The sequence below is a fragment of the Rhinopithecus roxellana genome, chromosome 3 (genome assembly GCF_007565055.1).
Source record: "Rhinopithecus roxellana isolate Shanxi Qingling chromosome 3, ASM756505v1, whole genome shotgun sequence".
NCBI classification, from domain to species: Eukaryota; Metazoa; Chordata; class Mammalia; order Primates; family Cercopithecidae; genus Rhinopithecus; species Rhinopithecus roxellana.
This window is the reverse complement of record NC_044551.1, coordinates 98087884-98232062: the sequence shown is the minus strand read 5'-3', so window position 1 is coordinate 98232062 and position 144179 is coordinate 98087884. Positions and strand designations below refer to the sequence as shown.

Here is a 144179-nt window from a genome sequence, read left to right as displayed (position 1 = left end):
CTATTCATGACCTTTGCCCTCGTCTGTAAGATTATTGATTTATTCCTTATTGATGATTTATAATAAATCAATAATGTTTATCATAAGTGTAGGGAAGGAAAAAATGTTTTCCTTGTATCTGTCTTAGATGCATTGGTTGAGGTCCTGTGAATTACACTAACAAAAGACAGATTAGCAAGAGAAAAACATACCAATTTATTTAACATAAGTTTTATGTGACACAGGAGCCTTCATAAGGAAATAAAGATCTGAAGAAATGGTTAAACCTGGGTGTTTTCATACTAGGTTTGATGAGGAGTGGAAAGTCGTTGAAAAATATGACAAGACAAAACATTTTGAGGTGAGGGTGGTAAACCCGGGGAAACTTAGCAAGGCCTGATCTTTCAGATTCCTCTCATCATGGCTCTGTCTTCAGAGATAAGGATGTTCCTTTCCCATGGGCCTGGGGAGACCTCCTCCCACATGAGGGTCTTATAACCTGCTTCAGGGGATGGTCAGAGAGTCCTTCCTTGTACGTGCCATTTCTTAAATTTGTTCCTCTTAAAATATCCCCTAGGCCAAGATGCCATACTAGTGAGTCCAGACCCCTACCATAAGCACTGTATATTCATGTAATCGAGGACATTAAGCTTCACGTGAACACTACCAGTTTTTTGTTTGGTTGGTTGGTTGGTTTGGTTTTGGCAGTTTGCTCTTTGTCAGTTGACTTTATTCATGTCACTGTAGAGTTCTTAAAATATGGTTCACCTATTTTATAAACAACCTATTCTACCTTTAAGTTACCTGTCTGGGAGTCAAAACTATAAAGGATATATTATATTTGTTCTGAGAAATTAGAATTAATACACATTTTAAAAAATGTTTGCTAGGGGCCACACATACCAACATGTTTTCTAGGTTACATCTCAGAAGATTCTAGCAGCAATCAGATAGACAGTAAGTATTCTCAAGTAGAATTGAGCCTCAAAACAGTTGATCTTTGAAACAATTCTGCATCTTATATGAGAAAGAGCATAGAACTAAAGATATAAGAAGAGTCTACATTTAAAAATATTTATATTGGAAAACAGGAAAATTGGGGGAAACATTTGCTTTCATGCTCAATAAAATTCAAGAGTAAGTGAATTCTATGAAATTATAGATTAATGATGTGGTGAAGATTACACGAATAGGCATACATCTGAGGGGTAAGAAATAAAATGATAACTAGATGAAATAAGAAAGATTAAAAACCATATGAAGATAAAGTTACAGAAGTCAGGTAGCCATTGAAAGACCAGTCGAGGCCGGGCGCGGTGGCTCAAGCCTGTAATCCCAGCACTTTGGGAGGCCGAGACGGGCGGATCACGAGGTCAGGAGATGGAGACCATCCTGGCTAACACGGTGAAACCCTGTCTCTACTAAAAATACAAAAAACTAGCCGGGCGAGGTGGCGGCGCCTGTAGTCCCAGCTACTCGGGAGGCTGAGGCAGGAGAATGGCGTGAGCCCGGGAGGCGGAGCTTGCAGTGAGCTGAGATCTGGCCACTGCACTCCAGCCTGGGTGACAGAGCGAGACTCCATATCAAAAAAAAAAAAAAAAAAAAAAAAAAAAAAAAAAAAAAGAAAGACCAGTCGATACTGCAAAAAACTAAAACGTTAGGTGAAAGACTATCACAAATGTCTTCAAATGCACAGGAAAAAATAAATATGATAAGGATGAGAAAAAGAAAATGAAAACAGAGAACAGGGTGCAGAGATGGAGAGCTGCTGATCTTTAAAAAGACACTAGGGGAAAAATGGAGTTAACACAATAATGAGAACATTACAACATTCAAATTTCTTAGCTGCAAGCTACAGAAAACAACTCTGGCTAATTTAACCAGAAAAGGAATTTACTTGAAACCATTGGTTAGCTCACAGCATCTCCAAGAAGATCCCAGAATCATGGTGTGGAGTCTAGGTTGGCAAGAACCAGGCAGATAATCGGGCAGAGGTATTCAATTAGGACCACAGGAACAACGAATGCAGAATCTGGAACATCTCCACTACATTCTGGGGCTTGGATGTGGCTGCACCATGCTTCCTTCATCAGTGGCTTTCATTTCGGTCTGCAGTGGTATCTTCAAGTGGGCAAGTGTAGATTACATGACTGCATCCCAGCTGCTAGGCAGGCAACGGAAGGGTGCACCTGTCATTTCCATTTTCTCTAGAGGATAAGAACTCTTCCTGGTTCAAAGGGGAAGTCGTCTGTCATAGAAAAAGCCTTGAGTGTGGGCTAGACCCGAGGACTCACTTCTAACAAACTGAATGCAGTAAAAGGGATGGGGCACCACTTCCAAGGTGAGGTCACTGAAGACTGGCTCCTTCCTGCTGCACTGTCTCTCTGGCTTTTCTCGCTTGCTGGGTGTATGAAGTGAGTTGCTGTGCTGATGAAGCATGTGGCAAGGAACTGAAGGCAGCCTCAGGCCAATACCCAGGGAGGAGCTGAGGCCCTCAGCCCAGGATTCTGAGGAAAAACTGAATCTTGTCAGCAACCACATGAGTGAACTTGGAAGTAAATCCATTCCCATTCTAACCTTGAGGTGACTACAATGCCGACTATCACCTTTAACTGCAGCCTGAGAGACCCTGAGCCAGAGGTTCCCTTCCGAGCTGTGTCTAAATTCCTAACTCACAAAAACAGTGTGATAAAAAATACTGTTTTATTCCACTAAGTTTTAGGGAATTTTCTAAACAGCAATAGAAAGCTAATTTTTTTTTAAAGCCAACATACTTCAATGATTCTTAGGTCAAGATTTAAGCTAAACTAAAAATATTGATTATTTAGCAAAAAAAAAAAAAGCAATGAAAAAAATCATATATTAAAACCTAGAGGTGAGCTTTCACTTTTGATCTCAATGGAGTACTTTATAGCTGATCAATGCCTCAACGTGAACAACCAGAAAAGTTGCATACACTGGAAAATCCAGAAACTTCTGAGGCAGCTTACACTTGAGGGGCTAAGTTCCTAGAGAGAAATGAGCTTACTGAGCTGGATTTCTGCAAGGCTGGGAATTGAGGGGATGACATCCCAGAGCAAAGGAAGACGATGGAAGCTGGTAAAATATTCTCCTTCCTTTTCCTCCCTTCTTTCTTTGCCATGTACACCCACTCTGTTACAAGACCACCCTTAAAAGTGCAGTTCATACAGCACCTCGGAGTGGGTCCCATGCACTGAGCAAACCTGATGGAGGCAGCTATCCCCATAGCCCACGCCCACACGTGTTCAGTGAGGCTCTGCCTTCTCCGCTCCCCCATCTCCTCTGTCTCCCTCACTCCCCCTGTGCCTCATTCCTGCTCCCTGGGATGGTAATTCCTAATAAAGAAATAGCTCATAAGCCCTCTGCCTGAGGCTTTTCTCAGTATTAAACTAAATTCAAAATAAATGAACAGAAACTAAAACATTTTTAAGACCTCAGCAATAGCTAATTAGGAAACATAATGAAAAAAGTGCCTCATAAGTTTTATCATGTTGCGTTTTCATTATCAGTTCAAAATATTTTCTAATTTCCATTGTGATTTCTCCATCTGAAGGATGTGTTAATATAGGTGAGATGCTTAACAGGTAAATAGTGAGCACTATGTAAGTGCTAGCTTTTGTTATTGAAAAGCACAAAAATAAATATGCACACACACACATACACACACACACATACTTCTGTATCTCCACACTCATACGCATATGGTATCGCAAGTGAAGGACAACTTTCAAAATATTAAGGTTTAACAAAACACGACACAAAATAAAAACAGCTGGCATTTATGGAGTATCCTATACATGTCCTCTGTATGACAATTCTCAGGACTATGTACTACTGTCTACATTTTACAAATGAAGAAACTCAGGCAGATTAATTTGTCCAGATCACACATTTGGAAAGTGATGGAGCCTCATTTTGGACCTAGGCAATCTTACTACATTAAGAGCTTTTAAATTCTGGTCAGTTTAAATAATGAAAAGCATGGTCATCACTTTCTTTTTTCAAGTCCTATTTAAATAAAATAAGAACTATCTAAGTAAATCTACAAGACATTGGAAGTCAGTGGGGTGCCAGTGGTGTAATAAAACAGCGATTCTGGAACATAGAAAGCAGTTGGATTGATAGCAAATGCTAACAGAGCTGAGAACCTACAACCTCACCACATTGTAACTTCAGCTCCAAAAAAAATGGTTTCTTCCTGAGAAATTCTGGAACCAGTGGCACTGGGAGAAAGCATGGACTATGGAGCCTGCCAGGTACTGAAGAGGAAATGGCTGAGGAAGAGCTGTTTTTTCTCCAACCTCACCCTTAGAGAAAGCTGGCTCTAGAGTTAATTTTCAGGCTGGTGAAAAGTGCCAGTTCTGACCCAGGAGGCCCTGAGAATGGGTCCTGGGCTGGAGATGCAAGGCTCCTGAAGATCCCATGATGCAAGGCTCACAAGTTCCCAGATGCCAGGCTCTGCCCTCTTCCCTCTCCCACACCCATCCAATACAGCTACCAAAGCCTGGCCCTGTGTGATCTGTGTGCAGGTAGCGCTTCTTCCCTGGGCTGCAAAGCAGTGTTGCCAAAGCTATCCATCCAAATCTTCATCTCAGAGGGTGAACAGACAGCTAAGAACACCAAATATTTGAGTAACAGTATGTATTATTCTGTTCTCACACTGCTGTAAAGAATTACCTGAGACTGGGTAATTTCTGAAGAAAGAGGTTTAATTGAGTCACATTTCCACATGACTGGGGAAGTCTCAGGGAACTTACAATCATGGCAGAAGGCAAAGGGGAAGCAAAGCACATCCTTACTGGTGGCAGGAGAGAGAGATAGGGAAGGAAGCCACACACTTTTCACTCATCAGATCTCATGAGAACTCACTCACATGGGGAAACTGCCCCCAAGATCCATTCACCTCCCTCCAGAACCCTCCCTCAACATGTGGGGATTACATTTAGATTACAATTCAAGATGAGATTTGGGTGGGGACACATAGCCAAACTATATCAGAGTGACAACATGGAAAGAAAAAATTAACTAAACAAACAAAAGCCATCCCAACCCAAATTCCTTCACGCACCAGAATTAGCTTAATAATAATAATACAATTTATATTAAATGATATATTATACATAAATAATTTATATCACATTATTGTTATTTTCATCTAGTTACTATTAATAAAATGCACATATAAACATATGTATTCCACATATAATTATATAACTGATAATTAATATTATTTTAAATTAATAACATACAATATGTTAAATAAAATCTAAAATATAGATATAATAGTACTGATAAAATGAGCTTAATAATAAGAATTAGTCTGTTCAGTGAGATTCAATCTATAGCTAAATGAATAGAAATCCAACAGACTTATGGGGAGATTTTAATAGCTACTTAAATATCAGCATGTCAAAACAGTATTTTTTAATGATTCAAAAATTTCCAAGAATGAAATGTTTAAGAAAATACCAGGTTGTCTAAAAAATCTTTCATATTTTGAAATATAGAAACTATGCTGGTTGCATTCTCTATGTGTATTTACATTTTAAAAAACAAGCAACAAAATATAGGGTATTTTCTTAAACATTTCATCCTTGGAAATTTTTGAATCATTAAAAAATACTGTTTGAGTGAAAGAAAAAACCATAAAATTACATTCTAGTTAGAATTCAATGAAAATACTCATTGAGGTGCATCCAAAGTAGTACTCCAGAAATGATTTACACTTTAAAAAAATAGAACTAAATATATGCAAATTAAAATAAGAGCAATTAAATCAAAACTTCAATCTTTGAAAAGTGGCAAGTAAGATAACACAAATAAAAGACATTAGGCTTGAGAAGAATATTTTTATAAATATTTTACTTTATTTTTTAATTTCTGACTTTATTTTAAGTTCAGGGCTACATGTATAGTAAGTGCAGGTTTGTTACATAGGTAAACATGTGCTATGGTGGTTTGCTGCACAGCTCATTCCGTTACCCAGGTATTAAGCCCAACATCCATTAGCTATTCTTCCTTATCCTCTCCCTTCTCCAACCCCTCACCCTCAGACAGGACCCAGTGTGTGCTGTTTCCCCCAAGGTATCCATGTGTTCTCATCATTTAGCTTCCACATACAAGTGAGAATATGCAGTATTTGGCTTTCTGTTCCTGCATTAGTTTGCTAAGTTATCCATGGATGGCCTCCAGCTCCATCTATGTCCCTGCAAAGGACACAATCTCATCCCCTTTTAGGGCTATACATAGTATTCCATGTTGTATATATACCACATTTTCTTTATCCCAGTCTACAATTGATGGGCATTTAAGTTGATTGCATGTCTTTGCTATTGTAAATAGTGCTGCACTGAACATATGCATGCATATGTCTTTGTACTTGAACGATTTATATTCCTTTGGATATATGCCAAGTAATGGGATTGGTGGGTTGAATGGTATTTCTGCCTCTAGATCTTTGAGGAATTGCCATACTGTCATCCACAACGGTTGAACAAATTTACACTTCCACCAACAGAGTAGAAGCGTTCCTTTTTCTCCACAACCTTGCCAGCATCTGTTGCTTTTTGACTTTTTAGTAACAGTCATGCTGCCTGGTGCGAGATGGTATCTCATTGTGGTTTTGATTTCCATTTCTCTAATGTTCAGTGTTGTAGAGCTTTTTTTCATATGTTTATTGGCCATATGTATGTCTTCTTTTGAGAAGTGTTTGTTCATGTCCTTTGCCCACTTTTTATTGGGGTTTTTTTTTCTTGTAAATTTATTTAAGTTCCTTATAGATGCTGGATACTAGACCTTTGTCAGATGCATAGATTTCAAAAATTTTCTCCCATTCTTTAGGTTGTCTGTTTACTCTGTTGATAGTTTCTTTTGCTGTGCAGAAGTTCTTTAGTTTAATTAAATCCCGTTTGTCAATTTTTGCTTTTGTTGCAATTACTTTTTGTATCTTCATCATAAAATCTTTGTCCATGCCTATGTCCTGAGTGATATTGCCTAGGTTTCCTTCCAGGGTTTTTACAGTTTTGGGTTTCACATTTAAGACTTTAATCCATCTTGAATTGATTTCTGTATATGGTGTAAGGAGGGGTCCAATTTCAATTTTCTGCATATGGCTTGCCTGTTCTCCTAGCCCCATTTACTACATAGGGAATATTTTCCCCATTGCTTGTTTTTGTCAGGTTTGTCTAAGATCCGATGGTTGTAGGTGTGCAGTCTTATTTTTGAGTCCTATACTCTATTCCATTGGTCTATGTGTCTGTTCTTCTACCAGTACCATGCTGTTTTGGTTATTGTAGGCCTGTTTTATAGTTTGAAGTCAGATAGCGTGATGCCTCTAGCTTTTTTCTTTTTGCTTAGGATTGCCTTGGCTATTCAGGCTCTTTTTTGGTTCATATGAATTTTAAATTAGTATTTTCTAATTCTGTGAAGAATGTCAATGGTAGTTTAATGGGAATAGCATTGAATCTATAAATTGCTTTGGGCAGGGTGGCCATTTTCACAGTATTGATTTTTCCTATTCATGAGCATGGAATGTTTTTCTATTTGTTTGTGTCATCTCTGACTTCTTTGAGCAGTGATTTGTAGTTCTCCCTGAAGAGCTCCTTCACTTCCCTTGTTAGCTGTATTCCTACATATTTTATGCCTTTTGTGGCAATTATGACTGGGAGTTTGTGATTTAGCTCTCCACTGGCCTGTTGTTGATGTATAGGAATACTAGAGACTTTTGCACATTGATTTTGTATCCTGAGACTTTGCCAAAGTCGCTTATCAGCTTAAGAAGCTTTTGGGCTAAGATGATGGAGTTTTCTAGATATAAGATCATCTCATCTGCAAACAGATAGTTTGAATTCCTCTCTTCATATTGGAATACATTTTATTTTTTTCTCTTGCCTGATTGTCTTGGCCAGAACTTCCAATACTATGTTGAATAGGAGTGGTAAGAAAGGGCAACCTTGTCTTGTGCTGGTTTTCAAGGGGAATGCTTCCAGCTTTTGCCTATTCAGTATGATATTGGCTGTGGGTTTGTCATATATAGCTCTTATTATTTTGAGGTATGTTCCTTCAAACCTTGCTTATTGAGAGTTTTTAATATGAAGGGATGTTCAATATTATTGAAGGCCTTTTTGCATCTATTGAGATAGTCATGTGGTTTTTGTCTTTAGCTCTGTTTATATGATGAATCATGCTTATTGATTTGCATGTGTTGAACCAAACTTACATGTCAAGGATAAAGCCTATTTGATCGTGGTGGATAAGCTTTTTGTTGTGCTGGTGGATTCAGTTTGCCAGTATTTTGTTAAGAACTTTTGCATAGATGTTCACCAAAAATATTGGTCTGAAGTTTTCTTTTTTTGTTGTTGTATCTCTGTCAGGTTTTAGTATCATGATGATGCTAGCCTCATAGAATGAGTTAGGGAGGAGTCCCTCCTCTTCAATTTTTTGGAATAGTTTCAGTAGGAATGATACCAGCTCCTCTTTGTACCTTTGGAAGAATTCAGCTGTGAATGCATCTGGTCCTGGGCTTTTTTTGGTTAGTAGGCTATTTATTATTGCCTCAATTTAAGAATTCATTATTGGTCATTCAGGGATTCAGTTTCTTCCTGGTTCAGCCTTGGGAGAGTGTAAGTATCCAGGAATTTATCCATTTCTTTTAGATCTTCTAGTTTTTGTGCATAGAGGTGTTTATAATATTCTCTGATGGTTGTTTGTATTTCTGTGGGGTCAATGGTAATATCCCCCTTATCATTTCCAAATGTGTTTATTTAAATCTTCTCTCTTTTCCTCTTTATTAGTCTAGCTAATGTTCTATTTTATTAATTTTTTCAAAAATCCAACTCCTGGATTTGTTGATTTTTGGAAGGGTTTTTCATGTCTCTATCTCCTTCAATTCAGCTCTGACATAAGTTATTTCTTGTCTTCTGCTAGCTTTGGGGTTTGTTTGATCTTGGTTCTCTAGTTCTTATATTTGTGATTTTAGGTTGCTAACTTTACATCTTTCTAGCTTTTTGATATGGGCATTTAGTGCCATAAATTTTCCTTTTATCAGTTGTGTCCCAGAGACTCTGGTACCTTGTATGTTTCTTCTCATTGGTTTCAAAGAACTTAATGATTTCTGCCTTAATTTTATTATGTACCCAAAAGTCTGTCAGGAGCAGGTTGTTCAATTTTCATGTAGTTGTATGGTTTTGAGTGAATTTCTTAATCTCGAATTCTAATTTGAGTGTGCTCTGGTCCAAGAGACTTTTTTTTTTTTTTTTTTTTTATGATTTCAGTTCTTATAAATTTGCTGAGGAGTGTTTTACTTTTGACTATGTGATCAGTTTTTGAGCAAGTGCCATGTGGCAATGAGAATACTGTATATTCTGTTGTTTTTGGGTGAAGAGTTCTGTAGATATCTATCAGGTCCACTTGATCCAGAGCTGAGTTCAAGTCCTAAATGTTTTTTTTAATATTCTGTTTCAATGATCTGTCTAATATTTTCAATGGAGTGTTAAAATTTCCCACTATTACTGTGTGGGAGTCTAGGCCTCTTTGAAGGTCACTAAGAACTTGCTTTATGAATCTGGGTGCTCCTGTGTTAGGTGTACATATATTCAGGATAGTTGCCTCTCCTTGTTGAATTGAACCCTTTACCATTAAGTAATGCCCTCGTTTGTCTTTTTTCATCTTTGTTAAACTCTTGTTTACTCAGAAACTAGAATTATGACCCTTGCTTTTTCCTGTTTTTCATTTGCTTGGTAAATTTTCCTCCATCCCTTTATTTGAGTTCATGTGTGTCTTTGCATGTGAGATGGGTGTCTTGAAGATAACATACTGAAGGGTCTCGGTTCTTCATCCAGCTTGCCACTCTGTCTTTTAATCAGGGCATTTAGCCTATTTATATTTAAAGTTAGCATTGTTGTGTGTGGATTTGATCCTATCATCATGATTCAAGCTGGTTATTTCACAGAGTTATGTGGTTGCTTCATAGTATCCCTGGTCTGTGTACCTCAGTGTGTTTTTGTAGTGGCTGGTATCAGTTTTTCCTTTCCATATTCACTTCCATTTCCTGAAGTGCTTCCCTCAGGAGTTCTTGTAAGGCAGGTCTGATGGTAACAAGTTCCCTCAGCACTTGCTTGTCTGAAAAGGATCTTATTTTTCTTTTGCTTTTGAAGCTTAGTTTGACTGGATGTGAAATTCTGGGTCAGAATTTCTTTTATTTAAGAATGTTTAATATTGACCCCCAATCTCTTCTGGCTTGTAGAGTTTCCACTGAGATATCTGCTGTTAGTCTGATGGCCTTTCCTTTGCTGGTGACCTGACCTTTCTTGCTGCCTGTTCTTCACATTTTTTCTTTCATTTCAACCTTGGATAATTTATTATGTGTCTTGGGGATAATCTTCTCATGCAGTATCTTCCTGGGGTTCTCTGTATTTCCTGAATTTGAATGTTGGCCTGTCTAGCTAGGTTGGGAAAAATCTCCTGAATGATATCCTGAAATATGTTTCCCAAATTGGTTCCATTTTTCCCATTTCTTTCAGGTACCCCAATCAGTTGTAGGTTTGATCTCTTTATAAAATACCATGTTTCTAGGAGGTTTTGTTATTCCTTTTCATTCTTTTTTCTCTATTCTTGTCTGCCTGTCTTATTTCAGAAAGACAGTCTCCAAGCTCTGTGATTCTTTCCTCTGCTTCATCTATTCTATCAGCACTTGTGATTGCATTGTGAAATTCTTGCAGTGTGTTTTTCAGGTCTATTACGGCAGCTATGTTCCTTTCTATACTGGCTATTTTGGCTGTCAGCTTGATATGGTTGGGCTGTGTCCCCACCAAAACCTCATGTTGAATTCCCACACGTTGTGGGAGGGACCACATGGGAGGTAATTGAATTGTGGGATTGGATATTTCCTGTTCTGTTCTCATGATAGTGAATAAGCCTCAAGAGATCTGATGGTTTTCAAATGGGAGTTTCCCTGCACAAGCTCTCTCTTTGCCTGCCACCATCCATGTAAAACGTAACTTGCTCCTCCTTGCCTTCCACCAAGATTGTAAGGCCTCTCCAGCCATGTGGAACTGTAAGTCCATTAAACCTATCTTCTTCCCAGTCTCTGGTATGTCTTTATCAGGAGCATGAAAATGGACTAATACAGTAAATTGGTGCCAGCAGAATGGGGTGTTGCTGAAAAGATACCTGCAAATGTGGAAGTGACTTTGGAACTGGGTAACAGGCAGAGGTTGGAACAGTTTGGAGGGCTCAAAAGAAGACAGGAAAATATAAAAAGTTTGGAACTCCCTACAGACTTGTTGAATGGCTTTGACCAAAATGCTGATAATGATATGGACAATGAAATGCAGGCTGAGGTGGTCTCAGATGGAGATGAGGAACTTGCTGGGATCAGGAGCAAAGGTGACTCTTGCTATGTTTTAGCAAAGAGACTGGCTGCATTTTGCCCCTGCCATAGAGATTTGTGGAACTTTGAATTTGAAAGAAATGGTTTAGGGTATCTTGCAGAAGAAATTTCTAAGCAGCAAAGCATTCAAGAGGTGACTTGGGTGCTGTTAAAGGCATTCCATTTCGTAAGAGAAGCAGAGCGTAAAAATTCAGAAAATTTGCAGACTGACAATGTGATAGAAAAGAAAATCCAATTTTCTGAGGAGAAATTCAAGCCGGCTGCAGAAATTTGCATAAGTAACAGGGAGCCGAATGTTAATCCCCAAGACAATGGGGAAGATGTCTCCAGGGCATGTCAGTTACCTTCAGGGAAGCCACTTCCATCACAGGTCTGGAAGCCTAGGAGGAAAAAATGGTTTCATAGGCCAGGCCCAGGGTCCTCATGCTGTGTGTAGCCTAGGGACTTGGTTCCCTGAGTCCCAGCCACTCCAGTCATGGCTAAAAGGAACCAAGGTACAGCTCTGGCTGTTGCTTCAGAGGGTGGAAGCCCCAAGCCTTGGCAGCTTCCACATGGTGTTGAGCCTGTGGGTGCACAGAAGTTAAGAATTAAGGTTTGGAAATCTCCACCTAGATATCAGAAGATGTATGGAAATGCCTGGATACCCAGAAAGAAGTTTGCTGCAGGGCTGGGGCCCTCCAGGAGAATCTCTGCCAGGGCAGTGCAGAAGGGACATGTGGGGCTGGAGCCCCCACACAAAGTCTCTACTGGGTCACAGCCTAGTGAAGCTGTAAGAAGAGGGCCACTGTCCTCCAGACCCCAGAATGGTAGATCCACTGACATCTGGCACCATGCACCTGGAAAAGCCACAGACACTCAATGCCAGGCCATGAAAGCAGCCAGAAGGGGGACTATACCTTGCAAATCCATAGAGGTGGAGCCACCCAAGGCCATGGGATCCCACCTCTTGCATCAGTGTGACCTGGATGTGAGACATGGAGTCAAAGGAGATCATTTTGGAGCTTTAAGATTTGACTGCCCTGCTGGATTTTGGACTTGCATGGGGCCTGTAGCCCTTTTGTTTTGGCCAATTTCTCCCATTTGGAGTAGATGTATTTACCCAATGCCTGTACCCCCATTGTATCTAGGAAGTAACTAGCTTGCTTTTGATTTTACAGGCTCATAGGTAGAAGGAACTTGTCTTGTCTTGGATGAGACTTTGAACTGTAGACTTCTGAGTTAATGCTGAAATGAGTTAAGACTTGGGGGACTGTTGGGGAGACACGGTTGGTTTTGAAATGTGAGGGCATGAGATTTGGAGGGGCCAGGAGTGGAATGATATGGTTTGATTATGTCTCCATCCAAATCTCATCTTGAATTCCCACTTGATGTGGGAGGGGACTTGTGGGAGGTAATTGAATTATGGGGGTGGTCTTTCCTGTGCTGTTCTCAGGATAATGAATGAGTCTCATAAGATCTGATGGTTTTAACATGGGAGTTTCCCTGAACTCTCTTTGCTTGCCACCATCCATGTAAGATGTGATTTGCTCCTCCTTGCCTTCCACCATGATTATGAGGTCTCCCCAGCCACGTGGAACTGTAAGTTCATTAAACTTCTTCTTCCCAGTCTCTGGTATGTCTATCAGTAGCATGAAAACAGACTAATACACAATTCCTATGTTGTTTTATTACAATTCTTAGCTTCCTTGCATTGGGTTACACCATGCTCCTTTAGCTTAGCCAAGTTTGTTTTCTTCACATTCTGAAGCTTCCTTCTGTCATTTCAGCCATCTCTGTCTTATCTCAGTTTTGAACCCTTGCTGGAGAGGTGTTGCGGTCATGTGTAGGAAAGGGAACACTCTGAGTTTTTGAGTTTTCAGCATTTTTGTGCTGATTCTTTCTCATCTTTGTGGGTTTATCTACCTTTGATCTGTGAGGTTGCTGACCTTTGGATGGGGTTCTTGTTTTTTGTTTGTTTTTCAGTTTGGCCAGTCTTCCCTAGGTCTACTATGGTTTGCTGTGGGTAAACTCCACACCTTAGTTGCCTTGGTTTTCCAGTTACCTGGAAGCATCACCAGTGAAGGCTGTGGAACAGAAAGATGGCAGCCTGCCCCTACCTCTTGGAGCTCTGTCCCAAGGGAGTACTCACCTGTTGCTGGCCTGAATGCACCTGTAGGTGGCTGGAGACCCTAGTTGTGGGGGGTCTCACCCAGTCAGGAGGAATGGAATCAGAGTCCTTCTTTAAAAAGCAGTCTGGCTGCATTTTGGTGGAGCAGCTGTGCTCTGTTGGAAATCCTTTCAGCCCTGATCAGTTTGGGCTCTCCAAGGCCCATGGGCTGGACTACCTGAGATGCCCAAACAGCAAGGTGGCAGCCTGCCCCAGCCCCCGGGCACTCTGTCCAGGGAGAAATTAGGATCTGTCAAGTGAGGAGGAATTGATCAGGATCCCATTTAAAGAAGCAATCTGGCCACACCTTGACTGTGCCATGCTGTGCCATACTAGGAAACTGTGCCAAAACAGCTGTGCCATGCTTGGAAACTGCCCCTGTTCCAGTCAGCTTGGACCCTCCAAGGCCTGCAGTCTGGAATGGCTGAGTCATCCAAATGCAAAGATGGTGGCCCATCCGTCCCCCTGGGCACTCTGTCCCAGGGAGATATCAGAACTCTGTCTGTAGAATACAGGTAAGGGTGGCTGGAGGCCCTAGCTGGGAGGACCCACCCAGTAAGGAGGAATGGATGAGGGTCCCATTTAAAGAAGCCATCTGGCCACACCTTGACAAAACAGCCATGCCATGCTGGGAAACCACATTTGCCCCAGTCTGCTTGGACTCTCCAAACCCCGTGAGCTGGAACAAGTGATTCGTCCAAACAACAAAGATGGTAGCCCAACCCTCCCCCACCTGTGCCCACACTCCATCCCAGGGAACAATCAGAGATCTCTCCAAAGTATGTGGGCAGGTGGGGGTGGCTAGAGGCCCCTGCTGGGAGGTCTCGCCCAGTGAGGAAGAATGGATAGGGATCCCACTTAAAGAAAACAGTCTGGCCAGGTTCTGACAAAGTCACTGTGCTGTGCTGGCGGGACCCTTCCTCATCTGGACCATTTGCACTTTCTAAAGCCTACAGGCTGGAATGGCTAAGTTGTCCAAACAACAAAGATGGTGGTCCACCCCTCTGCCCAGGGGCTCTGTTCCATCTCAGGAAGGCTCCACCCTGTTGCTAGTGGCTGACTGGGATTCTAAGCCAATAGGCCTTATCTTATGAGGTGCCATGGAAGTGGAGCTCATAGACTGATGCTGCTTGGCCCCCTGGATTTAGCCCCCTTCCTAAGGGTATGTACGGACCTTCCACCTTGCCTGAGTTGCAGTCACCTTTGTTAGGGCTCCCAGGGTTGAAGTACGTAAAGCTCCTGCGTCTCTGTGCATGCCTAAGCAGCTGCTCTGCTGAGACTCCACACAACTCTATGTGTTAGACCCCAGGCCCTGGTGGCATGGGCTCACGGGGAGTCTCCTGATCAGACCATTGCAAAGATCTGTGGGAGAGGCGTGGTTTCCCAGGGCTGCACGTTCACTCACCACTTCCCTTGGCTGTGGGTGGGGGTCCCCTTGGCTCTATGTTGCTTCTGAGTGGGCCGTTGCCCCACCCTGCTTTTCTTAATTCTTCATGGGTGGAGTTGTTTTCCTGATCAGTCCCAATGCGTGTACTTGGATATTTCAGTTGAAGATGCTGTATTTACTCACCTCTTTTATACTTCTCATGAGTGCCACACACCTCAACTGCTTCTAATCAGTCCTCTTGGCCCCCTAGTATAAATATTTTAAAAATAAAATGTACAACCTTTTTTTATTATTATTATACTTTAAGTTCTAGGGTACATGTGCATAACGTGCAGGTTTGTTACATATGTATACTTATGCCATGTTGGTGTGCTGCACCCATCAACTCGTCAGCACCCATCAATTCGTCATTTATATCAGGTATAACTCCCAATGCAATCCCTCCCCACTCCCCCCTCCCCATGATAGGCCCCGATGTGTGATGTTCCCCTTCCCGAGTCCAAGTGATGTCATTGTTCAGTTCCCACCTATGAGTGAGAACATGCGGTGTTTGGTTTTCTGTTCTTGTGATAGTTTGCTAAGAATGATGGTTTCCAGCTGCATCCATGTCCCTACAAAGGATGCAAACTCATCCTTTTTTATGGCTGCATAATATTCCATGGTGTATATGTGCCACATTTTCTTAATCCAGTCTGTCACTGATGGACATTTGGGTTGATTCCAAGTCTTTGCTATTGTGAATAGTGCCACAATAAACATACGTGTGCATGTGTCTTTATAGCAGCATGATTTATAATCCTTTGGGTATATACCCAGTAGTGGGATGGCTGGGTCATATGGTACATCTAGTTCTAGATCCTTGAGGAATCGCCATACTGTTTTCCATAATGGTTGAACTAGTTTACAATCCCACCAACAGTGTAAAAGTGTTCCTATTTTTCCACATCCTCTCCAGCACCTGTTGTTTCCTGACTTTTTAATGATTGCCATTCTAACTGGTGTGAGATGGTATCTCATTCTGGTTTTGATTTGCATTTCTCTGATGGCCAGTGATGATGAGCATTTTTTCATGTGTCTGTTGGCTGTATGAATGTCTTCTTTTGAGAAATGTCTGTTCATATCCTTTGCCCACTTTTTGATGGGGTTGTTTGTTTTTTTCTTGTAAATTTGTTTGAGTTGTGGATATTAGCCCTTTGTCAGATGAGTAGATTGGAAAAATTTTCTCCCATTCTGTAGGTTGCCTGTTCACTCTGATGGTAGTTTCTTTTGCTGTGCAAAGCTCTTTAGTTTAATTAGATCCCATTTGTCAATTTTGGCTTTTGCTGCCGTTGCTTTTGGTGTTTTAGACATGAAGTCCTTGCCCATGCCTATGTCCTGAATGTACTACCTAGGTTTTCTTCTAGGGTTTTTATGGTATTAGGTCTAACACAAAATGTACAACTTTTTAAAAAATAAATTTTATTGTGCATATTTGAACTTTGCAATATGACGTCATGTGATACATATAGATAGTAAAAGGGTTACTTTAGTAAAGTGAGTGACCATATCTATCACCTCACATAGTTACTTTGTGTGTGACAAAAGCACGAGCATGGTGGTGCTTGCCTGTAGTCCCAGCTACTTGAGAGGCTGAGGCAGGAGGATCGATTGAGCCTGGGAGGTAAAGGCTTCAGTGAACCTTGATCATGCCACTGCAATCTAGTCTGAGCAACAGAGTGAGACCCTATCTCAAAAAAAGAAAAGCAAACAAAAAGCCAACTTTCTAATGAAATACAAATAATCAGCATTAAATCAAGATGAGATGAAAACTGAAATAACTGAAATTATTTCACAAAGAGAGAGAGCAAAGCAATACTTACTATATAAGTAGCATTAAAGATTAGAATCCAACCTAGACAAAGCGCCCTGAAAAAATGTAAATAGGCTATTCATAGAAAAGGGAAAAAAATAAGTAACAAACAGATGGAAATGATGGGGTGCAGGAAGTGCTGCTCCAAATATGGCACCTTGGAAATTAAGAAAACAGCAGAGGCAGGAAGATAACTGCTATGGTCTGAATGTGTCCTCCCAAATTCACATGTTGAGATTTAATAGCCACTGTGATAGTATTAAGAGATGGAGCCTTTAGGAAGTGATTAAGTTGTGGGTGGAATTAGGGTTCTTATAAAAGGGCTTGAAGAAATGAGGTCACTCTCTTCTTCTCTTCCATCATGCATTCCCTTTCCATTTCTTCTGCCATGTGAGGGCACCTGGACAGGGCCATCTATGAGTTATAGGCCTTCACCAGACACTGAACCTGCTGGAGTCTTAACCTGGGACTTACCAGCCTCCAGAACTGTAAGAAAATACATTTCTGTTCTTTATAAATTACCTAGATATTTTGTTATAGCAGCACAAATAAACTAAGACAGTCACCCTCTGACTTTCTCCCACCTTTCTCCCCTGAAAGCTGGCCAAAAAAGAATTCTCTGACCTTCTTCCACTGAAAATAAGTCATAAGACTCTGATTCTTGAGGGGGTTTTCTGCCCTATACTGTAGGCAAGTGGAGAGGCCAAATAGAATCTGAACAAATAGGCCTTGCTAAGTTTCCCATTTATTTCCATTCGACTTCCAATCATACTTCTGCACAATCGTCCAGAAAAATACACTTCCCCTGGGACTTTAGGCCTTCATTTCTGAAAGCTCTCATCACATAAAACTTTTATCAAATAAATTTGCTATGCTTTCCTCTTGTTTATCTGTCTTTCGTTACAGAGGTTTCAGCCATAAGCCTCAAAATGGTTAGGAGAATATACAACTTTATCTCCCCTACAGAAAGTAGAAAACCTTACTGGTCATCAGAATGGCGCAAATTAAAACAAGAAGACCCTATTCGAATGCTTTCCCTGCCCACATTAGATTTTCAAAAATTCAAAAGATTGACTATACCCTGTTCTATTGAAAGTAGAGGAAAAAAAAATTCTAGGTGAAAGACAAATTAATAAAAATGTTTGCAATGTAATTGACCAGCATCTATCACAATTTAAACCATATCACCCATCTTTTGCTTTAGATTTCTACTTCTAGAAACCTTTTGTATGAAAACAGCCACACTCAGATATATAAGTAGAAACATCCTGTAAGAAACAATGGACACAACCTAAATTATTTTGGATGTACCTAAATTAAGATACACTCATAATAGGGACAACTTTGCAGCTTTAAAAAAGATGATACTCAGCTCGAAGAAGTGGCTCATGTCTATAATCCCAGCACTTTGGGAAGTGAAGGCAGGAGAATTACTTGAGGCCAGAAGTTTGAGACTGCATGGAATTATGATCACATCACTGCATTCCAGCCAGCAGAATGAAACCCTTTCTCAAAAAACAAAAACCAGAACCAAAAAACAGGATGATACCCAAGGTATTTTGAAGACATCTTGATTCTACGTTCCCTCTCACAAAATGCCCTGTGAAGCCATAGAAACTGCCCCTGCCACAGAGCAGGAGTTGCTACAGCCCAGGCCAAGACAAGGTGGGAGACAGAATCTGGTATCGATGAATCAGTAGCAGAGTGGAAGGCACAGGACTCCACACAGTGAGCCCCGCTGGCAGCAGCAACGGAAGCAGATGAAGAATCAGCTGAGAGAGCGAAGCAAGATGGAGTGGTAGACCATGTCCAAATTAGGTCATTGAGCCGCTATAGAGGTTACTACAGTCACCATTAGGAAGCCTAAAAATACCCTCTTTGCCATCCCAAGGCCAGATGTCTATAAGATCCCAGCCATCCCAAGGCCAGATGTCTATAAGATCCCAGCTGCAGATACCTCCAGTTTTGGGGGAAGCCAAGAACAAGGATCCATCTCAGCAAGTACAGCTACCAGATGCTGAGAAATTCGAAGGTCAGGGTGAAGCCAACTGTGGCACATTAAAAAGCACAGACTCCAACCGTGCAAGAGGAGATGAAGTGGTGGAGTGTCATGAAACAAATGCGGAAGTTAAGGGCATAGAATTCGTTATGTCGCAAACAAAGGGGTGAAGAGGAAGGACAGTCCAAGTCCTGAGAAACAATAGTAATGACATTGTAAACGCTATAATAGAATTAAAAAGGGAACCGTCTGAAAAGGAGGACTCTCTTTTATTTATTTATTCATTTTGGTGTTTCAAAAGAGTAATTGCAGCTTGTTTTGAAATTTGACTGTTTCTATTTGTTAATACAGCTATAACTTCTTGGCAGTTTACTACTGCTTGGCCTTGGGAGAGGGTGGAAGCTGAGGAACCTCATCAGACATGGAAGTGATCAGATATTCAAAGCAGGTTCTCACTAAACTGACTTAGCAGGGGTTTTTTGTTAAAAACAGATTTTACAAGGAAGTGCACAGACGGGCATAGGAGAATGTTCAGAAGCCTGATTAAAGTTTGGTCAAGCAAAGAATCTTTGTCAAGAATTACTATCCATGATCTTTTTGACTATTGGGAATTTCTTCTGCATGTGTTTTTGGTTTTAAACTTTCTTGATTCGGATCACATTTTCCTATATAACTCAAATTTGTTCTTTTCACCATCACCTCTCCTAAAAATGCAGGCACCATTCCCATCGCTATCATGGAAAGTTTCACTTTTTTAATACACGAATTTCAGCATTAATTATATATGCCTGTCCCTATATCCTAGGAGTTACTAAGTCTAAATGACTAGGGGTTCATAATGTTTAAAGTCTAATTTTTAGCTTCCATAAAGCTAGTTTCAAAACCAAAATGTCCTTTAAATCAGTGGGAAGTCTGTTCACAGAGCATTAAAGAAAATGAAAAATAAGCTGAAAGAAAGTGACTGTCACCAGTTTGTGATGGCTTACCTCTTGCATATGCATTACTTTTAGCCTATTTCATATTAGTTAGCTTTTGTTATTATGTTCTTGTATTTATGCATAGCCTGTCCAATTAGTTTTGGGTGCTGTCCTTCCTTCTTAATTGTTTCTACTTTCATCAAGTTAAAAAATATTCAAATTCTCATTGCTACATTTTTTTTCACTTCCTCTGAAACTTTTCTTTTTCAGAATAATCTTCTTTGTGTAGTTTACCCTTTTAGTGGTATTTTTTAAAAATTTAACTATTTCTCCTATACTCATATCTTGGTAAGAGTTTTGCTATTATTTGGGGTGGAGTTTCTCTAGCTTGGGCTGTTTTCTGTGCATTTCAGGATGTTTAATAGCATGCCTGGCCTCACCCATCTCAATGTCAGAAGAACCGTCCCACTGGTTATGACAACCAAAAATGTCTCTAGACATGGTGAAATGTCCCCTGGGAGTGATGGGGTAAAAGTGAGCAAAGCCACTACCATATAAGAAGCACAGAGTTTGGATGAGTTTTAGGTTATATTATCATTTACCATCATTACTTATAAAAAATTATTGCCTTAAACATGAAGGTGAACAGGCCTTTTACAGTAGGATATTGTTTTCAGACACTACACAGGTAAAAGCCTAGGAAGTGTTACACTTTCTCAAGTCAGTGGCTCTCCTCTCCTGTTATTTCTCTCTGCCAGTGCCATCCAAAGGCAATGCTGAAAAGGCATAGCTATGATCCTTCACGCTATCAATCTCAAACGGTCAGGTATGGAACCCCTTCTCCCCACTGCCACCCCCTTCCATCCTAGCTCTTCCTGTTATTCAGGGGTAGAAAGGGGAAAATGTAGATGAAAGCCAAGTCGACCTCTGAAGCCTCCTTGACTTTCCTTCCCCTTTGGTTCTGGTCCTTCTCCTACTGCTTAGCTCTCTTGGGTCTTAATTGTATCTCCTTTTGCAAGGTTGGCTCAGAAATGGAATATTTTCCTCTTTGAGGCATGTTAATCCTCCTGAGTCTCAGAGTCCTCCTTTGTAACCTAGGGACACTAATATACATCTTGCAGGGCTGTTTAAAACAGGGGCCAGCAAACCTTTTCTGTAAAAAGCCAGATAGTAAGTATTTTATGCTTTGGAGGCCACATACCGTCTCTGCTACATATTCTTTTTTTGTTGTTTCATCCCCTTCCCCAAGTCTTTTAAAATTTAGCGTATTCTGGTTTAGAGGTTTTAGTACACTATTGTCATTGCCCCTTAGGTACTGGCATCCAATTACAGGGTCCTGTGTCTCAGTGCTCGAACCACAGCTTCCCTCCTGGGTGAGCATGTGCAGGTGATAATACAGACTGACGGGGTTCAGGATACCCCACCTTGGCAATTCAGAAAAAGCAGAAGCAGGAAGGTCTCTGCCCTTCTCCCAACCTTCTCCGCAGAAGCAGCCCATAATTCTTAAGTTTTCTCTAAAGAAAGTCATAAGACTCTCATGTGAGAGGTGCTCTCCCTATACCCAGATGAAAGGAGCATCCTTATTTCTGAAGACCCTGGAAAGCAGAGGAGAATCTGAATAAACAGGCCTTGCTAAATTCCCTGAGTCTATTACCATTAGATTTATGCACTTTGTCCAATCATACCTCTCCACAACTTTCTACCTCTTCATCCAACCTAGGCATAAAACACAGTTCCCCATGTTTCTTTACTTTATTCTAAGATTCCCATGCCACGTAAAACTTATGTTAAATACATTTGTATGTTTTTCTCTTGTTAACCTGTCTTTTGTTATAGGGGTCTTGGCCATGAACTTAGTCATGAGTGAGAAAGGAACCCTATTTTCCCCTATAAGACCCCATATCAACTTGTCTATCTTCCAAAAAATTATTTATTTATTTTTTGTAAATGTAGCTGGCATGCAAGGCAAAAAAATGCCTGCAGAGTTCTAGGTATGGATTGTGATTAACACATCCATGTTTCACTCCCCCTGAACACTAGGGCAGGGCTGGCGAGTTGTTTCCACCCTGGATGAAGACATGGACAGGCCTCACGGTTTCTCTGCTTGTTTTCAGGTAATTGCCCTACAGTCATTTTTATTTGCACAGTCTTAGTTCAGGAAAATTCAAATGAGTATACAGAATTTAAAAGAGTATATAGTATATAGAATTCAAATTCAAATAAGTATATAGAAAATTCAAACCCATTTAACCCAAGCTGTCCTCTACCCTCTTGAATGGGTATACTTCCAGAAGGAATTTTGCATGTGGAAGGGGATGTGGGGTCCGCTGCATTCAGCTCTCTCTCTGCTCCCCTCTTCATCCATGACCCAGCGCTCTCATGACCCAGACGTTGCCCTGGGTCAAAGTGGGAGAGAAGAGAGAAGAGGTGAGGAGCAAGCTCTCACTTGCTGAATGGGTTTGTCCTTCTAGGCCTGATGTGTGCTTCAAGCTGGGGGTACCCAGTGTGACTCATCTAAGCTGACTCCTTCCTACTTTTTTGAGTTCTCTGGAGGTTCTCTGATTGGCTGATTGCTCCCTTGAATTTTAGGTTGGACAGTTCCTTCTTAGCCTGTGGCCACTGGGTATTCCATGTCCACATTCTTTTGTTTTTTTTTTGAGACAAATTCTCACTCTGTTGCCCAGGCTGGGGTGCTGTGGTATGATCTTAGCTCACTGCAACCTCCAACTCCTGGGTTCAAGCGATTCTTCTGCCTCAGCCTCCCGAGTAGCTGGGACTACAGGCGTGCGCCACAACGCCAGCTAATTTTTGTATTTTTTTTTTTAAAGTAGAGACAGGGTTTCACCATGTTGGCCAGGCTGGTCTCGAACGCCTGTCCTCAAGTGATCCACCCACCTCAGCCTCCCAAAGTGCTGGGATTGCAGGTGTGAGCTACCACGCCCCGCCCATGTCTTCATTCTAACTGTTGGAGTTTACTTGCTGCAACAAAGGACCCAGCTGGGCAGCAGCCAAGAGGACACCTTGCTGACTCACTCTCCTGTGTGGCTCATGTTTGAGTGGTGATCAATAGTCAGGATCCTTTGATGTGCAAACCGAAAGGGCAGGCAGATACAAGACAGCAGGGGGTTCTTGCCTCTAGCACCAATGCCTGTGGCCCTCAGGATTTCCTGGGCAGGAGTAGACCCAGTTCACCATCTACCTCACATCTGTCAAGTGTCAGTCAGTCACCAACTAGCCCTTGGTGTGTACAAATTGCCAAGAGGCTCACTGAATGGAGGGGGTCCCCACAAAGCTCCACGGATAAGGTTTGGGGCGAGAAAAGCAGCTTTCCTCCAAAGCAGGGAGTAGAGCAGACGCACTTCCATGATTCCCTCCACACACATTTATTCAGCATCTGCTGTGTCTAGACCCAGTTTGCAGGTGCTGGGAATACAAACCCCTGCCTCATGGTGGCTTCGTTTCTAGTGCCAACATCTCTGTATAAAGAAACCTTTCCTCTGATCCTGCCTTTCTAATGATGGGGAAGTGAGTTCCAGGGTTGCAGCATCAAGTCTAGGGGTGCTTTTAGGTAAATTCTGCATATGGGAGTGGTCATTGGCTTCACACACACTCCAGAATTCAGGCGATCATATTGGTACTCAGGTGGAAAATGAGGGAGGGTGAGCCCCACTGTAACACTTTCAACTTAAAAACTGGCTCTAATGCTGGGAACTTAGTTCTCATCTAAGGCAAATACAAGGAAGCTTTAGGAGGTGCCTAGGAACCTAGGCTCTGGGTGCTCCTCATATGCCAGTCACTCACGCAGGGAGGGCCTGGATATAGCATTACAGAAATACACCCCAGGATTTATAAAGAAACTTTTTTATTGTGGTAAAATATACATAACATTAAAATGACTGTTGTAACTATTTTAAGTGTACAACTTAGTGGCATTACATACATTCACAACATTGTGCAACCACTAAGTTTTTTTGTAAACTGGCGAAGCTGCATTGACGTTCTCAATCCCTTTTAGCAGCAGTGAGTTGCATAGGTTTCTTTTTTGGTCTTCTATGAATAATACAACATGGAGGTATATGACAGAGTGGATAGGGCATGGGCTTGGGAGCCAGCCTGCCGGAGTGTGAAGGCAGCCTCTGTCATTTGCCGGCTGCCTGACTGGGCACAGCACATTGTCTGGGCCTCACTGTCCTCTTTGGTATAGGGAACATAATAGTGCCTGCTTCATAGCACTGTGGTGAGGATTAAATCCACATGTGTGAAACGCTTGGAACACTGCCTGACCTAGTAAATGATCAATCAATTTTTGTTTTCATTGGTAAGTGCAAAAGAATTGTTTGTGTAGTGGGAAGCTCATTCATTTTTAATATAAATCTTCTTTAAAAGTGTTACAATCACTTCATTTTCCTTTGTCCATTATATAAATCCTTTTTGAATACCCATTATGTGCCAAGGCATTTGTACTAAGCACTGGGGACAAACTATAAATGTTACATGAATATAAATGACTTGCCCTCAAGTGACTTACAGTCAGCTGGAGGAGGGTGGTGAGGGTGCATACTCACAGGGGCACTGTAAGGTCTAACAGGAGCACCCACCAAAGCTTGGAGGTGGAAGGAGGGGAGGTACGAGAAAACTTTTTAATCTGGCTATTTTACATGGGGAAAATGTGTAATTAACCATACTGAAAGGGAATCTCCTGAACAAGCCTCTCATCATCCTTTACTATTCAATCAACCAGCTCTAAACTTTTCTTGGAGACTCAAATGCGTGATGAGCATCAGTGATTGTACAGGATATAAGGCAAAATAATGCCTCCAGTGGCTACTCAGCTGTGTATAGAGCTGTTTGTTCTTAAATGAATGCTTCCTGCTGAGGTTTTAAAATTATTGGGTCTGCTTTCTTTGGGGCAAGGGCAGGAATGTTAGCTGTTATTTCATAATGCTGCTACTCTGCTTACATTTGCAGATTTGTTATTTGTAATTTGCTGTGGACAGGAAAATTAGGTGAGTGTATTTATTAGGATTATATTTAAAGTCAGATACAGCATATCTAGCGATTTCACTGGAAAGTGGAAGCATTAGTAAGTGGATTTTTATGTGATTGTGTGGGGTGGGCTGTGGTGGTCTTTTAGAGGCCAGTTTGCTTATTTCTTGGTATTTCGGTGGCTCTAGGTTGCATTTCATGGAACAGTGACTTCTCGGTAATTATACGGACGAAATTCTTCTTGCAGTGATGCTTTTCCAGCAAAAGGTGCTTGTCTTCTATTATTTCAATACGTGGTAGGTTTGTCCTACTTATTACTTATACTTTTATGTCACTATCTCCTTTTTTTTTTTTTTTTTTGAGACAGGGTCTCGCTCTGTCACTCAGGCTGGAGTGCAGTGGTACAATCACAGCTCACTGCACACTCAACCTCCTGGGCTCAAGTCATCCTCCCACCTCAGCACCCCTAAGTATCTGGGACCACAGGGGTGTGTCACCACCCATGGTTAAATTTTGTAGTTTTTGTAGAGATAGGGTCACTTTAACAACGACAGCAGTTTCTCTGTTCCTTTGATTTTGTTATTGCTGATATGAAGCACACCTGACATACTCCTATGTAGCCTTCAAATCCCAGCTCAAATGACCCACTCTGAGGAACTTAAAATAAATCATACTTCTTCTGCAGAACTCTTATATCTCTGTACTTGTATAACACTTTTAATCCTCTGACTAGAACTCAAGCTAAGTGACATGTTTATGTCTACGTCTCTTCCCAGTAAGGGAAGAGAGGGGACTGGCCGGCTGACTTAGATTTGGAAGCCCATATGAGTGGAAGAACCAGCAGGGACAGAAAACAATGAGAGAAGCAGGAGGCAAAGCTAGAAAGATTGGCAGAAAGAATGGTACCAAACTTAAGGGTAGAACTGACAAATGCTGGAATTTCTGATGTCTTTGGTGAACATGAAATCAAGGTGATCTGAGACATTGACCTCACTTAGACATGGCAACAAATGACTAATTAACACCATTAGGCAAGCAAAATACACACAATATATCCATATATAATGTCGAGTAGTAAGGTGAGATGAAAAAACTGGGAAAATGAGAGTGGAAAATTCTCTATCAGATGGAAAGGTTATGGAAGGCTTTTTTTTTTTTTTTTTTTTTGAGATAAAGTCTTGCTCTTATCACCCAGGCTGGAGTGCAAAGGCGTGATCTCTGCTCACTGCAACGTCCATCTCCCAGGTTCAAGTGATTCTCCCACCTCAGCCTCCCTAGTAGCTGGGACTACAGGTGCCCACCACCACGCCCGGCTAATTTTTTGTATTTTCAGTAGAGATGGGGTTTCACAATGTTGGCCCATGTTGGCCAGGATGGTCTCGAACTCCTGACCTCAGATGATCCACCTGCCTCAGCCTCCCAATGTGCTGGGATTACAGGCATGAGCCACTGCACCAGGTCAGAAGGTGGTTTTTATGAAATACAGAGATCTGCATGAAGTGAGGGAGTGAGCCATAATAACTGAAGATGGGTAGAGGGGGTGTACTTGGGATATAGCAAGGATGCCAGTGTAGCAGAAATGAGTAGCAGGGAGGGTAGGGTAGGGTGGTGGGGAGGGTATGGAGAGGTCTTTAGAGAGACAGCCAGAGGCTACACTGGGGACTTGCAGGGGATGCTAAAATTTTTGGTATTACACTAAGTGTGATGAGAAGCCATTGGCAGGTACTGAGTAGACAGATGACATGACTAGACTTAACACCTGAATCTGATCATCCTGGCTCGTGCAGGGTGTAAGCTCAAGAATGAGAAGCAGGGAGACAGGAAGTTGTTTTGACAGTTTCATGCATTATAATGGTGGTTTTAATTGGGATGGTGGGGATGGAGGTGAAAAGGTGTAGTGAAATTTGGTGAATATTTTGAAAGTACATTTGAAAGAAATTTTGGTACACTGAACATATGATGTAAAGTCAAGGATGACACCTAGGATTTTGGCTTAAACAACTAAATGAATGAACAGCTCATTTACTGGCATCTTGAAGATTTGATCATCCTTTCAGTATCTGCTCAAATTTAATAAACCTGTGTTTCCCCTCATTCATTTTCGGTTGGCAGATGCACCTTGCTACTGATGGCTGTCAGTGGCTGCCAGTGCACTGCTCTATCTGATGTCTGTGTCTCCATCTCTCTTCCACTTGGGTGCCAGCAGCTGAGAGGAATTCATCCTTTCTGTGTTCCATTATTTTATATTTTTATGACAGAGGATGTAGTCAAAGTTAGAAAGGAGGTGTTTTGCCTGGATCCATTGAAAATTCATTGGGTTAACTGAAGATCATGAACAAGTTTCCCTTCTTTAGGGACCGGTCAGCATTGAAGGTCACTGAAACTAGGAAAGAATCTCATGTGGCTACCCAACTTAGCAAGGAAACTTAATTTTTTTTTATTTTTCAGAAACAATTAACTGAGAGGACACATCTAGCCTTGTGGCTTTTCCCCCCTTTATCCATGCCGCTTTGCTGTCTGAATTATTCTACACCGTTTATACAAAACCCATAGCTTTTATGCTGTCCTTCGAGTAATGATGCACTTTGTCACACCTGGTAGAAATTTACTAGTCATAAATGGAATTTTTTGGGGGATTCTGTGCAAATCTAGACACCCTGTAACTTGAGAACTTATGAAGGTTTATAATGATCATAAGGCTTATGATTATCTTGACTGTGGCAATACACAAACTTGTGTCGTCATTCTGACAGGTGAAGACCAAAAATGAAAGCATATCTACAACCACATTTCTTCAACGTGATAAGTTCCTGGAGATTATTGTTTTTAAAATGTGCTTGCTGCCTGTCATTCTGCTACCAAAAATAGCCAGTCTGAAGGGGCTAAGTGTTAGAGGACATTCCTGGAAACTAGTTCATCAGAGGCCATTTGTGACAAAACATTCTTGAATTATTTTTCACAACCTTCTCTCTCTAGCAAATGAAACTAATTTCTATCAAAACAGGTAGGTCTTCTTTAAGAATCAAATATACTTTTTACTGCCAAAATGTGAAATAGAAAAATGAACTTAAGCTAGTAGTTTATCTCAGCCATTACAGAGTATCTAACTATTAATGGGAGTCAATGGCGCCAAACACACAATGTACTACAATACTATTTTAGGAGGCAGAAGAAAGGATTGGAAGAAAACATTATTGGCATTTGAACCAGAAAATCTGGAGTCAGGGAACACAGAAGTTCTTTGTTAATAGTTCTATAACCTTGAACAAGTTATTTTGCCTTTCTGATCCTGGGTCTTCGGCTATGAAACACAGCCAAAAATGACTGCTCTGTGTCGTTTGTGTCAAAGACTGAAAACGTCAGATCAGTGAAAATTCGGATAGACACATTGCCGCATACAAATCCGATGCTTTATGATCTCACACTGCACGGATTTGGAAACTACTGCATGTGCACGATTCTCCGCCTAGTTCCCTGCAGGTGGGGATTTTTTTTTTTTTTTCCCCCGGAAAGAAAACTGTAGCTCTGCCCTGAAGATGAGTCCCACAGAGGTTTTGCAGGGTGGAGTTATCGAGAAATTGACTTCGGGGTGAGTAAAACTAAGATCCGGGGAAGGCTGCAGCCACTTTTCCAGGGTAAGGGGCGGTGTCATTTGCTTCCTCATGCGGCGAGGACGAAAGTGATTATAAGCCAGAGAACGTGGCGCCAGGGTTCACTATACTATAAACCATTTCAGGAGACGAAGCTCTGACCTCCCAGGCACCAAGATTTTTACCAACAACCCGGGATGCTCAGTGCAGGAGGGAGCGGGTGAGGAGGACACAGGGATTCCAGGGCGGGACAGACAGGGAGAGGACACAGGTTCCAGAGACTTCTGTTTTAAGGCTCTCGGGGATCCCTGCGAGTGCCCTTGAGGGCTCCAAGCGCGGGAAGCGAGCGCCGGGAAGTGGCGGTTACAGTCCTGAGTCCCGCGCCCTTTCCGCGCCACTGCTCAGCCGGTTCCGGCGCGCCCCCAAGCCCACGCGGGTCTCGGCTCAGACTGTCGCGCCCCCACCCGGTCCGCGCCACATCCCACCGGCCCATCCAGTAACGGTTTCTGGACCCGCGGCCTCTCCCTTGCCCCCTCCTTCGCCGCTCACGAGAGCCGCAGTGCTGCGCCGTTTGGAGAGGGGTCATCCGCCCCGGAACCGACGGGAGCGGCAGCGGGTCCAGCCAGTGGAGGCGGCGGAGGGATCCCCCACTTCCAGCCCGCCCCCTTGGAGCTGAACGCGCGTCCCGCCGATCCGCGCCCCCCACCCACCCCGCGCCCGCGCCCCGCCACCCCCGCCGCGCCGCTCCTCCCTCCCGCCCCCTCGCTTCCCCGGCCCCCCCCCCCCCCCCCCCCGCTCCGCGGCGCGGCTCTCACGCGCAGCCGAATTCGGCGCCGCCTCCATCAGAGCCGAGCCGGCGGCTCCACCGAACAGCCGCGCCTGCCGCCGCTGCCGGGCCTTCCGCACCCCTTTCCCGTCCCGCCCCCCCAGCCCCAGGTGCCCGGGTCTCCTCCCTCCTTTTCCCCCGCTCCCTCCCACCCCCTCCGCGCTCTCTCTCCCCGCAGCCAGAGCCCGGCCCGCCAGCCGGGCCGGCAGGAGGGCGGCGGCGGCACAACCATGAGCTTTGAGGGCGGCCACGGCGGCAGTCGGTGTCGCGGGGCGGAGAGCCGGGACGCAGAGCCGCCCCCGCAACCTCCCCAGCCGCCGCCGCCGCCGCCGCCGCCGCCAGGAGAGCCGGCCCCGGTCCCCGCGGCCCCGCGCTACCTGCCGCCGCTGCCTGTGCCCCCCGCGCCCCCCGCGCCCCCCGAGCGCGCCGCGGGGCCGAGCGAGCCGCCAGGGGAGGTGGCCCAGCGGCGCAGGGGTGCGGACGAGCTGCCGCCCCCGCCCCTGCCCCTGCAGCCCGCCGGCCAGGAAGTGGCGGCGGCCGGCGACTCCGGGGAAGGTCCGAGGCGCCTCCCGGAGGTGGCGGCAGCGAAAGGCGGCCCCGGGGAGTCTGAGGCCAGCGCGGGCGGCGAGGGCGAGCGGCGGGGCGCCGGAGACCAGCCCGAGACGCGCTCGGTGTGCAGCAGCCGCAGCAGCAGCAGTGGCGGCGGCGACCAGCGCTCTGGGCACCAGCACCAGCACCACCTGCCCATCTGCAAGATCTGCTTCCAGGGCGCGGAGCAGGTAAGGCCCGGCGGGATCCCCAGGCAGCCGGCGGCGGCTCCAGCTCGCAACGGTCAAGCTTTCAGCACCACGGACAGCGCACGCCTTCCTCCCAGTTTGCCTCCAGACAGACTCCTCTGGTTCTGCGCTGTGAGCGCTAGCTCCAGTGTGCGTTCCCCTTTCCCTTCCTGTGAAGGCAAATAAAAATGTCCCAGTGGCGAATACTGGGTTTAATTTCATCTACACTTTTTTTTCCTTCATGGCTTAGCAGGTACATGTTCCTCAGGTGCTTTAGTGATAATGCCAAAAGTACCTTTTGTGAATTATTCGATGAATTTTGGTTTATGCTTAGAAGCAAACCTATCAGATGTAAGATGAAGTCCGTTTTCTACAGATGTATCTTGAGACGGATGTCATATCACAACCAGAAAGGGCAGAGTCTTTCCTTATTGCAAATTTGGGTGACTTAATCTCATGGATATGAAAAGCATGTGATAGTTTTTACAAGAGAAATAGGAATGGACTTTGAAAGAAAGGCAATTATGCCAACAATGTACGTTATATTTTGTCAGCAACACAATTCTAAAATTATAAACACCATTGTAGGTGCATGCAAACTTATGTGAGAGTAATCATGCAGAGGAAAGGATAGCATATGTCCCTTACAAATGTGTGGTCTGAGAAAACATTAGGTGTAACGTTTTTAAAAGTAAGGAAATTGCATAAGAATATACAGGATTTCAAAAAAAAAAAAAAAAAAGAATATACAGGCTTTCAGGAATATAGTGCTCTAAGTCAATATTTATGATGCTACATTTAGAAAAATAAAAGCATAATGCCGCTTTCTGGGATGCCGTGCGTTTCTTCTTTAGCAATGATTAAGAATAACTGCAGAGGAAATGCATCTGACCATCCACTTAAAAGTTATTAGAGAGATTTAATAGTACAGCCTTCCCCCACGGGTATTGGGAGCTATATCTTGCAGACATTTTGTATGTTGGTAGAACATTTATGTCATAACTGTAAGTAATATCTTTGAAATAGTTTTAAGACTTTAGTTTCATTCCCATCAGAGGTATAAAATTTTAATTTCATTTCCTAGGATAGAGCCTGATGCTGTATCCTGAGTAAATGGCTTTGAAAGAAAAGAAAGGAAGCATTAGGTTTTTAAAATAGAGCCACAGACATAAATATTCACACTGAGCTGTTTTCTTTTTAGGGTGAGCTGTTGAATCCCTGCCGATGTGATGGGTCAGTTCGGTATACACATCAGCTGTGCCTGCTAAAGTGGATCAGTGAGAGAGGTTCCTGGACCTGTGAACTCTGCTGCTATAGATACCATGTTATAGCCATTAAAATGAAACAACCTTGCCAGGTAAGCAGTTTCAACATTTATTTTTCCTGAAATAATTTTGTTAACATGAATGCACTTAAGCTTAGTTATTGCTAAGGATATTTACTTATGCTACTTAAAAACATTTTGTGCAACTTACAGTAAAACCAAGATTTAGAATTTGTAAACGTGTTTTGAGAAAACCATGACGTTTTATCTGAGAAACTCAAAAGACATTTTGATTAAATGGTTTCCTTCATTAATTTTTTACTTATTGATAAAATGATACCCATCTTTTTTCTAAAAAGGCAAGTTGGTAAAATGACTTATACCCCCACTTACATCAATTTTATTCATTAGAAATGTTACACAATTGATTTTATTAATATTTTGTTAACTTAAGCCTTTAAGCTCTAGTGGGCTCCATTTATGGAGAACAGATACAAGTAAATCAAAACTTTACTGGTGTGAAAATTTTGGTTGAACCTATTAGTTCTAATCTGAATGCTCTTTCCACTTAACCAGGCTTTCTTTTTCATATGATGTTCTTTCGCAGTTAAATTTTTGCTGATTTTCTTCTTTGCTGTGTTCAGCTACATAGTGGATGCAGAAATAATCTCAACAGTTACTCTCAATAATACTACTGAAATCGTATTCTTACATATTCTTAAACTTTTTGTGTTAATCACATACTAACACAATACACATAAATCTACAAATGCCCTGGAAAATAGGCCTAAAATTTGTTGTGAAACAGATTCAGGTTCTTTGAACAAACAGGTAGAATATACAATATTAGGAATGCCATCTTAAGGAAAAGCAGAATAATGTGTAATTAATGTTATCTGGTGGCTGAAGTTAAGTAGAAATAAAAGAATAGGGTTCAAAACAGAGGCAAAGGAATAATGGAAGGAAAAAGAATAGGGAATTGCGAAGTTGGGAGGGGAAAATGTAATAAACTCTCGTGTTCCTTGTTGCTATCTAAATCACCCAGTTTGGTTTTTATTCAGCAATGTAATATAGGTGGAACTATTAGTGTTTGCGGAAGGAACCTGGAAGCTGAATTACTAGTGTATTAATAATTTAAATTTCATAGTTTAAAATTTTTGCATCCTTTATATAGTTTGCAATTAATTTGCATCTCTGATAGTCTCCATTTAATGCATGATTAGCAAACACAAAATGAAAATATGTATTTCTCAAGCTGACCTAGGGCTTATGAATAATTTGGAAAGAGAAAGCATGAATAATATGTATAAGTGATATTATCATGCTGAAGACAGGCACAAACCTGACACCTTTTCACAGAACCTCTGATTGAACTTCTTGGGTATCAATTTATGAATCCATCATAGTTGTCTTGAAAAATAGATGAAACCATTTTCAAAGACAGTATATAGGTAGTATAACTGGATCTACAACAGTTTTATCTATAGAAGGATGTGGGGAAAATAAGAAATGAGAGAGTTTTGGGCTCTAGAGAAAAGTTCCATGAGAAGAGCTATGGTCAGACACTCATTGGCTGAAACAGAAGACTATTTCAAAAGCTTGAACTTATGGCAACTGTATGTTAATTCATTTGGGATGATTAATTTTGAAGTAAATAGAGATAAGTACTTGGTGGACATTTTAAAATAGAGAAGAGATAAAGAGCTGGGGAAAAATAGTATTTACTAATTTTAATCCTATAGCAAAAGGAATTGGTTACTACTGTCTCTTGCTTCATTTAAAAAAGATTCCATAGTTATTTTTAAGAAGTAACTCCCCAAACTGTGCATATGATTTTCCTTTTCCCCAAAAAGAACTAAAACCCAAAAACTAATCCAGTACTAGTAGCATATTTAGGATTAATTTTATTATGACATCTGTATATACTACTATTATCTGTAACCTGATCTGATTGTTGTAGTGACCTACAAAATCATATGTAGAAACAAAGTTGATATGAATGTGATGATGATAGCTCAGAACATGCTGGAGATGAAATAACTTTCCAGGACTACATCAGATATGCTTGTATCTGTGTGAGGCCAATCCCTTGTGAGCAGGTGATTTCTTGGATGTAGACCAGAACAGAGAACAAATAATAATATTCACAAATACTTTGCCACGCACTGTTCTAACCGTTTTACGTATATGGATACAGATATTTAATCTTCATGACAAATCAAAGAGGTGAGGAATATTTCTATTTTACTCAAAGGGAAACTGAGGCACAGTAAAGTTAAGTAACTTCTACTAGGTACCTATCTAGTAAAAGGCAAAGCCAGGATTCAGACTTAGTCCGTCTGGCTCAGGGCCGCCCTGTTGGAAAGTGTGCATCTCAGTCCCATCCTAGCCACTTTCATGTTTCTGAATCTGTCATGACTTGTTCTGGAAAAGGCTGTAGCAAGCAGGAACTAGTTTCAACCTGGATCTCTAAGATGCTTTGGGAAGGTTTTGACTGTCTACTGTTGCATAATAAGCCACCTCAATACTTAGTGCTTTAAACAACAACTGTCATTTATGATCTATTCAGAGTCTATGGGTTGATGGAGGTCAGCTGAGATGTCTTTCTCTGCATGCAACATCACCTGAAGCTATCATCATCCAGAGGCTTAACCGGATTGGAACATCCAACAAGGCTTGCCCATTTGACCTGGTTTTGGTGCCGGCTGTTGGCTGGAAGCTCAGTTGGGGCTGCCACCTGGTGTCTCAGTTCTCCTTCCATGTGACTGCTGCTTTTCCCTGTGATAACTGGGTTCCAAGAGCATGAAAGTGAAAATTACAAATCTCTTAAGTCGTGGCCTTGGAAATGACATGGTTCCCAATCTGCTGCATTCTTTTGTGTAAAGCTAGACAGAGGCCCAACTCAGATTCAAGAAAAGGGAAAATAGACTCCACTTCTGGAGTCTGGCCCTTCTTTTAAAGGGAGTGGCCATCTTTATCCACCATAGGAATTAGCTTCTAAAATGGCCCTGCCTTTCTGACCTGGTCTCTGCGTTTGGTCCTCATGAAGTCCATCTAGATCAGCACATATCACCATAACTTCCCTTCCAGGGCTCTGAACCAAAGGAGGTTAAAACAGTGTATGCAAGAACTTACCAGTGGTGCTTGATGTATATCCTCAAACACTTTCATGAGCGAGTATTACCGTGTTGTATTTCCTTGTGCTCAGAGGAAGATGAGGACAGAGAAAGGCAAAGAGCAGTTATCAGGAAACAGGTGTGTGTGAGGAAAACGTGCTGCAGTGAACCTAACACCTTAGTTTCACTTGTTTTTCTCATTGAGATTTGAATTCTTTGAGAATTGGAGTCTAACCTCCCGATTTTATTGGATTTCAGTGATGCTTGGCAGTATGACCCAATAGAAATCTAGCAGATGTATCCTTTGCAACATAGTTAAACCTTAATTGCCATATCATTAGCAGTAGGAGTTAATTAAGACATTTGAGGTAATAAAAATGCATTTACCTTCCTATCTACTGGCAGAATCTATTTTATTTATTAACATATCCAAGATGATGCATTAAGGACAATTTGAGAGTAAAGGCTAGTTCTGTTTTGAATCTGGCCCAAAATTAGTGAAATGTGTGGACTTATAAGATCAACTTTATTTTGAGATGTTGGGAGCATTATACATTAATTAAGCCATATTCCAGTTTATGAATGGCTTCAGTATTTTTTCCAGAGGCATGATGGATCTTTGAAGAGATAACATTTATGGGATAAAGTATTGTATGTGAAATTTTAAACTTTCTATAAAAGACAGACTGTACTGCCTAAACGAAGAAAAAGCTATGTAAATGGAAGGTAATATCTATGTTATTTTAGAAAAGCTACTTAAACTCTTTGTATCTCCATTGACTCATCTTCAAAAAGGAGATGACAATGGTACCTGTCTTATACCTTATTTTGAGAATTAGACACATAAATATGTGTGAAATGCTTAGAATGACACCTGGCCCATAGCAGATGCCATTTAAATGCTGACTCTGGATATTATGATCCGTTCAGTCAGCTTAGAGATGGGGACCTTCACTTGCTTACTTCCACAGGTCCTTCTTGTTTACTTCTCATTGTGTCTCAAAGTGAAGTTAATGGCTCCTCTTTCCATATCCTTCTTTACCCTTGGATTTTTATTCCCTGCTTTTTCTGGGATCCCACCTCAGTTTCTGACCAAATCATTGACATCCGTGATGAATGAATCAGCATTTTTAAAAGCAGGTGTAATGAGATATAATGATCTCAATGCGGTGAGCATATTTACTCTCCAGATGTCCCTCACTGTGGGTCTTATTTATGTCCTTATTGGAGTCTACTCATAATTGGAGCAATGAGATGCTCTTAAATGTGGCCAAGCACAGGGCAGCACTATTCAAGGTCAGGCAGCCATACTTTGTTTATGCTTTAGAACGGCCCCTGTCAGGTGGGGTGCATATAACCTGTGAGTAGGTAGAAGGTCAGAGAACTCTGAGATTTCTGGGGGACAATCACAGAAGAGGTAATGGCTGAGCATCAGTCACAGGGAATCGTGGTGGTCACCAACTTTCCTTCTTCCTCCTCCTTCATTGCTTGGAGCACCAGAGGAAAGGACCAGTGTTATCTGCCTGTCTTGCCTACTTGGGAAGGGTTAGAGACTTGCATGTGGTCCATAGACCTTTTCAGGGATTAGGCTTTGGCCATTGTTACTGGCCTATACTATTTTTTATTAGCCTTTTCCTTACTCCTTTTCCTTTAAAACTCTTCTAATGTACTGTCAGAAGCAGATCTTCTTGTAGCAGTAAGAATGACTGGGAAATCTCTTAGCAAAGAGAAGGACTTGAGATAATTTTTCATTTTATACATGTTCTTAAAACCCTGGGATTCCTCATAATGGATTTGAATCAGAGGGGAATTAGCTAGCAGGTGGGTTTATTTGGCTATCCTTTTCAGGTACAGCTTCCAGACCTTCCTTCTTGTAAAACATATACAGAACTTTAATTAACTTTCTGAGGAACCCGTGGTCATTATTTTTCTAAATGAGACTCCATCATGAAAGGGGCATTTCCACCTTCAGAACTGATTGCTAGTAGGGTGTAGCTGATGTGCTAGGAGGAGCTGACAAATTATCATTGAAAACTGACTTTGGTTTTGAAAATGTATCCAGAAAACATCAGAGCATGAACTGTATTTGCATTGCATGCTGTCATTTGAAATCATTCAAGACATTTGCATTTCATGGCTTAAAAATGTCTGCATATGTGCAGCCTGTGACACAGTGAGCCACCCCTTTGACTTTTTCTCTAAGTGCTGCTCTTACTTCCATTCTCTGCAGATTTAATAGCAAACAACAAGCTGAGGGGAGATTTTTTTTATTACCATGCCTGAATAACTAAAAAACAATGCTGAGATGTAAGATTTAAATGTCTATCCTGGCATATTTTGTAGGTAACTAAAAATGTCAAAACGAACAGCACATCACGAGGCAATTTTCTCACCTTAGGAGTTATTTTTGTTTCATTTGCTTACTAATTTTCAAAACATAAGAATCTGTATTTTACTCCCTAGAAGAGATGAATGATTTTCTGCTGAATAAAATACGTAAATTTTACTTTGTGTATTACTATGGCCATCTTATCTACTGTACAGACTACATGTACAGTGATTTTACAATTTCTCCTAAGCCAGATGGTTCTGAGACGGTGGTAAAAGGAGCCAAAGGTCATTTAGGGCATTGTGCCCTGGTATTTGCTTCTAAGCTATTTAGAATGAGGCTTGGGGACAATGTGGACCCCATAGATGATACCCTTCAGGACTTCCTTCTACTTTTCTACGTTTTCCAGCCCTGTGAAGTGCATTTCCCTTTGGACACCTTCCTCTTCTGTGCTTTGTTTGCCCCCTCATCCAGCTTCCTGTAGAAGAAAGAACATCCTAGGCAGAAGGAGATCGACTCATGGGTTAAAGCAAGTCAGGATGGCAAGAAGATTTGGCAGTGGTTGGGTAGAGGAGCCTTGTCATTGGCTCCAAACTGTCTTCACTTGATAACATTTGTATTACTGTTTAAATTAGTGGTTGGAAGACTTTTCCTCTGCAGGGTCAGACAGGAAATATTTTAGGCCAGGAGGGCCATTATAAGCTACTGTCCTAGTATGAAAACTGCCATAGACACTGTATAAATAAATGAGCATGGCTGTGTTCCAGTAAAACTTTACTTATAGAGACTGAAATTTGAATTTCATATCATCTTAATGTGTCAAGAAAGAGTATTCTTTTTAGAAAAAATGTTTCCCCTGCCATGTAAAAATATAAAAACTCATGGGCCACACAAAAACAGGCGGCGAGCTGGGTTCACCCAGCTGCATTTGGTAGTAATTTAAGCATATGGAGTATTGATTTGGACTTAACGTTTTTATGGCCTCTTAGAAAATGCAATATATGGGATGTTTCTAAATTTCTATGTTTCTTTGTAATTTTGAATGAACTTATTCTAAACTTACATTATGTAGAAAATGGTGGCATTTTAGCTCCATAATGAAATGCTATTAACTTCTCAGTATTAAATATTAAAACCATTGCTTCTTTGAAACAGTTTCTTGGTCATATCAGACTCAAATCCTGAATTCTGAGGAGTCACTTTGGTTAAGTCAGGAGTGGAAAGCGGGGCATCTCAGAATAAGTGTCCTTGGAACAGGCCACTGTCCTCCTCTCTGTGAGTCCTGGAAGACATTTTAGACAATGCTCTTACCCCGCCCCAGGCTGTCTTCAGTCCAGTAAATATCCTTGGAATATTCCCTTCTGAATGTCTTGAAATGAGATTATTTTAATTTGTTTAGGTTTCTCATCTTTCATTCTGAGGGACAAGCATAGCAATGAGTGGGACAGGTTTTAGAGCACATTATATAACACAGCTCAATATTGCTGACATTCATTTTCTTGGCCACTTTGTGGGCCTTCAATGAATATTTATGGTATGAATGAATAAATGAATGAATAGATGCATACCTGAGTGTTTTTGTAAGGTGGCCAGAACCATGGAGGTTATATTATTTCTGCAGCGAGAATATGACTTAGGGAAATCAAATTGCTTTCATTACTCATACATGAGCCATCTAATAATTGTTAATTTTCAACTGGTATCTCAAGTTGATCTTCTAATAATGCTATTCTCAAGTTGCCTGGGCAAGTATGTTCAGTTCTTCAGACCATAGGAAAAAAGCCTTGAGAGTAACACAGGGATCTGTTTTTTTAAACCTAGATTTTTTTTTTTTTATACAAGCTTCCAGTAAGACATATCTGCTCTTTTCAAAAAATAAAATGTCATGGAAAAAGACTGTGAATGTGGAATTACCCATGTGTGACACCCTCGCTTTCTTGAGATTGTCACTGGTTGAAGGGTTTCTTCTAGCATTTGTTCAGGGAATTTGAATAATTTGTTGGAAATTTTACCATATGATCATGGATATAGATGAGCTGCTAAGAGCATCTACTGGATATAAATTTTTGGTGTGAAATCTGCCACCTGGCTGAAAACAAGGTGACTTGTTTTGATGAGCAGTTTGCACAGTTGCAGCATAACTTCAAAAATGATTTTCCACCGGTGAGTACAATACTCAAACCCGGGGAGATGTAGCCAGAGAACAGGCTATTTCCTCCTCACTAATTTCCTGCTTTGCCTTGGCATGTAGCTGTGCTGTGATGTGACTGATGTTTTGCTAAAGGGATTGGTATAAAGGAAACTCGGCTTCCTTCTATTTTGGGACCTTCTAAGAGTAGAAAGGGATGACTCTGAGGGCAGAATGAGAGTACTTCCGACCCTTCAGAATAGCAGGGAATGGACTGATGAGTAGATAATTATCTACAATTACAAGTAAATGGATGGCAGACAGAGGAGTTGGCCAAGAAAAACTGCACTGTGGTTTGTGCTTTCTGTATCCTTGGATATCTGACAACATCTTCCCTATGAGTGTAACTCATAATTCAAAAGCTGTTCCACATGATTTAGCCAAATGAAGTCGATGCAAGAAGAGGTGGACTGGAACCTGTTATTTGGGAAGACGTGACAAAAACCCGGAAACGTTTCTATATCGGCAAAGTCAATAAGGGAACTTATTGAGGACACATTTCTTATTCCATCCTTCCATTAGGAGTGGAATGCTTTGAAAACTACTGTCTAAAAAGATGCTTTCTCTCTAGTTTTTACCTCTTTGAGTTGGTTCATTTTGACCGATGACACCTGGACAGTGGATGTCCCTTCATTACAACGATAGAGTTCCATTGTTGCCTTCATGTGCCTTTTAGTTTTACTTCGCTTTTCGGTATACTGATTTGGTGTGGGTGGCCAAGTGCTTAATTTGGACCTGGGGTGTTGGGGGTGGGGGGGATGCCACCCATAAGTATCCAGCTCTTATTCCAGGAACCCCCCCAGGCACTCCGTTGTTTGATATGGTCTTGTGGTTGTATAAGATTTCATCTTCGTACTCCATTTGTGTCAGGGCTCTGAGCTACAGAATCGTTCAAATGAATAAGGGATTGTTTCAGAACACTTACATAGGCTTGCCTTCGTTTGTTCAATCTGTTAGAAGAGACTTTAAGAAGGAAGCCTCTTTCACGCAATGTGAGGGGATTTTTCTTATATTCTTATTAACCAGTTTTCCAGAACCTGCAGGAAATACTTTTGCCCTGTTCTCTTTCCCCCAACTCTCTCCCTAGTATTGTTTCCTATGTTGTATTTGTAGATTTAAAAAAAAAAAAAACAAACGTAAATATGTATACAAGGGCCCGCTCTATTTTTTTTTAAATAAAAGAAATAAAAATCTTAGAGTAGTGAAGAGCATAGGATTTGCCAGGCCTGTATTGAGCATTCAGTAAATATCTGTCTTATCCTTCTTCCATCTCTTTCTTCCTTTTCCTAACATCATCTGACTCTCATCTTTTGTGTGGGAATGAGTAGGTGGGAGGTTTCCAGTGAGACCTCCAGCCCCGTGGAGAGAAGGACACAGTGAATAGGGGGAAGTCTTTGCCTCCGTGGCATTCTCTAGGGCCAACCATGCCACGCTTTCTTCCCCTGGAAGCAGAAAGAAATTTTGAATGCAAAACCACCTTTCTGTCTCCTCCTAAACAGTCTTTGCTTTCACAGTGGTCTCTCTCACTCATACTATCATAGCTTCTGTTAAATTCATTTTCAAATCTAGACAAGGTTTTCAGCAATTTGAGAAGTAGTTGAAAGACATTAAAACATGCTAAGCCAACAAGATTACAACTAACTGTGCCAGAATTTTTTGGGTAGCTGTGGGTGACATGGTTCCTAGGCTATGGAATGAAAGATGCTTTGATATTGGAAAGATGTTGAGTGATTTGGTGAAACATATAAGGATGGGTGATGAATCTCTCTGCCTCCTGTCTACTTACTCCCCTCAAGCTGAATACCACTAAGACTGAAAGTAATATCTGTTACAGAAAATGAAACTTGAAAAAGAAATATGCTTCTTTATTTTGGACATGATTAAACTCTACTACAGTAAGCTTCAGGGAAAAACACCAGCCATACCTTGAATTGCCTATGGGGAGAATTCCAGTCTGAAGTGATGATGGATCCATGATTATTCATATAACATGACACAGTGATGGATCGGTGTGTGTTTATGTTTTGGTCTGGAAGATGATTTTACTCATGTTCTAGAGGTAGCCTCAAAGTATTTTTTGTTGTTTTCTACTACGTTACTGATAGTAGAAATTGGTACTTTTAAATTGATAATTGGTACTTTTTTATTCTTTTTTCATTTATTCAACACATAAACCACTACTACATAACACACACTGTTCTAGGCCGTAGAGTTACAGAGTTGGTTAAAACAAGCAGGGCCTCTGCTTCTAGAACTTAAATTATCGATGGTAAGGAGCAGAAGAAAAACAAGGGAACAAATAAATACAAAAATTAGCTAATTATAGATTGTGTTAATGATGCTAATGGAAATAAACTGGGTGTGAGAGTTAATTTTATGTGTCATGGGGAGCCCAGGTATTTGGTCAGACAGTATTCTGGGTATGTCTGCGAAGGTGTTTGTGGGCAGATGAACACTGGAATTGGTAGACAGACAAAGCACACTCGTGTGGGAGAGCTGCAGCCAGTCAGTTCAAAGCCCGACTAGAACAAAAAGGCTGACCTTCCCTTGACTGAGAGAGAGAACTCAGCTTACCTGTTTTCAAGCTGGAACGTCATTATTTTCTTTGGACTTCAGCCGAAACACTGGATCTTTCTGGGTCACGAATGTATCAGCCTTTGGACTAGTAGGCTTTCAGATCTGTGCTTTCAGCCCTCTTGATTCTCATGCCTTTGGACTTGCACTGGAACCACAATCTTGGCTCTTTTGAGTGTCCAACTTCTGATTGCAGATCTTGAGACTTGTCAGCTTCCATAGTTGTGTGAGCCAGTTCCTTACAATTACTCTCTTTACACACATGCATGCACACACACACGCACACACACACGTGTATATACAGACAGTTCCCAACTTACAATGGTTTGACTTACAGTTTTTCAGTTTCATGATGGGGTGAAACTGATATGCATTCAGTATGCTCCTCAGCTTACAATGGAGTCATGTTAGGACATAAACCTTCATAAGTAAAACGAACATTGTTGTATGTTCCTCACACTCATATGTATACATACACACATATGTACACACACACACACACACACACATCCTATTGGTTTTGCTTCTCTGGTGAAACCTGATGAATATACTGGATGATTAAAAAGAGTATGCTAAAATGGATCATGTGATACTTGATTAGAGTGGGGTACATTCTTATAAACTCATGCTCCGCTTAAGCATGAGTTTATTTAAACTATACATTTGTAGCTGTTTCTATATTGACTATGCATTGTAATCATTTCTATATTTCATACATATGTAACAATTTCTATACAAATGATTACATATAGAAATATATGTAACCATATAGAAATTTACATATCTGTGAAATATATATAAATGTTACATATATAAATTTCTATATGTATTTGTAAATGTTTCTATATGTAACCATTTCTATGTTGATAGAAGTGATTTTTATAGTTTATATAAACTCAGGCTTAAGCAAATCATGAGTTTATATCGATGTATTCCACTCCAATCAAGTATCACATGATCCATTTTGTCTCTCTTGATAGACATGGTTAAATACAGAAATATTTACACATATGTGCTTATACTTTGATTAGTATACATATATATGTTTTCTAGCTCTTATCTGTTGAGGGGGTTCAGTATTAGTGGCACCTGAGTGAGAATAAGCTCACCTGGCACCAGATGTCAGTTTCTAACATCATTCTCTAATTAAAAAAATAGTCACATGCAATATGAGACTGGAGCTCCTTGTAGTGCCAGATTGTAAAGAAGTGCTCAAAAAACAAAAGAAATGGGGATAAGTCATCAAAGGGACACAAGAGCCAACCTGGAAGAACCCCCAGTGACTAAAACTGGAAATATTTGAGCAACAATTTGGCTTGGATTGTAACTTGAACTATAATATAAAAATCTGTAGGTGAACACCAATACAAATAAATCATCAAACAAATAAATAAATGGGAGAGAAAAGACAAGTCTCCCTTACAGAATTCCAAATAATTGCACTGGTGCTTCAGTGGTAAAATTCTTGCCTCCCAAATAATTTATGTATATAATCTCCTCTCCAGGAGGTACAGCTCCATTCCCCCTATCCTTTGTACTTAGTGACTTGTTTCCAAAGAGTGGGTTGATAATAGAGTGGAAAGGATGTGGAAATACCTTTACAATCGAGAAGGCTAGCAAATTCTACGTAGCCAAGGTGGTCAAGTTTAATATTATCAGCGATAACTGATAGCATTATCACTGGTAAGTCATGTTGATCGCATGTGCCTCTGGTATGATGTGATGAGATTATTTCACCTGTGGTCTTCCTCTCTAAAACCCATAACTATAGTCTAACCATGAGAAAAACATCAGACAAAACCAAATTGGGGGCAATCTACAAAATAACTTGAGGAGTACTTCTCAAAGCTGAAGAATAAACAGGGTAAGTCTCAGAAACTGTCACGAACCAGAGACTAAGGAGATATGATGACTAAATGTAATGTGGTCTTCTGGATATAGGATCTTGGAAAGAAAAAGGTCATGAGACAAAACTAAGTATGGAGCTTAGTCAATAGTAATGTACCAGCGTTGGTTTATTAGTTGTGACAAATAAGACTGTAGCAATGTAAGATATTAACAGTAGGGGAATTGGGTTCAGGGTGTGTGGCAGTTGTTTGTACAACTTTTGTAACTTTTATATAAATAAAAAATTACTCTAAAATGAAGTTTGTTAAAACGAACAAACAAAAATAATGCAGGGCGATTTATAATCCTTTGGGTATATACCCAGTAATGGGATGGCTAGGTCAAATGGTATCTAGTTCTAGATCCTTGAAGAATTGTCACACTGTCTTCCACAATGGTTGAACTAGTTTATAGTCCCACCAACAGTGTAAAAGTGTTCCTATTTCTCCACATCCTCTCCAGCACCTGTCGTTTCCTGACTTTTAATCATGGCCATTCTAACGGGTGTGAGATGGTATCTCATTGTGGTTTTGGTTTACATTTCTCTGATGGCTAGTGATGATGACCATTATAAAGACACATGCATACGTATGTTTATTGCGACACTATTCACAATAGCAAAGACTTGGACTTGGAACCAACCCAAATGTCCATCAGTGACAGACTGGATTAAGAAAATGTGGCACATATACACCATGGAATACTATGCAGCCATAAAAAAGGATGAGTTCACGTCCTATGTAGGGACATGGATGCAGCTGGAAATCATCATTCCCAGAAAACTATCACAAGAACAGAAAACCAAACACCGCATGTTCTCACTCATAGGTGAGAACTGAACAATGAGAACACTTGGACACAGGAAGGGGAACATCACACACTGGGGCCTATTGTGGGGCAGGGGGAGGGGGGAGGGATAGCATTAGGAGATATATCTAATGTAATTGACGAGTTAATGGGTGCAGCACACCAACATGGCACATGTATACATATGTAACAAACCTGCATGTTGTACACATGTACCCTAGAACATAAAGTATAATAAAAATATTAAAAAATAAATAATAATAATAATAAAAAGGCAGGGAAGGCCAAGACTAGATAGAAGGGGTAGGGAAAGTCTGAGGAGGTGATGTCTGAGATTAGACCTAAATGTTGATGACGATCCTACCTTTGAAATATTATTATTTGAAGAGCATTCTAGAAGGGAAGAGTGACACCAAAGATTCTAAGCAGGGAAGGAATGGGTGTTTGAGGGAATAAAAGGACCATGTGGCTGGACAGCTTTGAGTGAGGAGGCGTAGGAGCTGTCATGAGGAATTGGAGTTTCACTCAAGAGCGGTGGGAAGTTGTTGGAGTGTCTCAGGCAGAGAAATAACATAATAATAATATAATAGATGTCTTCAGTTGCTTTGTGGAGACTGGACTGGAGAGAGGCAGGGCTAGAAGCATGGATGCTGTTAAAATGTTCCTTTCGTGGACAAAATGGTGACCTATGCTAGGATGATGGCAGGGATGAAGAAAAATGGATATGTTTGAAAGATGCCCTTAAAGTAGAAGCAATAGGTTTTTAATTTTGTTTTACAATTTATTTTTGGCAAAAACATGTGGACTTTAACTTCAAGTTATTTATAGTCTTTATTTCATTTATGGTCAACAGTTATTATATATTTTGCTGTAGAAATATTGTGATTGGCTACAGGGTGCTCACCTAAATCCTGATGGTGGTGTGGATGTTTTATAATATACTGAAAATGCACCATATTATATTTTAAAAACCCAGATAGTTTGGAATCCTGAAACACATATGGCCCAAAGTGTTTTGGGTAAGAGACTTTAGCCTAACATATGACCTATCCTAGAGAGTGAAGTGTTCTATAGATGCCTGTATGGTGTAGTTGATTTATAGCGTTAGGTGTGGTGGCTGATAGTGTTGTTCAAGACTTCTATTTCCTTGTTAATCTTCTGTCTATTGAAAGTGGGGTATCGAAGTTTACAACTATTACTGTTGAATTGTCTATTTCTCCATTCAATTATGTCCATTTTTTCTTCACATATTTTGGGACTGGGTTGTTGGCTGCAAATATATTTAAGTGTTATATCTTCCTGATGGATTGACCATTATATTATTGCAGAATGTCCTTTGTCTCTATGTCATAGTTTGTTTGTGCTGTTACAACAAACTGTACCAGGCTGGATAATTTAATAAATAGCAGACATTCATTTTCACAGTTCTGGAGGCTGGCAGGCCAGGATCAAGCCACTAACAGGTTTGGTGTCTGGTAAGGGCCCAGCTTTCACTTCCAAGTGGCATTTTGTTGCTGCATCCTCTGGAGGGGACAGACACTGGGTCCTCAATGGAAGGGACCCAATGTCAAAAGGGGGATAAATGTCATGTTATCACATGGCAAAGAACAGAAGAAAGCAATCCTACTCCCTCTAGCCCTCTTATAAAGGCCCTAATCCCATCTATGAGAGCTTTGCCCTCATCACTTAATTACCTCTTAAAGCTCCACCTCTTAATATTAATACATTGATGACTAAGTTTTAACCTACAAATTTTAGAGGAACATCATCATTCAAATCATAACACTCTAATAACAAGCTTTGTCTTCGTGTCTGTTTTTCCTGATGTTAATATAGCTACTCAAGTTCTCTTTTATTTACTCTTTGTATGATTTATTGTTTCATCCTTTTACTGTAAACCTATTTGGTTTTTGCATATAAAGTGTGCCTCTTACAAAAAGCATATAGTTGGATTATAGGGTAATGGATTTTGGACCTGTATGATGTTATTCCTGAAATACAGCCTTATGAAAATCAAATATTGTAGGGATTGCTTTCTGATTGTGATGGTATCAGTTTAGCACAGTCTAAGATTGCCTAATCATGGTGAATATGTGCTATCTGAGATTATGTTTTTTTAATCCCTAGATGAAATTGCTGTGAATATTCTGTTCACTATGGATTTATGCAATTGTCCTCTTCCATAACTTGTGAAGGAACAATTTTGTTTTTCCGTTTTCCCCTTCCGCCACCACCTGAGACCTGTTGTGAGCAACCGAGGAGTTGTGGAAACCTGTTCTTTTCTAGTAAACAGGAAATTCTTATTGCCATTCATAGTCAGTTGCTTCTTCTGCACCTCCAGAGTGTCTTGATTACGAAGTTCTGTTGACACAATTAGCTTTTGTAACTTAAGCACCCTACTGTTAAAAATTTGTTATACATCTTTTAGAAGAGTTGAGACAGTATGAGGATCAGTGTAATATAATAAAAAAAGCATGGACTTTGGCCATATGCAGACCAAATCCAGATTTCAGCTCAGCCACTTACTCAGCTGTATAAAAGCAACAATGCTACTTTATGTTGAATTTCTTTTTTTTTTTTTTTTTGAGACAGAGTCTTGCTCTGTGGTCCAAGCTGGAGTGCAGTGGCACCATCGTGGCTCACAGCAAGCTCCGCCTCCCGGGTTCACGCCATTCTCTTGCCTCAGCCTCTTGAGTAGCTGGGACTACAGGCGCCCACCACCACGGCCAGCTAATTTTTTTTTTTTTGTATTTTTAATAGAGATGGGGTTTCACCGTGTTAGCCAGCTCTATCTCTGTCTAACTCAGGAGTTAGTCTCTATCTCCTGACCTCGTGATCCGCCCATCTCAGCCTGCCAAAGTGCTGGGATTACAGGCGTGAGCCACCGCGCCCAGCCTCTATGTTTAATTTCTTAATGTTGGAAGAATGAAATCAAGTAACATTTTCAAAATGCCTAGCATTTGATGGTCTCTTATTGATTCTTGACTCCTAGTCTTATTAGAACAAGACTTGCAATACATAAAATTGTGTTATATTTTGGGTTTGCTGTGTATTCATTTATTCATCCATTTAATATTTCAACAAATATTTATTAATTACCTACTAGATGCCAGTATTCTAGGAACTGGGGATGAATAAAAGTAAACAAGCCGGGTGCGGTGTCTCACGCCTATAATCCCAGCACTTTGAGAGGCCGAGGCGGGCGGATCACAAGGTCATGAGATTGAGACCATCCTGGCAAACACGGTGAAACCCTGTCTCTACTAAAAATACAAAAAATTAGCCGGGCATGGTGGCAGGTGCCTGTAGTCCCAGCTACTCGGGAGGCTGAGGCAGGAGAATGGCGTGGACCCGGGAGGCGGAGACTGCAGTGAGCCGAGATTGCGCCACTGCACTCCAGCCTGGACAACAGAGCAAGACTCTGTCTCAAAAAAAAAAAAAAAAAAAAAAGTAAACAAAAAAGACAAAATATCAGACTCATACCTTGCAAACAGACTGATAATATATAAGTAGAAATTCCTTGTGAAAGAACTAATCATAAGGAAAAAAATTGGGCAATGAAGGGGGATATGAATTGTTGAGAGATAATTGTTAAAATTTTACATAGAATGGGCAGTGAAGGCTACCAATCCATGATCTTTGAATTCATTGACAGATTTTAAAAAATATATTGCCTTCTAGAAATAGGGTATGCTAGTGAATATTTACCATGGTTTGTTTTCCTTCTGAAGTATATTTTACTCTGTGTTTTAGTTTTCCATGAGTTAACTGGAGAGGTCAATATTTGTAGGTTATAGTTTTATAGTTTATATCAGTATGTAAAAAACCTTGATAAAGGCTCAGTTTTCTCAATCTATTTTATATCTAGTATGTTATAGTGAGACATTGGTGTTATGGGCATGGAAAAAATGAGTACAATCAGACAGACATTAAGAGAAAAAGAATAGTGAAAATGGATTCTGGATTCTGAGAAACAGGTGGTCAATTTGCTCCTCCTGAGTTATTTAAAATATGTATGTTGCCATTTTAAGCATTTAATTTATAGAATTATCAAAGCGTTAGGATTTCAAAAACCTCTGTATATGATAAATTGGGTCTACCTGGGATTATAATTATTTTTAATATCCATTTTTATAAATACAGTGATAATACAACAATGAAAAATAATTTTAGACCTGTTTTCTCCTTGGACAAGTACAGTTTTTCTGTTAAAAGCCCACAGTTTCTGAGATGGATTATTTTAAAGAGAAGCTTCATCACATCATTGAATGCCCTCTAGGAACTTGGCTATTTGGAGAATGAATATTTGAGGCTGTAATTTTCAAGATAATAGGGAGATATTGAAGTGGCTTGTACACGACTTGGCCACTGGAAAAGACACACAATGGCTTAAAGAGGGGAAATAACTTTTTATGTTGCTCCTGGAGCTACACAAATTGATATCTGGGCTTCCAGACTCCATTTGAAATAAATGGCTTCCATTTATCAGTGTGGTAAGATGCTGGGAAGCCCATTATTTTTTGAATCTTTGCCATTGATAGTGAATATGAATATAAAGGAGTTTTGAAGGGTGAAGATTCCTTCCTCTGCAAAACTTTTAACAATATGGAGACATTTTGTTTGAGCTTATGGTACTTAGTCAACCAAAATGGAATAATCCATTTCCCAAATAAGATGGGAAATGTCATCCATAACTTAAAACCTTTAACTCTCAGAATCCATAAGCATAAGTGGATTATTAGGAATCTTTTATCCAGGAGAAAAGCAATGGTCATTTCATGAGGAATAAGATGTGCTATTTATGAACACATGCAGGAAGGAAGACAGATCATTTTTAGGATAAATACTCTCCATGCAGCCCTTGTCTGGGTTTCCTGAATTTGACTGATTGCTTTCATAGTGGACTGGTTTAGATCATCTGTTAAAAGTTTAAACCCTTTCAAAATAAGCCAGTGTGTTCTGAGGGTTTACAGGAGCAAGCATCCTAGGTGTTGGTATCCATTTCCTCAGTTAGACGTCAGAAGGGCTTCACTGTGCAACTCTGCCCTCTAGTGTTTCACATAAACTACAGTTGTGTTCTTGGAATTTGACTCAGAGTGCACAGAGCTCCATTAGGTTAGAGACATTTCCATGTATTTTTTTTCACCTTTTTGGAAAATAAATTTGACCAAGCTTCCATTTACTTAAAAAGCTTTGCCATTTGTTATTGCTCACCTAATTTGTTTAAAACCAAGGTGTCTATTTCTCTATTTGATGAGATTTTGATTTAATCAATCATTTTCCATTTTCTTTATTCCACTTTGTAATCTGGGCATTTAAATCTTCTTAACTATTTTAAGAATATAAAGCATGTGATCTCAGGCATAATATTAAACCCATTTAAAGCTGACACAGTGAGTACATTCAAATTTTGATTGTTCATTGTGTAGCTGGGTACAACAAGTTTAAGTAAAAGATAATTATAACATCTAGTGGTCTCTGGCAAAATATTTGTAATATATTGATGATCAAATATTTTAGATATTTTTCTCAACTAAGAAAAAATTATTTAGAGGGTATCACTTATTTGGATTAATGTACCTAAAAGCAACCATTGACCGGTTGTAGGGGAAGTTTTGTTATTTGAAAGAGAAACAGTGGTTGTGTTTTGGCTTCTTTTGTTTGGCTTTAGATTTTCAAAGATGGCATTTTATTTTGCTTAGGGCAACATTTTTAAAGAGAATTAGATGAGAAACCATTTTCATGATGTAAAACTTATGAACTATATTTGAAAATGAGACTTTTAATTACTAAGGATTATTTTACTAATGGCAAGCCATCTTGCTGGAGGGAGACATTTTTTTCCAAGCAGTTTAAGTTCTTAGTTAACAACCAGAGAAACATTAATTAAGCAGTAACTATTGAGGCACCGACCATCTCCTGAGGATCAATCGTTGATGGGAGGATGTAGGGAGAATGAGCCTCTCTGGCAAGTTGTGAATCCCTGAAAATGGCTCTGTACCCTGGAAATAACTGAAAATAAAAAAAGAAATGAAGAAAAAAGAAGAGACAAATAATTTTCTTTTTCTAAATGGGAAATATAACTTTATTTCAGAGTTATAAAGCAATTCAAGAACATTAATAATGGGTATTAGACAAACATTATTTGTTTGGAAGCACATGCATATTCTTTCAGATCAATGAGGACAAAATTGCTCTTGGTTTGATGCACAGAGAATATGACCTATTAGTTACTGAAAATGAATGGTGTGGAAGCAGCTCTAAAGAACTTGGTTTGTTGTACTGTCTCTGCCTTATTGTCTAACTCATATACCAAGAACTATTTGAAAGTGTGGCAAAAGATAGAAGGAATGCTATTCTGTTTCAGGGAAAACCATTTTAACTGTCGGTTTCAAGGGTCTTTCAGGTGGAGCTGGGGCTTCTGGAACTGACTTTAGGAGCGGGAAGCTTCCGTTGTATGATGGTGTGTCCATAAAACTTACTAAACTTATTTTATTCATTTATATAATTTTTCAAGATAGATCATCAAATTTTAATGTTACTGAGTATGAGAAGTTTGTCAATATGGTTTTATTTTCTTAGTTACTTTAAATTGATGAATAGAAGTTGTATTTATTTGTTATGTACAACATGATATTTTGAAATATGCATACATTGTGGAACGGCTAAATTGGGCTAGTTGGCATATCCATTACCTCGCATACTTATCATTTGTTGGGAGTGAGAACACTTAAAATCTACTCTCAGCAGTTTTCAAGAATGCAATACATTGTTGAGAACACATTGACACAGGGAGGGAAAAACACACACTGGGGCCGGTTGAGGGGTGCGAGGAGGAAGAGCATCAGGAAAAATAACTAATGCATGCTGGGCTTAATACCTAGGTGATGGGTTCATAGGTGCAGCAAACCACCGTGGCACACTGTTACCTATGTAACAAACCTGCACATGTAACCCGAAACTTAAAAGACAATTTAAGAAAAGAATGCAATACATTGTTATTAACTATAGTCAACATGTTGCACAATAGATCTCCTGAGCTTATTTCTTCTATCTAACCCTTATTTTATATTCTGTGACAAACATCTTGTCACCTTCGGCCCTTGGTAACCATCATTCTACCCTCTGCTTCATGTGTTTGACTTATAGATTCCATACACAGGTGAGATCATGTGGTATTTGTCTTTTTTTGTGCCTGGCTTATTTCATTTAACATAGTGTCCCTCAGGTTCATACATGTTGTTGCGAATGAATAGTATTCCATTATGTATAGATGCCACATTTTCTTTATTTATTCATCTGTTGATGAACACAGGTTGATTCTATATTTTGCTATTGTGAATATTGCTGCAATGACTATGGGAGTGCAGATATCTATGGATCATACAGTAGTTCTACTTTTAATTTTTGGGGTAACCATCATACTGTTTTCCATAATGTCTGTACTAATTTACATTCCCACTAACAGTGTGTGAGCGCTCTCTTTTTTCTACATCTTTGCCAACACTTGTCTTTCATCTCTTTGATAATAGCCATTCTAACAGGTGTGAGGTGATATGTCATTCTGGTTTTAATTTGCATTTTCCTAATGATTAGAAATGCTGGGCATTTTTTATATGCCTATGCCTGTTTCATATGTCTTCTTTTGAGAAATGTCTCTTTAAGCCCTGTGCCCACTTTTTAATTGGATTAGTTGTTTTCTTAGTATTGAGTTGTTTGAATGCCTTACATGTTTTGGATATTAACTCCTTATCAGGTAGATGGTTTGGAAATATTTTCTCTCATTCTATAGGTTATCTCTTCACTCTGTTGTTTGTTTACTTTACTTTGCAGAGCTTTTTAGTTTGATGTAATTCCTGTCTATTTTTGCTTTGTTGCTTGTGCTTTTGGTATCGTATCCAAGAAATCATTGCCCAGATCAATCTCATGGAGCTTTTCCTCTGTGTTTTCTTCTAGCAGGTTTATAGATTGAGTTCTTATGTTTAACTTGTAAACCATTTTGAGTTGATTTTTGTATACAGTGTGATCTAAGAATCTGACATCACTTTTTTGCACGCAGATATTCACTTTCCCCAAAATCATTTATTGAAGAGACCATCCTTTCCCCATTGTGTGTTCTTGCACCTTTGTCAAAAACCAATTGATCGGCCGGGCGCGGTGGCTCAAGCCTGTAATCCCAGCGCTTTGGGAGGCCGAGACGGGCGGATCACGAGGTCAGAAGATCGAGACCATCCTGGCTAACATGGTGAAACCCCGTCTCTACTAAAAAATACAAAAAACTAGCTGGGTGAGGTGGCGGGCACCTGTAGTCCCAGCTACTCGGGAGGCTGAGGCAGGAGAATGGCGTAAACCCGGGAGGTGGAGCTTGCAGTGAGCTGAGATCCGGCCACTGCACTCCAGCCCGGGCGACAGAGCGAGACTCCGTCTCAAAAAAAAAAAAAAAAAAAAAACCAATTGATCATGGATATATTATTTCTGGTCTCTCTGTTCTGTCCCATTGATCTATGTGTCTGTTTATATGCTAGCACCATGCTGTTTTGATTACTGTAGCTTTGTATTATATTTTGACATAAGGTAGTGTGATGCCTCTAGCTTTGTCCTTTTTTCTCAGAATTGCTTTAGCTATTCAGGGTCTTTCATGGTTCCATACAAATTTTAGGATTTTTTTTCTATTTAAATGAAGAATGACATTGGACTTTTGATAGGGTTTGCATTGAATTTGTAGATTACTTTGTCTAGTATGGACATTATGGACATTTCAACAGGATTAATTTTTCCAATCCACAAACACAGGATATCTTTTCATTTACTTGTGTCTTCTTCAATGTCTTTTATCAATGTTTTGTAGTTTTCAGTACACATTACCTCCCTGGTCAAATTTATTTCTAAGTTTTTTTTTTGTAACTATTGTAAATAGGATTTTTTACTGATTTCTTTTCAGATAGTTCACTGCGTTTTGCATGGTCAGTAACACGTTTTTAGCAGTTAAACATTTAACAAAATGTAGAGCATATTAATTTCTATGGCAATAAAATAATTATAGTATGCACTACTCAACAAGATTTCTATCAATGATGGACCACATAGACTATGGTGGTTCCATAACATCATAATACTGTATTTTTACTGCAGCTTTTCTATTTTAGATACACAAATACCATTTTGTTCCCATTGCCTACAGTATTCAGTACAGTAATTTTTGTATAGGCTTGTAGTTTAGGAACAATAGGCTATACCGTATAACCTAGGTATGTAGTAGGCTATACCATTTAGGTTTGTATAAGTACACTCTGATGTTCATACAAGGGCGAAATCACTTAATGACACATTTTTCAGAAGATATCCTCATCATTAAGCAATTAATGACCATTTTTTTATTAAATATTGCAGCCAAGGATTGGCACAAAACTGGGACAATATTCAGTGAAACAGCATAAAGTGTCATTGAGAGTGAGGAAAGAAATGCTGTCATTAACATATCTGAATTGCATGTTTGTATTAAAATACATTCATTGAATCATTTCCTAGTAGTTCCTCACTGACAAAGGATTGGGACAGTTATAAAGAATTATGTGAATATTGGCACTATTAAAGGCAGTTTCAGTTTATATTTTGAAGACACAGTCCTAACTTAAAATAAAGTGCTAACTATGTATGGGTGACAGTTCTATGATATGAAAAGTAGCACAGAATTTCTTATCAATTGTGAGTCAGAATTTGGCCAGTACGTTAGAAGTAAGAGAGCTCATTTCTCATATCACATCAGAGTCTAATAGTGGAATTTCTCTCAGATGTCTGATCAAAACCAAGCAACGTCAACAAAGTGATCTTACAGTGATTAAATTATATAGTTATTAAGTTTACAGTAAATATATTCAGAACTCAGTACAAAGAATTTATTTCTTTACAGACTTATAGATATTCATGGATTAAAACTAACTTGATAGGATAGCAAACTGCAGTGGAAGATGATGTAGATTAGACAAGCATTTACTTTAAGCTAATCTCAACATGTTATTTTCAGGACTGAAACATTTATTAGGTATGTTTGAGAGCTGTCTGGAGTAGGAAGTTAGGAGTATGCTCGGGCATTTCTCCCTCGAAGTGCAGTTTCACAGGCTGACTATGGCGGAACTTTTGGTGAGCTCAGAAAAGAAGCACATTTATTATCGTTTGTGTTACAATACAATGACTACTTCTAGAAATACTTACTGAGAATAATAGTTGCCATTTATTGAGCTCTTACACATCAGGCTCCTTGCAAAGTGCTTAGTAGGAATGCCTGACTTAATTTGCAAAAATCGGGCAAGAGCAATCAGTTTAGGAAAACTGTATTTTACTTTTAGGTGCTTCAGTTGTACCAAGATTTATAAGATCAGTCAGACCTCTGAAATTCAGAAAAGTTTAAATCAGTTTAGGAAAATGGAAAGAATTCTGTCCAATAGGTTAGGGAGCCTGAATCTTCTTTCATGCACCAGTGTGTAACGCTGTGGGAGTTGGGGGTAAATATAATCATTTACTCAACTGTTTTAACTACATAAATAACTTAGGAAAGCATAATATTGTTAATATGTATTTAAAATTTAAATAATTCAGGTAATATAGATACCAATAGGGTAAAAATGGAAAATCCCTTCATTTATTTACCCCTCAGGCCCCACCCCAATTCACTTTGCCTCCTGGTGGTAATCGCCATGAAAAACAGAACAGTCTATGGCCTGCTAAGAGGTTTGAAAAATACATTTACATGTATATAAATATGTTTCTGTGTTTATAGTATTTCTTTTCCACCAAATGAGAAAATTCTACCTGCATTGTTCTATAGCGTCTTTCACTTAATAGTCTAGTAGTAAGTACGTATGACTCTCTACTTTTTTTAACCAATGCATTATATTCTTTAGAGTGAGTTTAACAGTTTATCTAACAGTTTTGCTAGTTAGGAACATCAGATAGTTTCTCATTTTCCTCTGTAATAAAAATGACATGCCAAACTCTACACACACATCAGGTGTATCACTGTAGGGTTGGGTCAGATGTGGTGGGAATGTTGGGTTTTGAATATGAGCCATTAAACTTCCAAATTGTCTGCCATCAGCAGTGTGCTGGTATGAAACTCCATCAGTACTGTAGGACAGCGCTCATTCCCCATCCTCAGGAATACAGAAATTATGAATCGTTGTTAATAAATTATGAATGTGATGTAAAATTATATGTTATTATTTTAAACTTGCATTTCCCTGATTACTAGTGAGGTTGAACATTGTTTTCTGTTTACTGACCATTTGCAGATCTGTGTATGTGTGAATTATATGTTTATGTTATTTGCCTGGTTTTGATTGAAGTCAAACATTAATTTTTAAATGTATATTCACATCATTGCAAAGTTTCCCCCCATCTTTTTGGGAGGTGGCAGCTTGGTCTGTCAGTTGCTGCTACATAACTTACAATGTGATTGGGAGATAGACATGAACAGATCATCACACAGTTACTTTTTGAACATCTGAGGATTACCTTTGTATTACTAATTTCTAGCTTAATTGCCTTGTGATTAGAAAATGGAAAATATATTTGGCATGAATTTAGTCTTTCAGTATTTTCTGAGACTTGAATATTGGCCAAATATATGGATAATTTTATGCAAATGTGGCCTGTGTGCTTGGAAAGAATGTGTTCCCTTCAGTGGTTGGATACAGTTTTTCGAGTTTAATTGCATTGTCCAGTATGGCTCACATTACTCCTTGCAGAAATCTGTGAGTTCCCAAGGTGAACCTACAGATTTGCTAGACATGTAGCTACAGAAAACCCCTGGCGTCATTTCCTCAAAAATAGCAGATGGGATTTGGTTTAGATGCTAGTGGTGGAAATCCAAAATATCTGAAGCTCAGAAAAGGTCAGAATTTCTTTCATAACAGTATCAGGTAAGGTGCCCCATGGCTGTGAATTGCTCTGTGCTGTCAAGTCCAGGCTCTCCTATCTCATTGTCCTGATACATGTGGCCTCCATTCCTAAGTGTATCTGTCTGCCCAAGATGGCTGCTTTAGCTCCAGGCATCACATCCACATTCCCCATGGAGTGAGGAAAAAGAGGGGAAGACACATCTTTTTAGAGATGTCTAGAAAAGTCTACAGGTCATTTCTCAGAAGTTGCACACAGCACTTTAGATTACATCGCATGGACCACAGTCTAGTCATACGATCACATCAAACTGTAAGGCAAGCTAGAAAATGTCATATTTATTCTAGTTAGCCTGTGAACTGTTTACTTTTAGGATTTTGTCGTTTGTTTTCACTAAGAAAAGGACAAATAGACATCGAGTCACAATTAGCATACTCTGCTGTAACCAACTCTATCAAAATGTACATCCATCAATAAATAGTTGATTGAATACAGATGTCTCGCCGTGTAAAGAATACTGCACTTAACTGCATGTGATCTTTGTTAAAATAATTAGAATTCCACCTTGTCTACATTCTAAAACACAGCACTGAGCATGCTATTTCTTCTTAAGAGCTTCTTTGGCAGCTCCCAGTTACCCACGGTGACAGTCATGTTTCCTAGCATGGTAGTCAGGGTCTTCAGTTAGCCACATCTGAAGTTACTAGACATAAGCCCACTTGCTGTGCTTCCTGTAACTGTGATCCTGCCAAACCAGTTGTCCTTGTTTTCACAGCACAAACCAGACTCCCATTTTAATTCCTGTGCTGGAAGCACTTTTTTCTCATCTAGGAAAGCCTTTTCTCTATTTTCTACGTGGATAAATCTCCTCTTGCTTTTCATGACTAATCCAAAACCACTTGTCCTCCAAGCCATTTCTGATCACGTCACATTACCTGTCTGTAGTCTTCTCCCTCTTGGAACATCCATGGCCCTTATCTTTTCTGTGCTTCTGCCATTGTGGACACCTTTTATCTCTCTGCCACCTTGTGAAGCAGAGGGCAGGATCGGTGCCTGACGTCTGTTTCCATCCTCTGCGGTGCCTTGCTATGCGTGGAACATTGGACAAGGCATCAATAAGGGAAGTTGAAATGAATGATTTATTGCTCTTAAAAAGTGTGTGTTTAGTGCCATAATATTTACTTTATACAATTTAAATTATCATATTACATTAATGTAATTTATACTGTATGTGGTCCGGTTGACATTATTGATGCTTAATCACAGTAATAAGTAGAGAGATACATTTAGTTCAAAGACAGCATAACTAGCTGCAGGTGGTGAGAGAACACGTGATACCACTTACTGGCATATCTTAATATTTTAATAGATTTATTCTTAGCCAAATAGAGGAAGCAGAATTTAGAAACAATGCCAATTCCTGCAATTGGATTCATCAGGGGGATTTTATTTTGTAAACTTTGGGGAGGGAGTGGTGAAACGTCTTGGGCTCCATTTGTGTCTCTAAATCAGGGTAAGAAATGGATGTCTGATTTTGCTGTGAAAACCATTTGGAGATAATCTTATCCTGTGCTCTTACACCTGTTCTTCTTGTCTTAGGCTTTCTTTGCATCAGACTGGATCCTGACAAAATTTGGCTTAGATTCTTTAAGATGAATTAATTAACAGGATTTGATATGGTTTGTAACATGGATATTGATAAGAGTTATTACTTTCATATTATAGATATACTTAGAACATGTGTTGTAACTATATTTTTGAGCCTTGTCCCAGAAACATGGAACAAATCTCAGCTTTAGAAATGGGAACAGTTCTTTAATAGGCAGATGGGTGAGCAGGTAGAAACTGTCTGGTTTATATGATACACATCAGGAGTATACCAGTTACTGCATATTTGTCTTGAGAGATACAAAAAAATGCATTTGGGAAAAGTCATTTATTCATAACTGTGAGTAAAATAGAAATAAAATGTAAAGCTCAACTGAAAAATCTTTTCATTCTTAATGAGTGAGATACTGGAAATATAACTATTAATATTAGGATCAAAACATGAGTTTCTGCTCTCCTCACTGTGATCCGAAATTGTTCTGAAAGTGCTAGCTCACGGAATTAGGAAAGAGAACAACAAAAAAAAATGGGTAGTTCTTTTTCCACACACTTGCATTGACAAAGAATATTACCTTTTGTCTTCATCCCCAAATGACAACAACAACAAAACAACAACAAAACAAAACTAAAAAACTCATTATTTTATTTGCATTCCTTTGCTTATTGGGAGCTTGGATTTCTTTTCGAAGATTTTTTGCCAATGTTAAGAGTAAGATATGAAATGTTTACTTGCAGCAATAACTGGAAATAGGGAAGGAAGAATTCTGATTGACATCAGCTTTCAATAGTTCCAGACACACTCATGCACACACACACACGCACACACACGCACTCACGCACACACACACACTCATGCATGCACACACACACAGACATGCTCCTAATGCCAAGATACAAGACTATAAGCTGTCAGGTTTTTGTCCTGCTAGGAGACAAAAAGAAAAAAGGATCAGCCTGAAAGTGTGGGATGTGGCAAAGGAATGGTTTCTGGGAAAAGGATTTGGGGCCTATGAGCTGATACTATGTGTTTTTGGAGATGGTCTAGGAATGTTTGTGTGAGTATAAAATGTGCAACTTTTTGACTTGACAATGACACCTCAGGGGACTTATGCTAAGGATGTAATTATGCAAGTTTGAGATAAAGTATGCATGAAGATATTGATTTTAGTTTTGTTTGTGATAGAGAAATATTGGAAAAGACCTGAATGTTCATCCATAAAGGCTGGTGAATGACTATCTTAATTATGGCAGCCAAATACAATGGGTTACTGTGAAGCCAATCAAACTTACTGACTTGGATTTTTCACATCCTATTGTTCAGGGACAAAAATCAGGTTACGGAACACTTATATGCTCTAACTTCTCTTAGTAGCTGAATAGATAGATAGATAGCTGTTTATCTATCTCTATATATCTAAGCATTTCTGTGAATATAGAGCAATAGCTAGAAAAAGACATTTACTAGAATGTTGACGTTAGCAATTAAAATTTAACTGGGAAGATCAAAGGAGGGTCTCATGCAGTGGGAAGCACTTGAGTTGATTCATTTATCATAGTTAGGATCTGAATGAGTCTGTAGAGGCAGGAACAGCATTTTAAGTACGGGAAACAGCATTTTTTTCCACAATGTTCTTTTGAAGCTGGTCCTCAGAATTAATATTAGTTATGGACTCAAGAAGTTTATAGAATAAAAGTTCATAAATTATAATCCAGTGTGGAAAATGCACCATGAAAGATGTGCCCAGGGTACTGTGGGAGTCCTGAAAATGGGAACTTACCTAAGCCTTGGGTATAGGGAATAGAGGTGGAGGGCATGGGGCTGTATGGAAAGAGGTGAGCATGAGAGGAAATTCAGAGGATGAGCTAGCTATGGGAGAGTAAATAATACTGGGAAAAAACCATGAATGTACCGCAGACCTGACCATTTCACTGATACAAAAGGCCACCTCCAACTCACTACTGGGTAATGAGTTAAACCTGTTTGTAGATCCCAATACTTTTCCCACTCACAGAGGCAATGCAGGGCTCTCAGGCTTGCCCATGGAGGCCATTTAGCCTGCCTGTTCTGTAGAACCACATACTACGTTTCTAAGGTGGATTGATTTTTGGATTTACGTAGGCAGGAGCACATTTATCCTCAACTCTGCTCTCCAGCTTTGTGACTGGCTACGAGGGCCTGGAAAGGCAAGACTCTCCCACTACATACTAGTTTTGAGCAGCACAGACTGCAGCAGGAATTGGCTCTCATAGTTCCCTGCTGTCCCTTCTAAACTCTTAAGAATGATATAATCTATTTGTAGTGATGTACTTTTTCATTGAGAAATGACCCACAGAGGATAAAGTGCATAAATCTCAAGTATATAACTTGATAAATCTTTTACACATGTACACCTGTGTCACTACCACCCAGATCAAGACAGACGAAGTTTCGGTTCCCAGCAGGCTTCCTTGTATTCCCTCCCAATAGACAGCCCCACAGAGGTAACACCTATCAAAATGGGTTAGTTTTATCTGTTTATGGACTTTGTCTAAATGGAATCTCATGGTGTTTATCATCTTGTCTTGGACTTCTTTGGCTTAACATTATGTTTGGGAGATTCATCTGCATGATTCAGTGCAGCAGTAGTTTGCTCTTTTTTATTGCTGTGTAGTATTCCATTGTATGGATGTACCACAGGGGCAGGTCGCACTGATCAGCTATGCAGCTCTTTCTCCTGGGACCAGTGGACTTCTCAGGACATGCTGTTCATAAGGAGATGGTTGAAGCACAAGAGAACATAACAAAGCAAGCAAGTACACATCTGCTAACATTTCACTGGTCAAAGCAATTTCCGTGGCTGGGTCCAAAGTCAAGGGGCAGGGAAAAGCATTTCTTCAGTGGAGGTGGGAGAAACTGCAGGGTTTCATGGCCAAGGGCATGAATACAGGGTGAAGTGAAGAATTTGGGCCATTAAGCAATGAATGACAATGGGTCTTAGGGTATATGTATGTATGGCTTTAGCAGATATTACCAAAGAGCTTCCCAAATGCCTCTACCAGTTCATATTCCCACCAGCAATGTAAGTGAGCTTTAGTAGCTCTACATTCTCACCAACACCGGGTATTGAATTCTTACGATTTTTCATTCTAACCATAGCAGCCAGGAAACATCCATAATGTAAAGGATTCCCTCTTCATCTCAACTTTCCATTACCCTTCCTCTTCATTTAATTCAGGCCCTAGGTCTTTAAAACAAAATGCAGTGGTGATTTTCTGAGAAGACCTCACATATCAAAGGAAGGCCTTGGAAGTTGAAGTTAGGGCTTCAGTGGGGAGTAGTGCCACACCAGGTAAGGAGGACACTGGGCAAGGAAAAGAAAGGGGATTTAGCAGTGATGTTTAAATAAAGGGCTTTATAGTTTGAGCATAAAGTACTACGTACTGATTCTCAAGATGTTCTTGGAACTCTCTACAGATTGACCAGTCAAAACCTGTTCTAATGTGGCTGTGTCCACCTCTAAATGCAGTCACCTCAAAGAAGGCATCTACTACAATATCAAATGAAAGATAGTTTTTCAAAATGTTCCTTTCTTTTGAGGAACTGTATCTGAGAACTATTGAGATACTTTCAGTATTTCCATCCTGGTAAACTTAAATGCAGTTAGCTGAGCATGCCTGTCTGTCCCTCTCTCTCTCTCTGTCTTTCTCTTTCTGTTAGTCTCTATCTCGGTCTCTTTAAGATTTTTAGTGCAAAATAGCTAAGCTGGGACTTCTGGTTATGCCTCTTGCTAGCTAGTCTCCTACAAAGCATTATCATGGAGGGCAAGAGTTGTTCTTGCTTAAGAAGTGTGGCTGCTACAACCTGTATGTCTGCTTCTGCACTAGCTGGCTTGCCTGCAAACTGCTAACAGGTGGCTAACAGTTGGCTGGAGAAAGATCCATAGGTGGGGTGGGGACAGGCAAGGAAAGGGTCAGATGCTTATTCCCTCTTCCTCTGTCTTCATCACCAAACCTGTCATTCTGCACTTGCTTTTGGACAAGGATCAATACTGATTAGGTTTGGAAGTCGGTACCAGGGAAAGATTGCCAAATGTTAGTGGGTCTCTGTAGGCCGGTGAGGAAAGAAGGAAAGAGAAGAGGAAAATCCCATGTAGCCACTGAATTTGGTTAATTTCTAAGTAGCCATTCTTTTGTAAGGGGTATCTAAAAGTAGGATTATGAAAGATGTTCCATTTATGATGTCTATATGGTTTTGCCCATTATAGGTACTTTCATTCATAAATTTAATCTTACCAACTAGTTTTCTTTTAACAAAAAGTAAATTCAAGCCCTCTGTTTCCTAGCAGTTTGCATACTTAACTCCTCCTGTGATCATTTATTAAATGGATATACTGTTGAAAGTTATAGATTGTATTCTACTTATTTTTTTTTTAATTTCCTGAAGTACGTAATATAAACATGAGGCAGAAGATGAAGAAAAACATGCATTATGGAAATTCCCCCATGATGTGTTGGTGTCACGTAGCCTACTTGGTGGCATAGATATTTTCTGGAATATACAATTGTATGAACCATGAACCAGCAGTCTCTCCTTCATTCATTTCATTGGAAGTACACTCGTTGAATGCATATAATAGGTAAGGCAGTGGCTAGGCAGTGTGGAGGAGTACAATGATGAATTATGTTTTCTGTCTTGAGGAATTTCTAGTAGTACATAGGCAATGGACCCAAATAACTGCAAACCAGTGTGCAATGTATTAGGATTGCTATATATGCTATATAGTATTTAGTTGCCTAAACAGGTCCAGTAGATCCCACTGTCCAAGAATGACTCCTGTGGAATAACTGAGGACAGATTCATGGTCATTCAATATATCTGAGAAATCCCAATTTAAGATTTCTGTCACACATTCAAGATCATCTAGAACAAGTCTCTTTATTCAAAGAGAAGATGAGGTAGCCAAGCTCCTAGAGATAGCTAGTGCCCAGGCCGTGTCTAGAACTGGGACCTACTATTTCTTACAAGTGATTTCATAGTAGAGGGCATGATTTAATAAGCCCGCAGATCAGGTTTCGAGTCTCTTTGCATTTACTTGATTGGTAACCTTGGGCCAGTATTTTAACCTCTCAGTGTCCCAGTTTTTTCAGCTATTAAATGGAGATAATAATAGTAGTAACTGCGTCATAGGGTTTGGGGGAGATTAAATGAAATAATGCACATAATGCATTTAGCAGAGTGACACATGGAAAAAGCACTGAGTAAATGTCAGCTGGCTTTAGCAGTGATTTTTAAATAAAGGGCTGTATAGTTTGAGCATAGAGACTAAGCACTCATTCTCAAGGTGTTCTTGGAACTCTCTACAGATACACCAGTCAAAACCTGTTCTATTGTGGCTGTGCCCACCTCTAAATGCAGTCACCTCAAATATGGCATCTACTGTAATATCAAATAAATGATAGTTTTTTGAAATATTCCTTTATTTTGATAAATTTATCTGAGAACTATCAAAATACTTCCAGTATTTTTATCCTGGTAAACTTAAATGCAGTTAGTTGAGCATGTTTCTCTATCTCTCTCTGTCTCTATCTCAGTCTCTTTAAGATTTTTAGCACAGGATAGCTAATCTAAGACCTCTGGTTATGCCTCTTGCTATCTGATCTCCCACAAAGTACCATTATAGAAGACAAGAGTTGTTCTTTCTTAAGAAATGTGGCTGCTACATCCTGTATGTCTACTTCTGCACTAGCTGGCCTGCCTTCAAAGTGTGTCATTGTTGAAAGCTAAATTGAGATTGTTGATTGTCCTCCCAGTTTAACTACTGTGCCACAGACTTAAAAATTTGGAAACAACCTACTCCAAACAGATTATGTGGCTTCTCACAGCCTTTCAAATCAAAACTTTGAATTACTTTCAGGTCTTCAGTCCTTGGAGCTGCAAGTACCTTAGACCTCATGTACTTCAAACTCCCAAGGTCATAGAATTGGAGGAGTCAGTGAGCCCTAGAGTCCTGGTCGCTGAGTCCCAGGGTCTTTCTACTGTTCTCCAAGTGGTGATGAATCAGAGAGAACTCTACACTTTTGAGTTGAGATCATCCTCAGCATGAATACTCTTTCCAAAACCATCCGTGGAAAGAGAAGAAATAGAATGCTTTCAGCAAAGGAGAAAGGCTTTGCTTGACTGCACCTTGCTTTGCTAATTTTTGGTTTTAGTGGGAGCTAACTGATGAATAACAGGTGTTGACTTCCATGTGTTTGAATGATTTGGCATAATATAAAGAAGGCCACTGAAAGATATTGTAGGGACACTGCCTTTATTTTAATAGAATAGAAACAAAATGGTTCCTGACATTTGGACAGGGAGATTCACAAGATTATCACCCACCCATGATTGAAGAGGTTGACATTATGTCTCAATTATTTAGATTATTTACAAAGTCAAGAAATTTTCTTCTGTTCTTGAAAATTATCATGAGCTTTGGTTTAAGGTGTTCCCTAAATCAATGACACTGAATGGTACACTCCATTTATGGAATTTGTGAGTGTTGGGAGCAGTGTTTACATTGGCCATAAGGGATTTGAAATGCTTTCACATAAAACCCTCTCAGAGGTTCAGTTCATAAAAAAGGTGAAGTTGTATCTAATTCTTTGCTTTGTACAAATGTAGATAAATCTCACCTAGAAACATAAGGAAGTTTACTACCAGGACACCTATTTGAGGGCCACGTGTCATATCTATGTTGAGATATGGAGATGGTGATTCTGTGAAAAGTAGCACATCTTTTTGTATTTTTTTTCCATAAAATCTTGCACTGGAATGAGAAAAAAGGAACATTGTTTATATTTTCCAGAATCCACTTCTATCATTATTGAGACTGGTCTATTCAACACATGTGTCATATTATATAGCATACATATGTTTTGTCCCTTATTCTAAAAGGACTTTTTCTTCCATAAAGAACTGTTATTAGTCTGCTTGGATTGCTATAATAAAATACTGTAAACTGGAGGTTTAAACAATAGAAATGTATTTCTCACAGTTCTAGAGGCTGGGAAGTCCAAGATCAAGGCACTGTCAGGTTGGAGCCCAGTTTCTCTGATTCTAAAATGGTGACTTGGATGTTGTGTCCTCCAGAGGGGAGAAAGGTCCCCATATGGTAGAAGGATAAATGAGAGAGCAGCTCCCCTCCTGAATGCCCATTCTGTAGCAGTATTAACCAGTTCATGAGCACTCTCCCTTTCACCAGGCTGTGCCTACTGACCCTGCTGTGTTGGGAATTCAGTTTCTAACACATGAATTTTGGGGGACACATTCAAACCATAGCATCTTGGCCGAGGTAGTGCTTGGCAGATTTCTCCACTGTAAAATTATTCCTTCCCTCCCACCTCTTTCCATAATCTGCTTTTTGAAATTATACAGTAAGTGCAGCCCACACCCAAAGGGTGGAGGATCTTGGACTTTCAAAATGAATGTATTCAGCTGTTCTACTAACCTGTAATATCTAAGTGAGCCCCAATTCTATCCATTATCCTAATCCTAATGAGAAGATTTTGTCTAATGATTTTCCCACAAGCTCCACCTGCAACCTCTTTTTCTCTTTTTTTTTTTTTTTTTTTTTTTTTTTTTTTTTTTTTTGAGACGGAGTCTTGCTCTGCCACCCAGGCTGGAGTGCAGTGGCCGGATCTCAGCTCACTGCAAGCTCCGCCTCCCGGGTTTACGCCATTCTCCTGCCTCAGCCTCCCAAGTAGCTGGGACTACAGGCGCCCGCCTCGTCGCCCGGCTAGTTTTTTGTATTTTTAAGTAGAGACAGGGTTTCACCGTATTAGCCAGGATGGTCTCGATCTCCTGACCTCGTGATCCGCCCGTCTCGGCCTCCCAAAGTGCTGGGATTACAGGCTTGAGCCACCGCGCCCGGCCTCTTTTTCTCATTTCTATCATCTGTCACTTTTCATTTTGCTGGTGTTCTATGGCATGCACATGGCATTTAAAACCCAGATTAAGACTGAGAAATCGAGTTAGCTATCCCCGTGTTTCTACTTAATTTAAATGTTTGCTTAACAGCCTAAAAATTCAGATAATGAACTGAAAGTTATCTTTTAATCACAGTGTTTGCATCATGAAGTGATATACTTACCTTGGCACTATGACTTCCTCATTTGGCTAATACATTTTGGCGTAATTTCACTGGGTGCGGAGCCATGTGACTCATATCTATACATTCCTCTGTGTGTTTTATACACAGATTTCATTCCTTGATTAAGAATCAGAATGCACACCTTAATGAAAAGGTAAAACCCGCAGATCCATCAAACCAGCTGATGAAGAGGGAGGATGATGGGATAGGAGACAGCATCAATGAGCACATGTTGAATGGTTATTCCTAGAGATTAAAGAAAAGGAAGAATAGAAGTTCTGCAGAGCGATGCTGTTAGAAAGAGAGGAGGGCGGCGAGGACCTGCTGATGGCTGAACATTGCGATGAATAACACTCCGGGAGAGTGTGCATGGTCTGGGCATCAAGGAGCAATTTGTTAGAAAGTCTATTTTCAAGGGTACTAACAGTTATCTTAATTAATATTTATAGGCTATTCAAGGACATATTCTTGACTTTTATGTTTTCTAATGCTTCACAGCATTCATTCTGAGTTTCTCTGATAAATAATCATAAAGATTTTCTTACTGTTTTTCTGTTTATAAAGTGCTTTCATATGTGTTAACTCAATAACTCCTTATTTCCAAAAGCTGTGCTGTTAGTTTTATTATTAGTCCTATTTCAAAGATGGGTCCATTAAGGCTTAGGAAGGGTAAGCAGTTTATTCTGGATTACTTGATCAGAGATAAAAAACTAAGAAATTCAGCTGGCTTCAATGAAATTCAGTTGATTTTAACACAGATGGAGTGAGCATAGTCACTGCTAGGGACTGCTGGACCTGTGGGATCTACTGACTACAGGCCTTAGACTCTTAAGCATAATCCACTTAAATGAAACTACTTCTGAAGTCCTGCCAGTATTTGAAAGAGGTTTTGCTACAGGGCTGTCCAAGCAGAGTCTCTCTCTGGGGGTGTCACCCAAGCCCAGGCCAGGATTCTGGCTGTACCACTGCTCCATGCCACACTCCCCAGGACCCAGACAAAAATTTTTCAAATATCTGCCTTTTGCTCTTTGACCTTGCATAGTTTTTCAGTTAGTCTCTCTAGTTTAGACAGAAAGATGGAATCAGAGTTGAGGAAAAAATGCCTTTGTTCGTTGGAATGCAGGCCAGGGTCTAGCCCTTGCTTAGGACAGGTCTCCTCCAAAGGCACATTCCGGCTGAACAGTGTATCAGATTAGCTGTTACACTAATGGAACTCGAAAGAAATAGGTTGAAAGGAGTTCCTGTTGGATGGGGAGAATATTGACATCCAGTGGCCTGGTGAACCAGCTCCTGGGACACAGTGAGGAGGAACGGGCCAGCCAGAGTGGGCCAGGGCAGCTGAATTGCCTTGGCCCAACGGGCCAGACCTAGCACTGTTAGAGGAACCAAGAATGACTGGCAAATAGGAAATGAGGCCAGGTCAAGACTTGTCTGCCTGTCAACTGTCCTTTCCCACAAGACTCTGCCTCCCTGACTCCAACATATCTGTGTGGGTCTCTGACTCTATACGAGGTTATTTTAGGAGTCAGAACTAGAGTCAGAGCAAAGGGGTCATGTACAAGGGCTTCAAACAGAATGAAGAGCCAAGGGCCAGTAAGGAAATGAAGGAACAGAAAAAGGAGAGGGGAGGAGAAATGGACCTAGGGCATTGTGCCCCGTTTAAGGTCTGATACTATTTGCTTTTATCCACTAAAAAGTAAAATATGGCCGGGCACAGTGGCTCACGCCTGTAATCCCAACACTTTGGGAGACTGAGGCAGGCAGATCACCTGAGGTTGGGAGTTCGAGACCAGCGTGACCAACATGGAGAAACCCTGTCTCTACTAAAAATACAAAAAAAAAAAAAAAAAAAAAATAGCCAGTCGTGGTGGCACCCATGTCTGTAATCTCAGCTACTCGGGAGGCTGACGCAGGAGAATCACTTGAACCTGGGAGGCAGAGGTTGCGGTGAGCTGAGGTCATGCGATTGTACTCTAGCCTGGGCAACAAGAGTGAAATTCCATCTCAAAAAAAGAGAAGAAAAAGAAAAAAAGAAAGTAAAATATTAAAAGCGTACACAGGGCTTTCCCTTTAAGTGGAGCTAACAAAAAAGAGGGAGGCCGGGGTAGTGGAAGCCAGAACTGTGGGCATCCCCTGGTTCACCAGACTGCACAGCTCACCATACTCCTTCGAAACCTGCGTCCAGAACATGCAGGCAGTTTGATTCCTTAGGGAAGAACCAGCCTGCATGGTAGTGCTCTAGAATATACTTTGTTATGTGTTTACCCTATGAGCTGTATACTTGGCTTAAGACACTATTGGTCTGAGAAGAAGGATTTTTGAAATCTGCCTCGATGGTCCTAGGGTGCCATTACTTCCAGTGTTGCTATTTTTACAATAAAGATGAACATGAGTGGAAGAGGTGAGGACATAGGTCCTGGGTGGAAGAGAAAACCATATCATGATTGTGAGTTCTTGGATGCTTGTGCCTCTTAAAATCTTAACTTGGAAATGACTTGCCTCTAAAACATGATACGGTGCCATCTTCCCCCAATTTTAACCACTTGTTGATAACTATTTCGGTTTTGGAAATAGTGAAGCCAACACTTCAAGTGTTTTGTCATTTTGGCCTGAGTTGATACTCCATGTGACTAAGATAGAATCTGCTAGTTTTCCTCTTAAAAATGATCACAAGGCTGTCTTCTATATTTTTGGCGGGGACTCATGTGGAAACCATGGGTTGGCTCTGTTCTGCCCTTTAAAATCTTTGTTTGAAAAGTGATTTTCTAGAAAAATGGGAAGGAAATCTCCCCACCAATGCAGCAATGTCCTGATGATTAAAGGCCTTGAGGGGGTCCTCATGCCATGAGGACATACTTGGTTGGATACTGGAAAGTGCTTTGCACAAAATAGATGTTTTGGAGACTCAGGGTGAGCATGTAGTGTTCTCATGGTTTTGTTTTGTTTTGTCTTGTTTTTTTGCTCTTGAGTTTCAATTCACATTTTCAAGGTGAATGGAAGGTAGATTTTATTGAATTTTAAAAACATCAATTTTCTTCAAAATATTACAGTGATCGTGCTGTGTAGACAAGGGTGTCCCAAGCTGTTTAGCTTCTAATGGCTGTGTTTCTGTCACATTTTTATTTGATGAGTTTCCAAGGACATCCTTCTTTTATTTTGCCCACAGACGATGGCTGAGCTTTTTGCAGTTTATCAGTTTCCAGATGGCTTTCACATCCTTGTGGACACTGTGCACTCCTTGGGAAAGGGCCACAGTTTTGTTTTTATTCAGTGCCTGAAACTTCGGGAGTGTTGACTGCCAACACTAGGATTTGTGATGCTAAATGCCTCTTGCCTTTAGATTTAAGACCAGAAAGTAAGACAGATGAGGTCAGCTTCTCACTACTGGTGTATATCCAGCACCTAGAGTAGTGTATGGCCCCAGGGAGACTCTCAGTAAATATTCGCACCCTAAGTGAGTGTGCCTGCACCTTATGCATCAGACGTCAGTCATTAGATAAACCCTCTCCAATGCCTCCTGTCAAGAGGGTGGAAAGAAACAGGGATATGCTGTTAGAGGTTTGCACCTCTGTTGGTCTGATGACTAGACAATTCTCCAACTCACAGAATAAATCCGGAGTCCCACAGCTCTGGCCCAGCCCCCACACCCTCTACAGTTCCACTGCCATTGCTTGACCTCAGCATTACTTTAGGAAAAAAGAATAACAATTTTGGAATAGGAACACATCCGCTTAGGATGCCAGGAACATAATAAGCACTATATAAATGTTAGTATTATGATATTAGTGATGTCTCCATGTTTTTCTATTTTATTAAGAAGTCTGAAAAATCAAGAATGTATAAACTTTACATTTTAATAAATTTTGTCAAATTCCTCCCCAGCATTAATGGAGAAAATATTTCTCTCTTTGTATTTACTAATATGAAGAATTATATGGACATATTTTAAAATGTTGAACAGTGTTACACAATTTGGTTTGCATAGATTTAGTTTAAGATTTTTTGTGGTGAGAACCTAAGGGAAGTTTGTGGTTTCCTTGTGTGCATGTGCTGTCTTTGTAGGGGGCTGGTGTAGAGGTTGTATTGATTTTGCAGAAAGGATCAAAACCATTCCTTCCTTTTCTATATGTATTGTAAATAGCACTGGAATGAGCTGTTTCTTTAAGAATTCATAGAATTCACTTGTATGGAGTTGATTTTTTCTGGTGCATTTTGGGAGGGGTATTCTTTGACAACTGATTACGTTTCATTTGTGGTAATTAGCTATATATACAATTATCCATCATTCAGGTTTTTACATTTATTATAATATTTTTAAGCCAAGGAACTTTTATGATTTATATAGTCTGTGAATAATCTGTGGTTATTTCTATATTCTGACTTTTATTTTTTTTCTTTATTTTGGTCATTTAAGGGTTTATCTCATTTATTGGCCTTACGTTTCTTGAATTGAATGTTTGGTTTCTAAAAAAAATATGCATTTTTTCTTATTTAATAGTATAAGTAGTTTAGGCTGTGAATTTTCCTCTCAGCCCATTATGACTGTATACAGAGACTCCAATGGAGGACATTCTATTTTCACTATTTTCTGCAAATACTGCATTCTTGGTTTTGATTTCATTTTTGACACAGTGTTTATTTTGGGGAACTAAAATTTTACAGATGGCGGGGTCTTTTGGTTTTCTGATTTGTTATAGATTTTTGTTACATTGTGAACAGAAATTATTGTCTATTTAATTTCTACTTTTGTAATTTATTGAGGCTTTGTTTTTCGATTGATAGTGAAAACATTCCATAAAAATTTGTAGAGAAGTTACGTTCCCTATTTTAAGACATGGAATTCCATTTATATGTCAGTTAGAATGGCTTGATAATTTTATTCTTATTTCTTACTCACTTGATCATTCTTTGTCAGGAAAGAGATTAATTTCAACATTACTGTTTTTTTTTTTTTTTTTTTTTTTTTTTTTTTTTTTTTTTTTTTTTGTATTTTTTTTTTTAGTAGAGACGGGATTTCACTGTGTTAGCCAGGATGGTCTCGATCTCCTGACCTCATGATCCACCCGTCTCGGCCTCCCAAAGTGCTGGGATTACAGGCTTGAGCCACCGCGCCCGGCCTAACATTACTGTTTTTTTTATACTTTTGTAGTTCAGATAGGTTTTGCTATGTAAATGTCAGTACCATATTTATAGTTGTTAGATGTTCATTGTGAATTATACTCTCTAGAATTTTAAAGTAACTTTTTTTAATTAGATGGTATTTGCTTTGAATTTAAAGTGCCTGATAATAATACTAAGATTCTTGATTTTTTTGTTGGTACTGGTCTGGTATGTTTTTGCCCAGGCTCTTATTTTCAGTTTTTCTGAGTCACACTATTTTAGATGTTTCTTACATATAGCATATGTATTAGTCCATTTTAATAGTGCTACAAAGAAATACCCGAGACTGGGTAATTTATAAAGAAAAAGAGGTTTAATGGACTCACAGTTTCACATGACTGAGGAGGTCTCACAATCATGGCTGAAGGCAAATGAAGAGCAAAGTCACATCTTACATGGTGGCCAGCAAGAAAGAGCTTGAGCAGGGGAACTCACATTTATAAAATCATCAGATCTCATGAGACTTATTCACTGTCATGAGAACAGCATGGGAAAAATCCACCCCTATGATTCAATTACCTTCCACAAGGTCCCTGCCACAACATGAGGGGATTATGGAAGCTACAATTCAAGACAAGATTTGGGTGGGGACATAGACAAATCATATCATTCTGCCTCTGGCCCTTCCCAAATCTCATGTCCTCATGTTTCAAAACCAATCATTCCTTCCCAACAGCCCCCCACCAAAGTCTTAACTCATTTCAGCATTAACTCAAAAGTCTACAGTTCAAAGTCTCATCTCTGACAAGGCAAGTCCATTCTGCCTATGAGCCTGTAAAATCAAAAGCAAGTTAGTTACTTCCTAGATACAATGGGGGTACAGGCATTGGGCAAATACACCTGTTCCAAATGGGAGAAACTGGCCAAAACAAAGAGGTTACAGGCCCCATGGAAGCCCCAAATCCAGCAGGGCAGTCAAATCTTAAAGCTCCAAAATGATCTCATTTGACTCCATGTCTCACATCCAGGTTACCCTGATGCAAGAGGTTGGCTTCCACGGCCTTGGGCAGCTCCACCCCTGTGGCTTTACAGGGTACAGCCCCTATCCTGGCTGTTTTCACAAGTTGGCATTTTCTGCAGCTTTTCTAGGCATGTGGTGCAAGCTGTCAATGGATCTACCATCCAGGGTTCTGGAGGATGGTGTCCCACTTCTCACATCTCCACCAGGTGGTGCCACAGTGGGGAGTCTGTGTGGGGGCTCTGACCCCATATTTTCCTTCTGCATTGCCCTGGCTGAGGTTCTCCATGAGGGCTCCACCCCTGCAACAAAGTTTTGCTTGGACATCCAGGCATTTCCATACCTACTCTGAAATCTCGGGAGAAGTTCCCAAACCTCAATTCTTTACTTCTATTCACTTGTGGGCACACCACCACTTGTAAGCCACCAAAGCTTGGGGCTTGCACCCTCTGAAGCAATGGACTGAGCTGTTTCTTGGCCCCTTTTAGCCACGGGTGGGATGCAGGGCACCAAGTCCCAAAACTGCACACAGCAGGGGGCCCTGAGTTCGGCTGATATAACAGTTTTTCCATCCTAGGCCTCCTGGCTTGTGATGGGAGGGGCTACTGTGGAGACCTCTGACATACCCTGGAGACATTTTCCCCATTGTCTTGGTGATTAACATTTGGCTCCTTGTTACTTATGTAAATTTCTGCAGCTGGCTTGAATTGCTCCTCAGAAATGGGTTTTTCTTTTCTACTGCATTGTCAGGCTGCAAATTTCCTGAATTTTTATGCTCTACTACCCTCTTAAACATAAGTTCCAATTCCAAGCCATATCTCCATGAATGAAGAAAACTGACAGATTTTAAGAGCACCCAAGTCACATCATGAATGCTTTGCTGCTTAGAAATTTCTTCTGCCAGATACCCTAAATCATCTCTTTCAAGTTCAAAGTTCCACAGATCTCTAGGGCAGGGGCAGAATGCCACCAGTCTCTTTGCTAAAGCATAGCAAGAATCACCTTTGCTCCAGTTCCCAATAAGTTCCTCATGTCCCTCTGAGACCACCTCAGCCTGGACTTTTTGGTCAAAACAATTCAATAAGTCTCTAGAAAGTGCCAAACTTTTCCACATCTTCCTGTCTTCTTCTGAGCCCTCCAAACCATTTCAACCTCTGCCTGTTACCCAGTTCCAAAGTTGCTTCCACATTTTTGGGTATCTTAATAGCAATATCCCACTTTACCTGTCCCAATTTCTGTATTAGTCAATTTTAATACTGCTATGAAGAACAACCTGACTGAGTAATTTATAAAGAAAAAGAGGTTTAATGGCCTCACAGTTCCACATGGCAGGGGAGGCTGCATAATCATGGCAGAAGGCAAAGGAGGAGCAAAGGCATATTATACTTGGCAGCAGGCAAGAGAGCATGTGCAGGAGAACTGCCCTTTATAAAACCATCAGATGTCATGAGGGAACTACCATGGGAACAACATGGGAAAAACCTGTCCTTAAGATTCAGTTACCTCCCACTGGGTCCCTGCCATGACACATGGGGATGATGGGAGCTACAATTCAAGATGAAATTTGGTTGGGGACACAGCCAAAGCATATCAGTATACCAATTTTTCGCCCTGGGGGAGCCAATCTAGGGACCTTTTATTCTGAGTTTTGAACATAATGGGGGCTTATTTACATAATAGATGTGTTTAGTTTTATACCATAACCATATTTTATGTTATTCTTTGTTTTATTACTTAATTTTTATTACATGGTCTAGATTTGATTTTACATTTTTTCTTATTATTTAGAAAGGTCATGTAATGTTGTAACTCTTTTAGATTTGATTACTTTTGTAATTAGAGCTTCACAGTTCTATTTAGTTCATTATGTTTCTTTAAATGCTGCTTATACCTCTTAAGACCCATAAAGAAATAAGCATTTTTGCACATATTTCCACCTTCCATCCTTTCTTTCTAATTTTAGTTGATTATAGTATATATTTTTAGCTAGCTTATTTACTTTTATGTTTTTAATAAACTTAAATTTCTTTTCCTTTACCAGATTTAAATTTTATGTTTTACATTGGCTATAAAAGATGAGTCAATTAATGTACTTCATTCTCCACTTATCTTCCTGTGTACCCCCAGGTTTTGTTAGTTACCCCATTTCTACATTTGTCATAGCATAGCCCATTTCCATTCTATAACCATAGTTCTCACAGTTGCTTTACTTTTCATTTTTTATTTGAATGCATTCTGTAATCACTGCTAGTCATTTTGCTATAGTTTCTCATTTGTGTCCTGACTTTCTTTGCCTGTGGACCTGGTACACCTTCTGTTATATCCTGATACTGGATGTTGCTGCTGAGAAGCCCACAGTTGCTTATGTGTTTCCCTTCAAGATAGATTTATCTTTCTATCCTGTCTGGATGCCAGAAAGGTCTTTCTTTATCACTGAAGTCCACTTACTTCATGTTTATTGTTACATATCAGTTTTTTTTTTTCTGGTACCCAGTGTGCCCTTGAATCTTTTATTACTCAAACATTTTCTTGAATTACACTTTATGTGTTTATTTATTTAGTCCTATTTGCTCTGTTTTCTTTTTCTGGGACACCATTTATGCATATATAGAATCTCCTTGTCTAACTACTATCATTTTCTTCCTGAATTTGTAAGAGCATATTTAATTTATTATCTTCCTTAATTTGTAGATGAGAAACTGAGGCACAGCAATAGACAGGGATGGCTAGGATTAAAGCCCTTGTCTGCCTTCCCTCTTTTCAGAATGCCTTTGTTCCTGTTGAAGATCTTCCCATGTTGCTTTGCTCTTTCTTGCCCTCTGTGCTTCCTTCTTCTTTTTCTTTCTTTCTCTTTCCCTCCCTTCCTTTTTTTTTTTAATCTCTTTCACTTACTCACTTCCCTCCTTCCTTTCTTTCCTGTGGTCTTTGATGTATTTTTCCACATCTTTGCATTGAGGAGAGTGTTCCAAACAAAAGGGTGGCTGTTCCAAATAAGTGTTCCAAATAAAACTATGTATATATTATGTAGTATGATTTACTCATACTTTTTGGTATTTGCTCAGTAGACCTGGCGACCATCTGGCGTTGCCATCTATGTAATGATTGCTTTTCATCTGTATCAACACTTGAAAATTTTTGCAACATTGTTTTCTTCTTGAAAGACATGATCTCATTTCTTAATAGATACTATTGTTTATAATGTTTTTCTTTGAGCCTTTCTTTTTCAATTATAGACCCCAAAACTGTAGGCAATATTCAGAAGAGACTGTAGATAGCCAGTAGGGTGGAGGGAATTAATCTCATGTTTAATTATTCAATTTTGTTTTTTTGGTTTTTTAAATTCTTTAATTCTTCAATTTTGGTTTCAATAATGTACTTAATTTTGTGCACCAGCTTTCCAATTCATGTCCAGTTTTGGCCCACTGACTCCTAGATCTGTGTCAGACACACCTGCAACTCATTCTCTACATTGTCTTGTGTAATTGGTTTAGCCTCTGCAAATGACCCAGCAGGGGCCCCTTTTGAATCTCATCCTGTTTATTTCTGTTCACCTCAGCACTTAACAGTGTCAATCTGAATTCATAAAGCCTCCTGGTTTGGTAACAGGCCCAAAGCTGTTGAGCTTACATGTTCTGCCATTATGCAGTCATTGATGAAAAATATTCTGAAATGACCTGGGCAGGAACTGACCTCTAAGTTCACTCAAAACTATGTGTGTGTGTGTGTGTGTGCGCGCGCGTGTGTGTGTGTGTGAGAGAGAGAGAGAGAGAGAAATCACTCATAATCCTGCAGATATAGAGACTAGTTGGCATGATTTTGTGTTTCCTTCTAGATTTAAATATACATGCACACATATAATTTTATTGAATTGTACTCACGTTTTATACACCTAAAATTTTTTATCAATTTTTTCTCTTTGTATTATGCTTTCTCATGTTGGTAAATATTCTTTACATATGGACTTTGTAATGGCCGCATAACTTTTAAATATAAGGATATGTCAGAATTTATTTAGTCATTTTCTTATTGTTGAAATTCTCATAGTATCAAATTTTGTCCTTTTTAATAATGATTTCATTAAGATAGGGTTTGACAAGTACAGTTAATAGGTGAAAGAGCATGAGAATTTTTTTGGTGATAATTTCTTTTGTTGTTTTATTTCAAAATACTGTATGTATAGCTATATAATACAAGCATTATATAGCTATATATAATACACATTTTGTGTATATAATATATATATTATAATACACTATATAATACACATTTTTTGCCTCTGTAACAGAATACTACAGACTGGGTAATTTATAAAGATTAGAAAGTTATTGGCTTATGGTTCTGGAGGCTGGGAATTTCAAGATTGAGGAGCTGATCTAGCAGGGCCTTTCTTGCTGTGTCATTGCATGACAGCATGCAAAGAGCAGGCAACGAGAGGTCAGACTTGCAACCTCAAGCCCTTTATAATTGGCAATAATCCATTCCCCATTAGGCCCCACGCCCCATTTCCAGCACATGCTTTTGAAGGTCACAATTACAATGGGAGATGGCTTATGAGAGCACCTGTGCCATTTTACATTCCCACCAGTATTATGGGTGACTGCCTTTCCATGTCAGTCTCAACATTGAGCCTCATGAGTTTTTAAATTTGTTTCGATTTAATATAGGAACAATGGCACTCCATTGCTTTAATGATTGTTTCTTTTTATCAGTAGAGTTGACTAGTTTATGATGTTTATGAGTCATTTGTATTTCTTCTGAAAATTTTCTGAACAGGTCCTTTGGCTAATTTTCTTTGTGGGTATTAGAGTTTTGATTATTTCCCTTAAGGACGTTTTAAATTAACCTTGTACAACCCATGGCCCACAGGCCACATGTGGCCCAGCACAGCTTTGAATACAGCCCAAAACAAATATATAAACTTTCTTAAAACATTCTATGAGATTTTTTTAAGCTCATCAGCTGTCATTAGTGTTAGTGTATTTAATGTGTGGTCCAAGACAATTCTTCTTCCATTGTCGCTCAGGGAAGCCAAAAGATTAGACACTCGGTTTTAAATATTTAAAGTTTTTTCATATTTTTGCAAATGTGTTTGTATGTGTGCATCTGTACGTGTGTTTATGCATGAGCATGTGCATGTAACATTTTTTGTTTCTATTTAGGTAAATTAGTTAGCTAGTGCTATGTAAGAAAAGATCCAAAACTCAGTGGCTTACAACAATAATTCTTTGTTATTGTTTGTCAGTTCTTATGTATCTATGTGGTCTTTTGGTCTTGTTGGATTCTCTCATGCCTCTGTGGTCAGATGTGGGGTGAAGAGATGTTTCTGCTGATCTTAGCTGAGATCTCTTGCATTTTGGGTATTGGCAGACTGACTGATCTCTGATGGCCTAGACTAGGGCATCTGGGCTCTCTCTCCTTCAGCAAGTAAGCTTAGCTTGTTCAAATGATGGGGTTTCAAGAAAGGTTTGGAACTTGTGCATAACTACTTCTGACACATTCTTTGGGGAAAAACAAATCAGAGATGAAGACCAAATTCTAGGGATGGGGAAATATACTCTACTTCTCAGTGGGAGGAACTGCAAATTTTATATGTTACAAAGGGCATGGATGCAAGGAAGAATGAATAATTGGGGCCACTCTTTTTTCAATCTTCCATAGTAGGCAACTTAAAAAAATCGTTTTAGGATATCTCTTCATCCTTTTGATTATTTTTTCTAGGATATGTAAAATAAACTTTTTTAAAATTAATTTTACTCTTTGATTAAGTACATGAAGATTTCCTTCATTACGTCTTTATTTTTTGCATCTATTCCTATTGTCCATGTTATGTCAGTTGCTTACTGCAGTGTGAATTTTGATTTGCCTATTATGTTTTCATATTTTCTTACAATTATTTGTCTTTATTTCTATTGCAGCCAATTGTGTTTTCCTCTGTTCCTATTAACTTTTCATCTGAAGAGTTTTCTCTCCTTGTTATTTTCTGTTCTTGTTTCTTATAAAGCATAGCTTCTTTCATACTTTCTTATATTTCTAAGAAGTTTTCCACAATGTCCTTGCGTTTTCTTTAATAAAACATTAGCTCTCTTATTCTTGGTGTCCAGGCCAACACTTCACCCTATTTTCTTCCCGCAGCACTTTGTATGTAAATCATCCATATCCAAATACAACCCCTTGTTTGCTTGTCAGTCAAATGTTTTTGCACTATCCTAGTAGTTTGCTTTTTAAAAAACATTTCTTCCACAAGTAGAGTTCCATGTACAAACTGTGCATCATTGACCGTGCCAAGTCAGACACTGTAGAAAGGTCATGAGGTCCATGTTAAGGAGGAAGAAGCTAAAGACAAAAGTGAAGTGAAAACTTCTAGACCAAAAAGGATGGAACCCTGACACAGGTACTAAGTTGGACTGTCAGGACTCACCTGGCTGTCCTGAAGGTTGATGAGATCAGATGAAAAGGAACATAGCCAGCTGTCCCCTCATCACACCGTGTCCCTTCTCCTCAGCTGTATACTTATTTCCTCTTATTGTTGCTCTTAGGCCATTTACACACCTGGAGAATAACTAATTTGGTACTTGGCTCTGAATATGGCAGTAAACCTGTTTGTAGGCTTGTACACATCCTGTATCCGCCTGTACCATCTGGACAGGCTCCACAGTCACAATTAGTAGATGCTCTGAGCCCTTGCCACAGGACTCTGGATCAGGGATGAAATGAATCCCCCATAGCCAGTCTCTGACCGAAACTCATGGATTGGAGTCAGTGGCTTGTTCGCTGCTTTCCTTTTTCGTTCTTTCTATGTTGGTGAACTTTACCTTACCACAGAGCACCTGCTACTTAATTACTGTGTTTCCCTTTAAATGATGCCACATCACCACTACTTAATATCTGACATCAGACACCAGCAAAAGTTAGAACTGGGTAGGTATTTAGAAAAACAGAAGGACATGTAGTCCAGTTCTTAAGCACAAAGTAGTGATCTTTCCATTTAAGCTGTCCATCATGAAATGGGAATGTTCCCAGAATGTTTGAGCTGAAATGGATCTAGGAGACCACCAAGTTCAACTTCGTCATTATATCAGAGGAAACAGAGCCCCAGAGGGGTTGAGCGACTCATTCATGATTCCAGAATGGGTCACTGAAAGACAGATCTCATACCCAGGTCTCCTAAAACCTCTGCCTTTTTCTTCACCACCCCCACCCCCAACCAGTTCTTCTCAATGCTTTGCTGATAATATTACATTTTGTTTTAGATTGTATTTTTTCTTTCCTTTCTAGTACCAGGGTCCACATGTTTTTCACCCTTCTTTTTAGTATAATTACACATTTGTATATTTATTCTAGTTCAAATGGATTGAATAGATTTCCATAACTGATTTCTTGTTGGCATTACAAGCTAGTTTATTAGGTAATTGTTTTCTACTCCCATTTCTCCATATAAGGTAATTCAAAGGGGATTATGTGACTGCTTACTGAACCAAACTGCATTGCTGCATGTTACTTCTTCATGATGGTTATTTGCTTTCTTCCTTAAACATTAATTAGGAGTCACTGCCATCAGAATCAGAATTTTGAACTTGTTTGAGGAGTTACTTTGAACTGTTATATAGCACTTTCCTTGATATTACATGTTGATTTGTGTTAATTTACCTTTCCCTTCTATCTATTATTCAGGCTATCCTCTACTAATTGAAATATTCAAGGTACTGCTGGCTTTCACATGTATATTTAAAGGCATGTGTAAATATTCAACATTATCAAATTAAAGTGAAGAAGATAGCAGATCATATTTGCCTGGTAAATTAACAGGAGCCTTCAGGCATATGCATTAAAATAATTTGTGTCAGATGGAAAAAGAGTTAGAAGGTGAACTAATTTCAATGAGATTGGAAAATGTAATGCCTAGTAAAAATGACATAAACATATTTGGGCTTAGACCGTCAGTTCGTGGTTTGATCTCTGGCAGTAGTGGTAAGATTAACCTGTGATGGCATTTGTCTTCTACCTCCAAAACGACAATACAAACTAGAAGTGTGCCGTGAGCATTTTTGACTCCATTCAATGACACTTCTGGGTTGTTTACACCGATAAAATTGCTATTTTCATTTGTCCTTTAATGTCTGCTCCTTTCATGTAAGCCATCATCAAGAGAATTTTTACCAGAACCAAGAAGTTTTCTTTTCCAAGAACAGTTTATCCTCTCTATTCAGTGGCACCCTGCAGTAATTATATTCTGTAACTGCCCAGCCAGAATCTTTACAGAAGTATACAAAACAACAAAACTATATTCATAATGCCCACATATCACCAGCACATTTTAAATCACAATTTCCTAATTATTTAGCATAGCAAATGTGTTCAGGTTCAGGATCTGAATCTTATTGAAGTGCTCATAATCTTTATTAGCTAGTAAGACAGACTAAAAGTTAACAAAAAAGATGAACACATCTGTTGTGTGTGTGTGTGTGTGTGTGTGTGTGTGTGTGTGTGTGTGTGTACCTGGAATTTATGGTCTTTTAATCAGCACAAGAGTTACTATGAATTGTTAGCTGAGAAGTGGACCAGATTTCCAAAATGAATCTGGATATAATTATTAAATTTGTTAAAATGAGATTTTACTTGTATTTACCCAATGAAGTTAGACAGAAGGTTAGTGGGCAATAAATAATTATCTCTCATTTCTCTGTAATTGTTAAAATAATTTGCCTCTATTGTTTTTCTTGAAAATGTTATCTTGAAATGTTAAAAATGGAAGAGATGGTAACTTTATCCATTTCAGATTTCATAGCATAAATTTGACTCCTTCCTCTTTTTAAAATTTTTTATTTATGTTTTTTGACCCTGATCTCATCAATAGGCTTTCCCCGCTCTGGTAACATATCTCTAGTGCCACTGAAGATAAAAGTAATTGGTCCAGATGTCATAAAATGGTTTCAAACAAAAGAATTTTGTAACTTACTGGAATAAATGTCAATTGGAAATCACTATGTCTTATTGAAATACCTGAAAACAGACTCGAGAAGGGCATTGCAAATATCGTATTCCATTCTACAGTTAATTTTTGCAAAGCCTTTTTAGAGTTGCTAAAACTCAATGTAGAAATAAAATATTGCTGAACCAACAAGTTGTTTGGAATATAATTTACTTAAGGCATAATGGGAATATAAAATAACTCTAAAATAAGTATTTTTATGTGAACATCTTTAAGTTAAATTAAATTTGGCATAGCTAGTTCAATATAAAACAATTGACTTAACAATAAAGAATTTGTTCCAACCGTAATGATGATTTTAAAAAATGGTTTATTTTAATATACTGCTTGATAGAAAGAAATGAAAGACACACTTTATTCTGGAAAAAGCTTTCCTGAGCAATGCCAATATAACCAAACACACACTGATAATCATGAGAAGATGACAGAAAACATTTCCAGCCATCCTACAATCTTACATACCTGTAAATATCTTTGGACAGTCCTAACTTACACTGTTAAATTTGTAAGACACCCGACTCCAGAGATGAAAGCAATATTGTGCTAAGGTATATAGCAGAGTGCCAGCTTATGTCAGTTTCATGCCAATGGCATGAACTATGGTGAATGATGCAGTAAGTTCTGATTGCCATGTAGAAGAACTGAACAATGCTGTTAAAATTAGAGCCACTCAAGCAGTAAGCTTGTCTTCTGATTAACCCTCACTAATGAAGGGTTAGTGGTACTTCTTTGCATAAAAATGTAAATGTTGAAAAGGGTGTGGCCATATGTACAAAAGAAAAGACAGCTTTGAACATGGAAATAAGTACAACAGGGCAGAATAAGTAAATGTCTAAGGCTTAAATATCCATCTGCAATTGATGGTTTATGAATTACTGGCATGAACAGATGGCCAAGCTTGCTCACATTTTTCTTCTAAATTTTTGAATATTGAATACGTTTTATTATGGACTTTGAATGACACATTTGAAATGATGTTTTCACACACACATGCATACACACACACAAACACGCAAGTTTGGCATATGAACAGTGAACTAAAATCCACTCCAAAGAGGTTATTTCTTTTGTTAAGACACCTTCTATGTTCAATGATTTTTCCCATACCAGCTTCTTCTAAAAAGGATTATTTCTCAGGTCACACCAGCTTACAATCACATAAGTGGTAATGAAGAACGTTAAATTCTATTGCCCTGGTTCTTGCCCCTCCTTCTTTTAGTGGGACCCTGATCAACTTTAAACCCTTTCCCATCTATTTCTGGGGTTATCTCAGTGGCTTTGGGCATGCCTTGGCAGGTGATAGCTCCTCAGCAATTTGCAAAGCTGTGCAGAAGTACTCAGCCACATTTGTGTGCCTGCATTCGAACGGCTTGCAGACAAACGTGATCCCTGCTGGGTCCTTTTGCCTCCAGAGATATGAGTGTTATTCAGTCACTCATAAGTGCCAGTGTGTGTCTAGGAGCCTTCAAATAGCCAAGCTGCACTGAGTCTTGAGTCAGGGTAGGGAGGACATCCGCCTTTTCTTGTCTGGTAGTGCTTCACCTGATAAATAGTGCTACTTTGTGTTGTGAAATTTCAATAAAAATACAGGTAGCCTGCATCAGTCCTGTTAGGAAGCAGATGGAGCCTGCAGCAGGTTTTCTGGGTGGTATGAGTAGGGTTAGAAGCAGCCGCAAGAGATGGCAGGCTCCAGGGACTGCACTAGCGCCTGGCAGGGGCAGGCACAGAGTTCCTGGAGGCTGTAGCTGTGAAAGAGGGGATGAGCGGTGTGTAGGGGAATGTAGCCACTGCCAATTTCATGTCCAGAAAGGGAAGAAGCAAGTGGAGCAGCTACCCTGACTTCACTGCACTTCCTCCCTGTGACCATCTAAAATCTTCTCCATTGACCCCGTTCAACCAGAAGCCAGAGGGGAGGGCAGCTCCTGTGATTGAGAACAAAGCAGAGAAAGACAGACAGGAGGTCTGCAGGGCCAAATCAAGAGTGTTTGGCACATCTCTTCTCCCCGCTTCTCTCCTACAACACACTAGGCTTGTGCCTTAGGAGCTGGATTGGAGTAGAAACCTGCAAAGCAGATGCCTCACTACAGTCGGGACAGTCCCTCCCTGCTGGGGAACAATGGCAGATTGTCATTGTGGTCCTTGATTCCTTATCCAGAGGTTATTTGAAGCTGCAAATAAACTTCTGCTGTGTTGACCCAGGCGGTTCACCAGATCTGTTGAGATATGCCTTGTTAGGTGTCATCTGGGGCAAATCTCGAAGTCTCATTGGCTTAATCCAATAAAAAGTTCTGTTTGCTCACATTCAAGCTCCATATGAGTCAAGGTCTTCCTCCGTCTTGTAGATCTCCCCCCTGGGACTTGGGACCTCCAAGGTCACCATGTGGGAGAGGATCACATAAGATGTTTTCTTATGGCCTGCCCTTGTGTGACCGACATCTGGTCACTTACATGTGACTGACCACTTAGTCACATTGCACCAACCTGATTGCAGGAAGAGGCAGGATGTTTGATGAGCATTGGCAGTCTCTGTTCTGTGCCTGAAACTCAGCAATGACTATAACATCTAGTGAGCCTGGCCTCCTTAACTCATGCTAATTGAGTATTCAAGCTCTGTGACTGCACATATCCCTTAAGTCCTGTCGTCCTAGGAATCTCCACCTTACCCCGTGAAACTTGAATATTTTATATTACTCTAAATATGCTACTTTAATTATCACCAGAACTCATTATTTGTACGAGCCATTGGGGAGATGCCTTTTTTTTCCGACTGAGCTAAGGTGATGTAAGCAGGTAGATTTATGTTGTTATTACAAATTTATGACCCCTTAAAAATATTCCCCCAAATTTTAATGCTTGAAATCAAGTTGTTAATTTGACTTCTCCTAAAATGTTAATACCTAGTAAAGGTAGATGCTAACAAAAGCAGAGCTTTTGAAAATACCATTCCTTAAGCTTGGAACAAACAGTGAATTTTATTACGGTGAGTAGTTCATAGGGTGAGCTGATTTCATGTCAGTACTCATTAGAATCTTAACCCTGTGTGTCCTATTGCATGAGAAACTTTGAAATATTTGAAATGCTGTACACAGGACCAAAGACTGGAGAAAGAATATAGTATCTTTTAGCTTTTTTGCCCTAGGGAATTTAGAACCACCATATATACTCATAATTTTTCCCTACTATTATAAGCAGTCAGTTCTTCTTTTATAAAATGTCTATTCAGTGTGTGAAGAAGTAGCTGTTATAACAATGAGAAGTATTAAATAGGGGCTTTGCAGTTAAGACCTTAAGCTTAATTCCAGATGCAAAGTATTATAACTTGGAATAAAGTACAAAATAATTCATGTGTTAAAAATTAAAAATTAGTTTATCTGCCAACATTTTCTAGTAAATTATTTTGTTTTTAATTAGTGGCATTTATATGATACATTCTTGGCATGTTGCCTCTGGAATTGGAGAGCACCATGCTAATCAGAAAGTGATTTATCTTAATTCTCAATTCTCTTTCCTTTCTTTCTACATCAGATGATCCCTGCCCTCTTTCACTCACTACCCCAGCTTAGAACCATTTGTAGTTTATGTTGCAATGATGGATTCTTTATCCCTTCATTAACAGTGACTGCTTGACTGTGCTAAGTTACAATACTTAATTGTGGGCAGTAACCGTTGGCCAGAGTGATGTTATTTAAGAAAAACACTAACAGCTCTAACAGTTAAGGGATTCGTCAGAATCCCTTACTGTGAACACTTATTCGAATTAGTCTCTTAAAGCTTGCAAGCAAGAAGTTATATTCACAAATCAGAATGAGGAAATTCTCATTACATTGACTTAGTATCTACAGATTTCAGGCGAAACACTTCTTTGCTGTGCCTTTCTTATGGATATAAGTAAACGTGCAGCTTACTTTGACACACCTACTGGTGTTTGTCAGGTTAACCCATAAAGGATTTGTATTACATTTCCTCTGCCTTTCTTATGTAGCTTTTCTTTCCTTCATAGAACAAAAGTAGTTGGACTTCCTCATAACTGGGCCACTTTTTCTTGGCTTGTTGACATGGGCCCCTTTGATATTGTAATAAAGCAGTGGTCAATATGAAGACACATACACACCCACACATATATATATACATACACGCATATATATACATACATATATACAAATATATGTGTGTGTATATATATGTGTATCTATATACACGCACACAGAGAGAGAGAGTAAGAGAGAGCACCAGGTTGCACCAGCTGAGAGGTGACTATGAAGGAACCAGTCCTAAGGTCTTGACTGCCTTTAAAAGTTTCAAGTCCATTCCTGGGGACTAGGCTTGAGACTGAATTCCCTCATGGCAGCCCCAAGCATTACTGGAAGTTAATTCTATGCTTTAAAACCCACATGGCAGGAGGTCATTTTGGGGATTCTATAGCGCAGAGAGCTCCAGGATAATGATGATAATAAGGATGTATTGAATATGAACTGTGAGATATCCCGGTTCTGGATAGTGACATGTGTTATCCTCAATTCATACCACAGCAGGTTTACCAATGTTTAATGTACAGATTGGCTTTGGGGCCCAGTATTCAGTTCAAACATCAGATGGCCATCAATAAGCTATCAGCAGTGTCACCCTCATGTGTTACATTTCAGCCTAGCGTGACATGTCACAGTTATCAGGGAGTTATTGAGCTTGGAATTGCAAATTGCAATAGATGGCTTAAACACCACTTTGCTGTCACACAACTGTCAAGAGTCCGAAAAATATTCTTGCAAAGAAACCTCAGATTGAAGGCAATTATAATAATGCAAATCTAGTCAAACAATAAGAACTTGGTCAAGCCAACATTCCTGACACCAGTGCAGCCGTGTTTCTAAAGAAAATAATGACAGTCTAATCAGATTCACAGAATGTCAGCCAAAAACTTAGAAGCGATTAAGAGGTTATTAAAATTATGGATTTACATATTCTGTTGTTAATTATGAATCTTGCCCCTAAGTGTGTTGTGTTCAAGATATAAACTAATGATACAAACTCAGATTTTATCTTGAGATTTTAATTGTTGTGAATTGGTGATTGAATGTCGAAGAATTCTTTCTGTAGGTATCACTGACATGAATGGAAGTAATGTTCCTTGAGATAGCATCTTTTACCCTTCTCTGTGGAAAATAGAACATGCCTGTAGTTTTGACTCCATTTCTAGAAAACATACTATTGTATTCTCTGCAGGTCTATTGAGCAATCCCTTTCCCAAACCCATGTAGAACTTCATTGGCAGCTGTCTGCATCCTGACTGATGGTTCTGTCTTCTCCTGGGGTAATGAAGAAAGGCCAATTTTATGTGGATTCCTGTGTCTTACTTTTGAGTTCAGGATGAACTAAACTCCCTGAAATCCTGTCCCCACTACATTCTAACAAGTGATACCCTTGAACCATTGTCTGGAACTGTGTGAACTTTTCTTCCTTTTCTGTAACAGAAATCAATTCCAAAAATTTATCCAACAACCCCGGTCATCCAGTCCTGCCTCATCCTTCATTCTAATAGTCCCGCCTGTGAGTCACTTTACATAGATACTTTCTGGTGTTCAGAACCCTCAGGTTCTAGATAGCAGTTCCTTATTTTCTTCTTCCGTCTTTTTTGCCTTACAACTTCTCATAAATTCTCTCCATTGTTCCCAGGCCATACTGCTTCCTATCCTGGTCATTCCATGCTCAGAAGCTCTTAAAATGAACTTCCCAGGCCCGCAGCATCACTCTCATCTCCTGAATTGAAACATTAGCCCATTTTAAAAATTTCAGCCTGATAACTTTGTAAACATATAAAACCTGATATGTTGCAATTCCTGTTTTGTTGTTGTTGTTGTTGTTGTTGTTGTTTTTTGGAGGAAGGTACTATGCTGAACTTTCCCCACACAGTCCTGATTTAAATGTTCTATTCCATTGACCCATATGTATCTGTGCATTTCTCATGCCACGTATTGACTTGTAAAAGGTAGGTCTCTACACCTATTAATTAAAGAAGGCTGTGACTTATATTTAATATAGCAAGGCAGCACATGTTAAAAATAGTCTCTTGCAAATCCATCTTTCATTCTTCAAATTCTGCTGAACACTGACATTATGATGATGGTCGGAGATGCTGCAGCAGGTAGGTCTATGAGGGGATATATGAATACGTGGCTTCTGGCCTTATAGCTTGTCACAGAAATGAGCCCACACAGTTTAAATGATAACACAATTCACTGCAACACCACTATGCAACCAAATCAAGCTAAAAAATAAAACTCTTAAGAGTTCAGTGACAAGGCCACATGGGACTATCTCAAAACCATGTATGATGTATTAGTTTGTGTGGGCTACTGTAACAAAGTAGACTGAGCAGCTTAAACAACAGAAGTTTAGTGTTTCACACTTGTAGAGGCTAGAAATCAGAGATCAAGGTATCAGCAAGATTGTTTCCTTCTGAGGGCTGTGAAGGTCTGTTCAGGGCGTCTCTCCTTGGCTTGCACATGGCTGTCCTCCTGGGTTTTCAGGAGGTCTTCCCTCTGTACCCACATCCTAATCTCCTCTTCTTATAATGAGGCCCATCATTTGAGATTAGGACCCACCGGAATGACCTCATTTCACGTTAATCAGTTTTGCAAACACCCTATCTCCAAATGCAGTCACATTCTAAAGTATTGGGGCTTAGGATTTCAACATATAAGTATCTGAGAGGTCACATTTCAGCCCATAACATATTGTAAGCAAGAAATAAATCGAAAAGACAAGAAGCAAAGGGTTCGGAAGAGGGAATGGGCTTGCGCTGGAGGAATTGACTTCGAAGAGTAAGTAGTTTTTCAGTGGGAGGGACAAGGGCCAGCTCGTGAGGAAATCCCACTGCATTTACAGCCTCACAGCATCAACATTGAAAGAAAGACTTGTCTGGGCAATACATGTGAAACTAACATGGTATGATCCAGCCTTTCTGGCTTAGCAAAGTGTGGCTCCTGGGGAGGTATCTTTCAAGGGAACATGGGCACAAGTGTAGGGTCTGATGGTTTTTAAACATCTCTGTGGCCCTCTCCTTTGATGATGTGCCTTTCACTCTGAAATGAGGCCAGCAAACCTTCATCTCACCTGACTGCTCCTCACCTTCCTGCCAGGGAGGTTTAATCTGTAACAAGGAAGGAGTGGGTAGCGAGGCTGAGGGCCACTGCAGCACGTGTGGTGTTGGGACAGGAGGCTAGAGAAGAGGAAGGGAAAACCACAGGATTGCACAAGAGATCCAGATGGTGTGGAGCAGAACTGTTATGGGCATTATTTTGAGATAGAAAGGCAAGGTGGTCATTGGGCACGGAGACAAAAGCCATATTGTGAACTGTTAACATTTGTTGAATTCTTCTTGTCCTAAAAATATAAATATTACTTATTTCTGCTCGGCTTTAAATGAGGAAACACAAAGACCACGCATGTGATGAGCACTGGTGTTCCAGATTGCTGACCAAAGGAGAATCCTGGAACTTGCACAGTAGGTGGCATGGCAAGCCTGGCTCTCATAATGAAGACTGTGGAGAAGCATTTCATTTCTCTCCTTGGAGGAACTCCTTTTTCTGTCCAGACTCAGGCCCGGTGCATGCTTATATATGTGCATGCTTTCCCAGGGAAAGTGTGATGCTTAGGGACCAAGGTCCAGAAGTTTCCTTCTGTCAAAGTTCTGAATAAGGCATTGGGTGATTGGTGTGGGTGACTGATGTGTGGGTGATTGATGTGAAGTCATGTACAGTGGGTGAGAAAGGGTAAGGGTGTCAGAGACAAATTGCCTATGTATAAATCCACCCCTACTGCTTTTTAGCCATGTGCCTTTGGACAGAGTACCTAAATTCTCTGTCTTTTAGTTTCTAGGAGAATTAAAAAGAGTACCGGTGAGTACTCAAAAGAGCATCGTAATAGCACCAATGAGCTGAAGTCTGTTTTGTGCATAGACTAGTACCTGGCAGACTGCAGTTGCTCAAATGTTAGCATTGTTATTATGGACAGCTGTGATAGTACTGCTACAATAATATTGATAGTAGGATTGATGGAGTGGTGAAGATAAAGTCTGCCCGCTTCAGGAGAGGTAAGCGTATTTTATTGAGCATAAACACATTAGCTTTGCTTTTTGGATCTATAAATGGAGACTGTTCACTGGGCCATTGCAGCACAGATACCTGCCATTGAGAACAGCAACACTGCTAGTGTGAGACTTAGTTGTACCTTGGACCTTCTGTAATTAGAAGAACTTGAATTTATTCAGATATTCATTCAAATGTCACCTCTTCAGTGATGCCTTCTGTCACTAACAAATCTCGACTAGGCTCTGGCTTCCTACTACCCATTCACCTTATTTTAAATCTCTCTATAATAGTTACTGCTATTTTATATTTTCTGATTTGTTTCATTATTTACTTGTTCATGTAACGAATATAGACTGTGTTCCTACCTTGTACCAATCACTGTGTTAGTTACTGGAGACATAGGGATGAATAAAACGAGAGAAAGTCCTGGCTCTCATGAGACTTACATTCTAACAGCAAGGCATATTAAAAATGAATAAATAAGTTAATAGTAAATACAGTATGTCACATGGTGATAAACCTCAGGCAAAAAAAACAAAGGCTTGGCTGGAGTGGGGTTTATACTTCTATATAATGAATGCATTGAGGGAGGGCCTCACTGATGGATTACAGTTGGGCAGAAATCTGAAGGGAGAGATACATGTTGGCTGTCTGTATGAGGGATGCTATTAAGTATCGGGAATAGCAAGCACAAAGTGCAAAATATACTTGTTATATTTCTTTAACAGTAAGGAAGTCAGTGTGGGGGGAACAAAATGAATAAAGAGGGATCTATCAGTTAGCTTTTCCACATAACAAACCATCCCAAAGTTAATGGTTTAGAAAAACCACCATTTATTTAGCTCACTAACCTGTTAGCAAGTTGACTGGGCTCAGCTGGGGAGTTCTTCTTTTGGTCTTGACTGGGCTCATGCATATCTCTAGCAGCTGCCAGGACACTGAGTGCTGATTGATCTTTGAGATCTCAAGTAGGGTGGCTTATCTCTGGTCCACACTGGTCTCTCATCCTCCAAGAGGTTATTTCATGCTTGTTGACATGGCAGGTAGCCTCTGCCACATTATATTGGTCAAAGCCAGTCTCAGAGCCAACCCTAGATTCAAGGGGTGGGGAAATAGATTCCAGCTCTTGACAGGAGGAGCTGCCTCTCGTGTGGCCAGTTTTGCGGTCTACCCCAGGGAAAGCGACAGGATGTGAAGTCAGAGAGTAGTGGAGCCTTGTAAGGTGTGAATGTAAGTTTGCATTTTGTTCATAATGTCCATTGTAAATGTAAGTTGGAAAGCCATCTGAGCATTTGAAGCAGAGCTTTAGCAGGATATGACTTAATAATTGAAGAGCAACTCTGGCTGCTCTGTGGAGAAGAGACCCTGGAGGAACCAAGTGGAAGTTGAATGAACAGGTAGAGGGGGCTATGGTAGCAATCTGAGTGAGACTTGTACAGGGGAGGTAGCCATGAAGGTGGTGAGAAGTTAACACTTGGCAGGCATGCATTGACTGCCCTTTTCTGTTGATTCACTCTTTCAGTCATCTTGAGTAGAAGCTCATTCTGGGCAAGGATTGTTTTATTATGCAGTGTTCTCAGCATTTAGAGCCACGGCTGGCACATGGTAGATATCCAATACATATTTGTTAAAGAAGGAGCAAATGATTTGTGAAGCTTTGCATTTCCAAGATTAACTTCCAGAAACCCAATAGAGCCTCATTCTCAGAAACTCTTTAGGAAACCCCTCTGGCTCCGGGTTGTTCCTGGCCTGCTGCACAGATGCAGGCCTCTGCTCATGTCCTTGGACCGTCTGCTGGGTGGGAGTGTCCTTGAGTTAAGCACTTAGCGGCATATGTACAGACATAAAGCCTACAGGAATTCATTTGTGAAGGGTTATTTAGTAATGCACTTTAAGCGTATTCATTTGACTTCATTGCATTCTGCATTGTTTATTTGAATCTGTGGATTGAGTTTTTACTACTATAAATAGAAATAATAAAACATAGAGCTTTGGGGGTTTTTGCCTTAGAGGAATAATTGGTAGAATAAACTCAGAATTTGAGGGCTCTTAAATGGTATTGTCAGCAAATCAGTAAACATAATTGTTTTGTTAGCTGATAGGACCTCAGCATCCCAAAACATATAGTGTTCATGAATAGGCATTTTTTGGTTTAACATTTTAAAACCCATAAGGCTTCCAATTATCATGGCTCTGGAGATTTGGAAAAATTAAAATAATGTTTTTTCTTCCTGAAAGACCCCTTGTGGAGCATGTCAGGGCTGTGGTCCCTGGTTGATGTCTCTCCCAGAGAGGCATGTGGAGGTACCAGATGAGGTACCAGAGAGGAAATGCCAGCCTCCTCAGGGTACATCCTTCTATTCCTGCTCCAGAGCTCAGCCCTATTGGAAGCTCAGAGCTTTTGTTCCTCAGTTGTTTCTTCCCTTCCTTGACTGTTTTTTTTTTTTTTTAATTGAGATGGAGTCTCACTCTGTTGCCCAGGCTGGAGTGCAGTGGTGCGATCTCGGCTCACTGTAACCTCGGCCTCCTGGGTTCGAGTGACTCTCTTGCCTCAGCCTCCCGAGTAGTTGCAATTACAGGCATGAGCCACCACACCTGGCTAATTTTTGTATTTTTAGTGGAGATGGGTTTTCACCATGTTGGCCAGGCTGGTCTCAAACTCCTGACCTCAAGTGATCCACCCACCTCGGCTTCCCAAAGTGCTGGGATTACAGGCGTGAGCCACCATGCCCTGTCACTGTTCCTTGACTCTTAAGTGTCTCTCGCTATTGGATTATTTCCAAGACTCATTATATAGAGTTATGTAGCCTCTCACCCCCTCACTCTAAGAAATAGAGCAGAAAAAGCAAGAACCTAACAGACAAACCTTCCCTTGACCCAGCCACTGCTTTAGTCTCCTTTCCTAGCCACTCTCCTTAAAAGTGTTATATACACTTCACTCCTTCCACCTCTTCACTGCCCTGTCCTTCTTCAGTCTACTCCAAGCCAATGTATTACTCCAGTGCTTTCTCAAAACTTCCCTTGCCAAAGCCAATCATGACCTGGGAGAGAGAGATCCTAAGATGCCTCTGAACATGGTACGTGGCATCCTCCTTTGTCCACTTACTTTCCTGATTCTTCTCTCTTGAGTTCCCTTTATCTCCCTGATGGCTTAGTGTAGTTTGGATTTCTTAAATCCTGATCCCTCCTCTATCATACGTGGCAATTATTTCATGCTCATATATACCACTCCCTAGCTGACATTGTCTCTTGCTTTTTAAATGAGAATTTCAAACTGAATATGTCCATAATAGAATTCTTGGTCTTTTTCTCGAAACCTTCTCATTCTCTGATCTCTTCGTCTCAACGCATAGCACCCCTGTTCACTTGCCTTTGCAAGCCACCATGTGGTTCAAGTCATCCCCCTCCCCCCTGCCTCTTATTGGGACCAGTTGAATGGCCTTCTAAATGGATCCTCTACTTCCCGCTTGCTCACATCCAGTCTGCATTCAGCAGTGAAGGAGACATCACTTCTTGCCTTAAAACCCATTCATGGTTGGTTCCCCAATTAGCTTGGAAGAAAACTTCAAATCCCTTTGGATGGACTCACAGGCTCTGCCTGACTCAGCCATGCTTACTACTTCGAACTCCTTTCATATAGCTCATCCTTTTTCCCCGCACATCCCATCTGTGGTTCTGCATGTTCCCCAGGATTGCCACAGGTGCTCGGCACTCTCCCGTCTGCCGGGCACACCTGTCCCCTGTTCTTCAGGTGAATTCTTACCCATCTTTTAGCTGTCAGAATAAAATGCCTTTTGATCGAAGAAGCCTCTCTCAATTCCCAAACCTAGACAAGTTCTTCTTTTTTCCCCCTTTGAGAGCAGCCTGTGCTTTCTCATAAAACTTGTCACTATGTAGAGTAGCATGCGTACTCCCTGTTTGCCACTTGTGGTTTCACACCTGCATCTTCCAAGTACCACATGAGCAGGAACTTGCCTGTCTTTTCAGCAGCGTCTGAGCAGCATCAAGAACAAATTGAACACTAAGTTACTGTAGGATGAGGGAGTAAACTTTATGTCGTAGGTTATTTTGGAAGACAGTTGAAGTGTTTTTGCCTTTTTTTGAGACTGGGTCTTGCTATGTTGCCCAGGCTGGTCTCAATCTCCTGGACTCAAGGCATCCTCCCACCTTGGCCTCCTGGGTAGCTGAGATTACAGGTGTGTGCCACCACACCCAGATGACAGGTGAGTTTAAAAGCAGTCACCAACTTCTGCTGAACCTGTTGCCTTCCTGTGAGGCCTTCCTGTAGGCTCAAGACCAAATGTTGCTTTGCAAATCGTTACCTACATGTATGCTGTTTTTCTCCAGAGATGTAAATGAACGTTAGTTCAGGAGTGCAAAGAAGGAAGCTGGTCCTTAAACATATCTACCCAAATGAATCAATTTAAGAAGTTTGCACCATTTTATCAGATGGCTGTAAAAGGTTAGTGAAAACATGCCGAATGGATAGATAAGAATGAATAATTCACAGCATCCCAAATGAACCCTATTATAGCACAGCCAGTTCAGTCATATTTTATTTATCTCTGTATCGAAGAAAATCAATTTGAAAAATTTCCAGAGCAGTCCTGGTACTTGGCTAGACCCCCTCCTCTGTCTGTGGAGTTAGGTTGTTTTTCTCAGATAGAGCTACTGCAAAACTCATCTATTCTCTTGCTCTTCTTACTAATTGGTAAAATTTCTGCTGCAGTTACTACTGCAGTATTGGTGTATTTGTCTTTCCCAGTGTGTTTCTAACTTCTCACTTAAATAATTCATCTAAAATTATAATCTCCAGCGTGATTTATGTTAGTGTTAAATTCCCTCCCATTATCTCCTGTCCTTCTGAAATGTCTCATCTGGCCAGCATTCCCTCTTCTCTTTGAGTTTTTATTCCCTCTACTTGAAATAAGTCTTAGCACCTCCCACTCTCTGACCATACAAGGGATGGAGGGACTGTTTCAGAGAAAGCAACTTCTATTATAAAGAAGCTGTTCATGCATTTTCCCCAAATTCCATTTCTTACACATTCATTTGTAGGTTTAGATATTTTTGTGCAGCTGTTCATCATTGCATGACATATCTTTGCATTCTTTCCAAATATTCCAAAATGTAGTGCCATCATGCTTGGTAGGCAGATAGCAGCTTTTGCTTTTTTTTTTTTGTAATCCCAGTAGCCTAAGATTAATTTTTCTAAAGTCACTGTGGCATCTTTTTACTCTGTCAAAGTAGACAGAGTGAAACCAGTAGCACAGCATTTCTTTTTTTAGAAGTTCATGTAGTAGCAGAAACTATTTTCTAAATCACTTGTAATAACAATTCTCTGCAATTAAGGGGTGGGGGTAACACTGAACTAAGCTATTTGAGATATTCAGAGTTGTTTGAAGAAATTGTAGGTATGGAAAACTGTGCCATCTCAACTCCTTGTTAGATAGAGCATGGGATTGGAGGTAGTATAGTGGATGCTGTCTATTTCCTGGGGAGGGAGAATCCCTTGGGCCCTGGCACTGAAGTGTGGTCAGTTTGATTTCACAGAAATTGATTCAACTTTGTGGCTGTACAGAGTTAGACAGACAGACAGAAAGCCTTGTGTGATTGAAACACTTCATTTGAGGATGCTATTAATAAGTTCAAGAATACTATTCATTGACTTGGTGATTTGGTAAACAAAAAGAGCATGATTTTCTTTGTTGCCGGCAGTGTGTATCTTCTGGTGGTCATAAATAAGTACATTCATGTTCCAAAAGCTAGAATCATGCAACTAAACGTTTGCCATCTCACTCCTAATGATTCTCTGCCTCACAAAATGCATACCAACCCAAAAGTCGCTTTCACTGAAACGTTCCCAGAGAAAGATATGAATGGGAAAAATCAAACAAGCAACCAGGCGCGGTGGCTCACTCCTGTAATCCTAGCACTTTGGGAGGCCAAGGCAGGGGCATCACCTGAGGTCAGGAGTTTGAGACGAGCCTGGCCAACATGGTGGAACCCCATCTCTACTAAAAATACAAAATTAGCCAGGCATGGTGGCGTGTGCCTGTAATCCCAGCTACTTGGGAGGCTGAGGCAGGAGAATCTCTTGAACCTGGGAGGTGGAGGTTGCAATGAGCCAAGATCGTGCCACTGCACTCCAGCCTTGGCAACAAGAGTGAAATTCCATCTCAAAAAAAAAAAAAAAAAAAAGTAAACAAGCTCCAAGTTTCTATTTTTGTACATCTTTTTATTCCTTCCCTCTTACTCAATGTATTAAAAAGACTAGATGCTTGCTACCATGGAGGCTTTCTGAATATGCTACCCTAAAATAAAAATTCTCCTTGTGCACTGTTGCTTCTATTCTTTCTTCCACCTTCCAGGGCTCTTGATTGAGATTTATTGATGAGTTCATTCTTTTCTCATAAACTGATGAGGCTGTGATATCAAGCTCACTTGACAGTCATCCTCAGCCGAGAAGGAAGCCAGCACCCAAAATATGAGATTCACTGATGTACAGAAGTGGTGCTTAGTGCATATCTAGGGCAAGGGTTATAAAGGAAATTGATGGATTAAGGACCAAGAGGGCACTTATTACAAAATAATGGTTTAAATTAGACTCACAAATTTTGTCTTACGTAAATTGGCTCGATACTTCATTTTAAGTTATTCTTCTTGCAAAATGCCCTTTACAAAGTCCCTCAGCTTCCATTACAAATGATACTGCAGTCAAGATTCATGATTTAATTCCTGAACCTCACTGAAGGCAAGACATTTTTTTCACCGCAAAAAGATGAAATAATCATAGCAGCCTGACACACGATGTGCAGTTAAATGCTATAAGTAAATACCGTCAAGTAGAAGAACTTAGGTAAATGGTTTTTGATTCCACATCACAAGTTTGTAATTCTTAAACAACCATCCAAATAATCAAAGTAAATTTAATCCATGGAAAAATACAAGAAACTATGTTATATTTCATTCTATATTAATAATTATGGTAGACATTTCTTCTTGATTATAAAAGTAAAACTTCTGACCAGGCATGATGGTTCCTGCCTGTAATTGCAGCGCTTTGGGAGGCCAAAGTGGGAGGATCATTTGAGCTCAGGAGTTTGAGACCAGCCTGGGCAACATAGTGAGACCTCATCTCTTCAAAAAAAGTAAAGCATCTAAGAATATCAACCCTTGTTAGACACAGGCAGTGGATCCTTTGATCCTGCTGGTTGGACTATAGAGTGATTCTAGACAAAAAGGGAAGATTACCACTGTACCAAGGGTAATGCTGCTTTCTGGGAGATAAACAAGCTGGAAGTAAGAAAAAAATAAAACAAAAACATTTAGGACATGTTGGCAATTTACCTGCAAACATAATCTGTGCAAAAATGAAACTCAAAATTTCCGATTTTAGACTTCTGTATGTTTTCTGTAGTTTTGTAATCTCCGTTTTCATCTTAAAGCCAAGATTTCTGTTACTTTAAATTGTTACATTATAAACTAGCTCTGTGAAAAGTAAGACCATTGCCTTCTTTTGACAATAAAATACTCTGAATATAAAATATTAGAATTAAGAAGGAGGATTGTATTGACCATTTCCCAAAGATATCCTGGTGTTGACAGTAGCCAAGATATGTAATCACCCTAAGTGTCTGTAAACAGATGAATAAAGACAATGCAGAATATTGTTCAGCCGTGAAAACAATGAAATCTTGTCATTTGCAGCAACATGGAAGGAACTGAAGGTTATTATGTTAAGTGAAATAAGCCAGGCACAGAAAGACAAATACCACATTTTCATACTCATATGTGGGAGCTAAAAAAAAGTTGATCTCACAGAGGTAGAGAGTGGAATGGTAGATGCCAGAGGCTCAGAAAGGTGGGGAGGGGATTGAAAAGAGGTGAGTTTCCTCCCAGAGAGATAGGTTTGGGTACAAACATACAGTTAGATAGAAGAAATAAGACGTAGTGTTCAATAGTGCAGTAGGGAGACTGTAGTTAACAGCAGTATATTGTATATTTCAAAATAGAAGATTAGAGAAGTTCCCAAAACAAAGAAGTGACAAATATTGGAGGTAATGGATATCCTAAATACCATGATTTCTTCATTACACATTGTATGCATGTATCAAAAGTATATGCCCCATATATATCTATAAATAGTATCTTTCAATAAAAATACTGTATTACATTTTTTTAAAAGGCACTATAGTGTTGAGATTCTAAGAAGTGTCATTTTTCAATTATGCTCCTTTAATAGCCTTATTCAAATATTAGCTTGGTGCAAAAGTCATTGTGGTTTTTGCTATGTATGCATGTTTCATTTAGGGAAGGTCGCCTTTGATCGAATAAGACTATGTAAAATCCTAGTTTTTAAAGTCAAGAAATAATAACATTGAGCCTCTTCAGTATGTTCAGGAGTATTCCGCCAGATTTTGGTCATACTTTTCATGTGATCACTAGTCAATATTAATTACGGTTGTTATTGGACACTATTGAAATAGTAAACAAATCAGATATAGATTGCATCCTTTAGAATGGAAATATCCTCTGCTTTCCCATGCTGAAAAAAAATCATAAGATACGCGGAATATTGTCAATCCAATGTATACAGAGCTTTCTGTAGATCATGGCATCTACTAATGATTTTGAGGAAAAATAGTAGGTCTGCTGGAGCCAAGTTTATTTTTAATGTATCATGCATTTCTTAGTCTTCAGTTTACTAGTGGTGTTGGTGATGTATTAGCAATTTCCTATCATAAGTACCATAAAATTCATGCTTTCTGGTTATGTATTAGTCTGTTTTCACACTCCTGATAAAGACATACCTGAGATTGGGTAATTTATAAAGAAAAAGAGGTTTAATGGACTCACAGTTCCCTGTGGCTGGGGAGGCAAGAGACAAAATGAGAACCAAGCAAAAGAGGTTTTCCCTTATCAAACCATCAGATCCCATGAGACTTAGTCACTACCACAAGAACAGTATGGGGGAAACCACCTCCATGATTCAATTATCTCCCACCAAGTCCCTCCCACAACATGTGAGGATTATGGGAGCTATAATTCAAGATGAGATTTAGGTGGAGACACAGCTAAATCAGATGATTCCACCACTGGCCCCTCCCAAATCTCATGCCCTCACATTTCAAAACCAATCGGGCCTTCCCAACAGTCCCCCAAAGTCTTAACTGATTTCAGCATTAAATCAAAAGTCCACAGTTCAAAGTCTCATCTGAGACAAGGCAAGTTCATTCCACCTATGAGTCTTAAAATAAAAAACTAGTTAGTTACGTCCTAGATACAATGAGGGTACAGGCATTGGATAAATACAGCCATTCCAAAAGGGAGAAATTGGCCAAAACAAAGGGGCGACAGGCCCCATGCAAGTCCAGAATCCAATGGGGCAGTCAAATCTTGAATCTCCAAAATGATGTCCTTTGACTCCATGTCTCACATCCAGGTCACACTGAGGCAAGAGGTGGGTTCTGATGGCCTTGGTCAGCTCTGCCCCTGCGGCTTTACAGGGTATAGACCCACTCTTGGCTGCTTTCATGGACTGGTGTTGAGTGTCTGCAGCTTTTTCAGGTACACAGTGCAAGCTGTCAGTGGATTTACCATTCTGGGGTCTGGAGGATGTTGGCCCTCTTCTCATAGCTCCACTAGACAGTGCCTCATTGGGGATTCCATGTGGGAGCTCACACCCCACATTTCCCTTCTGCACAGCCCTAGCAGAGTTTTCCATGAGGGCCCCACTCCTGCAGCAAATTTCTGCCTGAACATCTAGGCATTTCCATACATCTTCTGAAGTCTATGTGGAGGTTCCCAAACCTCAATTCTTGATTTCCAAGCACCTGCAGGCCCAATGCCATGTGGAAGCTTCCAAAGCTTGGGGCTTGCACCCTCTGAAGCCATGGCCCAAGCTGTACCTTGGCTTCTTTTAGCCATAGCTAGAGTGGCTGGGACACAGGACACCAAGTCCCTAGACTGCACACATCATGGGGGCCTTGGACCAGGCCCAGGAAACCATTTTTTCCTTCTAGGCTTCTAGGCCTATGATGGGAGGGTCTGCTCTGAAGTTTCTGACATGCCCTGGAGACATTTTCCCTATTGTCTTGCTGATTAACATTTGGCTTCTCATTGCTTATGCAACTTTCTGCAGCTGGCTTGAATTTCTCCTCAGAAAATGGGTTTTTATTTTCTATTGCATTGTCAGGAGGCAAATTTTCTGAACTTTTATGCTCTGTTTCCCTTTTAAAACGGAATGCTTTTAACAGCACCCAAGTCACCTCTTGCATGCTTTGCTGCTTAGAAATTTCTTCCTCCAGGTGCCCTAAATCATCTCCCTCAAGTTCAAAGTTCCATAAATCTCTAGGGCAGCAGCAAAATGCCACCAGTCTCTTTGCTAAAACATAGCAAGAGTCACCTTTACCCTAGTTGCCAACAAGTTCCTCGTGTCCATCTGAAACCGCCTCAGCCTGGATTTCATTGTCTATATCATTATTGGCATTTTAGTCAAAGCCATTCAACAAGTCTGTAGGAAGTTCCAAATTTTCCTGCCTTTTCCTGTTTTCTTCTGAGCCCTCCAAATTGTTCCAACCTCTGCCTGTTACCCAGTTCCAAAGTCGCTTCCACATTTTGGGGTATCTTTACAGCAGCAACCCACTCTACTGGTACCAATGTACTGTATTAGTCTGTTTTCACACTGCTGATAAAGACAAACGCAAGACTGGGTAATTTATAAAGAAAAAGAGGTTTAATGGACTCATGGTTCCAATCACGGCAGAAGGTGAAAGGCAAGTCTTACATTGGCAGCAGGCAGGAGACAGAATGAGAACCAAGTGAAAGTAATTTCCCCTTATAAAACCATTAAATCTCATGAGACTTATTTACTACCACAAGAACAGTATGGGGGAACCACACCCATGATTCAGTTCTCTCTCACCAGGTCCCTCCCACAACACATGGGGATTATGGGAGCTGCAATTTAAAGTGAGATTTGGGTGGGGACACAGCCAAACCATATCAGGTAGTGTCATTTTTTAATTTGGTAGTTTTCGATATGGTACAAATTATCTTGTTAGACTTGGAGGCTGGATATTAGAAATACTTCATAGGCTGGATATTAGAAATATAAATCCACAATATTGTCTGAATCTGCTGTTGGTAATGATAATATAAAGACCTATAAATTTTATTATGTTGGCCATTAGGTTTGTGACCTTGGGTAAATCATCTTCCCTTTGTCCTCAGTTTCTCTAAAATAGGAGTTTAGACCAGATTATTTCTAAAAAACATATTTAAAAGAAACCTGTAATACCCTGTAGTTCAAATAAATGTCCATTTTTTCATGTTTTTGTTGTGTTGTATTGTGATCATGCCCTTCATATATGAAGATGCTGCTGTTTGCTCATGACTAGCAGCCTGTAAGTCAGCAGTGCAAAAATGCAAAATACATGGACTGGTCAGTCTCCAGCATTGTATCCGGTCTCCTTTAATGATTTATTTGTGCAAAACAATTTTATGAATATAGACACTGCATGATGTCTCAGTGCCCTAACCCAAAACTCTTTGCATTATGATTTTTGTGATTTAAAGGGGACCTTTATAATTGTATATATTATAAAATTTTCTAAATTTTTAAAAATCTGAATATAATTTGCCCAGTTTTTCTAGAGAACCAAGAGAAAACATATTCCTTAAATAAGACTTCACTTACGTGTTACGCTAATGGGCCTGGAGAAAAATGTAGCAGTTACAGTAGTTGCCTATTTGATAAAACATCACTGGGATTGTTTTCTGTCAGAGCACAGTGGATGAATTTCTGGGAACTTGGCCCTCTTAACAATTAATAACTAGAAGCCATTCTTTGAGCACATATGTTCCAGAGATGGTGCTGCCTGTGTTATGAAAGTTACCTCCTGTGATGCTGAATTAGAAAAGCTAGTGCTGTTTCTTCTCCATACTCAACGATGCTTCACTTCTGGCACTAGGCATGTGGGGGATTTTCCACAAGCAGTTCTTCAATTCTGTGTGCACAACTCAATTCTGACACAGTTGACCTGGAGTCAGCATCAGATTCTACAGGTTGAGAGCTCAGTCCACCAAGACTGTCCCCACTTCAGACACCAGTCCCAAGTCCAGGTTGTCACCTCAGCTTCCAATGACTGGCTGTAAGTTGTTGGTTTCCATGTCTCGCCCCACCTGCCTTGGGTCCAGTCATTTGCTAGAATGGTTCCCAGAACTCAGAGAAACACTTTACTTATGTTTTCCCATTTGTTATAGAGGACAGGACTCAGGAACAGCCAAATGGAAAAGCCGTAAGGCAAGGAATGTGAGGAGCACACAGAGCTTGCATGCCCTGTCCGGGCACCATCCTGTGGTGTTCCATGTGTTCACCCACCTAGAAGTTCTGTGAACTCTGTTCTTTGGGGACTTTATGGAGGTTTCATTACATAGGCATGATTGATTACATCATTGGTCATTGGTGATGGACTCAACCTTTAGCCTCTCTTTTCTCCCTGGAGTTCAGGAAGTGGGACTAAAAACATTAGCCCTCTAATCATGAGGTTGGTTCTCCAGGCAACCAGCCGCCATCCTGAGGCCATCCAGGAGCCGTCAGTCATCTTATTAGTGTACAAAAGACATTTAGCACTTTGAAGATTCCAAGGGTTCTATGAGTTGTGTTCCAGGACATAGGGCAAAGACCAAACCTGTGTGTGTGTGTGTGTGTGTGTGTGTGTCTGTGTGTGTATTTCTTATGTCACAGGTGCTCCAAGCAATTCATAATTCCTGAAGTAGGTATTATTATCCCTATGTTGCAGATAAGGAAACTGAGGATCTGAAAGTCAAGTGAATTTCCAAGGCTATATAGGAAATGGCAGTTAGAACCCTCATCGAGGTTTTTCCATCTCAGGGTTATGACCCTGGCCATCATCACCAGCAGTGGAGAACATAGGCAGAGTCATGCATGCATGCAATTTACAAATATTGTCTCCATAAAGCACTCCAAGCAGAGCTCTGCTTCTGTAGCTGCAGGAGAAAAATACCCTAGAGCACAACATCCTCAGGTAACTCAGCTACTTAGAGATAAACTGGCCTTGTTCTGTGTTATCCACTCTCCCACCCTCCTGGCCTTATAATCTAAGGCCAGAGCAGCTTCCAAAGATCCTGGTGTGTGGCTTTGCAGCTTCCTGTTTCCTCTCTCTCCCCTGCCCCAGTCCAGCTAGGGCGTCTGGAAGCAAACATGTCTGGTCCTCTGGGCCTCATCTTTTCTCTATGTGAGCCTAGGAGCAGTTCTGCCTCCCACAATCCCTTCCTCTCCCTGGCAGATGTCAAGACACGACCTTCCAAGTTCTGTACCCACCCCTGCGACCCATGCCTGCCCTCCCTTTCCTCTTTCTTAGCTTAAAAATGTCCAGATATAGGCTTATTTCTTTTAATAAAGGGCATCTTTGAAATGGGAGAGTTCCCTGGCCCCCCCATCGCAGGACATGTGACAGGGGTGTGGCTCTCTATTTGGCTGCCTTGAGCTCAAATCCTTTATGGGAGGGGGAGCATGCAGACAGTCAGGTGTTAGAGCCTGGGTGAGTGCTTTGGGCTCCAGCCCTGCCCAGATCTGGTGGGCGAGCACTTTGGGCCCCAGCCCCATTCCAGCTCTGATTGTGTCTAGGGGTGGGTGCCTGTGACTCTCAAAGCCCAAGGAGGCATGTTACGGTGTGCTCTTTCAGCTTTGCCATCCGCGGATGGCTTGAGTGTTTAACCAGCTCAGTGAACCCTCTGCCTTTTCACAAGGGCAGAAGACCAGTATGACAGCTTTCTGTATCCTGAGCTCTGTCCAGCGTCCTGGAAGATTCAGGTCACACATGAACTTGAAGGATGAATGTGGAGGTTTTACTGAGTGGTAGAGATGGTTCTCCACAGGATAGATGGGGAGCCGGAAGGGGGATGGAGTGGGAAGATGATCTTCCCCTGGAGTGTGGCCATCCAGCAGCCGAACTCCTCTCTGACCACCCCCAGCCAAACTCCTCTAGGCACTCAGGCACTCTTTCCCTTCTCTCTTTCTCTGCCATGCCATTCTGCCGTTTGTCTGCTTGTTTCCTCATCTCCTCATTTGCTCCTGGAGCCTGGGGTTCGGTATTTATATAGGTACAGGATAGTGGGGCGTGAGGGCCAAAAGGCAACTTTTTGGGCACAAAAACAGGAATGCCTGTTGTCATTTAGGGCTGAGGGTATCCAGGCTTGAGGCTGGGGCCTTTGCCGGGGAACCTTCCTCTTCTACCCAGTATTTCCCAGTCTCCTGTCTGTATCACATTTAATATTATTGTAGCTCTTTAATAATTTATTAATTACTTGGGAGACATAAGCCACCTTAATTTACTATTTGCAAAACATGCTTAACTCCAGTACTCCCAATCACAACTTTTGTCAAAGAAATTTTTTGAAGAATAAATTATTCTTTAGTAGGACATAACTGCCTAAAAAGCAATAATATGGTAATCTGATTTTCAAAAAAAAAAAAAAATCAGTAGTGCTTCCATCAAGCCCTCCTCTCTTTTCCAAACTACTTAGTTTATTTTTCACTCTAAGCAACTCTTGGGAGGGAGAAACTAGAAAATTTGCCTGCATATCTTGTATCAGATAAGCCCTGGTTCTAAGTAAAGTTGCTTATAAGGTGGTTTAGCTGTTATGTGGATACTGTCATCTTCATTTCTTCTGCAATGTTTGTTATTTTGGAATGTTTGTAGGGACAATTGGAAATGTTGTAAGAAGTACAGGTAGTACGGGTGCAGCTTCGTAACACACCTCACCTGCAGCCAGGGCCCGGCCACATCTAACGTTCATGAGGCTGGTGGTTTCTTCCATTTCCATGAGTAATAGACCACCTCCCTCGAATGGGCAAGAAAGATTAAGAACGAGTAGGATTGAGAATATATGACCCCAGAGAGAACCAGAACACCCACAGTCCAAACACAGCACCTGTTTTAGTCTTTATGTCTGATAGACTGGAACAGGGTTTCTCAACCTCAGCACTATTGACAGTTTGGGTCAGAAGGGTTTTTAAAGTTGCGAGGTCTGTCCTGTCCATCATAGGATGTTTAGCAGCATCCCTAGCTTCTACCCCCAGATGTCAATGGCACCATCTCCAGTAATGTCAACAAAAAATATCCTCAGATATTGTCAAATGTCTCCTGGTGATAGGGTAAGGTAGGGTAGGGCAAAATCACCCTTGGTTGAGAATGACAGGACTAGAATTAGAAGCTACAGTGGCTTTTGGGATCTTTTCATGCCGTCACAACAAGTCACTCATGTAAAGAAAGAAAACAAAACCACACTTCATGCATGGGCCCAATGTGTCTTGTGTTCTGATGCTACCATAGCATTGGGCCAAATCACAGAACTCAGACATTCTGCCTGTAGAGAGCTCACAGTGTGGTCAGGGAAGCAGACGTGTCAAGGGATAATCATATTTTAACAGGATTTACAGGGAGAAAATTGGTCATATTGTTGGATGTTATGTAGATAGAGCTATCAGATTGCTGACCACACTTTCTACTTTTCAAATGACCCCTCTGGGCACCCCTTGCTTATTCCCTCTTCGTGGAGCCTCGTTCAGGTTGCTCCTGCCTGGAAGGTCTCGTCTCAGACTTTTTTGATATCTATCTACCCAGCTCCCATTTTGAAACTCATGGTCTCTTCTACATAGTTTATGGCTCAATGGCATGCAGTGTTGTTTGGTCCCCTCATTTCCCATGCCTTGATCTTATCAAGTAGATTGTGAGCTCTTTGAAGATAAAAAACGGATGTTATACTGGATTATTCACATAAAAGGGTGAAGCAAGTCACTCTTTGACTGTTTGTCGTTGACTTGCAAAACCAGACATGGGATGGGAACTCAAAAGTATGGGGAATGCAAGTGAAAGATAAAATGAAATTTAAAAAAACAGGAAGCCAGAGATCGAGAGGTGCTTGGCCTTCTGATGGGCACGTTCCTTTCTGCCTAATGAACTCCTACAGATGCTTCAAAACCCCAGAGCCCATGTTACCTTCTCTGTGCTTTCTGTGTCTTGGGGTGACTGGGGGATGCCCTGCAGCCATTGGTCAAGTGTCTCCTCCCTTCCTGGACTGTCAGGGGTTCTGGCCAGAGGCTGGGGTATCTCGGTACATTTCTACCTGGCTTGGCAAATAGTGAGTTCTCAATCAAAATATGAATGACTGCCCTAAAGTTTAAGCAAGGGGAAGATCTCTTGAGTGAGGAAAAGCTTGTTCTTTATTAATACCGTAGTAAAACCCTTACTGAAGGGAAAACTGAAGGACTGCGAGGAATTCTAGGAACTCACAGAAAGGCATTTGTTTATTTGTTATGTTAAAATGTTGTTCAAAGTAAAGGATAAAATATGAGAAGGTATCATAGCTATCCCTCTCTTTCCCCATTCCTTACTGAGGATTAATGAGCTGCCAAATCTCACATAAGAGATTTACAGTTCTTTATGTCAGTGGAAAGAATTTCTTTGCACTTTAAGCAATGTGATATGCAAGCCACAGCAGGATGTCAGGAAAGGAGACATGATTTGGAGTTTAACTGGGAGATGGGCCGGGCAGCAGTGCCCAGACACATTGGTGATTATTCTTCCATCAGACTTCATCCAGAAGCCTCCAGAAGTGAAGGGCTAGGGGATTTGCTTTACTCAGAGAAGTTATCAGTTAGTGCTCTGTTACCTTTGAAGAAAAATTACAGCCATGTGAACACCCACTATGTGCCTAGGCACTGTGAGATGTGTGTGTGTGTGTGTGTGTGTGTGTGTGTGTGTGTGTTTCCTTTAGTCCTTACCATAACCTTATATAATAATAACTATTATACAATTTTAAAGGTGAGGAAAATAGCTTATTTTTGCTCAAAGCCATACAGCAAAGAGATGGAGTAACAGACCCTGGATTCAAATCTGACCTCAGAGTCCAAACTCATTAGTCAGCCTACAACCTTCCAGGACGGAAAACAAAAACAAAAACTGAGCCTTTTTTATTTATTTATTTTTTTTTTTAGGTAAATGACCTTCTTTGGGGTTCCGTCTCTGTTGGCTTGTGCCAGGAGCTAGATTTACTTTTAAAAATTAAGTGTACTTCAAGTATTTCACAATTGAAGATAACACACACCAACCAGACAAATAATTGCCAAAAAGATTTTATTCATTTTGCTATTTTAAGGATTTTTTTCCCCAGGGCCTTAAAAATAGTTTTATTGAGATGTAATTTATATGCTATAAAATTCCCCCATTTTAAGTATACAATTCAATAATTTTTAGTAAATTTATAGACTTGTTCAACTTTTATAACCATATAGTTTTAGGATATTTTACCACCCCCAAAACATTTCTCATCCTTTAAAGGGCTTTTTGTTATAGAATTCCTACGGTAGCTGTGGGGAAAAGGAGATGGAGGAGGAGGGGTAAGGGGAAAAGGTGGGAAGGAAATACAAGGTTGAATACTAAAGCGAAGTGACTACTCTAGGGAATTATAGAGCAGAAAGGGGCCTTAAAGATGACTTAATCAAAATCTTCATTTTAAAGACGAGGAAGAGAAAGGGTCAAGAAGTTGGGCAGCTCAGCTGAGTTGGTGATACACGAAGTCTGGTTTTCTGAATTTTAGCCTGTTTCTCCTGTGGTTACCATGGCGCAAAGATATTTAGTGGTTTCAAACAACTATTTTCCTTTTGCTCACAATTTTATGGTCCGAAAGGGTTCTGCTGGGTGATTTGTCTGTGATCAATGTGGCATCTGCCTAGGATTCTTGGGCAGGAGGATGCACTTCCATGAGAACTTTGCTTACGTGCCTAGTGCCTCCGTGCCCCTTGGTCTCCCTTTCCACATGTCATCTCATCTGCCAGGGCCTCTCCCATGTGTCTTGAACTTCTCATGGCATGGTGATTTCAGTACTTCTTATGTGGCATGACTTTTAAAAGAGGGGAAACAGAAGCTGCCAGGTCAGTTAAAATCTGTGTTTGGAATTGACATATGCTATTGGTCAAAGCATCCCCTATATTCTAGGGGGTGGAGAAATGGGCACAGCTTCTTGATGGGGAATGACAAGAGCCACATAGCAAAAAAGCACATGGACAGGATGTATTATTTTAACCGACTTTGGAAAATACAGGAAGCAAGAACATGACTAGGCAGGTGAACATCTCTGCCACATCCTTCCATATTCAAACCTGGTTCTTTCTTGTGATTTTATAATCGTCATTGCCTTGTAGGATAAAATTGAAACACCATAGTTAATCCTAGAAACCCCCTTCAAGCTTGCCCACATGGATTCTACTCTCTGGCAGTAATAAAACTTCACTATTTCCCAAACACACCAGCTCTTGTGCATGTACTTCTCTTTGTCTGTCCGTCTCCCCAGGTCCTCGGCTGTCTCTCCACCTAGCCAACTCTTCTGACTCATCCTGTCAAACTCAGCTCAAGTGCTTCCTTGTTCTGGAAACCTCCCCCGATGACCAGAGCAGATGCAGTTTCTCCATTCATCAAGCACCATATTTACTTTTCTGTATGAGTGCATACCAAGCTGTATTGTGATTTTTAGACTTTTGTGGAGGTTTTCTTTTTTCCACCCCACCCTGCTTGGGCAGTGATCTCATGGTGACTTTTGTAGGTTCTGGCATGTACCAGACATCTGATAAGTGCATTTTGAATGAATACATTTATACATATTAGATGCTTAAAGGGGTCAGGATTCCGTATGTGTTTTTGTATCGGTGGTGTTGAGACAAGATAGTTCCCTTGACCCCTTCGTGGGACTTAGAAAAGGGTGGCTCACTTACTCAGCCAGCAATGCTCAAATCCCTTGCAAGACGGGGAGCATGCAGGTGAGTGGGTACAGGAGCCAGGGCAAGTGCCTTTGGGTCGTGGCAGGAACAAACTCTGTACTGGCCCACAGCACCCGTTAAACAGCTCAGTGGAAAGTCAGTGTGACAGCCTCTTGACCCGCACCCAGGTCCTTGTCCAGTGCCCAAGAGGAATGAGGTCACACGGACTTGAAACATGGTGAATGTGGAGATTTTATTGAGCAGTGGAAGTGGTTCTCAGCAGGACGGGGAGCTGGAAATGGGTTGGAGTGGGAAGACAGTCTTGTAGCTTGGCTGTCCGTGGCTGAACTCTTCCTGGCCATAGTCTCTGATGTCCAGTTGCTGCTTCTCTAGACATTCAGACACTTCTCTCTTCTCTGTGTGTGTGCTGAGTCTGGGATCTGGGGTTCTTATGGGCAGAGGACAGAGGGCATGGTAGACCAGAAGGCAACATTCAGGCAGGAAAACAGGGATGTGAAGTTCTCATTTAGGACCGCAGGTCCAGGCTTGAGGGTGAAGCCCTCTCCAGGCACCCCACCCTCTTCTACCCAGTATTTCCCTGCCTCCTTTACGCATCAGTATCATCTTACAGTGTGACTTTAACCAAGAACTGAGGCAAAGCCCAGTTCCACGTAGTAGCAGACACTGCACGTTCAACTCAGCTTAATAATGGGCTGTGTTTTTTCTGTTACTGACTCAGCCACCTTATGATCTTATAGCCATTGTTTCATTCCTCAGAACCGCAATTAAGGAAGAAGACCAATGCATGGAGGCATCAACACACAATTATTCTAAGATATACCAAATGTTATTTTATAAAGAAGAACGTTGAGGTCCTTATGAGAAGAATTACCTGCTCGGTAGCAGTGCCAATTCACAGCTCTCTGTTGGTCCCAACATAGTATGCTGCCTCCCTGTAGCCAAGAGAAGCCACTTTGTAAAGGATTCTGCATAAATTTCATGCAAGGGCTAATCTGCCTCACACTATGGTCCCTAATTACTAACAGTGTTGTTCTGACTACCAGGACAAATTGCACTGGCCTACACGAACTGAAATATTTCAAGTGGGCAGGTCATTGCTTTCAATGAAAATTCTGCTCCAAAAGCAAGGTTGAAAACAGCAATAGCCTGTTGAGAGTTTAAATAAGCTCCTTTAGCAAAGGTAGCTTTCAACTCCTCATGGAGAGAACAAGTAAATCTAGTTGTGACCACCTACTAATTAGTTAGATAGGGCTCCCCTGGGGAGTGTGTGTTTAAACATAATTAATACTGAATATTGAGAGGAGTAATGAAATAAAAATGCATCATATGCAGACACACACTTTTAACTCATATGGGGCAAAATCTAGTTACTAAGCCTAATCGTATTAGACAGTTGACACTTGGGGAAGATTTCCCTGATTTGAAATAATAGCTAGCACCTGCTTTTGTTATGCGACACAATTAAAACTCAGAAGGAGAAGGCAGCATCAGTTGAAAACTGAAGAGCTGAAATGCATTTTTTTTCTGAGATAGAGTCTCTCTCTGTTGCCTGGAGTGCAGTGGTGCGATCTCAGCTCACTGCAAGCCCCGCCTCCTGGATTCACACCATTCTCCTGCCTCAGCCTCCCGAGTAGCTGGGACTACAGGCGCCTAAAATGCATTTTTATTTCAACTTTTAGACTGTTAAAGCTGGACTAATAAGCCTCTGACATATGCAAATCTACAGCAATCAAATAAGAGATAACATGGAGAGATGAGATATGGATGGTTCTGGAAGAATTAGAGAATGCAAATAAAGGAATAAATATGCTTTTTTTTTTTTTTTTTTTTTTTTTTTTTTTTTTTGGTGAGATCCAGAATCTTTGGTATTTCTTCTGTGGACTCTGTAGTTGCCCTGTAGTTGGCAAATTAATGCTTGTCAGTCCAAATAATTGTTGCTCCTGTTAACTTCTCAGTTAGACACAACCTTCCCTCTAAGCATCTTTATTCCTTCTAAGAAAACTTTTTACACCTTCTGCTGCTCTGATATACCCTCCTCCTGTGAATGGAGACAGACGGATAGGAGATTCTGGAAACAGGATTCAACTCCTGTTTCCAAAGACTTGGCACCTGGGTAAAGGGCAGCCTTTGATGGAAGGGTTTTCTTGGGTAGACACTGCTTTGTAAGGCCTATCTCACTCGTGTTGTTAGTTTCCTGCTCACTGGCCACCTACAGCTCCCTCTGCCATTTAGAGTTACTCTCCACTCCATGTCATTGGGCTCTACTGGCCCTGATTCTCATTTGATAACCAAACCTTCACATTGTATTAATTTTCCTCCTCCTGGAATTGAATTTTGGAACTTTCCAGGCTTATCTGGTCACTCTGGCCCTGGCCTAGTATTCCTTTTGCTGCCTCCATGGCCTTGAGCCAGTTTTACCTTTGTTCTGATTCGTCCAGGACTTTATTCTCCTGGTCCTGGAGTTAAAGGGCAGCCTCGGCTACTCCTGTGTCCACTCCACTTGAATCCAGTACCCCAAGGAAGGTGGGGAAGAATCTCCTTATCAGAGTAAAGTCTTCCTAGGTACTGTCTCCTCCCAGGGCTTCTTTTGTGGGGAAAGAAAATTTCTCTCCTCCTTTGCAATTCTGGGACCCAGACACATGGTCTTGGACACTTATCCCAGGAACCCCCGGTATAACGCATCCCTCAGGGTGCTTAATTTCTTCCTCCTGAGCAGCAAATCATACTGAGCACATTGCCATAGTCCTGGGTTGTGGCCCTTTAAACCCGCTGGGATTTCCAGGTTTCTGGAAGAAAGTATTTATTGACTTTCTAAATTCTGTACAATAACATGAAATCCTGACAGCATTCCCGGGTACCCATGGGGAGTTCCCCACCCATCTCTCTGCTTTTTTGTTGGTTGCATGATTGAGTTCAAGGTATTTTAATGAACAAAATGATGATCTATGGTCAAGACACCATCCCTCAAAGGACGTGTGTTACCAATAGCTGAAGAAGTGGAGGAAAGATCTTTTCACACAAGAAAGTGAGTCTGGAGCATTTTGTCGTGCCTAATTCTTTTGGAAATAGCAACGAACAATTTTCTTTTTTGATTTCTATGAATTAAAATTACACTGATTAACTTCAAATGAGTGGTCTCTTTTAAAAAAACTTTTTAAAAAACCAAACAAAACAGGAAGCTTTTGTTTTTCTGACACTATTTTGCTTCTATTTTAACTTTTGAAGTTAAAATGGAGGAGAATGACAATTTGAACAATGGTGAGTCTTTTTAGCCACAACTGTAATTTATATGAGTCTTATTTATTTTTGGCATTTAAAAATGTTTTTAATGAAATTACACCAGTGAAAAATCAACGAAGTGATAGTTTGCATTATAATATGTAAGCAGTTGAGGAACCCTTTTTTTCCCTCTCTTTTTTGGGTTATATTAATTCTATAAATATTTGAAACACTAAATGTACCTCCACACAGTATCAAATTTCTACCATGTGGCTGATATGACAGGAGCTGATTCATAGTTGTCATAGCCCAAGTTCATATCTCTTAGAAATTAGAAATAAGTGGGTCATATTTCTTGAAAATTTAATCATCCTTCTTGAAAAATCTTCGTTTGTAAACCCATTTCTAATAGGTGTGCATTCCTTGTTTAATGTTCACATCTATATTTTTCTTTTCCTCTTTTTGCAAAGAAAATGGCTTTTATTAAGCTAAAAAGCGTGTACATCAAAAGTGTAGAAACAAGGAAGAAGAGGTTTGGAGGATCATTTAACAAGAACACTCCAACTTTTTAAAAAATAAATCTTATATAGTTCTTTTTGAATTGTATCTAACAACAATTTGTAGATTATCTTTTAAAAAATTAGTCCTAAGTCATTTATTTTTGTTGTTTATGTAGTATTGTTTTTGTAATTTCACTTTTCAACTTTTTGCTGTTTATATTTAAATATAATTGATAATTGTTATCTCTTTTCTTTTTGCTTTTTTTTGAGATGGAGTCTCACCCTGCCTCTCAGGCTGGAGTGTCGTGGTGTGATCTCAACTCACTGCAACCTCTGCATCCTGGGTTCAAGCGATTCTCCTGCCTCAGCCTCCGGAGTAGCTGGGATTACAGGGTACTGCCACCACACCCGGCTAATTTTTGTATTTTTAGTAGAAACAGGGTTTCACCATGTTGGCCAGGTTGGTCTTGAACTCCTGACCTCAGGTGATCCACCTGCCTCTGCCTCCCCAAAGTGCTGGGATTACAGGTGTGAGTCACCACACCCTGCCTGTTATCTTGTATTTTGAGGCTTTGCTAAATTAATTTACTACTTCTATTAGGTTTTCTTATAAATTCCCTAGGATTTCTATGCAGATAATCATGCTATCTAAAAAGAGAGACAGTTTCATAGTTTTTCCTTCATAATTTTTATGCTTTTCTCTTTTTGTTATTTAGTTCATTGCATTGAGTAGGACACCCAGTGCAAGGTCGAATAGAAGTAAAATGGGTGAAAATCTTTGCCTCGTTCCTGATCAGAGAAAAGATAGCGTTTCCCCTCCACACAATTAGTTATGATCCTATCTGTAAGTGTTTATTAGATGCCCTTTTCTTTCTCTTCCTAGTTTTCATCATGAATGGGGTATACCAAATGACTTTCCCACATCTATTGAGAGGATATTTTTATTTCTAATATAGTCTGTTGCATTGATTGCTATTTGGATGTTATATTGACCTTGCATTTCTAGGGTGAACCTCATTCACTCTTGCTGCACTGTTGTTTTTATATATTGCTGGATTCAATTTGCTAATATCTAGTAGAGGATTTCTTCTCATCCATGCTCTTAAAGAATATTGGCCTGAAATTTGTCTTTTCTTATAATGTTTTTGTCAGGTTTTGGTATCAGCGTTGTGTTGGCCTTGTAAAATGAGTTGGAAAATGTTCTGTCCACCTCTATTTTCTGAGAGAGAATATATCAGATTGATAAGATGTTGTCTTTAAATGCTTTATCACATCTGGTGAAACTGGTCCTGGAGGCATTTGTTGTCTTGTTTGTGGAAAGCTTTTGATGACAACTTCAGTTTCTATGTAGAGTTATTCATACATTCCATTTCTTCTTGAGTCAGTTTTGGTAATTAAGTTTTCCAAGGAAGTTACCTGTTTCCTTCATGCTCTGGGATTAATGGGCATACAGTTATTTATAATATCTCCTTACTGCTCTCCATCTTTAGCATCAGTTATTGTATCCCTCTTTCATTTAAGTAATTGTTAACAGTTTTTTCAGAGAAATGGTTCTATGTTTTCTAACGATTTCCTCTAGGTTGTTTAGATTTCCTCTTTCTTAGGCAAAGCAAATTCCTTTTGTCTAATCTTTAGCTCAGCCCTGATAAATTTGTGAAAATGCTTTTCTGGCAGAAAAGACTCATACCAAATCATGAAAATCACTTTTAATATGCGGCCTATAAATACAGCTCTACAAAGAATGGGCATATAATTAACTGAATTTTGTATCTACATGTCAACTTGATTACACATTGAGATGTTTTCTGCCAGCATTTCAAATCCCAACTTTAGTGTTGCAATTTGCACACCATCTAAAGATGATTGAATGTAAGTTTTAGCTAAATTCGTTTTCTGAAGAGGACACCTCTTAAGAGCAGGTGTTCTCTCCTGTGACACTGTTGAGTAATCCCACCTGTCATATAGCACACATTATAAATCATCATACTACAAATCTATTAACTTATGATTCATTCTGGCCTGCCTTGTAAAAACAAAGATGAAACAGTACCCGAGACGGAATGATTTAAGGCACCCTGAACAGATCTTCTCTCACTAGGAGTTCAGCCTCGTTCCCTCTGAGCATGTGCTACTTTCTGAGACGAAATTGGTTCCTAGATTGAGAAGGTTTATTAACTCTTTCAGACAACAGAAAGACAGGTCCACCTTCTTCTAAATAGCTTCTCAGAGACCTGATGGAGTGTCTGTCTTTCTCAAGTGCTTAGCTTACTGGCTGGAAGGGATTTGTACAGGAAGAGACTTGGAGTATCCTGTCATTTCCTTAAAGAAAATTCACAGCTTTTTCTTCCCTCCTTTATTCTCTGAAGGCAGTAATAAACCTCTATTAATTAGTCATACTTCATTGATAAGAACACAGTATTTGCCTGGTTTCACGGCAATCTGTGGAAATTATTGGAGTGCTTTTCTAATTTCTCGTGGAGAATGCTCCACTAACACAGAACCTCCCACACAAAGATACTCAACTCTGGGCCATGTACACTTTCAGAATCGTTGTAGGACTGGTGGACCCTATTGGTACATCTCTGGACAGTTTCATGTAAGGAGAATATTGCATAATATCCAATGTGAATTATTTAATTTCTCCCAAAATTTCACTAAAATTAAAGAGATATAACTCCTTGAGCTTGTCTTCTTCGTGTTAAAATTAACCAACTGCAGCTTTCAGATTCAAGAAGTATTTGGAGATGCCATTTAGAAAGGTATGAGTCAGATTTTGGAACTTTGTTGGATTGTTTTCGCAGGTGTTGAATTTTTTCTATTCCCACAGCCACCTTTTAAACAGGTATGACTGTGCCCATGTTGTTTTTCCTTTCAGATATAGGATGTGTCAGTTTAAGTAGGGAATTAGGGGTGAGAACAGAGAAGTAGGCAGAGAGAAGGGCATTTTAGAAAGAACTGAAGCTTTGGAGACAGATCTGAGTTCTCCTTTCCTGACTAACTGGTGGCTTGGTCAGAGTGGGTCTTTATCCCATAGGCACTGATGGGATGGATGTAGAGAGAATGCAAATCTGGCAGTTGGATGAGTGGTGGAAACTAAAGTCCGAATTCCGTGTATTTCCAGCATTTGCTGGGTGTGCTCAGCTCTGTGGTGCACAGTCTGGGGACAACGGGGACGGACGTGGCTATCTGGGATTTGAGTGTGAAGGAAGGAAGCCAGCTTTCCCCAGAAGTATAAATAGTGGACTGTGAGGGCCCAGATAGAATGATCCTGTTTAGGAGAGGAAGTGCATGAGAGGATGGGTTTTTAGAAGAGGTGGCATTAGTGCCAGCTATGGACGGATGGATCAGTTGAAAAAAGAGGAGACACGTTGCATGACGAGGAAAGAGCGTGCTCAGAGGCACGGAGGAACCAAAGTGAAGAGTGCGTTTGATAGAATAAAAAGAAGTCATATGAAGTTGAATTGCCTCCCTCCCTGTCTCCCTTCTTCCCTTCCTCCCTCCCTCCCCTTCCTTCCTTCTTTCCTTCCTTCCTTCCTTCCTTCCTCCCTCCCCTTCCTTCCTTCTTTCCTTCCTTCCTTTCTTCCTTCCTCCCTCCCTCCCTCCCTCCCTCCCTCCCTCCCTCCCTTCCTTCCTTCCTTCCCTCCTTCCCTGCTCCTTTCCTCTCTTCCTCTTAATCGCCCTCCATCCCTTTTTGATCCTTCTGCCAGACACTGAGGATATGTGCTGAACCAAACATTTAGCCCTCCTCGCTGAAGCTTAGAGGGGCAGCTCGCCTTGCAAACATTTAGCCCTCCTCTGCAAACATTTAGCCCTCCTCGCTGAAGCTTAGAGGGGCAGCTCCCCTTGCGTTAGGAATGAACCCCGGGGAATTACTCTGAGGAGCAGGGAATGACTCACAGCTTCAAGTTCAGCTAGAAAGTTCTTTCAGTAGCCTAGAGAAGACAGATTGGGAAGCTTCGTCAGGAGAATTGTCATGGCACTGCAGAGGTGGGGTGTATGCCATTAATTGTTATCAAAGCTCTCGGTGGAATTATTACGTAGTCTAGTATAAGTGGTAAAAGCATGAACCTGGAAGCCAGACTACCTGGGTTTGTACCTCAGCTCCAGTCCTCACTAGATGTGTAACCTTGGGCACATTGTTTAACTTCTCTCTGCCTCAGTTTACTTACCTGTAAAATGGAGATAACAATAGTAATTCCCTCACAGAGAAGTTGTGGGAATTAAATGACTTAATATAAATAAATAACCTCTTAGAAAAGTGCCTGGCATGTATCAGTCCTGTACAAATATAAGCTATAATTATTAAATTATTAAATTTAGTAAATTATTAAATTACTTCTTCTAGTGCACTAAATGAGGGTGAACTTTCAAAAGAGGTGCCAGTTGTTCCCACTTTTGCTGGAAACAGTAGATGAAATTGTTTGCTTGTACAAGTAAACAGCTTTTCAGGAATATGAAAGAATCACATATTCAACTATTACGGAAAGAAAAAGGAAGGAAGGAAGGAAGGAAGGAAGGAAGGAAGGAAGGAAGGAAGGAAGGAAGGAAGGAAAGAAGGAAGGAAGGAAGGAAGGAAGGAAGGAGTAGCAACTATTTAGAACCAATCTGGCTATTGTTATATTACTTTTCTTTCCAAATGTGGGAAGAAAGTTAAATGCAACACACATGCACACGCACTTGTACCACATACACACGTACACACAGGCACACACACTCCTGTGTATCTCCTTAGAGGAGACAGTGTGTTTATCCATTGAAATATTTCACTGACAAGTTTTGGAAATAATCTCACAAACTTAAATCCTGGCCTTTGAATTATTTCCAAAACTTTTGGATATAACATTGGGGTAGAGAGAGAAGTCCCATGAGACTTATTTTCTACTTTTATCATCGAAGCAAATGGCCCATTAACACAGCTCCTTCAGGCCGAGCCCATTAGATGATGCATGCCTTCCAAGGGCAAGGACACTGGGAGAGTGTTTTCTAGTGGTCAAGGGCAAAATTATTGCTTCTAGTGGAAGAATGAGAACAACCCTCCTTTTTGCACATAACGATAGATATAAGAAAGCACCAAATATACTGGGCAGAGAAATTACCAAGATGATAGCTGTCTTCAAAGGCAAATTCCTGTGTTTATAATCAAGGTTAGTAATTTTGGTTTCAGTAACGGTGTGTCCTCATTAACTATTCAGAAATGATATTAATTTTAAGGTTCATCAGTATATGAGGAACGTCTGTTTACTTTTAAACACATTTGCATATTTGCATTATTAGCAGGGTGTTATAAAACCAAAAAAAAATTTCAGGGAGCTCACTATAGATTTTGTACAATTTACCCTTCTTTAAAAAATAATCTTCAAAAATCCCAAATTACTTCTTATGTTTACAACAAAAATAATTTCTATGATGATAGTGAATAGTTAAGCTTCCCAGTGTACCGTAATCAAGGGTTGTTCTTTTTTTTTCTTGCCTCTGGACATAATCTTAAACACGTTCATTCCAAACTACTAGGCATTTGAATTGTACACAAATTTAAATTTGCTGTCACCAAAACAAATGTGAAGCGTTCCTGTTTCTTGTTTCTGGTGAGTCTCTCCCTTCATTCATTCACCCTCCTCACCTAGGAGCAGCCACACCTCGTGTGTCAGAAGTGTGCCATACAGAAAATGGAGAGGCTGGCACCTCAGGGTCAGTACTTGGCCATTCGATTTCCAGGGTCCCAGGAAATACTACAACCAATGCATCCAACTGTCACTTCCATCCTCCCAAATCCAAGCATTCAGTAGGGCCTGGCCACACTACATCTACAGACACCATGGTGAATTATCATGCAGGGAGGCTTGGATCAATTAATTAGTAGGTCTTATTGAAGCCAAATATAATTCATTACGCAGTTTCGAGCTATTCAAATTTAACTCCCCTAAGATTACATCATAGAATTATTGGCAAACAGAAAATAGATATCAGTAAAGTCTCTTCTTGGTGAATCCTTGTTACTCACCTTTGGTTACCTAGGACTCCTCCAATTCAGGCATACACATTTTGAACATGCAGCCCATTATATGAAAGTCAAACACACACACACACACACACACACACGCCTCATGGACTTAAAGGATGCTTTGTTTTCATCTATCTGATGTGATTAATAAATTGCTAAAGGGTAAGGTAACGTGTATAGATGTGGTAGCACCCATTTAGGATGGATGATAACTGTTTTCTTCGTTGCTCACCATGTTGCATTCAAAACAAATTTTAATGAGCATCAAAACTGAACAAGAGCAAGAGATATTGACACGTCACCTCTGTTTGGTGATACCAGATTTAAAATGGTTAAAGATATGAAGGCCTGGCAGTTTGGTATAAATGTACTTAAAATTATGACAGGAAACTGGAATAAAACAACTTCAGACACATCTTGGAATACAGCCTTGATTCCTTTGTAATCACAAAATAACACCAACTAGTTTAATTATTTTTTATTTTAAGTTCTGCGATACAGATGCACAACGTGCAGGATTATTACATAGGTATACATGTGCCATGGTGGTTTGCTGCACCCATCAACCTGTCATCCAGGTTTTAAGCCCCACAGGCATTTGGTATTTGTCCTAATGCTCTCCCTCCCCTTTTTCCCCATCCCCTGACAGGCCCCGGTGTGATGTCCCCCTCCCTGTGTCCATGTGTTCTCATTGTTCAACTCCCACTTATGAAATAGTTTAATTTTTACTCATTCAGAATTGTAAAAGCACAAACCATTTCTCACTAAATTAATCTTTACATTAAAATGAATGGAAATCTCTTTCTCACGGTATTTCACCAAACTTTGCTGTTTGGTTCTGTTTTTTAAAAGAAAAATAAGGCAAATGACTTTAGAGAATGAAATATTTCAAATGTACATTGGTATTTCATCTTTAACAAATGTAGAATTGAATAGCGTCATGAATATGCAAGGTCACATACATGCTTAAAAATGTAAATTATTTATTTGTGGTATGTGTACGAGAGAGAGTGTGACAGAGAGACAATGAGAGAGAGAGGATCAGTGTCATCAACTTACCGTTTGGGGATACATAAGTTCAGATTGAAGGTAAGTAAAGCATTTGATGAAATTTCAGATTCATCTGATGGACTACTGATTGCTTAAGCTCATTTTTAAAAAGATTTAAAAAATTGTTGAGGCCGGGCGCGGTGGCTCAAGCCTGTAATCCCAGCACTTTGGGAGGCCGAGGCGGGCGGATCACAAGGTCAGGAGATCGAGACCATCCTGGCTAACACGGTGAAACGCCGTCTCTACTAAAAAGTACAAAAAACTAGCCGGGCGAGGTGGCGGGCACCTGTAGTCCCAGCTACTCGGGAGGCTGAGGCAGGAGAATGGCGTGAACCCGGGAGGCGGAGCTTGCAGTGAGCTGAGATCCGGCCACTGCACTCCAGCTTGGGCGACAGAGCGAGACTCCGTCTCAAAAAAAAAAAAAAAAAAAAAAAAAAAAAAAAGAAAAAAAAAATTGTTTAAGAATTCTTCTGAGAAGCCATATATTGCCATAGCCAGAGATCTTCCATACAGGATGAGATTATACAGGTTGTTTGGAGTTTCATGGTTTACTGACAAACCTTAATAACAATTCTGGTTTCATTTCTGCTTCAATTATGCAAAAGTAGGAACATGACTAATTAATCCTCTCCAGTCAATAGCAGCCTTGAAGGATTCTTGATCATTTGTACTGTAAATTTCTTTTGAATATTGATACTTAAGGCACCAAATTATTTGCCCCACTGAAGAGTACATGCTGAAAATGTTTGTGAGTTTCAAAGATACTTCGTGTAGGTACAAATTCTAAATCTTGACAAAAATGCTTCATGGCTTACCCATTAGATAATAAAAAATCAGTAATATCTGAGTATATGGAATGTACCAATAACAGATAATGTACAATTTTATACTTCCCTTATGATTATCCTAGTGTGTTATCCTAAATGACTTTTTCACTGATGTTCTTATATAACTTACTTGCTTTTTACATTTTTTTCCTACAAAATCAAGAGACAGTTCCCTCTTTTGCAGTAGCCAAATGTATTAAGAGCAAACTAAATTACCAGATAGAGAAGTTCTCACCATATATGGTCAGAGTGTATTTAATTTCATGCATGCGTGAAAGATAATAATGTGATTTCCAGGTACTAAATATTCATTAGCCATTCACTCTCAGTACTATTATCTGGAATCAAACTAGATTAAACTTACAGAATGGTGAATTACTGAAAATAATGAAGTTAAGGCAATTCATTAATCTTTATCTGCTTGTCTTTTTTATAGCCTGGATGAAATGAAAAATTCATTTGGGGGACTGATCAGATTTCAAAGGGTCTAACATTATGAAAAGAAACACTGAACTGAAAATGTTTTTTTTTTATTTTTTAATTACACACAGCACCTTTCTTACATGCCTCTGTTTTTCTTTTAGTGGCAGAGCATTTCTATAACACTGGTTGAGAAAGTTCAGATGATTGCTGTAATCCTAGGATCCCTGTTCTTAATAGCCAGTGTGACTTGGCTCCTCTGGTCAGCCTTCAGCCCCTATGCAGTGTGGCAGAGGAAGGACATCCTTTTTCAGATCTGCTATGGAATGTATGGTTTTATGGATCTAGTGTGCATAGGTAAGACCATGACCTTCAACGTTAACACACTGTCAGTAATCCATTTCTTTCAGCGATTACGTTTTCACCATTTGGATCTAATAGAGAATGTTGCGGATTGAGTTATCTCAGTTCTCCAGTTAATGAATTAGCTGCGGGTCACAATTGGGCTGCTTTTCTAAGAAAGCACAGATTCTATATTCCTGTGTAGTTTGAAAAAAAAAGTTAACAGGATAATGCCCACTTAAAGTGAGATACTGTGCAACTGAAAGAAAGGAGGAAGGGTTGAAGAAATTATTTGGAGTGAATGATCTAAGGATAGTCGTTTATTTCTAAGGAATAAGAGCAAACCAGTTGTCCTTTACAAAGCTGGGGGTCCTGGCCAATGCAAATGGCGTTACTGTATTGTGCATTTGGGGAGAGGACAGACATCTCCATGTCTTACGTCATGATGACTGTGCAGATTCTCTGAGGGCAGAAAGGGGCCGCTTGGAAGGTTAGGGACTTAGGGACAGTTTTCCTTGCTGGCCTGTGTCTCTTTGTTTTACTTAATAAACTCAGTGACTTAGAAGATAAAAAGAATCAAACATTTTAGCTAAAATAAACCCTAGGAAAAGGTTACTTCTGTGCTTCATTTGACCCATCTGTTGTTCCCTAGTACTGTGAGAAAACGGAAGCCGATCATGCAGCATTTATGTGGCATGTGTGAGGTGCACAGGCATCGCGATGGTGACCAGTTGGTGAGGGGTAGAGCGGTGTGGGTGGCTGTTGGGAGATACCACGGCATCCGGAGCATTTTCCTGCTCTGACGTGGCAGAAATGCACAGGCTCCACCCAGATCTACTGAATTAGGTACTTTAGGGGTGGGGCCCAGCCATCTGAGTTTTACAGTCCCTCCGAGGTTCTGATGCACGCTGAAGCTTGAGGACTACCAGCTTCAGGGGATGGATGCTAAGCTTGGGATCAAGAGACTTGGTTTCCAATCCTGGCCTCTGCTTGGGCAGGTCACCTTCATCCCTCCATACTTCTGTTTTCTCACCTATAAAAATGCGAAAGGATAATTCCAACCATGCAAGTCTAAATAAAGGAACTAATGATTATAAAATAATTATGTTATTAATTAGAAGTTATAGATTAAGTATATTTGATTAAATTGGAAACGTTGAATAACTTTGAGATCACTTAAATTTAATGCCTCTACTTACTAGAGCTTTAATTTGACTAGCAATTTTAGTATCTTCAGTCATTTTTTTCTAAAAGAACTCTATAAATGTTTAAAATATGATCAGCATGATTTTTTGTTTTTACTTTTTTCTTTCCTCCTTTCTCACTAGTACAAGTCTAATAAGAAAGAAAATGATCAAATTTCAGGCCAGAAAGAAAAAAAATAAAAGAGCGAATGTTTTGAATAATATATAAACTGACTAGATGTTGCCTGAATAATTGAGCTAATCATGTATATGAACAATTTGCATGAAATGTGATAATGCATATGAAAGCATTTGGAAGTTCGAAATCTTTATTCAAATATAATCTCTAAGGCATTGCTCTAATAAAGAAGAATCACACAATTGATCCACAAATTGAATCCCTTAACACATTCAAAGACAGGGTTTATTCTGTCTTTCAGCATGAATGATATAAAATGAAGTGTTCCATTGATATTAAAAGGGGAGATGCAAAATAAAAGAGCCAGTTAGTTCCCAAGCCAACCTGGAAAGGAAAAAAGTCCAGTTGACTTTCTTGCCCTCAGTATAAAGAGACCATGCATTTCCTGGTTAGGAAATGATTTTTTTTTAATTTCACAACTTGCATTTAGTGCTGAGTTATTATATCTTAAATTCTGATGACTAATGTTAGTATTTTAGTCAAGATTATTGCAATTCTGCTTTCAAGAGCAAAGACATAGGAACAAATAATCTTTCAGTAATATATGACAATTTGAAGCTTCTCTTTTAAAATTTGAGCATTTGCCCATTTTATAAAATCAAATTTCTCAGAAACAAAAACAGTTGCCATTTCTCTGGAGATATTTTGGAGAATAAGTTTTTTTAAATTTTTTTTAAAATTATACTAGGGTACATGTGCAAAACATGCAGGTTTGTTACATATGTATACATGTGCCATGTTGGCGTGCTGCACCCATTAACTTGTCATTTACATTAAGTATATCTCCTAATGCTATCCCTCCCCACTCCCCCCTCCCCACAGTAGGCCCCGGGGAACATCACACACCGAAAATGAGTATTTTATCTGAGTCTTAAATATTGACAGTACGTTTCATTGTGTTTTGACTCATCAAATCCTAATTTTATCATTCCATGATCTATTTGTATACTTTGAAAAAAATTAAAGAATTCTGATTGAACATTGTTTATGTTACTTGGCAGTTTCACTAATTAGTCTGTTCTGGCCTGGAGAATATCTTAATTTTTTTCCCCAAGAAATTAAGAAACTATTATAGTAAGACAGCAAAATACTCGTAGTCTACCAATAGCCAATTGGATTGCAGCCAGGAAGAGCTCCTGCTAATATTTCAAATTAATTCAAATGTCTGCAAATTAAATGCAGACAGTAACAAAGATTATATTGATTGTACCTTAAATACTCCTGACTGGAAGACTTAGAGTTAGAGTTAGTGTGAAAAGCAGGTTTACAACTTTGCATCCCATTTCCTCAGCTCAGTTTAATAAATATTTCCTAGGAACTTTCTATGTGTTGAATAGTGCTAGGTTCTGCGAATAAAAATAAGAGTTGCCCACTTTCCTCCCCCCAAGGAGCTCATGAGGAGGACAGGCAGGTGAGTAGGTGATTCGAATACACTGGGATGTGCACAGTTGCGGAAGTATGCACAAGAAGGGGTAGTTGGACAACACCAGGAGGAATGAACCTTGCGGTGCTGTGTGTAGGGAGGGGAAGGTTTCAGGCTGATTTCGTGGGGAAGTGATAGCCAAGAGATGAACAGATACTTGGCAAATAGAGAGCTGGCCTCCTTCTTGCCATGGGAAGATGTGAGATTGGCTCCCCATTCAAAGAGTTTTAACGTAATTGGAGACATCCCTCTTTCCTGTCTGTCCAAGCTTTCCAAACTTGATTCTACCTAAGTAGAAGAAACAGGTTGGCAGCTTCATAAATATCATTTGAAAAAATTATTCTGAAAATCCATAGAAGATTGTTCCAGAATCCAAAAATGTTATCATCCAGCCAGTCTATGTAATGCTTAGGAGAGTTGGATTGTTAAACAGAAGTTAAGATTTGGAGAACATTTGTTTACTTGGGGAAATTTATGTACTTATTCCTAGGCACAGTGAATTTGTTTGTTGCTTTCATTCGTAATTAATACATTTTCCTCTTTCCAAATATTTAGTTTTGTTTTTCTTGCTATTAACGTTTTGAGTTCGCTCAAGGGTCTAGCCACTATTATAGTTGAAGCATCTAGATCGGAGTTGTTTGAAATAACTTTCTGCAAGGATGAAAATATTCTGTATCTGTGGCATCCAATTCTATTAACACTAGCTAAATTTGGCTAGTGAGCACTTGAAATGTGGCTAGTGAGACTGGGAAGTTAATTTTCAATTTAATTTAAATAGCCACATGTGGCTAGTGGCTATTACTTTAGACACAGATTCTGCACGGTGGAATGGCAAGTGTGTGAGAACTTGAATAACAGGTTTCCCTTTGTCTGTATAAATGGGTTGCACTTGCTAAGTGATAAAGGAATTCTTTTCCAAGAGAGATGAATAAAGTGAAAATGAGCTTGAGAATTAAGAGAAGAGTGTTAAAGTATGTGTGATTGCCAAGAGTTCGACAGTGATAAAGGAGAGACATGTTTGACAAATGACTCTTTTTGTTACTGGACTTTTTAAGAATACTTCTATGGATCAAGTGTGAATTTAAGTTTCAATCTGTACTTATTATAAAATTCACATCTGTTTTAAGGAGATTAGAATGTAAAGAGATTATATTTGGGGAGCGTTTCTGCATGTTTAAATAGATGGCATGATTGTACACCAGGAAAACTAATAGAAAGGATTTAAGTCACTTTAGGATTTAAGCTAGTGGCAGTAATTTAGGGAGAAGTAACAGCCAGGGAAGCTCATGTTGGCTCCCCGCTAAAAAAGATTTTCACAGTGGACCAAGGAAGATGAGCGAACCCAGAAATGAAGCCTACCTGCCCGGCAGAAGGCCTTGGACAGGGAATTTGCTTCTTCACTCCACCCTGGACACTTTGAGAAAAAATAGAAGACCATCATTTCCACTGACCCTTTGATTGAAGGGAAGCTAGTGCCACAAGAAGAATATGTTTATTCATCACTAAAAGTTTGAGGGACCAGAAGAGGGCCATGTGATTACAGGAGTTATTAGATTAACTTGCATCTAAAAAGTGAGGGCAGTCACCAAGTCATTTTAGCGTCTGATAGAACCAGATGAGGTGAGTTCAAGTTCTTGTGAATAGAAGCAGCAAACCAAAACTCTGTTATCATCAGTGATATTTGTAAAATAGAGATAGTAGTGCTTGTACCTGTAATCAACACTGTAAGTTAGTGGCAAATCCAAGTCTGGAAATGTTTTGATCTTCCCTCAAACACTATGGGAAGAAATTGATTACGTTTATAACGCTTAAAAACATGGATTGCTTTGGCCTCTTAAAATTTTTCCTAATTGTCCATATAATATACACACACATAAAATTTGTGCTCATAATTGTGAAATCCATAAAGTTAAAAAAGACCACTTAACTCACATCCTCAATTCTGCTATGCTACTCCCTTTGCAGAAATGTCCCCTCTCTGCATTTTGAGGTTTATCTTCCAGATTTTTTCATTAGGTTTACATGAGTTTAGGTACATGGATACTTCTGCATTTTATTTATAAGTGAGATCATACTGTTCAAGGTGCTGAGAAAATAGTCTTTTTCACTCAACGATATAATCTAGAGATCTTTCCCTGTTATAACAGATGCACAACAATGTATTTAAACTTTTTTCTACTGATGAATTTTTAGGTTACTACCAATTTTTGCCATTAGGGACCATGCTGTAAAGGACATCATTTTATATGAATATTTCTGTTAGCGCAATTCTGAGAAGTGGAAAGTCTGGGTTGAGTAATAAGCTTATATAAATTTTGGTAAGTCCTTTTATATTGCCACCTAAAAAGGCTTTATCAATTTATCTCCCTCCCCAATACATATGAGGTCCTGTTTCCTCATACCATGCCACTTGTTTGACATTTTCATCAGTGGTTTTAACGTTTAACATCATTCGAGTAGTTTTCTTAAAATTAATTCCATAGCTATTTAGTTTGTGGGACAATTTTATCTAAAAAAAATAAAAATGGCTCTACTAGGTCATGCCAATGTGCAGCACTTCCTGCCTGATGTTTTTTGGGATCTAAGGATGTGATATGCAGGGACATCGACGAGCTCTAATCTGTAAACACTAAGAACTGATCAAGATCAGAGACCTTTGCCTCTCAAAAACCCTGCGTTCTCCAGCACACTTTAGGAGTCTTTGGGCCACGTTTTTTAAAAAATCTATTATACTTTTAACACTGAAGGGATTTTAGTTCTTAGTCTGTCTCTTTTTAGTATAGAAAGTGCTCCCTGAAGTTGCTACAAGAAAAATAGCCCTCTCTGTGGCTAAAGTATTGATCCTGTTATTATTGCCTGTTCTTTTTTTTTTTTTTTTTTGAGATGGAGTCTCCATTTATCGCCCAGGCTGGAGTGCAGTGGCGCGATCTCCAAGCTCCGCCTCCCGGGTTCACGCCATTCTCCTGCCTAAGTAGCTGGGACTACAGGCATCTGCCACCACGCCCAGCTCATTTTTTGTATTTTTAGTAGAGATGGGGTTTCACCATGTTAATCAGGATGGTCTTGATCTCCTGACCTTGTGATCCACCCGCCTCGGCCTCCCAAAGTGCTGGGATTACAGGTGTGAGTCACCACGCCTGGCGCCTGTTCTTCATATTATTTTATTTTTCAAATTAAAGCACAAGCATGCACAATGGAGGAGATATAGGCATATGCGCCCGCACACACACACACACACACACACACACACACTTTCACTCTGATCCCAGATTGATCCCTGATACACACCCACGAGGAACCAAACATACCTCTCTTGTGGCTCTTTTGAAGTAATGAATGGAAGTATAATGTAGTTGTTTATGTTGTCTTTCTTTTGAAAGCTACAGAGATTAGGGAATTTTAAAAAATAACCTGAGATATACCAGAATGAGGATCAGATCAAAATATCTTCTTCTTGTACCAGTTATATTTAATACTAAAAAAAAATGCTGCTTCTACAGAAAGTTCATGCTCTCCAACAAACTTTTATTTTCCTGTACTTTGAAATGAAATAATTTTTCTTTAAATCCATGTAAATTCTTTTTTTTTTTTTTTTTTTTGACACAGTCTTGCTCCATCACCCAGGCTGGAGTGCAGTGGTGTGATCTTGGCCCACTGCAACCTCCATCTCCCGGGTTCGAGAGATTCTCCTTCCTCAGCCTCCTGAGTAGCTGGGATTACAGGCACACATCACCACACCTGGCTAATTTTTGTATTTTTAGTAGAGACTGGGTTTCACCATGTTGGCCAGGCTGGCCTTGAACTCCTGACCTCAAGTGATCCGCCTGCCTTGGCCTCCCAAAGTGCTGGGATTACAAGCATGAGCCATCTTGTCTGGCCTATGTAAATTCTCACAGTTATTGTTATAACCTTTTTTAAAAATCTGTCTGTCCTGTTCGATAATACATCTAGCCAGAGCTACTTTGGCACACACAAGAAAACTACTTAGAGTTACCAGTTGGTAATACATTCACGTCTCATTATAGAATTTAAGAATGATAAATACCATGTATTACTATGGTCTTAGATTGATTATATTGGACATATATTTACATGTTTTAAAGTGAAGGTAATATTTTTCTCTTGCTTCACTTTGCTCCTTTTTTTTTTCCAGATAGAGCAGCTAAAAGTATCACATAATCTAACATTTTATTGACATGAAGCTTAAAATATACGTTTACTAACTCTGTGCTGTATGTATAAAGGTGAAGAATTTTGAAAACGAAATTCAGGATAATCAAACTCTGTGATCACAGATAAGTTTCCCACATGGCAGATGGACTAGTAACTTGTCTGTTTAAAACCAGTATTGTTTCCCCCTAAAATGATGCCTTTAGGTCATCATCATCCAGCTTGTAGCTTGCTTTCTGTGAATATAAACCAACTAGAATAAGGAAAGCATAACTAAGAAAATAAATCTACTGCTAAAGAAAAATATTATAATCCATTTCAAACAAAATATACATGACTTTTGGACTATCTCCTTTAAAAAGTTTTTCACACCCTCTCATATCTCTCAGCATGATTCAGGAGTTGACAATGATTTCTTAAATTATTTTAGGTTAAAAACTTACTTACTGAAAGGAAAGAGAAAGAAATTAGCATTGGAAGTTGAAATATACCATGATTTACAGCAGAAAAAAATGAGTTTGCCAAAGATGGCAGGAGAGCCTTAAGTTCGTTGCCACACAGGTTCATCAACCATAGACGAGTGTGCTTGAAAGTGTAACTGTGGGTAAGACCTGCAAAATGTGCAGCCTTTGGATCATTGTTGATAGGTAGCAATTTCTTAAACTGTAAAATATTTATGAATAAATGTGAAATTCATCAAGTAGTTTCAAGTGAAGAATGTAAAACTACCAAGAGAACAATCAAAATGTCCGCTGAAGACTTTAGGGCCTGTGTGGTTTGGGGATGTCTGAGTAGACTAAGTTCTTTCCTGGTCTCCCTGTGGAGAGCCAAGACCACCAGAATCCAGTGTGGTCTGATTCGGGGCCACTTGCACAGTGAAGATACTTTCTCTACAGGAAGTGGAGACCACAGCTGCCAACCACCAACACCCCCGTGCTGTACAAGCAGAGCAGCTGCACACCATTCAAAAGTGTCATCAATTTTGATCAACAGACTTTCATCACAAGACTTTTGGAGCGCAAATCCACCCATTCGATTACCACCCAATCACCGCCACCACTACCAAGCCTGGAATCTGAGCTCCTGTGGTCACTGAGGATAACCGAGCTTTGGAAGTCGACAGGTCAGCATTCACCCATGGAGTGGGGGTGCAGAGGCTGCTTACTACTGAGGCTGACAGTTTGGGTTACATGGCAGGCGAGTTGTAGGAGGTGGTGTTGCTGTGTCTATCTCATTTCAAGTTTCATGGGAAGTATTAACGTGAATGTGTCTGCATAAATTATAGGGCATGTGAAGAATGAAGCTCACCTTAAACACTATTTAGCTTAATAACCAGGAGAGTTGATTAGCCTAGTATTTCCTTTTGGAGTCTTCATATAACTGCAGTTTTCCCTCCAGACAGAAGAAGTATATCACCCACCTCTGCTGCAGGAAATGCTTCCATTTCCTGATTTATAATTTGATCTGGGAACTACATCTTCCCAAGCACCACAATTTGACTACTAAGGAGACCTTTGCACAACTGCTTCTCCAGAAAGGACAGGAACATTCTTCTCCTCTTGCCCAAACCCCTGTGGGTTTTCCTTCAACTTTCATCCCAAGTGGAGGAGCCCTGGACTGTGAGGTTGGCCGTGCCGGGTGTCTGTTACTCACGCAGACTTGACTGTTGCAGGTTGGCATGTTCTGGTAGGTCATTAGGAATCATTTCTTAAATTGAATAGAATTCCTTTACAAGCACAGATCGTTATTTCCTGGCTTCAGACTATCTTAGCGTGCTTCGCGCCCCAGGAAATGCCTCAGCTTCATTTAGAGAGAGTCTGATTCAACGTGATGAGCCTGAAACACAAGCAGTAGTTGATCCTCCAACAGGAGTCCTTGCCTCGGATTCTTCATGCTTTGAGCACATACTGGGAAAGGCCCTGGAAAGCGGAGGCAGAGCAGCCCTTTTTAATGAGAAATTGTCAGAGGAGAAACAACGCTTTATCCTTCATATGCTTTGAGAAGTAGGCCATTATTTTTTCTCTTCTCTGGAGGTACAAATTATGGGCTTTTCTATGCCTTAATCATACTGATGTTTACCGATGTCTCTAAAGATTATTATCATAGTTGGTTATGAGTGATACTATTGCCTTTAAAATCCTGGGAAATAACACAGAAGGGAACTTATTTTTGCTACTTGCCCCTTAGTGCTGTGCATGGAATAGTCTCTCAAGGCTAGTTAACCCTTTAAGGCCCCCTCAAGGGGGGAAAACACCCCAACCTAACACTCTGCTCTTATCTGACTCTGTAAAATTAAAGTTCTTATGGAGAAACATTAATATAATTAGCAGGACAGCAGACTGAATATGTTATTGTTGAGTTTCGTCTCCTCCATAGAAGACAGTGTGACACTGTCAGCTGTCTCTTTCATTGGGGGCAGTCTAGCCAAAGCAGCATTAGTAATCTGTTGAGCCAGCATTCATTGCGTATTTACCGTGTGCTGAGCCTGGCGTGTGGGATAGAGGTATAAATAGAACAAGGCTTGGCAAATTGCAGCCCGAGGGCCAAATCCAGCCCACTCCCTGTGTTTGTACAGCCCGGGATCTAAGAATAGCTTTTACATTTTTAAATGGTTGAATACATTTTTAAAAATATTATTTCATGACATGTAGAAATTGTGGCGAATTTAAACTTTGGTGCCCTTGGATAAAGTTGTACCTGGATGCAGCCATGTCCGTGTATTTACGTGCTGTTGATGAGAAGTTGTGGCAGTGAATGAAAGGTTAGTGCGGCCTGAAATATTTACTCTCTGGCCCTTTTCTGAAAAGGTTTGTGGAGCCCTGGAATATAACAATTCCCTACTTTCCACCTGAGGAGGAGGAGACAGCCAGGGAAATAAGCAATTATAGCCTGGAAGTGCCAGGAGAGAAATGTGTATGAGAGCTAATGGGGGGAGGTTAATTACACTTAGGACCAGCAAAGTCTATGGGGGAGAAAAATTTTAAGGAAGAGCAGGAATTAGGATGGGGCCCCGAGAGAGGCAAATGCCTAGACCTAGTAACATATGAAGTCCTGTCATTTTTAAAGAAATCGTGTGAAATCTGGAATGGCAAGAACAAAAGACGATTGTTGAGGCGTAGCAGTAAGGAAAAGGAGCCTGTGGGTGGAGCTCGGGAGGGAGGCCAAACTGAATGCTCAGGGAGACCCAGAAGGATCCCTGAATGTGGCTGATCAAGCTTAGTATTAAAAAGAGGTGTTTGGTAGCATGGACGCACAAAGGAGAGTGGGGATGAAAAAGTGAGAAATACTATAATAACCCAGGCAAGTGATTAGGCCTGCATTAAGACTGCTGGGAAGCTGCTAGAATTGAAAGGGATTAATCACAAGTTACGGTGATCAGCTGTATGGCGGTAGGATGGAAGGGGTTGGAGGGCTAAGAGCAAGAGGCCCTCAAGTGTTATTCACAGAGGCTGATTGGGAGATGGGCCATCAGTTGCTAAAACACTGGCTATCAGAAGAGGGCTAAGGGAGAGAAAGGTCATAGGCTCCTTCTGAATGTTTTCTTTTTTGCAGAGTGTCTGGGGAATCCAAGTGGATATGGCCAGTATGCAGGCAGATTTAAGGATCTGGAACTCAGGCTAGAGGTTGGAGCTGGAGATTTGTATCTGGTAGCTGAAGCCAGTGTCTGCAGGGAAATTTCTTGGTGAGAGGAGCAGCAGTTTGGGGAATGCGGTGGAGAAACATGAAGGGGAGGGAGACGATCGTGGCGGGAAAAAGAAGAGAGTGGGGTCAGGCACACCAGGAGGAGGTAACTTCTAGGAGGAGGAGCAAGTGGCCAAGGGTGCCAGATGTCCTGTGAAGGGTTAGGGGAAATCAAGCCAACAATGACTCACTGGACTTGGCAGTGGGTTGAGAAGGGCTGGGATGGGCAGAAGGGGGTCCAGAGGTGAGTTCACAAATCTTAGCTGGCAAAGGACACAGTTAAATGAGGGTAGAAGCCAGAGCGAGGTGTGGAATCAAGAAAGGGTTTTATTTGTTTGCTTTAATAGTAGTGTTAGGCATGGGGGGTGCTGCAAAGACACACCCAGAAGAAATCAGAAGAAAGAGTGAAAATCCAGAGATGGGAAGGGGCAGCTTGATGTCCCTGGGCCTGAAGAGATGAGAGCCCAGCGCCCAGGAAGGGCTTTGCCTTGCACAGGAGGGACCCTGTGTCCTGAGGTTAGATGGGCACAGCTGGAGGCAGCTGTATATTCTGCCTGAGAGAATGAGACATTGAGAGGCCTCCTTTCAAAAGACTCCTTGTTTCTCAGTAAGTAAGTAGTGTGGCCATCCGCTTAGACAACAGAGGCACAATGTGGGAAAAGACTCGGAGGAGAGCAATGAATGTGATGCTCAGCTGCTGAGGGCCCTGGGGAGAGGAGGCTAAGCCCCCTGCAGAATCACAGCATGACTGAGCACCTCCCTGAGGCTGGAGCAAGGCCACCAGATCCACAAGGCCATGTGGCTATGGTCTGTTGCCCCAATAGGGATGAAAAGTAAGTGCAGAGAGGTGAAGTGGTGAGAGTGGGTTAAGATATGGTCTTGTTCTCCAGAATTTCTGGAAGGCAGCAACAAGATTAACCTTGCCTTTCCCCTCAAGTGAGGAGAGAATGGCTACAGGATGGGCTGAGCTTTCTAGGCTGCTAGGGAAGGAGCCAAAGCCAGAAAGAAGCTGGTGTATTGGGAAAAGATCATGCAGTCTAGGGCCTCAAAGTCTTTAGGAGGTGGAAGGGGGTGCATTGAGTTTAAGAAGGTGGGTGAGTGGGAGGCCTTGGAGGTTGTTGTCAGCAATGGGATGGGAGAGCTTCAGAGCTTGGAAATTGGAATGGTTTCTGGAAGAGCAAGGCCCAGGCTGGGGCAAGAGAGGAATAGTAGAGGGCAATGGGTTGTGTGTGTTAGGCCAAGCCATCCACATGGACCCTGAATCACGTGGGTCTAGGGGGATGGAGGGTGTCCAGGAGCCAGGGGTCAAACCATCCATGACCATGGAGGGTAGCTGAGAGGCCACCAGGGCACATCTCCCGTGGCTTTATTCCATATGTGAGTGTACACATGTGTGTGTTTTGTGAGGCTTTACCCTGTCACTCCATGGCTTTCCAGAAGACAGTCTGTGGGAATTCCAAACACATGAGGCTCAGGAGCAACTGCATAGCCTCAGAGAGCTCTGAGTGTATCTGCAGGAAGTCTAAAGTGAGCTTATGTAAGAGGCCAAATCAACATGGGAATAGGAAGCCTTCCTTGGAAGAGAAAGCAGAAAGTAGACTGTGCAGCAGTGAGGTCACACCATTACAAGAAGAGCCACCTGTCCCCATCCCTCACTGGGGAAGGTCCAGAGGAGGCCGCTCCATTAACCTGAAAACCTGGGGATTGTTCTTCAGAATGAACCCTGCCCCTCTGGGGAGCTGTTGGATTTGTACTATTTTGCACCAACGAACTTTGTCTCAAAGGAATGTGAACACGATCATTCTTCTAAATGATGCTTAAGGATGTGGAACTGTGGGTGCCGGCAGGGCAGGGGAGACAAACTCTGGGCCATCGGGAACCACACAGCTGAACATAGAAATGAAGCCCGTAGATGTTTTCAGCCGCTTCCAAGGAAACAATTTGACTTAGGGTTTTTAAAAATGCATCTCCAGTGATGTCTAAGATTGTATTTACTGTGATCCGGGCAACATTCTAAGCACTTTACCTCGATTTTCCCACTTAATTTTCACAACCATCTCAGGAGGCATAGATACTGTTATTCTCATCTGAGAGATGAGAAAACGATGAAGCAATTTCCCCAAGATCAAACAGATGGCGAGCAGGACCCAAAATAAGAACCCAGACCCTGTCGCTCCAGAGCCTGTGTAATGAGTCAGGTGACCCACGTAATTCTGTTTATTGTTTGGTAAAAACCCCTCTTTATATGCTGAGCTTGAATAACTTGAAGAGCTTACAAAATGTTTTCTATATAAATAATAAAGTGAAGCTATTTAAATTACTGTCTCAAACACCTAAGACGTGGTATAGGGAGTAAATACCTTTTTAAATAATAGATGAACTGTTTTTAGATCAGAAATGGAGAAAAATTTTCCTTGAAAGCCCAAAGTATTCATTTATTTTAAATTAATAGAGTCCAAAACAAATGGAAACATTAGTAAGGGCAATGGAAAACATGGAATACACTATACCAAAAGCCTTTTTCTCTCTTCCCACCATTCTGAGTGAAACAATTTCTTAATAAGAATTATCTATGTAAAGAATCACATCCCAATCTTGAATTTTCTTACTAGGACATAGAATAGAATATTAAGGAAACTACTGTCTGAGCATTTATATATTCAGGTTAAAAATTTCATTAATATTTTTAATTATAAGCACCTTACTGATGTCATGCGATGAAATAGAAGAGTTACAGATTTTAATTATACTTAGATTTACTTTATACTTCTTATTTATTATTATACTTATGATTATACTTAGGTAGTTTCTGTTTGGAATTTTTGCCTTCTTCCTGTAGGATTTAAGAGAAGTGAAAAATGAAGCCAACAAAAGTGAAATAGCCTATTAGTCATAAAGATAAACAGGTTTTAATTCGACATTTCAATTTAGATCTTTAAAAATATTATTTTCACCCCCCAAAATAGAACAACAAATATATGTATGGTTTACTGTGAAAATTATTAAAATCTTTTTGTGAGTTTGCAGTAGACAGTTTATCCATTGGAGAAAAAATAGAAAATTAGTTGTATTTATTTTCACTTGCCACTAGGAAAAGCCCACCAAGTCTCTTAGAAAGTTCTTAGAAAGTCTCTTTCTAAGAACTGGCTTTAGTCCATATACTAGAGTGTGGTAAACAAATAGAAATCTACCAAAGCAATTCCCCATGCTAAAACCTTAAATTAACACAGAAGATAGACACTGATAGGCTTTTTAAGTCAAATACAGTTTTCATTGAATCAGGTTGCAGAGTTATTTATATTCATAAATTGTGAAGGTTGCCGTAATCCTTCTACGCCCTATCCAAATACTGCAATGTACCCTTTAGGATAAAGGCCAGAGAAAACTTTACCCATCTCAGCCTTTGCTGTTACAGAAAAGAGATTTTAATTCTATCATCTCCTTCATAGTCAGTGTAATGTCACTCTGGCCACTGGCCATTTCACAGGCTGAGGAGACACCGGTGTTGACTGGCTTTGGCCGAGGATGGCTCCTAAGGTCTGAGTTGTCGCAGCGCAAGCACACGGGCGTCCTGTGTCTGGCTGTGATTCTGGGCTCAGACACTTCCTAGGTACAGACCCCTGAGCAAGCCACACTGCATCACTTATCTGGGTCTCAGAGTTCTCATTCCCCAAAGTGAGAGAGTTGGATTAAATTACATCCACTACTTTTTAATTTGGAAATTCGGTGACTGTGCTTGTCCGCCAGGCTCTTGACGTTCTTACTCCTGTGATACATGATGCTCCCCCTTTGCTGCAAGGTGTTTCATCTGTCCAAGAACTGAGAGACAGAATTGAAACTTCATTCAACTAAAATTTAACTGATTCCAGTCCATTCCACCAATTATAGGAGAATTCTGGGATATCTTTATGAAATTTATTATCTATAGAAGTATTGGACTGTTCCTTTCTTTTATTGAAAACAAATACATCCATTATGTTTTTTTCTTGAGCACCGTAGGGAAGAAACTTAGATAATATAACAATTTTTCTCTCCTATGAGTTCTGTTAATCAATTTTTTAAAAAATTGATAAAAAGATACACCATATTTTTTATAATATAGAGCCTTCACAGCTTTTGAGAAATATTCTTTAAATGTGCCAATAGTGGGTTTGGGCTCCAGGGTTACTAATCAAAAGATCAGGAGATACTCCCATCTACAAGGAATTTTAAAAATCAGTTCAGTGAGTGATTGATTCATTGGGTTCTTAGGAAAACAAGAGGTCAGAGGAATGGACAGTTTCCTTTTACTCTCTCTATTTTGCCTGAAATAGCAGGGAGGAATCCATACCTGTCGCCCAGGCTTTAGGCCTGGGCACAGCCCAATATCTCAGTTTGTGATTGATATAGGCCAACATTTGATGACCTGGCCAGCAAGACAGTGGGAGAGGCAGCTACCGTTTGCTGCGGCTGAACACAGATCCTTTTAAAGAATTTTAGTTCTTCTGCCCTGGCCATGTCCTCTGCCCATATTTTCCCCTCACCACCTTTACCCCCAAGACCAAAACCCACTCATGAACTATGGGCCCCAATCCCTAAACTCTTTTCCAATCTCATCCTGAACTGCCTGTCTCTGTTTCTTTGGCATCTGCAAATATTACTTTAACCTTTCAAAGAACAGTCCTTTTCTATTTTCCTAGATCCTTTTCTATTTTCCTTTCTATTTTCCTAGATCCTTTTCTATTTTCATAGAGCAGTCACAGCTAGATTAAGTCATTCCTCGTGACCCCTTAGATCCCAGTGATGGCTACTCTCCTCTCTCTCTCTCTCCCTCTCTTTCAGCAAAGACTGAGTTTTGACCTGGATATTAAGATAGGAACAGGTTCCCAAAGGCAAATAAGACATGGTTCTGTTGTCAGGGAGCACACAGATGATTAGGAATTTCAGGCATAGAAGCAAATTGTTATAGTATAGGTAGTAAGGAAATCAGTGGGGATATTTCCTGTGTAGAGTGATGGGCAGTAGAAGGAGGGAAAGATTTATTTTATTTGAGTACATCAGAGAAGAAATTATGAGAGAATCGGGATCTTGAAGCATAATTAATACTTCATTGTGCAAACGTAAGAGCCGGCATTCCAGGAAATTATCCGTCTTATGCTTCAGCTCAGGTTTGCCAAGAAGACAGAATCAACAGAAGTTTGTGCAAGAGGAGAGAGGAGTCATGGTGTCTCCTAGGATTCTGGTTTAATTGACATGGGAGATGGTCATTAACTAAAACAGGGATGGCAAGACAAGGACAAATTTAACCTGTGTCAGAACCTTTCAGAAAAGGGTGTGCTTCATTCGCTGCCAATTAGTAAAAGATGAGACTCCATCTGACAATTAGACTTTGCCATCTTGTTTTTTCAAGCAGTGGTGTCATCAGCTTTGGAGATCCAGCACAGATGTGTTTTTTGCATCCAGGCCGATAGCTGCAGACTTCATGAAGCATACAGGAGGACATAGACAGTGGCAGTGTCATAGAATGAACACTGGTTTTCTTGTGTGTGCTCTTGGAGAAACTCTGACATCATTAGGATCTTCATTATTGCATTGATCATTTCTTCATGTGTGCTTTTATCTACTTGGGGGTGGGGTGAGTTGGATCATCAATATTTAGAAATCAGCCAGCCCCTTTGTGTCAAGGGTTTTTTGTCATGGTAAGTTTCACAATAATTCATTGTCCCTATCATGTTTCTTGCACAGAGGCTTTTATTTTATCAATGGTAATGATGCATCTGTATTTGAGCCCTTGAGCTGTGATGATCAACATGCTGTTCTCAACCTGGTTCTATGAATTTTACATGGTTCTAGGTCATTCTGAGAAGAGCAAAGCTCCATACCATTTATAGTCAACAATAGAAAAACCAACATATCTTGGTTCATCTCGCTAATGGTCTATCAATGTTATTTATCTTTTCAAAGAACCAGCTTTTTGTTTCATTTATCTTTTGTATTTTTGTTTCAGTTTCATTTACTTCTGCTCTCATCTTGGTTATTTCTTTTCTTCTGCTGGGTTTGGGTTTTTGTTTGTTCTTTTTTCTCTAGTTCGTTAAGGTGTGACCTTAGATTGCCTATTTATTCTCTTTCAGACTTTTTGATGTAGGCATTTAATGCTATGAACTTTCCTCTTAGGACCACTTTGGCTGTGTCCCAGAGGTTTTGATAGGTTGTGTCAATATTATTGTTCAGGTCAAAGAATTTTTAAATTTCTGTCTGTATTTCATTGTGACTCAACGATCATTCAGGAGCAGGTTATTTAATCTCTATGTATTTGCATGGTTTTGAGTATTCCTTTTAGAATTGACTTCCAATTTTATTCCACTGTGGTCTGAGACAGTACTTGATATGATTTCATTTTCTTTCTTAAATTTGTTGAGACTTGTTCTGTGGTCTATCATATGGTCTATCTTGGAGAATGTTCCATGTGCTGATGAACGAAATGTATGTTCTGCAGTTGTTGGGTAGAATGTTTTAGAAATATCTATTAAGTCCATCTGTTCTAGGGTACAGTTTGTAAGTACATTTTATCTGGGCTACTCTTTTACATTATTTGTTTTTATATGGACAACAGTGGAGATGCATATTCACAAAATGCTTATATATAATTAAGACATTGTAGTTTCCAGATATCTGGGTTTTAGGATATCAATTTATGACAGCTTTGTTTTGTGAGCTTAGTGATTTTTGTGATGACATGTGTATATCTTTCAGTCTTTACATCTTTACATTTTATCTTTTGCATGTTTTGAAAATATATTCAGATACAGTTCTATATATATTATTATATATATTACTTCACATTGTATTTATTTATAGTTCATATACAGTTATCTGTCTATAGCTTCATATATAGTTCAGTCCAACAAAAAAACATTCTGTACATACGGAAGTAACCATGACTTATAGTTATTGTTTGATGTGTGTTAACAAGACCCAGCAATAGATTAGTGACTTTTAAAGTGATTACCTCTACAGTCACATCTAAATTTCCACAACTCCTGGACATTTAAGTTTGGGGCAGATTAAGAAACTGTGTCAGGAGGATTCATGCATTGTATTATATTCTAGCAAAGATCATCACAACAAAGGGTGTCTTGGGCCACAGCCTCGTTTGATTAATCCTCTTTGAAGCAACCACGCTCAGGCTTTCACCAAGTAACAGCAGAAATTAAGGAGTCAGAAGTGGCACCAGTTTATTAGATGGTTTCTAAAATGCTCTTCTAGCACATGGATTAAACAGAGCCTGAAGTCCCAATTTGCTTCCTGTGCACACTGACTTCTCAGAATGACATGGGGTTGTATCTATGTATTATAGAGTTTGGGTGTATACATATATGAGATATATTGAGACTGTAGGTAAACTGCATCACTCTCATTTAAAACTTGAGTAAATTAAGTTCTGGAGTTTGTGAGGTAAGCAAAGTTTATACAGTTAGTTTCCATCTTTACCATCCTTGTGTGTCACTGACATTATTATACCTCTAGGAGTGCCGGTGAAGCAGCCACTCCCTCCCCTCCCCTCCCTTCCCACGCACAGAGAGAAAAGAGTTGGCAAGGCTTATTTGAAAACAACACTGTAGATGATGAGAGCTTTGCCTGGGAAGCCACACTCACCCCCAGTCCTCCCAGGAAATGCAAGCCCCTGATGAAACCACAAAGGAGTGCAAGGCAAAACTCTGTGTGCTGTTCAATCAAAATGACCCTTGAGAAAGCTAAATAACACAACTTGTGGCAGATATTTGGCCAGCAGCGTATCTGATGTCTGCTGAAGGCTCTCTTTCTGATTTGCAGACCACCATCTCCCTGTTATGCTCTCACATGGCCTTTCCTTGGTATATGTATACACACACACACACACACAGAGAGAGAGAGAGAGAGAAAGAGAGAGAGCGAGAGAGCACTGATGTCTCTTCTGTTTGTTGTAAGGACATTAATCCCATCATGCAGGCCCCACGCTCACAATCTCATCTAACCCTGATTACCTCCCAGAGGCCTCACTTCCAAATACCATCACACTGGGAATTAGTGCTTCAACATATGAATTCATCTGGGGACACAAATGTTTAGTCCATAGTAACCTCTTTTATTTGGTTATTCTGTGATTAGAAGAGACTTCTATACTTTGGAGATTTAGGATGGATGGGACTGTAGCACTCAAGGTTTACATTTTAAACAAATTTGGGTTCCAATCTCAGCTCTGATTCTTCTGTCTTCATGATGTTGGACAGCTCTCTGGGTCTGAATTTTCTCAACTGTAACATTGTTTAAAACTAGTACCTGTTTGTATTTGTTACTCCCAGCTACTCAGGAGGCTGAGACAGGAGAATGGCGTGAACCCGGGAGGCGGAGCTTGCAGTGAGCTGAGATCGCACCACTGCACTCCAGCCTGGGCGACAGAGCGAGACTCCGTCTCAACAAACAAACAAACAAACAAACAAGTACCTATTTGTATAGGTGCAGTCAAGATTAGATGAAAATTGTGCATGTAAAGCTCTTAGCACAGTATTTGGCACAGAATAGGTTCTTGATACAAATTTATGTTATGAATTGTGAAAAACAACCAAACTTATCCAAACAAAAACTGAGACTGGTAACACAATATGAAATTTTTTGACCAGTGGTTTGGTAATTAATATAAGGTAAAATTTGTTTGTATTTGATCATAAATTTTGTAAGTCTCTATTAATTATAACATTTCATATGTTAAAGTAAACATAGACAAATGGTGTGTGTGTGTGTGTGTGTGTGTGTGCACGAGCATGGAGCATGTGAGCATATGTACCTTGGTAGCCTTCCCCATCACTTATTTGGGTAAATAACCTAATACCAGAAGGAATTTCAATAACACACCACTTCAAAATTTAGATTTTATTTTGCTCATATTAAAAACTGTTTATTCAATGAAACCAGAAATTATTTAAGCCTGCTTTTTCAAGATTAATCTCTAACAAAAATGTTTCTTTGCACTTCAGTAAGGCGGTGCTCCAGTTAAACATTACCAGTAAGAAAATGACAAAAACCAACCAACCAACCAACCACACACACACATGCACGTACTCCTCAACTCTACAAACCTTAAAGTCCCATGAATCATATTTTTTATATCCATGCTGTTAATAATGTAGCAAGTATCCTCAAGTATTTAGTATTTACATTTTATAGAAGTGATCATCACTTTTCGCTTCATGTAGGCTTAGTGACTCAGATGAAAAAGTGCGTCAGTCTGTTCGCATATGACCTGAAATGTCAAGGTGACAATTCATTTGATCATCAGTAAGAAAGCATGCTAATAGAGTTTTTAAAAGCTGGATTTTCAACAGAATGAGCCAGAGTTGAATGAATCCTTACCCTGGCTTTGCCGATCGTAGTAGTCACACCTGGTAACCACTAGCACAAAAGGCATTTCCTGTAACTCCACAGCATTTGAAGAAAAAGGGGAAAAAATGCACGTTACAGAGAACAGCCTTGGGGATGGGAATGGAATTCATTGCATTTCAGTAAAATCTGAGCTTGCAGAGGCCAAGGAGTAATTCTGAATGCTCATGGGGAATAAAACAAAATCTAAACATCATTCAGAACCTGCGGCAATTAAAAAGCAGCCCAGGGAACTGGAAATTCAAAAGGACTGCGTCTTCATGAAAACTTCAAGTAGTTCTCTCTCTTTAAATTTGGTTCAAAATGTACTATAAAGACCTGTGGGATTTAGTTCTGCATATTGGTTAGATTCATGTATTTAGAAAAGAGCTACCAGGAATATATTCCCGGAAAGTGACTTTAAGCTCTAGTAAGTGATCTGATTTCTGGCCTTGCAAAGGAAATCAATAAAAAAAAGAATAGGCTCTCGCAAAGTCAGTGGTTTCCTCTGGTGAAGCTGTGCCCCTGCACCCTCCATCGCTGCACTTACCCAGAATGAACCTGTCTCAGGCTGTAATTGTTTTGTGATTAGTGCGAATATGTGTTCCCCACCACATAGATTCACTATTGATTTTTAATTAATAATAGTGTCTTGTATTTATAGAGTTACCATCCCAGAAGAAATGTGAGGGCTTTGTAGCTGATGAATTCCAATTTGTCTTTATGTTGCCTGGCTGAATGTAAAGATTAGGTATACCGATTTTATTTTAAGGAGGAAAAATTGAAGCTGAAATGTTAAATTATTGACCATGGAGAATTCAGAAAGCTAACAATAGAACCACCAATTAAAATCTGATAGTATTGACTTTTCATTCTGGCTGTTTCCTGAAAATATCTGGTCAGTTAGGTCAACTTTGATTATTCCTTTGGAAAAAAGAAGTTGATAAAAACAATTATTTGAAATTGTTATGACAAATAGAAGTTTACATTTCTCCTTATTATTTTGGTCATATATAATAACTGAACTTAAGATGTGTTTGCTTGTTAGACCACATGCATTTTTTTTGTAACCTATATTAATATCTTCAGAATGCCTGTAAGTCACATGTATCAGAGATTTATCTCCTGGTGAGAGACTAATGCAAAACTTAAGTTCTGACATTAGGTAGGTGTCATTTTTCAAGGACTGGGTATCTCTGTCACCCACCTGGCATTGTTTTATCTGTCAAAAAAATGTAATAGTCTCTCCAAGAAAAACATGCTCAAAACACTTACCTCGTTGTTCCTATGGGAAGGTGACTACCAATCTTTCAATTACCCATTCCTCCAGCCTTGAAAACATGGGACTGAGTTTTTCCCCCTTTCTTCCATTACAGTTCCTGTTACAGTTCCTGTCAATTTTCCCTGGGAATTTATTACTTTATTTCTCTGTCGTATCCTTACTGCTATCACTCTGCTCTTCATGTAAATGCAGTGACCTCCTTACTGTCTCCCCAACTCCCCAAATCCACTTTAGATGAACTTTTCTAATAAATTCTCTGTTATTTTTGAAATTGTGAATTGTTCAGTCACCATAAATACACAGAATAATATGTTGAGCATTAATATCTCCACCACCCACTTTTAAAAATGCAACATTTGGGACACCCACATGTTGAAACCCTCTTTGAAGCCACTTCCCAATTTTGTTTCTTTCCTTCCTTCCTCACTACCATGAATTTAGTGGTTATTATTCTCATCCATGCTTTTATATGTCTACCATCTATATATGTATCTTCATTAAAATGGATAGTATTTATTAACTGCCATTGTTTCTTTCTGAAACTTTAATTTTTTCATTGTGACTTTGGAATTGTCATTATGGTTTCAGAGGTATCCACATTAATGCATATGACTATATTTCCTTTTATCTCTTTACTCTTATCCATTGGTTCTACGTACAATTTGTCCATTCTTCTGAGGATAGACTGTTGGGATGCCTTGCAGGTTTTTCCTTCAAATACAGGCAATTAGGTAGTAAACATTTTTTAACTTGCTTCCTTGTTCACATTTGTGAGAGTTTCTCTAGGGCATATACCCAAAGGTCTAACTGCTAAAAGGTGGGATCTGCTCATTTTTAAATTTATCATTAAAACGTGGTTGTACCAGCTGACATGCTCTGCTCACATGCCGTACTTCATCTACCAAAGACTATTCTTTGATCTCTCCACCAACTGCAGTGGACTTTCAGCCTCCTCAAAGAGAAGAGCTCTTCCTCACTTCTCTATCTGAGAGAACTTCCCCAGGGACTACTTTTTTGTGAGGGATCACAAATTCAAAAGCCTTTGGACTACACACTGAAATGTAGATGTGTGAAATGCAGGGTGCGTGACAGATCTGGAGTGGATAGTGGAGGTGGCACATGTACTAGTGCATGCTGTCTGACTTAACGGTTTCCAAGTTTGCTGTATTACTTTATTTTCCTAAGAGTCTGTCTCAGAAACGTGGAAAGAGCTGATTCACTTTATAGCAACAAAGAACAAGGACCCCGGAGCCAGCCTGCCTGTTTTTGAATCTCTGCTCTCCACTGCTACTGGTTGTATGATTTTGAGCAAGTTTCTGAGCATCCCCAAGGCTTGGTTTCCTTGTTTATCAAACAGAGAAAGTGCTAGTACTTACTTTATATGGCTATGATGAGTACTACATGGGATAATATTCATAAAGCTCTAAAGTAACTGTTCAATACATTTTGTTGAATTGTTGAGGAGAATACAAATAACAAAATTTATATGGTTTTTAAAAAACGGTGGGTCAGACATTATTTTAGGAACTGGGGAAACAGTAACCTTAGTATCTGTAACGACCTTAACATCTGTCTCTTTCTCAAATTAAATTGCCAGCTGGGTTCAAGCCCCTAACACATTGCTTGGCCACGCAATAGGCACTCAAAACTATGTGTTAAATCCATAAATGAACCTAGTGATTCTCCTAAGGCAATATAAGTGCCCAAGGCAAAATCTGAGCCATGATGGAGCAAGGAAATTATATCTGCGATAGCTTGATTCTCTACATATTAATGTATCTTCTGCTTATTCTTCAAAAATGGATTATTTCTGTGTCATATGGGCAGTAACTTGCCATTAGCCATAATATTTGAGTAGACAGAATACCATATTTTCCTGATGATGAATAACATAACTATTTTTGGATCCCTTACTAGTATACAAAATAACACTCTCAACCTTGGATTATCACCAGTCTTTTTGGTATTTTTATTTCCTCAAATTTTAGGTCTCATCGTTCATGAAGGAGCTGCAGTTTACAGAGTGTTTAAGCGCTGGCGAGCCGTGAATTTGCACTGGGATGTGTTAAATTATGACAAAGCCACAGACATCGAAGAAAGCAGCCGGGGAGAGTCTTCCACAAGCAGGACTTTGTGGTTGCCATTGACAGCTCTGCGGAACAGAAACTTGGTCCACCCAACTCAGTTAACCTCCCCGAGGTTTCAGTGTGGCTACGTGTTATTGCACCTGTTCAATCGGATGAGGCCTCATGAAGACTTATCAGAAGATAACAGCTCGGGGGAGGTCGTGATGAGAGTGACTTCAGTGTGACAAAAGCATAAGGTGATGCAGTGTGGACCGCCCTGCACATTTTGGAATGTAATTGCAATGAATGGCAAAACCATAGCACTTCTAAAAACACATCTATGAACTTTTTAAGATTTATGCTTTTTATATGAACATTTGAATTGCAAATACATTTTTTCTGAGAAAAAGAGTCCTCTTGTTCTTCGTTGTCTGGTTTGTCACATCTTTTATAAGTTGGTACTTGAAATCATTATACATATAATTTAACTATACTTGGTTAAAAGAATAATGAAAGTTATCCTTAAGGCCAAAACTATTTTTTCTTGCTTGTTTTAAATATATTTTTATGAAAGCTTTCGCTCTGTGTGTGATTTTTCAGACCCGTTACAAATGGGTAAGAGTTCAGGATGCTGTGGGCAGATTCCAAAGTGCCTGTCAGTTCTGCAACACAGAGAGCTCTGAGGTGACACTCTTGTGCCTCGTGCTGCTTGGCAAACTGAAGCATGACTTTTTGCTGTGTTGAAGTAACCAGTCATCAGGAATGCATGGTCTAGGACTTATGTCTTGTTATCTAAT

General features: G+C 40.0%; 1 protein-coding gene across 1 annotated transcript; it reads left to right on the top strand.

Moving 5' to 3' along the window:
- The first annotated feature begins 29113 nt into the window (after positions 1 to 29113).
- MARCHF11 (membrane associated ring-CH-type finger 11) lies at positions 29114 to 143793 on the top strand. The gene is made up of 4 exons (XM_010374094.2): positions 29114 to 29868; positions 31067 to 31222; positions 119825 to 120017; positions 143305 to 143793. The coding sequence occupies exons 1-4, from the start codon at positions 29320 to 29322 to the stop codon at positions 143625 to 143627; spliced, it is 1221 nt and encodes a 406-aa protein (XP_010372396.2). The 5' UTR covers positions 29114 to 29319; the 3' UTR covers positions 143628 to 143793.
- The last annotated feature ends 386 nt before the right edge of the window (positions 143794 to 144179 follow it).

Bases quoted from the DNA above. Each gene is read 5' to 3' on its own strand.
- MARCHF11 (XM_010374094.2), top strand. From the start codon at position 29,320: ATGAGCTTTGAGGGCGGCCACGGCGGCAGTCGGTGTCGCGGGGCGGAG. The intron at 31,223-119,824 runs GTAAGCAGTTTC...TTTTTCTTTTAG, and splicing joins AAATGAAACAACCTTGCCAG to TGGCAGAGCATTTCTATAAC. The intron at 120,018-143,304 runs GTAAGACCATGA...CTCAAATTTTAG, and splicing joins TATGGATCTAGTGTGCATAG to GTCTCATCGTTCATGAAGGA.